This window comes from Simochromis diagramma, unplaced genomic scaffold, assembly GCF_900408965.1.
Source record: "Simochromis diagramma unplaced genomic scaffold, fSimDia1.1 OVJJ01000746.1, whole genome shotgun sequence".
Lineage (NCBI taxonomy): Eukaryota > Metazoa > Chordata > Actinopteri > Cichliformes > Cichlidae > Simochromis > Simochromis diagramma.
In genome coordinates this window covers 2,065,690-2,207,082 of record NW_024386757.1, presented here as the reverse complement: position 1 = coordinate 2,207,082, position 141,393 = coordinate 2,065,690, and the positions used below count along the sequence as shown (strand labels likewise).

At 40.1% G+C, this 141,393-nt stretch overlaps 1 protein-coding gene across 2 annotated transcripts; it reads left to right on the top strand.

The window, feature by feature from the left end:
• Positions 1 to 53,506: 53,506 nt before the first annotated feature.
• epha7 (eph receptor A7) lies at positions 53,507 to 138,875 on the top strand. 2 transcript variants are annotated; one of them, XM_040027596.1, is made up of 17 exons: positions 53,507 to 53,711; positions 55,182 to 55,246; positions 55,815 to 56,484; positions 74,140 to 74,295; positions 81,158 to 81,493; positions 116,518 to 116,642; positions 117,655 to 117,823; positions 120,809 to 120,917; positions 123,177 to 123,232; positions 126,817 to 126,942; positions 127,403 to 127,588; positions 127,868 to 127,929; positions 128,155 to 128,364; positions 129,235 to 129,384; positions 133,599 to 133,792; positions 134,429 to 134,584; positions 135,092 to 138,875. In XM_040027596.1, exons 1-17 carry the CDS (start codon positions 53,618 to 53,620, stop codon positions 135,204 to 135,206), a joined length of 2,979 nt encoding a protein of 992 aa, XP_039883530.1. In that variant the 5' UTR covers positions 53,507 to 53,617; the 3' UTR covers positions 135,207 to 138,875. The 2 variants fall into 2 exon arrangements, with proteins under 2 accessions (XP_039883530.1, XP_039883521.1); XM_040027587.1 differs by having other exon boundaries at positions 120,809 to 120,953.
• Positions 138,876 to 141,393: the final 2,518 nt, after the last annotated feature.

Sequence of the window (141,393 nt, the reverse complement as noted above, 5' to 3'; positions counted from 1 at the left end):
TGTGTAGTGAGGCATCCATAGTAGCAGCATAAACTAAATCTGATAAATCTGAAAATACCTCCTGCATTACCTTTTTGTTAGTGATGAGCGATGAGTAAGTGCGGTAGTGTTCCTATTACTATGTCTCTCAACTGGTATCAACATATCGTATTGACTAATTGTTAGTAATAAATCAAACTAATGTTAGGTTATGGCTCTTAAGCTAGCATAATAGCATTAGGTGCAACTGCTGAATTAAATTCTTAAACTTTTAACTAAGGGGTTACTATTTTCTGAAAAAAAGAAAAGAAAAAAGAAAAAACTACCACTACCACTTACCACATCAACTAGAACATCTTATAATTTTGTAGGCCCATACATAGATCACTGGAGTGCTAATTCATCAGCTAATGCTAGCAAGCTCAGTTTGCGTTTCAGCCATACACTGTACATGCACAACACACACACAGAGCTATTAAATGGGTCCTAATTGATTTAAAAAAATACTAAAAAACTGCAGCATAAACTTCTTGAATAGTTGAGAAATCAATTTCATTGATTCAAATAAGCTGAAGTAAAGTTTTAAATGTACTTCTAGTATTTTCAGATATCTCTTTTCTTCTACATGCGTACATGCATAGAAAAATGTACACAGCAGTTTTAATATTGTAGTGACAGTGGTTCTAATGTTTGTCCTAGATCAACATTGCATCTGACCAGTCGCGTTTTTTCCAAGTTGCAAAGCTAACTCTAACAAACTGCTGATGTCCATGCAGGAAAAAATACAAAAAATGGGGTGGGTAGTATTGGGTGGTTAGGGTTTGGCTCTGTAGGTAGGGTTTGGAATATGGGGTTAGGGTTACGGTTTGGTGAGTGGTGTGGTGTGGTGGCTTTTCCATGTCGCCAAACTATGACATCACTACAATTTAACTGGTCACTTGCGGTGTTGAATCTGGACATGCATGAGATTTGTTGATCCAGGAACAACACCTGCACTACCATATCAGATTGTACATGACAGTGTCAACCCCTTGTTAGGATAGTAAAGATGAACATAAGTGCACTGCTCCTTTTTGCGGGGAGAGCTACTGTGTCCATAATGTTAATTTAAATGCTGCTTTTTTATTGTTGGACTCTGAATTGAGCCATTAATGATGCCATCATGTTGTGTATCTATATGTGTAGGGAAACAAAAAACAAACAAACAAACAAAAACTCAACTAAGCCCTATTTAAGGAAGAGGCACCAAATGTTTAAACTTTGCATCAGATTTTTACTAATGAATTAATACATAGAGTTTTTATGACTCAGTGATCATTGTAGTTACAGTTTTGGCTTTCTCCCAGGTCAGTTAAATAGGACCTTCAAAATAACTGCCCGAATAACTGTCTTGAGGCATTATCAATATGGCAGTAGAATAGTATGGCTTGGTGTGGGATCAACCTTAGAACCAAGGTGTAAATCTAAAACATTCAAATTTAGCTTGGGCAGCCAGATTTATGTCAAAGTGAAATAACCATTCGAAGTGGTTTGGGAAGTTGAGGAGCTGTGCAGAGGGATGTTTGGACTTTGGTCAGCCTGGTGCCTTAACTTGATAAGCAGCAGAAAATAAGGGGTTGATGGATGGCTCTTCTGACAAAGAAAACATAATCTGAAGGGTATGTTCTATTTCATTCTGAGAAAACTAACTTGTTCTCCCCTAAGATCTCAACAGCTGATCTCACCAGCTGGATCAGCACAGTTATCAGTCGAGAGAGTATTTAATCAGAGGAGCACTTATCAGTCATAATTTATTCAGTTAAAAGTTCATGTAAAACTCTTTTTTTGGTTTGTGTTATTTGGCATTATTGAATTATGCAATTCTTTTCCAGACCACAATGAGAAAAGATAAATTTGTGCTCTCCACACGCAAGGCTAGAGGTAAGGGAAAGGAGTGAAATAAGCTTTAGAATCCCCAATTCCCTGCACTGACAAATTGCAGGCTGTGAGCTCAAACTGCATTGTTCTAATCTGCCCAAATGAACCCTGATGAGAAAACGGTTCCAGAGTCTGAACAAACCCAAGCTGGGGGCAAATATACTTTCACCAAAAAGATAAGCAAATACCATTTTATAGCGGTACTTGTTTCATTTACACATTTAGCTGTCAGCAGTCCTACATGTCAGCATTTCAAAATGACAAACTAATCAAGTACCATGGGAACAGGGAAACCTGCGAGCCATCTGTAGCTATATGGAGATCAGGTCTGGTAGACTAGGAAAGATACTCTCCGTGCCTCACTCTGTTTCTAATAAGTCATCAAGTACCGTCCTACAGGCCTCCTGAGTTGTTAAGCTCTTGCTCAAACATGATCCTTGCCATGTTGGTGATTTGCAGGACAATTGGTCCACCAGGGATGTGAAAAGGTCAGGCTGAGGTGCTTGTTCGGTCCCATGTGCTAAAGCTGTCACACAAGCAGCTCTAATCTCCCTCTAACCATGCTACTGGCCACCTAGCCAGGAAACAAATTTTACTTCACTTTTTCCCAGAAGACATGTGAAAACTCCTGCTTGGCTTGGTTTGAACTGCAGTGAGACACAAAACTCGAAATGACTATCTCAGTATTTAAAACCGCATGCAGTTTGCTGTGTTGACAAAAAAAAGTTCCTAATTGTTTATTTGTTGACAAAAGACAGCAGGAAATCAGTTATTATATCTGGTACTTAAGCAACATGGCCGCTGTGTTTCAGACTTGTTTAACTACTAAACTGTTGGAAGACCTCATTTGAAAGCTCAACATAGATGTCCTTGTGCTCTGGTAACACAGTCTCATGGCAATCAAGAGCTATTGAGTCTGTTGAATTATTTTGCTCAAAATAAATTCATCCCAATCCCCTGTTTTGTTCTTGTTTGTTTGTTTGTTTGTTAATTTATCAGGTTTCACTGAATAAAATGTACTGATACTTGTCAGGGACAGAACGACATCTTTCTGGGTTAAAAGGCAACAAAAATAAATTATGTTTAGAGGCTGGAGTAGTTGGTGGTCATTTTTTCATTCTCCTTAGAGTTTAACTTGAAGCCAATTATTTTTTGTCAGGAATTGGACACTTTAGGTGGAAATTTAACGCTTCATCACTAATAGCAGTCCGAGTGCTATGAGAGAGAAAAAATTCTAGGCAATCTGAAAAACTTGAAGACTTCAATCATGGTTAACTTAGTGGCTCCAATAGTTATTAGTAGAAAATAGAAATTAGAAAAGTTAGGTATTGGTGCTATATAAAAAAATAAAAAAAAATCAGGGAAAATCATCTTTTCCCCATAAATCTGTGATCTTTTCGCAGTGCACACATCATGAGTCTACCAGCAGAACCTAAGGAAGGGAAAATTAAAGATGTTTACCCAGCTCAGTAGTTGGAGATGTACAGCCTAATGCCTGCAGCTTTTCATCTAACAGCTTACTTTGGCTGTTCCTTGTTGTTCCATGACCACCTTTAATGTTACTGTAGCTGGAAGCTCACTGGCAGGAATTACCCTATTTGCATGCTGGTCTTAGACTGAAGGATGTTTGAAGCCTTCACCTCAAGCTTCATCACAGTGCAGCACTCACTCAGATAAGGGGTTTTAGCAGGATTCAGCTTGTATGACATAAAGCAAATGTATAGAGCTTTTAGCAAATTTCATACAGGAATATGTGCCAAATATATAGCCAAGTATATAAATGTTACTATTTTTTACTATTATGTAAAAACAAATAAGCAATAGGCACTGTTGGACATTGTTTTACAAGTTTTATTTTACCAATTGATAGCTATTCTAGTCCAGAGAGTAGGCCTACAAATGACACTGATTGTGCATAAGTAACACACAGAACTCAAGAAAACGTATCACTTTTCGCACAGTTCTTAAATTTTACCCATTCACACTTAAACAGGTGATTTCAATTAAATTTAACATATTTTCCATACACAAATTACACAGAGCTTAGCATCTGTCTTGGAGCAATTGATGAGTGATTGATCAGTGTATGTGTGAATTTAATCATGCTACAGTTTTAGACAGAAACTGCAGGTACACATATACAAATACTGTATATACAATCAATAGTAGTGACTCACCCATCCAAATGATTGAATTCAGCGTTCCAATCACTTCCATGACCACAAGTCAATAAAATCAAGCAGGTAGGCATGCAGACTGTCACTCTCAGGAGCTCAGTGAATTCCAGTGTGGTACTCTGATAAGATACCACCTGTGCAACAAGTCCAGTTGTAAAATTTCCTCACTACTAAGTATTCCACAGTCAATCCCTTAATCTGCTTGCTGCAGAACATGCCACTGTTGTAACCATTACAGCGCAGACGAAACATGTATTGTTTTCCACTATAATGTAAACATGTAAAGGTAATTTCAACATATAATGCACCAAAAGTAGTGCTATTGCAAAATTGGATGATTACCCCTTTTTACCTCTGATTAGCATTGATAAAGAAATTACTGACAGACTGCTGCCTCAAAATAATTTTGTTTTCAGGCAGTTTTCCAAAACATACATGTAAGCTAAAATTTACTCCATATGGATTATTTGGCTGGAACAAAGTGTAATATATTCTAAAGATGTCAAATATTTACCACCACGGTAAGAAAAGTGCATGTTGTGATGAATTACATCTTGAACGACAGCTGACTGTGTAAGAAACATAAAAAGACTGTGATGTAAACATTCATGTCATTTCGGCTTCACTGACAGCATGTCTGCCTTTTCACAGGATGAACTACAGTTTCTCCTCATGTGTTTTATAGGCTGCCATAACTATTAATACCCACTATGACTATTTTGGCTATGTTTTGTTTCTTGGGGAAAAAACACACACCGGCACCTGCAGGGCTACAGATGAGTTTCCTGATGTAAGGAGGCTGGATGTCCCCAACCTTCATATGACCAGGCATGACCCCCAGTGTCTTTTCCCCTTGCCCATACATTTTGAGTGAGGGATGATAGGTTCTTATTTGGCAAGCCCGTTTAGCTCCCGCAAAGCCGCTACTGGCCTTTGGCTGGAGGAACCTCTAAAACACAAGCCCTTCTGAACAGGGGTCTGCGTATTAAAGCGCAGGTTTTGCAGGAGGCATCCCTTTTTCTGTGACAGTCCCTGCCCTAGAGCTTGACGTGGTGTCAAGCCCAGGTGCCTCGGTGGCTCAGCTCCTCTCTGCATTCCAGACAGGTCAGATCCAGGCTCTGACAGGCTCGGTCTGTGGGGAGAGGCTGAGTCCAGACGCTGCTTTGACCCTGCTGCCCTTCTGTATGTTGTTTACCTTCAGGTGTTGGCACCTGCTGAAGGGAAAAAATAAAACAGGGATGTCTGTTTCTAGCTTTCCCAGACAGGAATCAGAAATTGACAATCCTGGGGCTCAAAGCACCTCAGCCAGACAATGTGGGCCCTGTGGGGCTGCCAAGAACTGACTGGAGCTTGACCATAGCTTAAGCAGGTTCTCAAGGCCAAAGACCCCTGGATCCATTTTTTTTTATTGGGCCAAGAAAAAGAATATTTTAATCAGTTGAATTATCTCTTTTGAAGCTTTAAGAAAAAGAAAAACACATTTGACAAAGTGTAATCTTAAACTTGTGTTTTAATTCACATGTTTTTCAAGTGTATACTGAGCAGCTGTCAGGTCAGGCAGCATTTTAATTAACTTGAGCTACAAACAAACCTTCAATTACTTGGAGAAATAAAAAGCTAAGAACCCTGCTGTGGTAGTGATCTCTGCAAGCTCACTCTATAACTCTCTGTGCGGGAAAGCCCAAACTGCCACCTTGTTCCACCTTACTTTGTTGCTTTTTTTTAAAAAAAAATGTTATCTTTATTTGATATAATTTTATAGCATTTTGTCTAACAATATGGCATCTAAATGAGATGGAAAATACAATGCAGATTTAAATACATTTGGCCTCTCAAATGGAAGGTTATAGAGACTGGACAGCAATTGCAGAAAACATACTTCCTTTACTGCTCACGGCTTCTTTCTTACCAAGAATTAGTGCATGAGTAATTATGGTACAGTAGCGTAATTATGCATAGTCTTTTAAATGACGGACAAATCTGTTGCATTATGTTCATTGTTTTGCAAATGCGGTTGATGATTCTGTTATCTGTCTCTTGCTCTGCAACACCTGTTTTGTATACTTAAAACAAACTGTGACATCGGATTATGAGTGTGGCAATCAGCTGAATTATGAATGCTATTCAACCTCTGAAAACAGTCAGCTAATGGCTGTCCAAGGGTGATTTTTACTTTTCATAGGCATAGGCTGAATGTCAGCTATGTGGGTGGCTCACGCCAAACCAGATCTAAGTGTGGATTTTGACTTTATTACTCTCTGACTTTGGTGTGCAATGAAGTACTGTAAGAATATTCACAAAACAGAGATATTCTATTCATAATGCTTTATACTATGCTCCTAATTAATGACAGTAAATAGATATTTGCAGTGTAGTTTAGAACCTAGTTTTCACATCATTTTTATGGTGACATTCATCATCACATTAGTGTGGTTTTACTTTTTTAGCTAATGCTCAGATACAACCATGACACTCAGGAGGAAGATGTTTGAATTTTACTTTAATCTATTAATCGGCAAATATACCAGTTCACATGGTTAGCAGTGACAGCTTTATAACACTATAACACTATTGCTGTTATTGTCTTTTAGGGTGATGTTTATTACTATTACAGACCTCGGCAGGCACCATTATTACAGTATGACTGAGAAAAATCACCCATGCTTTACTGCTGGGTACGTGTAAAAACCACCATAAAAGGGCCAGAATGCCTTGTCTCTTACATCCTCTCACAATTTGGAGTAAATTATTGTCAAAGCTAACATGCAGAAGTAGGGAATAAGCTGTGTCTCTACCATTATATACTTGTAAAAGCCACTGTGTAGTCTTCTCCAACAAACTGGCCCAATAGCACTTGTGTCATAGTCTTAAACAAAGACCAAAGGTGAGAAAGTAGAGCTGTTCTTGGATTATTCTCTTTCTTTTGTTGTGGTTCAAAAAACAAAACTATCCTATCTCAGCAAACATATTCATCCTGGAGTCAAAGTCAATAACCCATTAAATGTATTAAAATAGCCTCTTCACTCGTTCACTGTTCTCTTATAGATAGAAAATAGCTCCTTAGTTTTATTTATTGGTTTCTATCAGAAAGTAGTTGGTATGTGTCAAAGTATTTTTTTCCCTAACATATACTCCTACACAGAACAAGAACCATGTTATACGCCAAGCATTGGATGTCATGACTCACAAAGAGAAAGAAAAGGAGAAAAATCCCATCTAGAAAGAAATATTAAGCAGATGCATAGAATCAGGAAAATCCCCCAGGATGAGCCGTTATGGTGTGAAAAGCTCTCTATGGTTATGAGCTGAGAACACACTGCCTTTATTAAACATGGGTTTCATCTATGGCAGATCTAGAAAGGTATTTCAGAGATGCGCCACGGGTTACATCTCACTCAGATCCTCCTTTACAAGATATTCATTGCTTTTAAACCGTCGCAGAGGAGAAGTTGTGCTCTAAATCTTGCCCTTAGTATTCCAAGTTCATGTTTGATGTCATATTTACTACTTGATATGTGGTCAGTGCACACCTGAGCTCTAACAGGCTTACATTTCTCACCAATGTCACAGCCGCTGAATCCAAGAGTCTCTTTGAGCAAAAGTAAGGTAAGTGTACGTGAATCCTCAGTTTCCTCTGTGAAACTGTGAATATTGCACTTTTCCAAGGAATTCACTTTATCTGCTTTATTACAACTTAAATTTTGACTAGTTATTCAAGGCAGTAATTCCTATTATATCTGCTGACTAAGGCCCATATAAATAATCTGATATGACCACAGTACGAATAATATTTTAAGGTACACTAGGTACAGAAAAAGTCAGACTGTTTATCATCTGCTTGGATCAGGGCTGAAATATGTTACCAACTACTGAAAGGTTTGGTCTGAAATTTGTGTCTGTAATGCAGAATTCAATCTGTAGTTCCTAGTGGTGCCTCAGAAGTTATACTTTTTCCATCCAATCTGAAATGTACCATCTGTACATTTTAAAAGGTCTTTGTGAAAGACACAAGAAACCAAAAGCTATTTTTGTGTGCGTAATAGAAAATATGCTGCATGTATTTATAGCTCCACAGCTCCTTACAGGTGTGACTGGTCAACAAAACCAGTAAGGCGCCCAAAAAATGCAGTTCATTTGCTCTAATTTTTCTCTATCACTTCTGGAAAAATGACATTGTGGGTTCAGAGTACATGGATGGATGGGTGAAATTCTCCTGGTCCTTTCTCGATAAGTTACTTTTTAAGTATTAAAGTGATTTCCAGTAACATTAAACAGAACTAGTCAAGGTCTGGTTTACAGCAAACAATCTTGCAACAAAAGGGAAATAGTCCATATCAAATTATTAGTTATATTTAACGATCAAATTCAAATCCAGCAAAAAAATTGGAAAACACAGAATTCATTCAGTCAGAAGCTTTTGACTGCTAATATCAGACCATAAAGACATTAGTCTTGCTCTTAATGATCATTGTGAAATCCTTGTGTAACTTAATCCGTGAGTGGGTTATTGTGATATGCCAAACTTCTGCTATAGGGCTCAGACACTCCAGTGGAACTATTGTTTTTAGATCCCTTCCTGGAAGTCTTGCAATGACATAGTTACTCTTTGTACTCCATAGGTTAACCACAAACCTCACATAAACATCAATTCTTATTTGAAACTTACCTGTGTTTCCTGTGTGAAAAGCATCACTAGACACGAGACATGGTTTGCTTCTATGACTGAGCAGTTTTCCTCAGTTTTCAGTTGGAAAGGCCAGAACTTTGTAGCAAGGTGAACAGACATCTTGAGATGTCTGAGGGCAAATATGAATTCACCAGCACAGAGCGTATTAAAGATGCACAAGGTTTTTTTTGCTTGTTTTTTTTTGTCCACATCATTTTGTCCCTGTTCAGCCTTATTCACCAATTTGCCTCCCTGTGACTACATCCACTTCCCAAATATTACACTCAAGCTGAAGGATGACTGTTATCCATAATAAATCATAGTATTGGATGACACATTTAACCTTACTGTTTTGTAATGTGATTTTAACTACTGTTTCTGCTGTAAATGAATCTGTTTTGCATTGCTTTGATGACATGATGACATGACAGTGCTTTGATGTCATATCCTGCCATTATGTGTCATATTCTTGTCATAACATGTCACACGTAATACCACCCTACGTGTGCACCACTCAGGCAGTACCTAAAACAAATTATTAATATACAATTGTGAGAAAATGGCTGATGCAAACTATTGTTTAAAGCTATTATTATTTACACTTTGTAGTCCATATTTTCATTGACAGCAGCTCTCTGATGTCTGTTTGTCTGTTTCTTTTAAAATGTCACTTCCTTGCAAATTGTCCTGAAAGTTATTTAAACACTTTAAAACTTTTGCTTATAAGCCCATGTATTCTATATTATTTTATGCTGAATAAGGACAGGCTGGTTGTTAGATGTTACATTGTGAGAAGTTTTGGAGAGGTGACAAAACTTTTGTTTTTCGCCCCTAATTATACCTAAGTGAGAGCTTTCAGACCACCTAGTATTATCCTCCAACTCTGTATCAAAGCACAATAAGTTCACCATAAACATGTCTCTATTTGAATTCTCCCTTGCTCCAAGCACAACCTCAGCAAGCCCTGACTTGGCTTTTTGAAAGCTATACAGGGACTTTGGGACTGCTGCATCTAGTCTGGTCTGTAAGAGCTTACGGAAGAACTACTGTATCCAATCTCAGCTAACCCTGCGGTTTCGCCAATATGTGCAGATGACCTCGGGATTTAATATCCTTATTTGCCTATTTAGTTCAAGACATGCAGCCAACGCCAAAGTTGTTAAGGCAAAGCAGTGATTTATTTAACCAATTAAACTTGGGGATAATTAGGTGGAGACAATGAGGGAGCTGTGTTGGGAATTTGTCCAGTATGCAGAGGTTAATGATAATCCTCTCTGAGATAAGTGCTATGTGACCAATGGGAGTTCATAGTGGAGTGCCTGTTCCAGCAGACATCACTGGGGTCTCTGAAGTGCATAAATTAGTATTGGCCAACCCTTTGACTTATATAATGTAACTCCCAGATGACATGCTCATTACTGTAATATCTTCTCTACACGACAATACACCCTTCTTATTTGATCGTGTTTATTTCAACCTGAATAGCTCTGGTGTTTTTCTTTCCGTTTTGCACCAAATTGTGAATAATGGAACATGAAAATGCAATTATTCTCTCAGCGCACATGGTGAGTATGAATTCATTCAATACAGAGAAATGAGGCCTTCAGTAACTAAACATCACTGATTTGCTTTTGCAGAGTTTAACATTATTGACAGAAATGTGTGCAAAATTATTAGTGTTCTTTTTTCTGCATTTGTTCTTTCCACAGAATTTTGGGTAATCACATTTAGTGAAATAATAATATCAAATGCAATCCCATTCAGAGAACTGTGTCAAAGTTTAAGTTACTCTTATATAATCAGAATTAAAAGCCAATTATAGTATTTAAAATAATTGTGGGTAATTTAATTCATTAGCTGACAAATGCGCAACATCCTTACAGTTGTATATTATCACTGCTGCAGTGAGCTGAAAGCCTGGCATGCTTTATTTGGATTGCAACAACCCTGTTTAGTTTGACGGTGATTCATTTTTGACATTGTGTAAATGGCATAAAAATCATCAAATCAGCATGCAGGCTCTTAAATTGTTAGCATGTTGGCACAGAGTCACTTTTGTTTTGTAGTTTAAAATCATCCTTCTCAGCATTATGTTTATTAGTGAGCCCCTTGTGTCTGCTTGAACATGTGTCCCTTATATTATGTAACTGAGCTGTCCATGAATGTTCTTTATGCAGTGTTGTGTACTGTCATCATGCACAACAAAAAGCAGCTAGTATGCCCAATGCCCACATGGGGAATAAAAATGATGTTAAAAATAAACCATATTTATTTTTACCTTATAACTACAGTAACAAAAGGTATATACTTTAAGAATAGTAAGAGGATGCAGGCTGTTGGGCAGCCTTGAATTCCACGGCTCTCTACACGTATCCTGTGAATCCAGTTTATTTGTCTCGCTATGAATGGTTTGAAAAGCAGACATGGTGGATCGTTCCCACCTGCTTGGAAAGTGATTTGCTGCCCAATGTGTAGAAGCTCAAGTATTTCAAATTGTTGTTTACAACTAAGGGTAAAATATAACATTGACAGGCAGACTGATGGAGTGTCACCAGTAGTGATGGCACTCAACACTGTGGCAGACTTGCAAAGCTTTCAATTTGCCCTTCGATCTACCTCACATCCTTTACCTATGGTAATGAGCTTTGTGTTTTGAAGGAAAGAATAGGATTGTAAATACATGGAGCCAAATACATCAACCTTAAAGATAAAAAAGGAGATGAACCCCAGAACTGCTTTAGTTCCTTTCCTCATGAAGTGATGCAGGTATTGAAATGTATACTGAGGACTAAACAGAGCTGCCACCAGTATTCATGCAATGTTAGTTGTTGGCATTTTTGGAAGTCTTGGAATCTTGAAAATCCTTTGAACTAAGTATAGCAAACTGTATTGCTGATTGACATATGAGGGAGTGGTGAATACAGCCATGTGAAAAAGAGTCTTTCACTGGACTTTGCATAGACTCCTATCAAGGCTAAGTACATCCTTACTATGTACTCTGGAATTAAGAGGTTAAGTAGTAGTTGTGTACTACTAATCAAATGCACTTAATTAATTGATCATCAGCAAGTTTGACCACCTTCATAAAAGCAAACATTTTTATATTTTGCTAATCTGGTACATCCTACTGTGTGTTAACAGAATGCTACAATCTTCCCAGTAGCAGATGTCCCAGTAAATTTACCTCAAGGTCAGACTGTGTAATGATCAGAGAAATCGCCAACTCCTGGCTCTAATGCTGATGGGATGTGCCAAAAAATGAGAGTGACTCAACTTTCTATTGTATTTTAAAATAAAATGGTGGTTATTAGAATGTATTTTAGCACTTAAAAACCTCCTTACTAGGCCTAAACAAGCAGTAGCCATAGCTTTATCAATAAGAACCTTTAATGGTTAAGAACCAATAACTGATTTTTATTATACTTCCCTGTGAATAAGCTTCAAATGAGGCTATCATTTGAAATACAGTGTGGTGTCATTAGGCTTTTTGAAACAAAGAATAAGAATAAGAATAATAGAATAAGAATACTGAACTACTGAACAATACTGAATATATGAAGAGCATAAAAGCTGATTTGTAGACTTGTAGTCAAGGCCTCCTAATCCAAGACCAAGACAAGAGCAAGACCAAGACAGACTGAGTCAAGACCAAGGCTGAACCAAAAAAAGTCTTTAAACTGCAGCCAGATGCTGCTTCGTTTATGGGTGTCAGGCATATTTATGTGTTTTTGTGATGCACTCGCACAGCCCTCCTCACCGCTGTCTACTGTCTCACTCACTTACTGAGATGACAGACGCATGCTCCACTTGACTGTCGCGTCTCTCACCCTCTCTGTTTTTCACATAATGATATTATCCTATATCCTTGCATGTGATTTGCCACAATATGGAGGGATTGGAGCATAGCTGAGCCACTGTGTGAGAGCTGAGCAGCGAAAGGAAATTAAGTGAGGAGCCGGCTCTCGCTCAATGGGAGTCGTGTCATGGATACTGTTGACTCCAAATCTCCCGACCACTATGCTGATCTGAGACAGCAAGACAGCAAGACAGAGACAGCGAGACCAAGACAAGACCAAGACCACGGAAAAGTGGTCTCAAGACTGGTCTCAAGACCGGTCTTGAGACATCCAACTCTACTGATCTGTTGGGTGCAGTAGATAATTATTACCAAACTATTATTACAGTTGCATTGCTGTTGCTACAACTATAACACTTAGTTACCCACTGAATTATTGTATTATTGTTGTACAGTTTATGATTTTTTTAACCATCACCGGTCGTAACTCTGCGCAGAGCGCTGTCAAGGCTTCTCCAAGGTGTCTGGAACACGTCATTAATTACAGTCTCTCGTTGTCCCCACCTTAGCAGTGAAATACCATTATGTGCTAATGACTAAGCAAACATGTCAATACCTTGTCCCAGCTGTTGAGGATCTACAGTATTAACACCTCTGCAACCTAAGTGGTGAGTCACATCTTGAACCAAATGAAGGAAGTGTCCGCCCTGATTTCCTGTTACAGACTTTACAAACAAGGATAAACACCACTTAAAAGCAACAGATGGACTTGAGTCAGAGCAGACAAGTGAGTAAGGGTGTAGAGATGCATCACAAGTGAATCAACCACTGTTACATTTCAAATACAGGTTTGGACTGGTCTAAAATAAAGCAGGGATCATGACATCATGGCGTTTTGCATTACTCAGATAAACAGGGTGCACCAGTCTGCTCATGATGACAGGTTATGTGATGCTCTGCTGAGTACTGATTCTTAACAGACACACTCCAAGTAGTATATTTAAATATACTACTGTATCCACAGGGCGCACACACATGGATATGGCGGAAGGAGCGGAAACCACAGGTAAAAAGAGCAGTGAACTGGGATAAATAACTAGGTGTGCATTAAGCTGTGAAAATGTTCCACATTATCATTTTCAGGTCAACTGAAAACGGCTGCATCTTCTCTTTTTTGTCCTATTTACAGGCAAACAACAAAGCTGCAGCTCAGTAAACATCTGGTAAGGTGTGAAAAAGAACAAAATCTTATTTCATGGTTCGGATGTTGCCTGACAGTACAATGTTTATAATGCATACTTACACATCCATATGCTGTAAATATCTCAGTTCCTACTTTGGCAACTTCTTTGAAAGAAAAGGATAACAATAACAGAGAGAGAGAGAATTTTTTTTTTTAGTAGTTGCCCGATCATTTGATCATGATTAGATCATAAACAAAAACTAAATCCATCAATCTGAGATGTTTCAGTTCTTGTCTGAACATGCAGACACTGCAGCTTTCATCAGACTAGTATGCGTCTGCAATGCAGTTTTGCCAGCATAGCAGTTTTTGTCTTAGTTTCAGGATTGCAGAGTTGGCAAAAGTGTAGACGTTATATACTTAAGTATAAATACAAATACTAAAATTAATATAAATATAAAACTTTTTTACTCAAGTAAAGTTAAAAAAGGACAGACTCTGAACTGTACTCAAAGTAAGAAGCAAAAATGTAGCTCTTTGTAGCATGTTTCTACTAAGTTTTCTACTAAGTATAGTAGAAACAGAGTATTTTCATGCAATCTTTTAGTATCATAGTATACTTTAGTTTGTTTTGTAGTTAAAGTTCCATATTATTAAAAAAAATAATTTAAAAAAATAACTTCATATCATGCACAGAAGTAATATCTGATTATAATATAACTAGGTCATTACATGAGAGCTTCAACTTTTAAAACTCCAGTTTATTTATAAACCTAGCAGTTTAAATATAACCTCTGTTCTTCCATTCCTGCCTTGTGTTTCTTGCATTTTTTTCAATTTCTTAGTAAAGTTATCTCATATTCTTTTCTATACCGCAGCTATACCTTCAAGTAGTTAGAAATGTTGAGTTTAATATTACCTGCTACAACACTCACTTTATGGTCATGTGACCACAGCTTACAGACTTTTGCATTACCAGTACTGTTCCATATTGTTCAGACCCACTTTAATCAACTTTAATTTAATATAGCATTTTGAATTATGCATAAATTATATGGTTTTGGTCCTATTACCTCATTGCATGTGATAAACCCATGCAGAGCTGGGAAATAAAAAACTTCCAACAGAACCTAAAGTAACAACGCTGGTTGTTGTGGCCATCCTCAATATCATTAAGCTGCTTCTAAAACAGAATGTTGGCCCACAGTCAGGCATACTCAAGCTCTCCTGTTTTCAAATGCAGAAAGCAATAGTAGTTTGTCTTTTGCTCTGGAGATCCACTTTAAGGTTGATGGTCCCTCTACCTAGAAATGTTATGATCATTTAGGGCATGTCAGTCAAGAGAAATTCTTCCTTTCATGCTGTGTCTAGTTTACTGTGAAACACCAAGCTGATGTTTTTTTGGGTTTTTATTGTTTTTGGGGGTTTCTTTTTTTCAATTTGGGGAGACTGAATCTTAAAAATTGTGTTTTAAAAAAGTTCAGTTCTGAAAATCATTTTAGTTTGGGGGAGAAACTGAGGGGGGAAATGCATTTGCAAATTTACCCAGTTTAATGTGGATTTGCTTGGTAGGGAAGTCCTGGGAGAAGTGAACCTTTCCTTCACCTGCTGCAGAAAATGTTTCATAAACAGCTCTCGACCTTCAGGCGGCCAGTTTCTATAGGTCAGGCTGCACCAGCCCAAACAAACAAAGGAAGTGCTGTGGGAGGAGGAGCTGCATGCTTACTCTCAGACACACACAGGTTTCCTGACTGTAGGACTTCCTGAACACCTCACAGCAACAGGAATGTAGGCGAAGACATTTGAAAACATATAACTAGTCAGACTCCTTTTTAAAATCAGTAGATAAAGATGACTGACTAATGATAACTAATGTATTTATACATTATAGAAGAACAGGAAATTGCTGATGGAATGCTGTGATTTTGCAGGTGCCAGCTCACTCATTAATTCCAAGCACATTTGCAAAAAATAGCACGATCTGAATAAAAATGATTTGTCTGTTCCTTATGGCAGCAATTAAAAGAAATTAAATTATTGTAAGTCATAATCACCCAACAGTAGCTGGCCATGGTTATAATAGTCACTGACTTTCAACCCCCATTTTCTACCATCCACTGCATTTTTATTACTTAGTTTTTAGATTTGTAAGAACCAATCAAACCCATGAAAGCTAGCACTTTAGTAAATATCAAATTTGGATTGATTGATTTGTCTTATTTTGAAATGAAAGCACCGTTTAACTTGAGCCTCACTATGTGTTACACATATAAGAAGACTGATTCCCAGACCAATTTGATGATAGAGCTAAATTAACGCTATTAATGCATTAATAAAATTATCCATAGCCATAATGTAAAACAGCAATCAATAATCCATTGCATTAAAGCTCAAAACAACAACAACAACATAAAAGTATGTCATGTGATGTGGAGTGAGGAACCCAAAGGCAAACTTGTAAGGTGATCTTTTATTAAGGATGATTAAGTCAAAAACAATAAATCCAAAAACAAGGTAAACAATGACTAAAAGAAACACTGAACTCTGGGAGTTCCAGGAGTAACTACGGTGGCCACATAGAGAACACACTAGGAAAACCGAGCAGTATCAGAGACCTGCTCTGAGTATGATGTAATAAAGACCTGAGGCAAACTGAGGCTTTAAATACATTCTTGCAGTAATCAAAGTAAGTGGACACAGGAGGGTGGTGAAACAGAGCTGAAACTGATCAACACAAGACAAGGAAGTAAAATTAAACACAAGGCAAAAGAGATGAATGACTAACAGAGTAAAAGAGGAAGTGAACAGAATACAGAATATAGAGAATTTCATGCGGAACAAGAGCTCATAGAAGAAAAAATGTAACCAAGACTCAAAACCTGATAGGAACCTAAAATACAAAAAAAATAGTAAAAGACTCAACACCTGGAACTAAGAAACCATAGATACTAATGAATAAAAGGAAATTAAACCATGAGAAACAACCAAATTCAACTACAAACAGAAACTGAAACTAAGCACTAGTGATAACTACTAAGAAAAACAAAAAGATAAATTACACATAATACAAGGCATCAAACAGAATATGCGAAAAATAAGAACATACAATCAGAATAATAACTCCAAGAATTCAGAAATCCTGGGTTTAAGAGGCAAGACAGTATAAGCTGCAGGTTTTGTATTGTATAGCAAAGAACAAAACTAATATAGAATATGGCACATATTTTTCATTAAAACAGTACCTGGAGAATAAGAGATCAAATATTAATATTAACAAGGTAAATACAGTTAGAATATATGCATATAAATACATATAGAAATTACTTTTAGTTCTTTAAAGATTTAAAGCCAGGTATTTAGACTGTGACAGTTTACACAATTTTGTCTCTGCATGCCACCTCTGAGGGATTTGAAATAAATAAATCAACAATGGGGTTTTAACAAAAGCGGTTCATCAACTGACAGATTTTTTTATGTCTCTTTTTTCCCAAATGGTTCAAAAATTTCACATTTTGCTGACAAGTAAGTTAACGGCTAGGTGTGAGTTATTTCCCTGTTATTAACAAATTATAGTGCAGAAATAAAAGATCTGAATATCAATCAATTCCACCTGTTAAATTATCATTAGTGTTTGGCAGATTAACTGCAATGGCAGTTGCAGTTAATCTGCAACAGGCAATTCAAGCATTGTAAGTCTAAGAAAAGGAGGCTATTATTTGGCTGAAAAACAAAGAAAAATAGATGAGATGGAATAAGATACGTGGACATCCAGGTATTTGTATGGCTCCACCACATTAACATCCTGTCCCAGGAAAGATACAGAACTTGTAGCTGTCCTCTTCCTTCTGAAATCAATCATCATCTCTCTGGTCTTTGTAGGAAATAGTAAGATCATGAAATATCGCATTGTTTTAAGCACAATCTTAGTTCAGTACAGATGCTTATTAATTTATATTGTATTTACAAACCAAAATGTAATCAGTGAAATAAGCACAAATTATTAACCACATGGTGAACCTGCAACCTTTGGGCTCCATATTGTAGTGGATATCCCAGAGCTATTATAGCATTATGTCATATGTGTTACTATCCATATAATGAGAGTCAAGCACTTCAGATATCAGCAATCCACGCCAACCAACCACTAAATGTACATGAAGTGATACATAATATAGGATAGAATTAACAGAATGTTGGAGATTTTTGTCTACCTAAACTTTACAGTCAGTGGGCCAGAATAGAAAGTTTCTCATCAGATTACTGCTGGGAAAAGCCAGAGTCAATGAAGTCAAACAGTCATCATGCTGCGATAAGCCCCTCGGGGCTGACTCTCTGGGGAGCATGAATGTGCTCAGTAACATCTTATTATCTACTATAGAGTTACCTGATCGTGGTGCAAGGGTCGGGGGTATCAACATCACTGACAATGGTCCTCTGGGGATCGCTAAAAAGTCATATCATCTTTCATAGCAATCTGGTCTGTAGTTCTCTTGATGTTTGCTCAATCATCCCGGTAAGGAAAGCCTAAAAAGTTGATTCTATTCATCTGGACATAGGCTAGTCTGTAGTTAAGCGATACTGGAAGCAAAAGTTGGATGGACAGTACAGCTCATCAGGCAGCGGTGAGAAACATCCCTTTTCTTTAAATCTGTCCACTATTTTATATTTTCTCAGAGGCTATGTTAAAAAAAGGAAAAAAACACAAAAAACCCTGTCAAGATGGGTTTGGGGGAGGTTTATAGTGTTTAGAGAGTTAAAGCTAAATTGGGAACTACAGAAATTTTTGTCTTAGATATTCCAGCCAAATGGGCGACTAGGACACTGTTTACTACAACACATATATGCTGTCACAGTTTAGTTGTATTTTCTAAAAGTGATATTTGGAGACGAGGACAACCACACAATAACCTGCATGGAGATTCTGGACCTTGTGGCTCTATGTTTAAGTCGATAAACCTTTGAGTGAGTTTTTAGTGTTTTTCTTGAAAACATGATGTGGAATAAAATCCAATGGGTTAAAAAAAAAAAGGGAAGCTACAACATCAGCATCTGTGGGTGCTCTAATTCTAGTGATGACAAACTGGAGGTAGAAATAAAGTTGACAGGGATCTGATGGGATGTCTGTGCTGCTTAGTACTCTGAGACATCAAAAAGACGAATGATTGTGTGTGACAGATGTCGGTGTGGGATATGTAGTATTCTAAAAAAAATGAGTGTGCATTGCAATGGGAGATAAGTGGGGACAGAGTGAGGAGGAAAATGTGTCTGTTTGAGTTAATGCACTGGGTGGGTCGCAGAAGCTCACACTTCTGTGGCTGAGTTTCAGTGATGGGTCATGAAAGGAAAGAATGCTGAGAAAGATTCTTATCGGGATCTGAAAAGACATGCAATGATAACAACAAGTTATCATTGACTGAAAAGAACAACAATGGACAGCAACAGGTTTGGTTAAAAGGACTAGGAGGAAGTAAAACAAGTAGCAATAGGTTTATGAGACAAACAGGTGACAACAAAGTTGGAAATTATTAATAAAATTTTTTTTTTTGCTCTTGTATTTAAAACATCTATTACAAAGTTACCTCAAGCCACAATCCAGTTCCTGTTGTATGTAATGATAATGGTGAGAGAACACAAATAAATTAGGTGATGCAGAGTCACAAAGGTAGGAGGTGGGGGTGGGTGGAGGAGTCAATAAAACAGAAAAACTGTGTTTTTCCTCTTTCAGGTTCCTCTTTCAGTTTCCTCTTTAGTTCCGTTAACCACAATCATTTTATGACCTTGACCTTAGGTAACATCTTGGAATTGAGTACAGTGTTTTTGTAATGGCTAAGGCCAAAGCTGGCTCCTTCTTTACATAAACCAAAATGAGGGAAAAAATAGTATTTCTGTGTTACCAAAAAGGTCGGTAATACAAGAGACACTCATCAGGGTAATATTCATGTGGTAGAAACAAGAGGCAAGTGTGATTTTTCAGTCTGGAGGAATTGTTCTTCAGTCATCACTGTAGGTGCTTTTGGAACAAAGACTTCTGGGTAACTGCCTAACTGACTTGAGTGCTCCCCTGGGAGGTACATACATTAATGGCTTTGTGCTGCTAATAGCAACGCTAACATAACATATTATCAAGCCTACAGCTGGCATAGCAAAAAGTAGGCTACAACCCCAATAAGTGGGACGACACTATGAATGTAGCAGTGTGTTTGCAGTATGTTGTGACTTTCAAAATAACAACAAAGTTGTAAGGACACATTTTGTGTTCTTTTAAAATACGCTACCAGTCAAAAGTTTGGACACACCATCTCATTTAATGTTTTTTCTTTATTTTTACTACTTTCTACATTGTAGATACATAATGATGACATCAAATATATGAAGCAAGGTATATAGAATTATGTAGCAAAGATTTTAGACTTCAGAAAGTAGCCACCCTTTGCTTTGTTTACAGCACTGCAAACCCTTGGCCATCTCTCAGTGAGCTTCATGATGCAGTCACCTGAAATGGTTTTCACTTCACAGGTGTGCCTTGTCAGGGTTCATTTGTGGAATTTCTTGCCTTCTTAATAGGGTTGGGACCATCAGTTATGTTGTGCAGAAGTCAGGTTGGTATATAATAATAACTGAGTATGAGTCTGAGTCTTCATTAATCCCATGCAAACGTACACCCATTTGGAACAACCCTGACATACCACAGGTCCTGGTCCTACTTGGGCTCTCATGCTCTGGGGGGCCTCTAGATGTTTGGGGCCTGGATCTCCATGCCTGTTTCATGTCCTGGCCAGCAGGGCTATTGCTCCCCACACCCACTATTAGACACTTACATGGAGAAACCTTATGAATACAAACACGCTCACACACAGGTGTGCACATAGTTGTAACAGGTAAACAGGTACTCAGACACACACTATCTTGGTTGGCTGCTGCCTCTAAACATATTATGTATTATTAGTACTGCTCAGTAACAGTCAATATTTATTATTTAATGTAACTTGTGCTTATGTTGGTTGTTGCTGTGGTTTCCCAACTGTGTTGACTTCTTTTTTCACCAGGTGTAGATTTTCACTCTTTTCTCTCTATCCCTCTTCTCCTCTATTTTTCCTACCTTCTGCTTCTGTTAATTCTTTTCCCAACATCTCGTTCATTCTTCTTTCTCCACATCTCTACATCAACTGCTCAGAGGAGACTGTGTAAATCTAAGAAACCACTACTAAGGAAATGCAACAAGCAGAAGACATTTGTTTGGGCCAAGAAACTTAGAGACTTAGACTTAGAGCTTTTTATTGTCATTGTGCAGTTTCTTGCACAGCGAAATTGGGTAGCTGAACCACAAAGTTGCTAAAGTAAGAAGAAGAGAAACCAATGTACAACGAAGGTGGAAAATAAATAAATAATTAAATAAATAGAATAAAATAAAAAACAGTGTATATGTATACATATGTAAGTGGAACTATATACATGGTGTATGTGTAGGAAACATTGAAACAGACTGGGACCAAAATAATTGCACATGAGCCAAAAATATTGCACAGAACATGGAAAGACTGAGATATTGCACATAGATGATCAACAGCAGTGTCAGGGTGGATGTGTTGGGGAAGTCTTTACACACTCTTAGTTTGCATTAAGAGTTCTGACAGCCCACGGGAAGAAGCTGTTCTTTAGTCTGTTGGTTTTGCACCTGATGGATCTGAGCCTTTTTCCAAAGGGCAGGATGTTGAAGAGGTGGTGGTTAGGATGGAGGTGGTCCTTTATAATTGCCCTGGCTCTGGAGAGACATCTTGAGCTGGCAATTAAGTCCAGGGAGGGGAGTGGACAGCCGATCACCTTCTCTGCAGTTCTGATGACCTTCTGTAGTCTCTTCTTGTCAGCTGTTGTGCAACCAGTGTACCACACAGGGATGGCGTGCACCAGCACACTCTCGATAGTGGCACGGTAGAAGGACACTAGGAGTTCAGTCTGCAGCCTGTTCCATCGCAGAACCCTCAAGAAATGGAGGCGCTGCTGGGCTTTCTTCACTAGGGCTGATGTGTTTGTGGACCAGCATAGGTCCTTGGATATGTGGGTGCCGAGGAACTTAAAGGAGGACACCCTCTCCACATAGGCTACGTTCACACTGCAGGCGAAAGCGCATCAAATCCGATTTTTTGGACCCTATGCGACCCATATCCGATCATGGTATGACAGTGTGAACGGCACAAATCCGATATTTTCAAATCCGATCTGGGTCACTTTCGTATGTGGTACTGAATCTGATACATATCCGATGTTTTAGAAAGCGACTGCTGTTTGAACGGTCATGTCGCATTAAGTCCGTCTTTTACGTCACTGACACAAGACAGACGCCAATTATCAGCTCCGGAGAAGCGCCCGAGAAGACATCGCGAACGCTTCCTGGCCATCCAGTGTAGATGTTAGTGAATCTGTTGGGAAGACAACGTTGGGGAAACGTGAACATTTTATTTTCATGTATATTTTATGTACTGTATAATCTGCAGATTCTGACAGAAATCTGCAACTATCCTTTGAAGCTCCTCTAAAACAGCAATAAGGATAATTATTAGGTTATTTACATTATTATGTAAATAACAAAATAACTTAAAGCAAAAATTGGGAAACGTAAAGTCGGAAGTCTTTATATTAAGGGCCATCAGTCAAACAATATTGTTTGCTCTGGGTATAAACGGAGTGCGTTGTGTGTGACGTCTTCTTTTACGCATGCGGGCCGCTTTGAGCGTTCACACTAGAGCGTGTTTGCTGTCGCATTTTATTTGTAGTGTGAACAAGCAGACAAAAAAATCGGATTTGATCAAAAAATCGGAATTGAGCATTAAGACCTGCAGTGTGAACGTAGCCATAGTCACCTTTTATGGATAGGGGAGGGGGATCAGTTCTTGAAACACAACGAATGGACATTAGACCAGTGGAACTCTGTGCTTTGGTCTGATGAGTCCAAATTTGAGTTCTTTTGTTTCACCCGCCGTGTCTTTGTGCGATGCAGAAACTGATGATGAACGGATTTATGATGGTGTATCCTAAACCCAATGGAGATGGTTTTGGATGTGATGGACCGCAGAGGGAAGGCAAAAGGGCCAACAAGTGCTCACCATCTCTGAGAACTCTTTCAAGACTGTGTGAAAACCATTTCAGTTCACCTCATGAAGTTCATCTAGAGAACGCCGTAAGTGTGCAGTAATCAAAACAAAGAATCTAAAATATCAAACATGCTTTGAGTTATTTGACATTTTTGTGTCTACTACATAATTCCAAATGTGTTCATTCATAGTTTTGATGTTTTGATTAGTTTTTCAGTCATAAAAAAAGAAAAAAAAACATTAAATAAGAAGGCATGTCCAAACTTTTGACTGGTAGTGTGTACCATCTGCCATTAAACGTGATTAACTATGCTACATGTAGTGAAGTATAAGTGGAACCACAAATAGAGCCTTTCCCTGGCAGACTAGGATATCAGTAGAATTCAACTGAGAGGAGACCTTTATGGTTGGGACAGTACCCCCGAAGTCCATTCATTAAATTCACGCTGTAGAGAAGACCAGTTGTCCTAATGTGGATCCCTGCAGAACTCCTTTGAATTCTAGCAAAAAAGAGCCAGCAAAGTGGACACACAGTTGTAGCTGTCAAGTAATTTGAGAATCAACTCATGTCATTTACAAATTAGCCAGTGTTGTATCGTCTGTTTCCAAAGATGACAAGACAATATTTTTTGCATTCTATTACATCGATAATGTTATTTACCACTTTAAAGACACAATAGAAAGTTAAATGATGTCCGTAAAAAACAGTTTTTGTCAAACAATTTGTTATTTGTTTGCTAAGAAGTTTTTCAATAACTTTTTCTAAAATATACAATGTAGCTATTGAATCATGAACTGAATGATCACCTCAATTCAAAAGAGGGAAAATAAAGGCAGGTTTCAGATTAATTCTTACATACTGTTCAGGTTTGACGTTTGAAAGCAGGAAAAACACACTAAATGGTTTTTACTTTTCATTCACAGGTGCTACACATGAAGGTTTATTCACATGTGGGAAAGGCTGGGGACTTTCTTCATGTTTTCTTCACATCTCAGTTATTCTAAATTTGCCATGGCAGTGAGGAAGATGAAAAGCTTGAGGTGTATAGAATAAATTGGTGTATGAATATATATACAAAGTGTGACTTTTCGTGAGAAGCTCTTTAAGTTGTCAGCAATAGGCCTATCTTTTGGTGCTCGTGCTTTGCAACTGCAATCATAAATACCTACAATGTAAGAAAATAATCTAATGATAAACAGATGAAGATCTGTTTATTCTAAACTAGTTGGGATTATGGTAATTTAGAGTTAACTCAGATTAAAACACAGATCAAAAGGGGCTGACAGTCATAAGATTTGAATGGCAACTGAGTTGCTGTTTCAGTGAGTGTACGAAATATGTACAAATCCCACATACAAAAGTTTTCTTATCACCGTTTTGCAGGCACAGACTAGTTTGGAATAAACAAATTTTGTGCACCGTTTCATGATTGTAATGGTTATATGTGGTTATATAATAAAAAAGTTATATATTTTTTGTGCCATTTTCACTTTTAATAAAACATAATTAAATCTTTATAGCTGTTATGTTTTCATTAATTATGTAAAACAGGACATGAGTGTTAGCAAATTATTTTTCTCCAAACTACCTACAACCCTACAACCCTCGGAGTATGTGGCAGGGACTAAACACAATCGCAGACTTTAGAGGGAAACCCAGCACACCGCAGACCACAGCCTCTCTGTGTGAGGATCTAAACGTATTCTACGCTAGATTCGACACAGCGAACACCATGAGACCGGAGAGTGTGCGCACCGCGGATGACGTCAGTGCGCACACTGTGTCTGAGGAGGATGTGCGGAGGTGCTTCAGGAAGGTAAACGCGCGCAAAGCTACTGGTCCGGATGGGATTCCCGGCCGAGTCCTTAAGTCATGCGCGGCTCAGCTGGCTGGAGTGTTTACACACATCTTCAACCTTTCCCTCTCTCTGTCTGTAGTCCCAGCCTGCTTCAAAATGGCCACCATCGTCCCTGTACCCAAATCCTCCACCATCTCCTCATTGAATGACTGGCGACCTGTAGCCCTGACCCCCATCGTGAGCAAATGCTTCGAGAAGCTAGTCAGGGACTTCGTTTGCTCTGCACTACCCAACTCACTGGACCCTCTACAATTTGCATACCGCCACAACAGGTCCACTGATGATGCCATAGTCCTGACACTACATACTGCCCTGTCACACCTGGAGAAGAGAGACACGTATGTGAGAATGCTGTTTGTAGATTGCAGCTCAGCATTAAATACCATCGTTCCCTCGAAGCTGGACAGGAAACTGCAGGATCTAGGACTGAGCAGCTCCCTCTGCAGCTGGATCCTTAGCTTCCTGTCTGACAGACGCCAAGTGGTCAGATTCATCCCCCGTCACACTGAACACTGGTGCTCCACAGGGGTGTGTACTGAGCCCTCTCCTGTACTCACTCTACACCTACGACTGCACAGCCACTAGAAACTCCAACATCATTGTAAAGTTTGCAGATGACACTACAGTGGTGGGTCTTATCACCAACGGTGATGAGACGGCCTACAGGGAGGAGGTCAGCGCCCTGACCCACTGGTGTCAAGACAACCATCTCACCCTCAACGTCACAAAGGAGTTGATAGTGGACTTCCGGAGGTGCAGAGAAGTACACACCCCCATCACCATCAACGGCGCTGCTGTGGAGAGAGTGAGCAGCTTCCGCTTCCTTGGTGTACATCTGGCTGAGGATCTTACGTGGTCAGTACACACAAACAAAACAGTGAAGAAGGCGCAACAGCGCCTCTTCTTTCTCAGGAGACTGAAAAGATTCGGCATGAGCCCCTGCATCCTCAGGACCTTCTATCGCTGTGCCATTGAGAGCATCCTCACTGGATGCATCACCACCTGGTATGGCAACAGCCCCGCTTGCAACCGCAAAGCTCTCCAGAGAGTAGTGCGGTGCTCTGAACGGATAATTGGAGGTGTGCTTCCCTCCCTCCACAACATCTACAGGAAGCGGTGCCTGAGGAAAGCAGGGAGGATCATCAAGGACTCCAGTCACCCCAGCCATAAACTGTTCAGACTACTTCCATCAGGAAGGAGGTTCTGCAGTATCCGGTCCCGTACCAGCAGACTGAGAGACAGCTTTTTCCACCAGGCCATCAGACTGCTGAACACTTCATAGACACCTCACCTTCACTACTGGAACTTCAACATTATGCACTCCATACTGTATATAAATGCCACTTGTTTTGCACAATATCCAACTACCAACCTCTGTATATTTTATATATATATTTATTTTATTTTTACTCTATTTAATTTGTAAAATATGTATACACACACACACACATATACACACACACGTAGACATACATATTTAGTATACACATTCAGTAATATGCATACACTCTTATATTGTACATATATTTATTCATATAATTCTCAGATTTAGCCATTCTTATATTTGCTTGTTCATATGTTATTGTACTTTGCACACCTCTGTTGCTTGTGAAGCTCGCACACAAGAATATCACTCACATGTACTGTACCAGTGTACCTGCACATGTGATGTGACAATGAAAGTGATTTGATTCGATTTGATTTGACTACTGTCATAAAACCTACAAAATACATACTTAATGATGGCATTGTCTGGGTCGGTACTGACCCAGACAATTCTACCCAGACAGTACAGGGCTTAGCACACAACTTTGTGGGGAGTGAATATTAAGGCTAAGGATTGTCCCATTTTGGCTCGATGGAATTGATGGCCAGTAGTCCATTTCCCACCAGCGCCCTGGGTCCCCAGCGCTGGCGCATCGGCTGCCCCGGATGTGGTAGCATTGGTTGATAAAGCTGATCGTTGAGATTCCATTGGTTTCGAGCCAAGTTTTCCCAATTAATCGGTTCTGGTCGCCTTGGCAGGGCGACCACCCTCCTCCTTTCACAGCCGGGCTTGGGGTCGTCCTTGGGGTCGTCCTATTCCATCGTCTCACGCCCAAGACGCCGATCAACATTGCAGCGTGGAATGTTGGGCAGAAGGAGATCATCGCCCGTGAACTTTCAAAACTCAACATCTCGATAATCGGAACTTCGGCTGACTGGAACTGGCACCGTCCCCGTCGAAGTGCCAGCCATGGACGAAAAGATGACGTTGTATTACTCGGGCGGTGACAAAAGAGAAGCCGGAGTCGGCTTCATGGTACACCATCGGTTCTCTGCGAGCGTCGTCGCCTTCCAACCTATATCTGACCGTATCGCCGTCCTAACTGTCAACGGTACAATCAAGCTACACATCATTGCGGTCTATGCGTGACCAAAATGAACTCCGACGCGTCTAAAGATGATTTCTATGATCGCCTGCAAGACGTCCTGGACTCCCTACCTCAAATCGGCATGATCATGATCGCCGGCGACATGAACGCCCACGCTGGGAATTGACGATGGGAAAGTTCGGCCATGCAAAAATGAACGACAACGGGCTACGATTGTTGTCATTCGCCGCAGCCAATAAACTGGTACTCGGGAACACGCTATTCCAACACTCGCTTAAGCACCATCTGACATGGCGCAACCCAAGAGGAAACGACTCTGCGCTACTCCACTATGTGCTCATCAACACCCGGTTCCGATCATCCTTGCAAGATGTCCGGGCGATGCGCGGACCCGACTGCGGCTCTGATCACTATCTTGTCCGTGCCAGAGTGCACCTGAAGCTCCAACGAGTGAAGAAGCCGACACCCAAACCGCCCAGGCTGGGCTGGCGTCACCTCAACAACAATGACCGCCGTCAAGAATTCCAGATCGCATTATCGAACCGCTTCACCCTCCTCCCCCTGAGCGATGATGCCAACAAAGAAGAGCAAACAATATCGGAAGCCATCTTGGACTGCGCCAAGCCGCTGTGCCCACCCGCCCGGCGTCGCACACAATCGTGGATCTCGGACGAGTGTCTAGACCTGGTCGTTGAACGCAAGAAGGCCAAGCTAACCAACTTTGAAAAGTATCGTCGGATAAACCTTGAGGTGCGGCTGAAGATGAAAGCAGATCGTGAGGCATACTGGAAAAAAGTCACTGAGGAACTTGAAAATACAGCTGAACGACAAGACTACAGGGTGTTGTACCAGACCATGCGTAGTCTCAGTGGCAAGTGCAAGACGATGAATGATAACATCAGGAAGGTGGATGGCTCGTTTGTTAAGTCAACTGCGGAGCGCCTGCAACGGTGGAAAGAATACTTTGATGAACTCTACAATCATGATCCGCCCCAAGGTCCGGCCGCAGCGCCACCCATCATCGACCCTCCTGCGGTTCCGATGTCTGATGCAGAACCATTGGTAGAAGAAGTCAAACTCGCAATCCATTCGCTAAAGAACAACAAGGCCGCTGACCTTGATCATGTGGCGGCAGAAGCCCTCAAAGCTGGAGGAGAAGTCCTCGTCATACGTTTACACTCGTTATTCAGACTGATCTGGACATCAAATGTGATACCAGCAAATTGGAAGAAGGCAGTTGTCATTCCTATCCTAAAGAAAGGCGACAACCGAGAATGTAAAAACTACCGGGGCATCAGCTTACTGTCCATCGTCGGCAAGGTCTTTATGAAAATAATTCAATCACGCCTTCAAAAGCACCGTGAGATGACCAGCCGGGAAGACCTGGATTAGGTCGATCGGCGACCTAATCCAGCGCCGCCGACTCCGTTGGTTTGGCCACATTTGTCGAATGGACCCGAGCCGCTACCCCCATGGCCTACTCTGGTTGACCCACCCCACCGATTGGAGGGTGCATCGAAATGCACCAAAGAAGACATGGATGAAACAAATCCAGGATGATTTGAAGGCCCTTCGACTTGACCTCGAGCAGGCAAGAACCATCGCCTTAGATGGAAAAGCGTGGAAGATAATCGTTGGTCAAGCAAGAGAACCTGTGGCACCTAAAGCAGCGCACTGGTTGCGCGGCAGACCACCGCCGCTGGTCGCCCGCTAAGGACAAGAAGAAGATTTTGGCTCTCTGTATGTAGAAAGCCTCTAATCAAAGAGCAGGTGGTTAAAGGAAGTTTTACTGTAATTCTTTCTGGGAGTATTACCATAATAATCTGTTCATCTGTTAGCTCTGTATGGGAACTGAAGTGGGGGGGAGGCAGGACATGGTGTGGCATCAGACCAGTTTCTCAAAACACTTCATTATAACAGATATCTAGTCTTTTGGTAGGGTTAGGTTGGTAGTTCTTAAGGTGGCTAATGTTGGTCTTTTTGGGCAGTGGGATGACTGCGGTCGGTTTAAGGATGGTGGGATGAAGACCTGGGACAGTGATGCTCACCTCATGGTCCTGTACCATGAGACTTCAACTACTACAGTCTAGTGTACAAGTTGCAGCTTCCTTGGGTCTGTGCAAAGAAGCAGTTCAGCCTTTCTGTGTGTACAGAATCACGCTAACCCATCATGGTGTTACCAGCATTTATTCAAAAGTTCTCTGAAGATTTAGCAGTTGTTTATCTCATCACCAATGAGAACAACAGAAAGTATAAAAAATTGATCTATTTTTCTCATGGGTGTTCACCTGACCAATACACTGGACTGGACTATCAATACAAAAGCCATCTACAAAAAAGGATAGAGCAGGTTGTATCCTCTACAGTGGTGATGGTGTCTCTCCTAATGATGGGGATGTATGCAGGAATCTGGAAGGTGGCATGCTTATTTATAATTTTAATAAAAAAGTATTTCCACAGTTGTTCACTTAATAAGATAAATGCTATTCTAAACACAGTCCCATATATCATTTAAAAAAAAAAACCTTACCACAATGATTAAAACCTCATTTAAAAACTATTTAACATCTTCATTTTGGGAGCTTAGATTATCTGACAGTAGCTCCCACAAAGTGGTGACTGACTTCATCTGCAAAAACATTAATATGAGAATATTGAGTTGAGTATTGGTTAAAAATAAATCAATATTGATTATTTTTCTCAGCGTTTAAGATTTGGATGAGTTGGACTGTTAATCTTGTGTGACATTGGATGAATCGCAGACAACCAGTTTTAGATAAAATCTCCAGTCAAAATCTACTTAAATTAAAATCTAAGGTAGGTAGCTGGTTACTCCATAAAATTAAGGTCTCCCTGTTTGCTGAAGGAGGCTATAAACACCTATACTGACAACTGGATAATAGCATAGAATTTATTTTTTGCAACACCACCATCCTTTTCTGGGGCAGTCTCTATGAAAGTCATTATAACCAGTAATTGCAAAGTCTTTGTCTTTATACAATAAAGTATGTATAAAGTATGAACATCAGTATCTGATGCTTTCGCTGAAATTTTCCCTAAATGCAGTTTATGAGAAAATCTGACATTTAGATGGGAAATATCAAGGACAGATAGAGTTTTAAAATCACAATGAATACTCAAAACATTTATAATCGGCACCACAGGGTAGGTTGTACATTTCCAGATTTAAAAAAAAAAAAATGAACTGTTGGAGCATTTTTTTTTCATTGTTTTTTCTAGCAACACAGACTTATTTTTGGGAATGAATGTACAGGGAAATAAGCCAGTTGAATAAATAGGTAAGATGAGATCTCCACTGATATGTGTGATCAAGTTAGAAGAGTTTCTAGAAGATTTAAAATCCCAGTTCGTGCTGTTTGAAAGTAATAAAAAAAATATAGTCTTGTTCTCCAGGCTGTTTCTATATTTCACATGGAGAGGGAATAGCCAATAAAGACAATTAAAGAAGCAAATGTGCTGAAAGGCATGTAAATCGAGTGCACTCGAGTGCATGTTCGAGTGCACTTAATCTAGTCTGGTCCAGGATAGAATAGTCCAGATATTTTTTTAAATCTCATTCAACAACCTGACAAGAAAAGAGCAACCATTTTCAAAAGTGATACATTTTGTACTCGATTCATTTTCATAAATTGTATAATATATTTGATATTATGATATCAAAACATAAGACCTAATCTGAGTTCTGTAATACAAAGTAGAAAGCCCTCTCTAGCAGTGGTCAGTGCTGACACTTTAGCTGCAGTATTAATAAACCACAGCACTGCTTTCACTACTACCTCAAGTAGTCGCATATTTGAGGCGCCAACATATTTCCTCTTCCATAAACTGTATAGCAAGGAAGTACTGCTGCTTGTATGAGACATGATATGCAGCTCTGTGTGATTACTGAATGCTATGTGGATGGATGCTGAATGGATTCAAACTTGTCTGACTGTTGCCTTAAGTCGCAAAAAAAAAGAAAAAAATGTAAATCTAGAAAGATCATCAAGCCCCGACAAGAAACCGGCAAGGCAATCCGCACATTTAAAAACACTGTATCTGCTGTTTCACATTCTGCATCAAAGTTTTGGGCTGTGTATCCGAGAGACTAATGGGATTATCATGAATATCATGTGGTGATGTGGCAGCTACACTGATGACTAGCCCAAGGGTGTGGAAAAACAATTATTTTGCAAAGCCACCAAGGGGAAAAAAGGAAGCATTTACAAAAGCAATGCCTATCGTCCCCCATTCATTTTCATAAACCAGTGTATAGAGTGATTCTTGGGAGCCACTGTGTTTTAATAGCTGCCGTGTGATGTCACTCATGTTTCAGCACTCCTGACGGCTCAAACATCATCCCTCGAGCCATAAAAGTGTTGAGCAGTGTTCGTGCTTGCAGTTACTGCAAAGCCGATGAGCTTTTAAGGGCCTATATTATGATTTCAGATGTCTTATCTTATATGTCAAAGGAATGGGATTTCAATTTAACGGCAAATATAACTTTACAGTATCCTCAGGCCATAAAGTGCATTTTTCACACTTCCTCAGTTATATGGTGGCTATTATTAAGGTAGGCTTCTGAAATGAGAAGTAGTTGCTCTCCTTGTTCTTTACAATTCCTTAATGTAGTAATATGTCTGGAAATAAAGTCTCTTCTCAGTCTTTTGTGTGCCAGATGATTAACTCCATATATGCAGTGTGGTGAAAATGATCTGCCCCCTTCCTGCTTTTTAAAAATTTTTCATATTTTTCATGCTTACGTCAAACAAAGTTTACCACCTTGCTGCCACCGTTGGCACCAAAACTACATTCAAGCATTTGTGATAACTGACAAAGAGCTTTTCACACAATGGTGGAGGAATTTTACCCTCTCTGACCCTGTGTGAAAAAGTAATTGACCCCCTTGTTTAATCATGAATTAATAGTGATTAACAACATTTTTTGGAAAGCTGAAATCAATTTCACTAGCCATAACCCGGCCTGATTACTGCCAGACCTGTTCATTAAAAAATCACTTAAAAGAAAATGTCTGAAGTAGACTTAAAAGAACAAAAACAAAAACAAAAAACAAAACATCATTCCACAATCTAAAGAAACTCAAGAACAGATGAGAAAGTCATTGGCATCTATCAGTCTGGAATGGGTAACAAAGCCATTTGTAAGGCTTTGAGACTCCAGCAAATAATGGTGAGAGACATTATCCTGGAGAAAACCTGGAGCAGTAGCGAGACTTCCCAGGAGTGGCTTGACTACCTAGTCCATAAATGACTCATCCAGGAGATCACAAAAGAACCCAGAACAACATCTAAATAACTTACATCAATTAAGGTCGGGGTGGCTGTAGCTCAGGAGGTAGAGCATCTACTGATCATCTACTGATTGTAAGGTTGGTGCTTTGATCCCTGGCTCCCCCAGTCTGTATGCCATGTACTTGGGCAAGATATAAATTCCAAGCTGCTCTCTGATTAATCCATTTGGAGTATGAATGTGTATAAAGTTAGTTAGAAAGCGCTTAAAAAAGCATAGAAAACAGTGCTTGTGTGAATGGCTGATCTTCTGTGGACTGATGAGTCAAAAGCTGAACATTTTGGAAGGTTTGGAGATGGATTGCAGATGGAGGTTACATCTGGTGTAAAACGCACACAGCATTTCATAAAAAGAGCATCATACCAACAGTCAAGTTGTGATGGTAGTGCAATGGGCTGGGACTGCTTTGCTGCTTCAGGACCTGGACATCTTTCCATAGCTGAGAATGCCCATCCATCAGTTTACACAATGAAGTTCAAACACACTTGGGCTTTGCAGTAAGACAATGATCAAACAAACAGACCAGCAAGTCCACCTCTGAAAGTCTAAAAAATAAAAAAATAAGAATGACTAAATAAATAAAACCAAAAGAAGGTTTTGGTGTAGCCTAATCAATGTCCAGACTTGGATGAGATGCTTTGGCATGATTTTAAACAGGAATATTATCCCGGAAAACCGCCCAGCGTGTCTGAATTAAAAAAATTCTGAAAAGAGTGGGCCAAAATTCCTCCACAATAATGTGAAAGAATCATTGTCAGTTATTGCAAATGCTCGATTGCAGTTCTGCCTGGCCAAGGGCAGGTAGGTAGGTTGGAAAGCTTTTTTTCTATTAATGAAATCAGTTTCAGATCATCAAACATATTTCAGAACTGTTTCAGAAATCAGGAAGGAGGGGATACATGGTACTGCAGAAAATGTGAAGATCAGGATTGTTTTGAGATTTAATTATCTGATACCATTGTATTAAGTATGGCTTTCCCATTTATTGTAAATTCAAGTGAATTGCTCTGTCTTGTTATTCTCAACCTGGTCGAGCTTTCTCAGCCTTCTCTGAGGATCTTTTGAATCATCCTCTGATCAATGTCTTTATCTCATCTTGTGCCTGCCATGCGCATTTTTATACTTATCCTCTTAGTCACAAATCACACAGAGACTTTTGTATTGCTTTTATCTTTTGATTGTATATTGTGTGCGCCCTTTCTTTGAAATACGACAATGATCTATATACTTGATCTGAGTCACACAGACAAGAGTTATTCATGCAATGTACACACGAGCAACCTCTCTGACCTACTGTGTATGCTACAGTTCTTGTGTTTGACTCTTTCAGAAGGGGTTGTTTAGAGATCTAAGGTTGCACAACCACTGTTACACATTAAACTACTTTTGAGAATATGTAAAAGATGCTACTATGGCTTATAGTAGAACGTAGAACCAAACAGCAGCTCCAAGTGGTGCCGGTTTTTCCAGATTTTGCTTATTCTTTTCACCACATGAACATTGACACCAGCGGTGATCACAACCACCAATGCTAGACACAGCATCATAATCACCAGCGCCAGACTATATGACCTCAGCTTGCTGTGGGCACCAGGAACTTGGATATTATAAGTGCAGTGCAAAGAAGATCTGAAAGCTAACTTTATTCAATATCTCTGCAACAAAAGCTAGTTAACTTGAGCGTTAACTTAATTGCCATAACTATTTAATCCTCACATTCTGTTGATAATTTTAATTATATCTTTGAATGGTTTTTTTTATGAACTGACAGTTTCATAAATGTTTCATAATTGTTACCAACCCATTTCAAGGTCTTTTTGAGTTGTCACAACTCCCCAAATGATGTCTAACAAGGGACAAACTGTACAGAAACCATGGAGGTGTGTATCATTCATTCTGCTCACTGATTAACCCAAAGTAACCCAGATGATGTAAGTGACCTCTTGCAGTTAGACGAGTAAGTGCATGTAAATTCTTGGATGGTGTATTTGAGGCCTGTATCATGTCAACATCTTCAATAGGCCTGTTAGTTCGCCTGAGCATGCCATGTCAATGTCAGGTTTTGCTTTAGTTAGGTGGCAAAAAAAAGAAAAAACAAAAGACATTTTGTCCAACGATTGTACCCAAACCTTTTTCTTCACCCTGTAAGCTGCTGACTTTCTGGAAACTGTACCACTGAATTTAACGGATGATGGACCCTTAAGATGCCTAATGCTCTTATTGGCTGTTCCAGGCAGCTTAATGAGGTGTTTACCTGCAGTCATGTGAAAATGAATACTTTTGGAAAACTGCTGTGAGCCCTTCACCCTGATATACATTTTTACGTGTAATTCTTAACACAGAGGCTGAGAGTGCAACTTTAGGACAGTTATGAGCTTTTGTTGCAACAATGGCTACTGTACGTGTGCATCATTTTAAAGGCCAAAACATTCAATTTCACCAGAATTTTTTATTTTGTATTTTAATTTCCTACCACACAACACAAACAGCTGTTTCTATATATTATAGGTATAGAGATAGTTTTATGTTCTGGAAATGTGATTTCTCATTATTTGCTTTTGTGCTAGAATGACTTCCTATATTACCTGTTAAATAGTGCCTATTAATATAATTTTATTGAATTTGAATACGAGGGTTAAATTGTGAATTGTTGTGATATTTCAAAGGACCACAACTTGGATCCTGGTTCTTAATTTGTATTTGTTTGTCTGATTTGTCTGAATCCTCCCTTAGTTATGCTGGAATAGGCGCAGGGTCCTGGGGGATTCCCATGATGCATTGAGTACTGTATTTCTTCTTCAGTCACCTTTCTCACTCACAATATGTTAATAGACCTCTCTGTATTGAATCATATTTGTTATTAATCTCTGGCTGTCTTCCACAGCATGTCTTTAATCCTGTCTTCCTTCTCTCACCCAAACCGGTCGCAGCAGTGAGTTTTTCCTTCCCACTGTCGCCAAAGTGCTTGCTCATGGGGAGTCAGGATTGTTGGGTTTTTCTCTGTATGTATTAGTAGGATCTACCTTCAATATAAAGTGCCTTGAGGCAACTGTTGTTGTTATTTAGCCTTTTGTTGACTTTTGAGAACTTGAGTTGATATTTTAAAACAATCAGTTCATTCATTTCATTTATTACATTATCGTATGTTCTACAAAGCTATAAAATGGTCACAGCTCCTTCCAGCATGGCCAAGGAATAGCCAGCCTTGGCAGACGCACAGCACACATAGCTCATGGTTTTTTTGTATTCCTGTTTATTAAAGAAATGACAGTAAAGAGCCAGAGATCCAGTACTGTCTCTATCTTCTAACTTAAAAGCCGAAGCACAACACATTGCCAGGCGTAACGCACACAAACTAGTTGCACTTGCACAAAATCTTAAAACATATCCAAGTGTTACCCAAAACCTATATTTTAGTTGTTGGAGACATTTTGCAATACTATGGATGAAGCCGATACATAAAATGATGAGTTTCCAATGTTATTCACAGCAGTTTGGAAATGGTCTAAAAGGTATCTATTCAATATAATTCACCACATAGATGAGAATAGGCATTATGTTCAGTTTGTGAGTCAGTCACAGCCCTGCTGTTTGCTGGAGAGGTTTCTTCTCACATAAGGTGGGTTTTTTCTGTCTGTGCCATGAATAGACGGGGTTACAAGGGACTCAGCATTTAAATGAAATTCTCACATTTCCATGCTGGATCAAACAAAGTGCTGCAATGTTCAAAAAGTGAATTTGGCATTTTAGATTAACAGTCTCAGTCTAACATTTTCCTTGTTCCCTGAGTGTCTGACTGAGTCTTCCTCCTTAGCATCGCATAACAGCCTTTAATAAACCCATTACAGGTTCCTCGTGAAATGCTTATTGGGATAGTGGAGGGATTTGTGCATGTAACATGGAAGGTTGTGCGGTTCACACTATTTCACACTGGATATGTTTGGTGACGGCGAGCTGTAATGGACTGAAAGGTGCAAATCCATAAGGATTTACTTTATGGTAGTAATAAAACTTATTGGCCTCTTATTTCTGGGGGAGTGTGTGTGGCCCAGCTCCAGACCCCGGCAGATGAACAGACATTTCTGTCTAAGTAAGATTTCACATAATCACAAATGTGCAGTTTCAATCCTCACCTTCTACAAAACACATTAAAAATGTGGCTGCAGGTTTTTCAGGTACACTTTAATATTTATCAGAAAGTTTCTCTTTTACTGTCATGAAGTTCATTTGTGTAACAAGTCTTTCTGTTAGTTTATCTTTTTGTCAATATTTTATTGACTATATAAAGACATCCATTCACACCTCCTCACTCATAAAGTGCTTATCACTTACCTCTTTTCAATCCCCCAAAATAATACATTATTATGCACATTATTTTTCTATCTTTTTAATGTTTCTCTTGGCTTTTTCTTGTTTATAGCTCAAAAAGACCATTCATGTTTCTGTTTCTCACCCACACTGTGTTCATTTCTTTGCTCCACTGCAAATGAAATAAACAAGCAAAGCTGCTAATTCCTATGACCCCTCTGCATTGCAATATGTGACTAGGGACCTCTTGCCTCAGTATAAAAGTAATTTACCATTACAAAATTCACTTCTGAAACATTATGTCAAGACCTGCAGCTCTGTCTGAAAACTGCAGCCTCTTAAGCTTTTATTGTGTCAGCCAAGGGCAAGCCATGTCCTATTTCATCACCTTTAATGTTTTACCCTTTCCTAACATTAATCAGCTTGAGCTCAGACCAACTCCTTATTGTGTCTTTAAGACTGTGTGAACACATCTGCTCCTCCTTTATCAGCATCACAGAAAAACAAACAAGTCTTGCTTCTGTGCTTCTGATGACCATACAGAAACCAAAGCCACCCAAGTTAACAAGTGGCATGTTTCTACATGCTATTTCCATTCAGATGTTAACATGGCCAACAGTGCTGAAACTGAATCCTCTACATTTTAATCAAAATTATGCACTGATCAATTTTTATATTTGTTTTCAGGGGTGAATGTTCCTAAAGGTCACTGTGGTCAGTTCAAGTCATCATTTCATAATAAACTCTAGAGTAAATTTCCTTATCTGTCAGGGTTTCTAAAAAATAAAGTTCTCTAACTCATGCAACAAATGTTACATTTGTAGGCTCAGTAAGCTAATTGTAGGCTTGTAGACTTGGTGCTGATTTGCTGAAACAGTGCCTAGCAGGACTCTCAGGAGTCCCAGAGGCTTCAGACACCAGAAAAAAAAAGGGGGGGGGGGGGCACATTGCCTATGTTGGTAATAATTTTAATAAACATGGACACAAGAGAAAGAGGAAGACTCCTTATAATGAGTTGAAACATTAACTTGTTATTTATTTATGCATATGCAGTTTTTGTCATTCATGTTGTGTCACTTTGTATGTCCCTTATGATTTCCAGTAGTCACACTCCTCTACGCCCCTGCACTGTTCTGTTTTTGGTGTGCCGCCCTAATATTTTTTGTGGCCCCCATATGGCTACCCCTATGAAAAAAACTGCTGGAGGCACCTCTGTCAATCTATTGTGGATACTACTTTTGAACCAAGCCTACCCAGACCATCACCACCACCAAACCAGTCAATCCAAACAATGTTACAAGAAGCCTAATGTTTTCCATGGCTTCTCCAGACCCTCCAGACGTCTGCTCACCTGCTCACAGCACAGGGCACCAGTGGTAGACCTGCCAATTCTGGTATTCTATGGCAAATACCAGTCAGGCTTCATGGTGCCAAGCAGTGAGCACAGAACACTCTAGACAATATTAGTTTCTCAGGTCATATCTTCTTTGCACAAAAGAGCAGATACAGCTCCTGCTGATGGATTAAGGGTCGTCTACCGCCCAGTCGAGCTCTCCTACAATAACTGCTTGTCTGCTGAAATCTCCTCCTTGCTCATCAGATTGTGCCAGGAGACATAGCAAACCTGTGGCTGTGGCATTTACTGATGTGCCTTCCTGGAGGAGTTGGACTAGCTGTGCAACCTCTGTAGGGTCCAGGTATCACCTCATGCTACCACTAACTGACACCGATCTTGATCAAGATACTGAACCCTGGGTTTCATACATCCATTCGCAAACCAAAAAAAGTACTTGTATGAAAGTGTTTGTGACTGGATAAATGAGGTTTGAACTTAGTTCAAGTTCAAACAAATAAATAGAATGTTTTGAGTTCTCAATTAGAGTAGAAAATTGCTCTATAAGTACTAGTCTATTTATCATAAATTACAATTCAGAATTTTACAAAATAAGTAAACTTAACCTTCCCCTAAAACAAATCATGACTTCAGACAACTGATTGTAATAGATGGCAGGTCTCAAGCAACTTGTCTAATAATAAGAAGGTTGGATGGTTTGATCCCTGACTCCTCCAATCTGTATGTTGAAGGCTCACAAATTGCCCCTGATACAGTCATGGCAGTGTAAATGCATGTGTGACAATCAAAAAGAATTTCAAAGCACTAAGTAAACCTGAAACTGCTTTGAGGGCTCAGAGTACAAATGTTGCATTACCATTATGCCAATGCCATACCAATTATTACCATTATGACTATAATTATGCTTAGTATTAAATAAGCAATGGGTTTCCCATATATTAGCTTGGTAGCTTTTGAATCTCGGGGAAATGATCCAACGTGTAGGAGCAGTTAGTAAAAGTGCTTATGTTAAATAGTTGAATATGCTAAAAATCAAGGTTTTAATTTTAACAGAAGGCACACAACTAGACCACAAACTCATATCTTCATCTACAAATCAAAGAGGGAATGGAGAAAGTTCAATAAGTAAGCAATCTTGCTGCTTCTGTCTGCTTTCTTGGACTTTATGCAAAGTTATTATTAAACTGTGCTCTGTTACCCCTCAGATGTCTGTCCCTTCCTTAAACTGTCTCCACTACAGGCTTCTTCCTGTTAAAAAGGAGATTTTTGTTCCCACTGTCGCCAAGTGCTTTTTCAAAGAGGTTCATCGGATTGTTGGGGTTTTCTCTGTATTACTGCAGGTTCTTTACGTTACATTTCCCTTTATTTACCAAGGCCTGTCAGTGGATTCATTTTACAGGCGCTTTTTAAATAACCAAAACTCCATTACAGTTTGTGCTCAAGACAAAATTCAAATGGTTTTGGAAGGAAGGTGAGCTTTATGGGGATATTTAGTGTTTCATGGTATCACGAGGTATTGCATGGTAGCACGAGAAGGTATTGCTGTCCGAACATGGACAGAAAGAATCAGCTCCATCTAGGTGCTACCATGTGTGCGTCAAATCACCATCCTCTTCAACCATGAGAGAAAATTCAGTTGAATCCTGAAAGATGAGAATTTTTTGTTTTTCATTTTCAGCCAAAATGAAAAAATAAATAAGTCCATTAAGTGTTTATGGTGAAAGCACCTTAAGGCAGCTCTTGTTGTTATTTGGTGCTACATAAATAAAACTGAGCTAAATTGAAATAATCTAGGCTAACAAAGAACAGACACTAGTTTTGCACTTAACTTATAGACCTATATTAATCAAATCAGTGGTGGTCCTAGCCTGTTTGGCACCCTGGGCGAACACTCCCTCTGGTGCCCCCCCTCCCCATTCCCCCCCCACACACACATAAAACATATTAAGGATTGTACATTAACATAAAACTGTTGTCGGAACCATACTGAATTTCACCAGAGAAACACACACACATATGAAGAGAGAGAGAGTATGCATTGTATGCAAACGGCTACCTAACAGCCATCATAATTCGTCATACAATGAGAACAGGACAAATCAACAATTGACAATGACTAATTAATATTAAAAGCTGTAACATAATGTATTGTTTAAGAGTTTAGTCTGTTACTGTTACTATTTTTACCATTTCTTTTTGGAGCAACTGTAATCCACATTATTTCCTTAGGGATTTTAATAAAGTATTCTGATTCTGATTGTTTCAGGATGACCTGCCATTATCCAATCACACATCTGCTTACCTGCATCTTTTGCTCGTTTCTCCTCCTCTTCTTTTCTCTTTTTTCTAAACTGAGCACCTGATGGCTTTGAACTTTTCTTGTCCATCTTCCATTGGTTTTAATTTTGCACTCCAGTATGAACACAAATCCCCCAACTCGAGGATTACCACAACATGACCTAATAGACCTACACCTTAGTTCACAGATTCACTTTGTCTAAGGTGTGTTTCTGGGATTTCTCACAACCCAGGATTCAGATCATGAATCCATAATGGGCTTGGATTTACATCATTATGAATGAAATGTGCTCTATTTGGAAGCACCTCCCCCCCCCTCCCTTTTCGACAGGTTGTGTGTGAGACTTTAAATCATCAAACTGTAAATTATACATTTTAAATTGTTATTGATCCCTTTACCCCGAGTCCTAGTGTAGATTTATTTTCTTACTCTTCTTATATTTATTGTTTGTTTACTTGCACTGCTGTAACTGGAGCCTCGTCGTCTCGTCTCTCTATATACTGGACTGTATGTAGCGGAGATGACAATAAAGTTTACTTTGACTTCAGCAGCGAGCAGGCGCACCGAGGGCTCTCACGCTCACTTTTCGTGTATAGAATTTCGAAAAGACATTGGTGCAAATTATAAGTCTGTATCATGATGTCTGGTGTTTTCGTGTTTGTTGTTTTGTTTTTATTTTGTTTTATTTTGCGAGTTGGTTAAGAGACGCTGCTCCAGCCAGCCAGAGAATCCCCCGCAGCCCCGCCCTCTCCTCCCTGTGCCGCAAGCAGCAGGCGCACCTCGCAAACGGAGGGCGCCCTTACTCCCAGCAAATGGGCGATAGAAAACCAATCGGTGCCTGTGCCATTCCCGATATGCGCTGGCTGATGTCGGGGCAGCATGAGTACGAGCAATTTTTTTTTTTTTTTTTTTTTGCCGATGCCCATAATGCCGCCCCCACCACGATGCCGCCCCGGGCAACCGCCCGTGTCGCCCCTATCAAAAACCGCTACTGAATCAAATTAATGATTTTTCTCATCCTGCTCTCTAAAAGATATTACATAATAAACCCACCCAATATTTGTTCCTTTAATTGAATTATTGCCACAACAGTGCTGCAAATGAGCTAAACAAAGCAGAAAAAACACTGTATGACAAATAGGTCACCAACTGCAAACTGTGTATATTTAAAGCCTAAAATTTTGAGGTACTCTTCTTAACTTTGTATGGGAGCTGCCATGCTTCAAAGCCATGATCCTAATCCTCCCTCCTCTGGCCAATAATTACCCCAATCAGATGATGAGAAGAAGTGGACTGTCTAGGGCAAGATGTGGGTTGATCCCTATAAAATTTACATAATCCCCTTTGTTTCCCTAAAGGGCAAAAAGAAATGCATGTGGAGTCAAAAGTGCACATTGGGTGTTTTAATGACAGAGAGGAGCAGAAAACTTTCGAGCTAGCCAGTGGCATCTCATTAATATATACACACAGGCTGGAGTCAGTGTTAAAGGATGGCTACCTGCTCCTATATTCCACCTCAGTCAGTCTTGATGTACTGCAGCTGAAATGAGTGGTGATGAGGAAGGCGTAGAAAGAGACAAGTGGCGATTGATGTTATAATGATAGTGGGTTTCCTCCCAGGGCTCCTGCCTCGCTGCAGCAAAGCTGTAGGCCTGGCAGAAACCTGCTGAGTACTACACACATTTTCTCTGACTTAGAAGATGAAGAAGGCTAAATTCCTCACATACCACTAACAGGCATGTAAAGTAATACGCAGGCGTAGTGCTTATACTAATATCATGGTAAAAACTCTTCAGTGAGTTTATTCTTTTGTGCATGCCTTGTTTAACCAGGTATTCATATCTAGCTTAGAATATAGTGATTTTTCTATTATATATATAAAGGATATTTAATTAATCCTGTTAATATCCACCAGCGACTCAATGACCTTTTTTTGGGTTCTGGTTACATGTAAGAACATACTTACAGTCCTAACCATTAGCTACCCTTTGTCTAGATTGTACCAAAGAGTTTTAGCTTAAACTCCAGACTTGTTGGAATAAGGATTAAGTTTAAGCACATCCTTAAACAGACCTATGCCTTTATAGATGTTTTTACTCTGTTTTTACTGTTTATCTTACCATGCTTAAAAATGATAAAGTCTTACATTTTCTTTTTTAAATGATTTTTTTTGGGGTAATATTTGTAGATGTGTATAGAGTCGAACAAACACAAGGCGTGAACTTTAGGTGTTTTTGATATTTGCAGAGATATTAATAAAGTTGCATGCCGTCAGCTATGGTAATTTTGTGCACAATGAAGTCATTTCAAAATGGCCTTTGTCTGCTAGATATTTCAGAGGAGAGACTAAAATTAACTTTTCATCCTGAGGAGAATTGCAGCAAAAAAAAAAAAAAATCACTTGGACATTAGACAACAGACTTGGACGCAGAATTTAATTTTCCCATACCAACAACAGCTTCAGCTGCATGTTAAACTGGTCAGCCTATTGTGCAGGCAGCTGATTAAAGAGCAATTGTAGGGGGGAAAAAAGAGGATGTCTATTTCTCAGGGGTGGTGAGTGCCAGACAGGCAGCATGGCGCATGGCTAAAGGCTGTGTCTTGGTGGAGAACAGCCGTTCGACAGACTGCCCTGGGGAGACGCGGGCCAAACTGGATGCTGTCAGCATTGCAGCACAGGCAGCTGGAGAAACAGTGAAATAAAACACTTTTCTGTTGCCCATCCTTCAGAATCATGGGGGCCACCTTCTTCTCTTTCATACCACTGGAAACCCTAACTGGCTCCAACACCCTGTACCCTGACGCTGGACTTCATTTACTGTAGGCACTTCAGTAACTTGACACTGCTGCTACATTTGGATGTCGGTGATATAGAGTATTCCTAACAGTCTAATGTGTTCAGTACCTGAGCAGGGTGATAGCAGCCCTATGGGGCCCTGTTAATCCTATTTCACATCATAAAAAGAGATTTATAGCTGAATGAGCAGCTGAAAAAGTCTTTTTGCTAAACTGTGTAGCCAGTATTCCAAAATGGCCATCTAAAACCTAAAAAAAAATGTAAAAAGTGATTACTGAAAGAAACTATATTGAGGTTTCTTTTGTTATTACCATCTGAAACCAACTATGTAAGAATTCCTGAAGGAAGATATACCTTAAAACAATATATCACTTAATCTGCCTGTTCTCTGGATTTCTAGGACACCTAATGGCTTTTTGAGCATAGAAAAAAAAAACCTGCAATTTGCACAAAGGATCTATAATTGTGTTTGTGCATGCAGACATAATGCAGTGGAGCAGGGTGTTTGACCAATACAGCAAATAGGTCACATTTAACATTAGAACTGCCAGAGCCCAGTGGGAAGGGGTGGGGGTTGTGCTAAGTTAGTTACCAAAAATCATGTCTAGATATAATAAGTAAATTAGCGAAATTTGATCAAGTGCTGTTGAGAGTTCATGGTCATATTTGCATCTGTTAAACTCAAAGCAATTAAAAACAATAGTAAATATTGCCATATATAAATGGTTGGTAGGCATGGATTAAGGATTGCAAAGAAACTATATAATATATATATATTTAAATTATGGGCAAGCAGTGCACGCCAACACTAATGCTCAGGTTTCTCTGTTTATTTTCAGACGTCTCAACTGCGGGACTGCGAGGAAGCTAAAGGGAAGCCTTTTTAATCACTCCTAAATAAACAAATGACATGATGATAGTGGAAGCACCAGTCTCGTCACACGTGCATGAATGATACGGAGTGAAAGCGTCCACATGTTTCTCGTGAATGCAGACGTCTGGATGTCTTCATTTGTCAAAGGCGATTTCAGCAAGCTCATAATTGTAATGAAAAGAGCACTGACACTGGCAGTGATCAGAGCAGCACACTGTGGTGTCTTTTTCACATTTCACTCGCTGAAAGTAATTTTCGCGTAAAGCCGTTGTATTTAAAGTGAATAAAAAGCTGTGATCTTGGGATAATTTGAAATTGGACCATAAAAACAGCTTCTTATGTCAGCAGGCTTGTTAATTAGCACTTTAATTAAATTCAGTTTCAATGATAATACCAAACTGAATTTAAAAGGGTTGTCTTTACATGTGGCTCAGTTTAATGTGGATATTTCAATTACTACAGTTGTGTTTTATGAATAGTGAGAACATTGAGTCATTTGAGGCTCCATTGGCCCTGTTTGTTTCTCATATTGCACTCTGGCTCTTGTTCTTCCTGTAATTAAAGAAAACTCATTTTTGCCACTGTACTGTGGCAAAAAATGAGTACTTGGTTCATTCTGAAGCTCCAATATCACACATGCTGTAACCCACTAACTAAGATGCAACACCTCAAACTTCTGCTCTATCTATGCAACCAAAACAATAGAGCAAGACAGAAATGCGCTTAACAAATAAAAGTCCAAACTTCTCTCTTTGAATCTCCTAATTGGATCACAAAGAAATGCAGATTTCTATTGTACTTCCTTGTTTCCTGATGAACCCATTTTCATAATTGTGACCCACGGCATCTCTGGGGGGTGGGGGGCTTGTGTGCAGTGATTTGCTTTTGATGATGCACTTTCTCTGGTGGTTTGCATTTTAAAAAGTTGACTACAGTCACAGACAGACTCCAGCTGGAATGTGATCATATCAACAAAAAGGTGTCAGGTGCAAATGGTTTTGAGCTGCTCCACAACAATACCAGCTGAATTTTCAACACTTGAGATTTCCTCCGAGAGAACTATTCCATATTACCGATCTATAAAAAGAAGCAAATTGCCTGCTTGCACAACCAAACTGCCATTTGACAGGGCCTCTGGGCTGCTTCTCATGGTCGCTATTAAAGCTCTGGGTGGTGTTTTCCTCTAGGGTCCTGACAGGCAGACTTCAGACTGCCCCCACCCAGCTTTCTCAATGCCAGGAGCAGACTGCTGCTGGATCTGGAAGGCTTGTTTGCTACTTACTGACAAAGCCTGAGAGGTGCACGGAAACAAGAGTGTACAGAAGTACCAACTTCTTTACACATCTCAGCAGTCTGTGTAAGATGTGTAATTCGAGCCTGGAGGGAGGAAACACTGGGAGAGGAGTTAAGTGCTGCCTGCTGATGAGGACGCTTGGCGAATGTTTAACAGATTTCTCTGGAATGGATACAGGTTGTGCTTTTATCCTTCATACACGTTTCCTCGCCTAATGTGATTTGGGGAATGAAAATAGCCTTAAACAATTTGGAACAATATGGGGCACTAAAACTTTCCACTGACCGCAGGTGTGAAAACATTGTTTATGGTTGGTTAACAATACCATGAAGCAGGTTATTGGTACCGTAGCACTTCAGATGTACAGTGTGAGGGATTAGAGCCAAGATTTTGAAAATATGTGTGTCAAAAATCCAAATACCAGTGTACTGCACCCACCCTGAGAGAAGTAATGGGCAATCACCCACTGAAAAAAAAAAGCTTTTTAATTTTTGTTTATATGCTTCAATAAAAAAATCAAAAATCAACAGTTGAAAGCAGTCCAAGACTGCATGCCTCCAAAGGCTGCATCTAGAAGGATATTTGAATCTGAATTATATGATATATCACTTAATTATTGTATATATCATCACTTTGAATTTTCCCATTTTTTGCTGGAAACACAGTAAATAATCACAATAATCCTTCAAAGCCTTCCAGCTCCAGTCGAGGTGGACAGTTATCCATTTGAATTACTCCTAAGATCTACTGAGTGATGCAGACGCTGAACTTCTACTTGTTGGCTTTTGTCTGACATTGCCTTTTATTCAGAACACTTTTCACAACTTTTACACATATATGTTTATTTATTTTCAGACAGACATGTTTACATTTGCCTTGAAATGACATCTATTTGACCGTAGCCCAGGAGGCAGATCAGGTCATCTACTAATCGGAAAGTTAACAGATGACCTGCTCCACTCGGGATGCAAAGTATCCTTGGGCAACATACTGAACCCTAAGCTGTTTTCCAGTGCATTCATGTGTGCCCGTCAGAGAAAACACACACAAAATGCTTGTGTGAATGGGTGAATGAGGTAAGCACTGAGTGCATAAGTGGAGTAGAAAATTGAACTTACTAGTTTTTAATCTCTGGCTCTCTTCCACAGCATGTCTTTTATCCTGTCTTCCTTCTCTCACACCAACCAGTCGCAGCAGATGGCCGCCCCTCCCTGAGCCTGGTTCTGCCCAAAGTTACTTCCTGTTAAAAGGGATTTTTTTCCTTCCCACTGTTGCCAAAGTGCTTGCTCATAGGGGGTCATATGATTGTTGGGTTTTTCTCTGTATGTATTATTGTAGGGTCTACCTTACAATATAAAGCACCTTGAGGTGACTGTTGTTGTGATTTGGCACTGTATAAATAAAACTGAATTGAATTGAATTAAATTAGAAAAGCACTATATCAGAACCAGTCCATTTACTCATTATGTAACTAACATCATATGATTTAAGACAGAAATGTCAGATGAAGAGCAGAGATGCTAAAACGTTGAGCCCAACAGAACATGAGCTGTATTAACTTTACTAATAATACATCGTGCACAGAGATAAAAACTCAGACATCCATTAGCCCAGCTGATCTCAATCAGCAGACTGCACTGTTGAATGATAGAAATTTAAGCCAGCACAGCAGATTTCACTGACACATTGTGTAATATTAATGTGTTTTCTGTTACCAGTTCACTGTCTTGTTATGCTACTACCCTGCAGAATCATATAATATATTATGCACATCTTTCCTATTTTCTGTTTAACTGCATAAGTTACATTGTTTTGTGTTTTTCCATGTGCAGACGTAATTGAATTGTCCTAATATATACGTACCTAAGACTCTTTCCAAAGGAGCACTGATACAGAGTGGCTCATCCTGTGCAACTTGATTAGGATAAGATAATTAGGATTATAGTGTTTCTCTAACCAGTCAAACACAGAGGAAACAAACAACAAAGAAGCATACTGAGGTTTAGCTCAATGTGAACTCTGCAACAGGTTGTTGTTGTTCAGTAGCCAAAAAAAGGTAAACCTGTTTGCTTCCCATGCCTTAAGTTGTATTCATTGCCATTAAAATATTTACAACTGTTAATACTATATCACAGAAAACACTGACTTCATTAGATTTGTCAGTCCACAGTCTGCAGCAGCAGTTTATCTCAGTACATCATGTTGCAACAGCTGTGTGTTCTTGCAGCCACTCCCTCCAACAAGTCATTGTTGCCTGTTGTGGCAGAGCACCTACTGAACCTAAATTAGTTTAAAAGGCTCTGCTGACAAAGAGCTGGTGCATGCAGTCACGCAAAGTCTCACAGCACTAACTGCCTCAGAATAACCTTTTGATTCGTCGCGGACGTTCACTTCTTTTCAGTTAGACTATGATTTTGTCAGAAACAAGGCCAGACAACAACAGCTTCATTACTGTCACATAATACATCTGATGCATAGTGTCACTTCCACTTGAGGATAACGGGAACCTTTTAATTAACAAACGCCATGGCAACAGTGAACATGCTTAGGTTAGGTACAATGAGGTGAAACAGACACCTTCCAGTTTAGGGAGATATATCTCATTAGTCAGGCTCTTGCAGTGTTGCATGCAGCTAGATAGCCAGACTGTTACAGCGAGACAAATGCATGCATCTGATTTCTAACTGTTACACTTCAAGCATGCCTTCAATTTTTAATGCAACTTAATATAACTTACATTCTTATCCCACAATCAGGTGGTGTACATGCCCCTTAACTGCAACTTCAAAAGATCAAGAAAAGTACAACGACTTTTAACTTTATTTCTGAGAGTGTACTCGGATCACACTTTAATATCTCATGATAAAAGTTTGAAAGTGGAAAGAATGACAAGCAGCTGCAGGATAATGAGCTCCCATCATGTCAGTCATTTTAGAACCCTAAACTTTTCTGGACATTACATAATGAAAGTGCTTAATAAAACACAAATGTCTCATGCTCAGAACGGACATCAGAAGACTTCCTGTCTTCCTCCCCTCACCCCCAACTAGTGAAGCAGATAGCCACGCCTCCCTGAGCCTGATTCTGCTCGAGGTTTCTTCCTGTTAAAAGGGACTTTTTCCTTCCCATAATCATTACAATATCAAGTGCCTTGAGGAATTTGTTGTTGTTATTTGGTGCTATATAAATAAAATAGAACTGAATGCAAATTAAAAGTATCATTTAAATTACATGATAATTAAGGATATTCACAAGACCTACCCCAATTATACAGTTGGATCTTAAGCATTGCGTTAAAATTTTGCTTTCGCTGTAAAACCAGCATAGGGTCTGTATCTATGTATAAAAACTGTAGGGAGAGAAAGAAGCATTGGCTTACACGCAGGAGGTAAGAAAAAGAACCCTGGGTTGGTGAATGGACATATTACACACTTCATGTTTTGTCACAGGTGGCCGCAGCTGCCATGTTTATGAACCTATCAGGTTCTAGAAGAATGTGATGCCAGATATCAACATATGGCTTTGCAGTATCTACAAGCAAGGCACAAGGTTTTTTAGTTTCCATGTGAACTCCCAATGGAATTTATCAATCACTCTGTGAGTGCCATAATGTAATGTTAATTTCATTTTAAGAAAAACTTTAAAAAAAAATCTATGTGTATTTAGAAATGATAGGAAATCTTATCCCAATTACTGACTGCTTCCAGCGGACATGCCAAGATACTGACGGCGCACACTGTGCTATGCCGGGATGGCTCAGATGAAAGATGGCCACAGTGAAAGATTCAGTTAGACTCACAAGGTGAAAGAGATTAAAAGTTAGCTGTGGTAATGTGATCAGTGTTTGTCTCTTAACATACTGTGTCTACAGCTTGTTTCTATGAACAGGAGTGCAGCATGAATCGACACGCTGCATTCTATAGGACATGGGACATCATTGAGATTCCCATGCAAATGAATTCATCAGTATATATAAATATATTTTCTCTTATTATAAAAGCACAAATGGATGGATTGTTGCCCAGTGTCACCTGGGATAGACTCCAGCCCACTCATGACCCTGGACTGAACATGAAAATGGATAATCATGAAGCAACTCCACTGATGCTGGTAAGTCAGCTACAGGGTCATCAGCTATGAGCCACATGACGCAGATGCTTGCAGATGTTTGGCCCCCTTTTGCAGCAATAGGGATTTTTGCTCTACTACTTCCTGCAGCTTGCTGTATAGATCCTTTCCTGTCCCACTTTGCATTTATTCCTGAGCCACAGCCAGAAACTGCCTTGTCCAGACTCTTTAGCCATTCTTTCACTGTCGTACTCTGCATGGCTCCGCTAATGCCAAGAGCCTTAGTTGTTGCATGGATTTTCCAGTGACACCTCTGTAGCCACTTTCCATTGGATAGGAGAAGGCGTTTCACCCTGCTTCTGTATCCCAAAAGCTTACCTGATTAAGTGACTCTGTGATTGGGATGTTGATGCACTGATGTTATTTAGTTCTGCTCTATGTGACTCCAAAACCTCTGCCAGCTTGCACAGAACCAATCATGATGTCATCTGTATCATACCTGATTTGTGCTCTATTATAAGAGTAAACTGGGGTTATGGATGCAGTTAATGGTGGCAGTTCATTTCTGAGTCACTCAAAAGATCAAATTTACATGGACTTAAGATACATAAATAGATACATTGCTCTATTAAGGAATCTCAGACTTTCTTGTTAAATCTTCCATATGTTGGCCCATGGCATGGCCCTGCTAGTAAATATACCTCAGGTTTATGTATTTTTTCTAATGCCACTGGCTTACAACTGTAATTGTGAACATCTCGTCCTCCATACTAGTGACTTCTGAGACCTCAAGTTGTTTCCTCTCATTTGTTTTGACTTTTGAGGAGTTGGAGCTCAGCTGAGCACAACACGTCTCCTGATAATAGCGTATGTTGGTTGATTCTAGTTGTAGTTGGAGAATGTGTTTTCCAAACAGGGCATGGAGGGAGAACTTACTTGCAGACATATTTGTTGGCATCAGGGTAAGCAGGTAGGACCAGAGCTTAATTTAACTGTGAAGGTCTTCAGTCTATTTTCTCCAGGCCTTCATAAAATTATGTAATGACTGAGGAAGTCATGTGCTTGGATGAGCGCTCCAAAGACTCTTCACTGGCTGCCCTATCAGCAGTGGGATCTTTTTCTTTTCACTGAAGAAGGAGATGTTATCAGTCCTGATCCCTTTCCTAACTGACAGGCCTGACTGGTTTGATTTTCATCCTTGCCCATCTAAGGTTCAGGAACCTTGTTGTGAAATGAGCTGTTTGCAGGGCTGTGGTGATGCTGTCCATGTTATCCATCTTATGGCTGGTAGATGCCTGATTGGGATTGCATTCCTTGAACATCAGTCAAGATTATTTTGAAAACTGCTGTGAATGAATAGATGGGCACAAAAGATGTTGAAATATAGTATGAGGATTCAGCCGCTAATATATGTAACTCTGTGTGTGTGTGTGTGTGTGTGTGTGTGTGTGTGTGTGTGTGTGTGTGTGTGTGTGTGTGTGTGTGTGTGTGTGTGTGTGTGTGTGTATAAAAAAGGTAACATTAATCCAGATGAATTCAAACAATCTTCTATGAAATACATACATGCAGGACTCCATTGTGTGTCAAGGACAAAATGGATTAGGTGCAATTTGCATAATAAACAAACAAAACAAACGTACAAAAAAAGCAAAAGTAAATAAACCTTGAAGTGAGTCCTTGTCTGCTTCCGTCCATTTTTATGTACACAGTTTATTAATCAATATTTGTGGGGCATAATTACAGTTGTTTTGCTTGTTGGGAGGTAATGGAGATTAATTAGTGACCTGCAACAAATGCTGTATGTATAAAGGGATAATGAGCGCCGCTTTATGCTTTAATTTTTAAGTGATATGCCAAGTCATCTGAGAAAGCGGGAAATTAACTTTAGACTTTTTAATTGTGTTTTATTCTTTGTTTATGGTTGTTTGTTACTTAAAGACCCCCGGTGGGTCCATCTTTAAGCTGAAAGTCTCTGAAGCACGGGAGCAGTAATGAAACAGGTCCTGTTGTGTGAGTGGCCTGTCTCTGTGGGACTTTCTTAAGGTGACCTTCCACAGATTAAAAACGCCATTTAATGTCTCTCCATCAAATGCTATATTTGGCTCAAACATTAAAGACTCCTTCACCTATAAGAACCCAGGAAACAATGGAAACCCACTTCCACTCAGCCTGAAACGCAACTTTTTAATTATACTTTGATTTTCTTTTAATCTAGTCATTCTGTTTTCCTTCTCCACATCTGTACATAGCACATTTATCAAAGCCTGGAAAAGCCACCCTCCCTCTGTTCTTTTGTTTATATTACAATTGTGGATGTTCTCAGTAATCATATCCAATGTTTAAAATAATGGGGTCAAAGCATGAACAAGGAAACACATGAACTAAAAGTTCAGAAATGCTCAGACAGCGTTTTTCTACTTTTGGCTGTGTATGATGTCACAGAGAACAGATATGCCCATATGGAAAAGATATATATAAATCTTATAAAATTTGTATCTGTCTTGTGTGAAACTTGTATGAAAAGCATACAAGAGTGAAAACAGATATAAGATCCCTTGAAGAATCATATAAATGAAACTTGTATGTTTTGGATACTTACTAAAACAATATATGAAAGTAATGAGAAAGTGGCCACTTTCATGAGTAAATCATATAAGCCTTATATGATTCACTATATGAAGCAAATCTGATGCAAGTCTTTTATAAGTTTTTTCTATTTCTTTTCCATATGGGTGGTCATCTTAGTCACGTGTGGAAGATGGAATTAAAACTAAATGTTTGGGGCAGAGGGTTAACTGATGGAGCTGTGCCCAGACCTATTATAAGACAGTCATAGAGGGTCTATTTTGAACTGTGGATCATGCAAAGCTTGTCTGGATAAGTCCAAAATTGAGAAATCTAGAGTTAAGAAGCAGACGTCCTCTTTGAGTTTAGCAGTACGAAACAGTAAATGGCCAAAAAATAAAATAATGATTCAGCCAGAGGTGCATTTAACAAAACACAGTAATATACAACAGATACCATATACAGTGCTGTTGGTTTAACATGTAAATTTGGCCACATCACACACACACAATGCTGAAGCCTTTTTGTGTTGCTTGTGATACATCCAGCATCCACATAGCCAGACGAAAATCTTGTTTGAACACAAATGTGGTGCTTTTAGACTCTAATAAAATTCTAACTGAATGAAGCTGAGCTGAAACAAAACATTGCAATCACATATAATTCACACACTAGGAAAAACCAGGAAAACCAACTTTAAAGAGACACACACTCTAACTGCATTATCTCATGGAAAAGGCATACAGTCATGCACTCGGATATATGGGCTAATCAATATACACAGCTGGAAATGAAAGCACACTGGGAAAGGCAATCTGTTGAAAATCAGTAACATAACAATTAAACTACATTATAAATACTCTTGACTTCGCCCACTTATCTTTTCTTCACTTGAATAACATCATGATGAAGGATTACTAGTACTTTAACACATTATGTGTCAGCACTTGCTGTGGTTGTTTCAGATATTTCTTTGTGGTGAGGTTGCTTCAGACCCAGGGAGAGCGATGAAATTCATTTTTAAGCATATTATTGTTTATAATTGAAATAAAGTAAGTAAGTAAATTTTGTTTGTATAGCACCGTTCGAGATAAAAATGACAAGTGCTTCACAGAAGCTAAAAAAACAACAACACAAAATAACAGTTTTTAATTGAAGGTGAAGATTTATTACAAGTTTACAGATTAGATGTTTGACTGTCTCCTCTCCACAGTGTCTGAACTGATTTCCAGAGGACCTTTAATTAAAAACAAAATCAACCGTGACATCATCCGAAAAATTAATAAAAGTTGAAATCACCAAACGCCGCGGACGTCTGTGTTTTTCACTAGAGCTGTATTGTGTGAGTGCGTGTAGAGTTCAGCTGAGACATCCACTATACTAAAAAATCCCTTGCCCTTTTCCTGACAACATTTCCACAGTCGTGGACCTCCAGTCTGCTCGTCCCCCTTAAACTCCACCTCCATCTTCGTATTGGCTCTCCATGTCTGTTGCGTTCCCTTCTTCGCGCTGCTGTTGGATAATGCCTCTGTCCGTCCGTCTAACTGACACGAGTGGAGCTTTAGTCTCCTCCCAGCGGCAGCAGACGATATTTGAGTGGAGACCAGTGGATTGTTGTACATAGAGCCGATTCAGTGTCGTCAATGGGAAGCACGCGAGACGGTGGCAAAGCTAGTTACGGTCTAGATTGAAATCCACAGCTGCACCATGCTCTCCAGGTCTCTCCCGTGTCTGTGGATTACGTTTTGCCTTCATTTATGCTTTTATGTAGACAGCGGTGAAGCACAGAATGCGAAGGAAGGTAAGTTCCTAAAGTTTTCCTCTCTTACACCCCACTGCAGTTGGAGACGACATTAACATAAATATGTCAAAAATCAGCACATCGCGTCCTGACATTGAAAGAAAAATATCTCTTTTTGCTTTTAGTTACTCGGAATTTTAATGTCAGGTGATAACTGAGCAGGGATAACAGAATTGTCTGCTACCAGGCTTTGGTGTAAGCGGTCTCTTGGTGTTTTTACGCACGGCAACTAAACGCTGTAGAATAGGCGCAGAGGCTCTAGTTTTTTTTTTTTTTTTTTTTTTTGTTCCAGCATCAGTGGGTAATCGGTACAAATAACCTGCTCGTTATAGATTAACGGTCTGTCAGGCATAAGTGGGTTTATATCTCAGCAGCAGTCTCGCCTCGCTGGAAGTGAGTAAGCCTTCTATCAGGACGCAGTTTCGGAGCGTTATTTCCTCCAAAGTGTCCTCGGCTTTTGACAGTCGTGTCTGTTCTTGTTTCCTGGAAGGAAAATCCAGTGGAACGATGCGGAGACATGATCTGCTTTAGACTTTCAAGTCGTCTAGAGTCAAGGCAATCGAAGACTAAAATGGAAGGGAATTCAGATACACGATAACAGCTAATAATTGGCGCCTTCATTTAGCCAGAATTGAGTTAAATGACATTTTACGATCGTGTTAGTAAAAGCATAAAGTCAGCCGCAGGAACTGGTGTTCGTAGCGGAAAGTACAGTGTAATAACCGTAGATGCTGGAATGGTGTGAGGAATGGTAAATCACAGGTGAATGCGGGATTTCGTAGACCTCCATCAGACGTTTGATTTATTTTTTTAAATATGCAAAAAATAAACAAATAAGTAAATATTCATTTTATTGATTGACTTTTCCCCCGGCGGTGCACCGTGCCCGCTTCCCGTCCCCTTCGTGATGTAGATGTCTGCTAATATTAAATACAATTGAAACAACTTCCTCCATTTTTCGGGAAGCCGCCGCGGTGCCGCTCTGCGCTCTCGCACGCGTCCCCACTGCCCTCTTCGTCGCCGCCGTCCTTTAAAATTGCGGAGACGCCGCATGTCACACATTGTTTCGCTGTAGTTTTGTGGCCGTCTGGAGCTCAAAATAGCCTTCATCTTTTTGCACTTGTAAGTCCAGGGTAATAAGAGCTACTTTCTTCGTAAGGCAACAACTTCCATGCTAAAATTACTTTTAATTTAAAAAAGGAAAATATATAAATTAGATACAAATGCTTATTTTTTTGTAGTGATTCCTATTACATATGTTTCGTTAGTGTTTTTCATAGTCAGCTAGAAAGTTCCAAGCATGAGGACCTGTCTGCTGCAGTGTATACCTTCCTTTCTGCGTTTCTATTTAGCTGCTGGCAGAAATTAGGTCGCGGGTTTGTGCTGTATAGATGTGTGGCCTATCAGTAATTCCAAGGCCCGATGCCCCGGTGAGATTTAACCACCTGCTTCTTGGTTTCCTGTCACTAGTGATTCTACTGGACTCCAAGGCACAGCAGACAGAACTGGAGTGGATCTCCTATCCTCCCAATGGGGTAAGTCTGCAGAACCGCATCGAGTGCATGCGGATGTGCTCCATATATCTGGATTTTTTCCCCTGCTATCTGTGATGTCTCACATATGTGATAGGAATAATAATATGTATGTGCTATAGTCCTCTGCTCAGAGAGGTCTGTCCTGAGGAAAGATGGAGCATGCAAGAGGCTGTTTTCTGCAGCTAAACTCTGCCGGCTTTTGGCATTCAGAGCACAAAGGCCTCAAGCAAACCACTTCTAACTTGCTGATTAAAAGTGTGTGTGTGTGGGGGGGGGGGGGGGAGGACTTTTTAAATAAATAATGTGAGCACAAGCAGATAAACTGAGCACCATCATTCTTTAAAGATGTGCTTGTGCGATAAACGGATAATCTACCTTCTCTGCAGTTTTTTGTATACAAAGCTGTCTGAAATGACTATATTTCATAAACCTTTGTCGTATTCGTTACAGTGTAATCACCTGCAGCTTAAGTTTCTTCATTAGACACCTATCTCTGTTATTGCTTTCACATTCAAGTTTGTTTCTGTGTGGATGCATTCATGTACAAATCTGTGTTGTGTTCTTTCAGTGGGAAGAGATAAGTGGCTTGGATGAGAACTATACACCCATCCGAACATACCAGGTTTGCCAAGTCATGGAACCCAATCAGAATAACTGGCTTCGGACTAACTGGATAGAGAAGGGCGATGCCCAGAGAATTTTTGTGGAGCTGAAATTCACCTTGAGGGATTGTAACAGCCTACCTGGTGTGGTGGGCACTTGCAAGGAGACATTCAACTTGTATTACCAGGAAACAGATTCAGAGGTAGGACGAAGCTTACGGGAGAACCAGTACGTGAAAATAGACACAATTGCAGCAGATGAAAGCTTCACTCAGGGTGACCTAGGCGAGAGGAAGATGAAGCTGAACACCGAAGTGCGCATAATTGGCCCCCTGTCCAGGCGGGGCTTCTACCTGGCCTTCCAGGATGTAGGAGCGTGCATCGCCCTGGTCTCTGTCAAAGTTTATTACAAGAAGTGTTGGTCTATCATCGAGAACCTGGCCACGTTCCCAGACACCGTGACGGGATCAGAGTTCTCCTCGCTGGTGGAGGTCGAGGGTATGTGCGTGAGCGATGCCGAGGAGGAAGCCGATAACTCTCCTAAGATGCACTGCAGTGCTGAGGGGGAATGGCTAGTGCCCATTGGGAAATGTATATGCAAAGCTGGATTTCATCAGAAGGGAGACGCATGTGAACGTGAGTCACTTTCACTCATTTATTGATTTATTTTTTATGTAATTTTTGGGAGAAATTCTCAGACTTTTTTTATTTAACAACATTTTATAAATAATTCAGTTCATTTTATAAATGAAAAAAAAAAAGAAAAAAAAAGGTAATGAACTTAATAGTATTTGTGATTAGATTATGCAAAACAGGTAAATGACAATTTAGGCACCAGTGGACGTATAGTTGTGTGTGATAGTAGGATTACATGAGCTGGTTTGACAGGAATAAACTTGCATAAAGTCTAATAATTTGATTTTGTATTAAGCGATTATGAGGGTTTTAATTTATTGACATGACTCTGTTGACACTGGGATTAAATTATATCTTGAGTTTAGCTCCGCAGTTCCCAACAATTCTCTCTGTGTTACTGGCTGGAAGCCAAGACAATCACTAGCAGAATATACAGGTCTAGAGGAAGTCCATCCAGTCACTCAGTATTCTCTGTGACCCGGCCAAATGACCCAGACAGAGTGGGAAAACAAATTGCCGCTGTACTGTGGCATTTCGGCCTCAGGATATTTATGAAGGGAGGCTGGTTTTTGGATTGTTGTGGTGCCGAGTGTTCCACTACAATTACCGATAATGTGCTTTCTGTCACTCTGAACTCCCAGAGGATTGCTTCCAGTAGACACCTGACTTGAGCGATAGAAATCACTGCAGATTAAAAGGGGGCGACTTAGGTACTTGGGTCACGGAACCTAAGCAGCGCCCCTTATTAGCCAAACTTTTTCTTTTTTGCAAAGCGAGCAACCTCAATCTAAGCAGCTTATAAGGAGCAGCAGCCAGTAATAATTGAACGGAATGCGTCTAAGAACAAATTAGTGTCCCTGGCAGACAAGCTTTTATGCCATGCTGTCATCCATTAGGGACCCCTCTGAGGGAGGTGTGCTAATGAAATATATTAGACCATGTAATTTAGAGCAACACAGCCTGCCTCAAGTTGTGCTAATGTTAGGAGGCTATCGCTTATCCGACCCCACAAAACCCCTTCTTATTGTTCTTTTGTTCTTATACGCACACATAAGATCCGATTGTGCACTCAGGTTGAAAGAAAGCACACAATTTATTTCCATGGGGAGTGTGGTGCAGCAGAACAACCAACTGCTCCGGGTTGTCAGAGTCATTTTAACTACCTTTTATTACATCTTGGTACAGAGTCCTCACAACAAAAGATGGTTGCATGTCTCTATTAATTAATCTGTTAATGTGTCAACTACAACAAATAACCTGCAGATGTGGGCAACAGCACAATGAGTCTATCCTTTAGTCGTTAAAAACCCGAGGGATGGAGGCACCTTAATGTGTGTGCCGATCAAGATTCCAGTCTTGACACTGCACCTTTATGAGCTTTATCTCTACTGAGGCATGAGATGCTTTTGTATTAAGGGGTAGTTAATCTAAATAAAATGAGAATCACAGTGCACCATCAGCACTTCTTCCAGTTGCTCCACTGACATCAAATTGTCCATTCAGTAGTTTCCACCTAGAACAATCTAAAAGCTATTCAAAGTATTTCTATCAGCTGAACAGCAGAGCAATAAGTCCAAGTATCTGTGACCGTAGGAAGAATAAGTGAGATCCTTGAACCAGTTTGTCTTAGTGCCGTAAAAGTAGCCTACTTTATCTTGTGACTTTATCTTTTTCTGTTGATATGTTAACTCCTGAACTTTTAATGTGAAGAGTTAAAATGAAGCATTGCCAACATATGTCTGTTTATACATTTGGTACATTGGAAAAATGTATTATACAGAGGGGCAAAGCACAGGGAAGTTTAGTATTTTCTGTGTTGTACTACTAATAGGTTCAGTTTTTGCTTTCCCAACTCCTGACAGAGCAAACATTTGAGTGCTCGTTCATTTTAGTGGTTTGGAAAGTTTTAATGATTTTTGCAAATCTAAATGATTCTGCAGTTTAGTGAAATACACTTTGCCTGTCAAGGTCAACCAGTCCTAATCCCGAACCCTGTAATCTCTGAAGATCTTTCTAGTTATTGTTTTTGGCTGAGATAAAGCCCTATTTGTGAAAAGGATACATGTTTGAAATAATGTTATCCTTCAATTAAAGTCTCATACATGTATTTTGGCTTTCCTTTTATTCTGCTATAATCTTTTCATTTGGGTATGTTAGATAGGGACAGATTGCATAAAAAGTGACTGACACTACACCTAACCGTTAATGGGTTGTTGACATTCTAGTTGTTCCTAACGGGTTAAAGCCACTTAAGGATCTAGCCAGGATTACAGTGGTCTTGTAAACACGTGAAAATAATTTCCATTACATTCAATCTTTGCTGAGCATGTGTTGCCTTGAATAATGACAACCAAAAGGTGACTTTGGTTTGTAGTTATCTGACAAGCACTTATTGTAAAGAAAACTGACTCCTTAACACACTTCTTAACTGGCCTGTTTTAGAATGAGCAACTGTGCTATGATTATAAAGCGGGCACTGGGAGGGTGGGGGTGGAGTAAGCGAGTTGAGCTGTCACTCATGTAATTTGAGGACCCTCTGTGTGGATGCAAAGGCCTTCTCCAAAAGTTGTTGTGATCCACTCATTCATCATCTCTGCCCCCCCCCCCCCCCCCATCCCACCCCACCCTCACCCACACCCACACACATACACACAAAATCCCCCCCCCCCCCTCTCGGTCCGTTGTTAACTCTTTTGTGGCAATCTGCGCCGTGTTCGTTCAGTGATCTCAGCGTAATGGCTGTTGAAAAAGGCCAGTTGAAGTGTCCCCGCAGCCTGCGAAGGCTTCATTTTGCAAAGAAGTGCGTGTTGTGAAAATAGCGCCCATTCATCTGCTGGTTCTGTTTAGCGCTGGCCACTGGTGGCAATGGAGCCACTGAGTCGTTTAAACAGAAAGAGGGCCCTTGTGGGAGGACACTGGTGTCTTTGTTTCACTCAATCCCGGGAATGTATGTTGTCCAATTTTGACACATCGCATCATTGTGGTACTAAGTAACCAGTGCCTGAGAAATGATTAACTGTTGACCCTGTCCCAGAAAAGGGAGAGACTGCTGTCTGGTGGAAAACAGATAAAACGGGCCATATCTCACTGCTATCGGTGCATGCTAACTAGAGAACTAATGAGAGGATACAGCATCCTGTAGATGCTGGCACCATCCATCTTGACTGTCAGGGAGTTAGACAGAAGTTAGTAGGAGACTGATTGATGATTAAACCCCCTGAGGGAAAGGGCTGGGATCTGACCGCGACAGCTTACGTGTATGGAAGCCACCAGGCAGCCAGGTCTAGCTCCAGGCTTGAAGAAAAGGCTGTATTTAGCATTTCAAATGAGGCCAAGAAGTCAGGAGGTCCTCATACATCTTGATGCTCCCTTGATTGATAAGGTGTGAATTTAATACACCAAATGGCTGTCTTTTGCCACTGCTCCGGAGCTTAATTATGCAAATGATAGGTATGTGTCGAATATCACAAGAGACCCAAATGGACCCAAATCACTCAAGATTGAAATAAATTGGTGATGGATGGGATTGCATGCTGTCACTGCCAGTGCCTGTTTCCTGTGAATAGTAGCATTCTTTCTCAGCCTCGGGCTTTTTCCTACTTGTTGTTTTGGCCTGGCAGGTAGCAGTCTGAGATAAGATGTATTATTTTCTGCTCAGAATGTTTCCACCAATCCTGTTGGCACTACCTTAAAAGTGATCACTTAGGGAAGGACCCCGAGACAAAAACAAAAGCGTTCAGCGCTGTGCCCAATAATAACGTAATAATTAAAGTCATTTATCAAGTAAAAAGCTAGACATCGATAGAATAGCTGATTTCATACAATCGCAGGTGGAGCCATTTCTGAACTTTTGATTGAAAAAGATTTTTTTTTTTTTAATGCAAGGTAATTTTGAAAAATGATCTAATAATTAAATTAGACCATGTCTGGAGGTGTTGTGCTTCTTACTTTAACCAAATTCATTGCATTTTTTTTTTTTTTTTTTTGCATGAACACTCTACTCCTCATTTCTATTTTCTAGCATTTTGAGGCTCTTCAGTATTACCTCCAAACTCTGCTTCTCTGTGCTTTATATAGGTGGAGAAAATTGTACAAATAGGAATTGCAGGTTCCGTAGAAAAGAAAACAGTGCGTTAGGTCAATAAAAAGGGCAATATTGTGCTACATTTCAGCTAAAGTTACACTGCTGAAAACAGATGTAGAATTTACTTCCTGACAATTCCTATGCAGATGTTCTGCTTTAATTCCTGCTTATTAGTAGAGACTAAACCACAGTTAAGGCATGAGTAAGGAAACTATGTTTGAAAATCGTGATTTGCCAAGCTGGAATAAATGGTACTTGTATAACTTTCATATCCAGAGCCTCATTTTTAAATATCCACTACAGCATGAGAAGTGAGAGCCTGGGTTAGTAAATATTAGTTTGAACATTAATATTCCGATTACTTAACTTATTCACACATCCTGAAAACTGAGTGCATGCATTAGACTCTTTGAGCAGCATTAAAAACAAGTTTCATGAAGATATTTAAGCTTTATAGATGCCCTGGGCAGTTTTTGTTTCGTTTCCATTCTTCTCAGCTCAGGTTCATGCCATTTTCACAGCTTGTCTTAGCTAGACATGCCATACATTTTTAGCCTAATTTAGTCTCTGTAGACACAGGACCAGATGGAATGCCAGTTGTACTCTACCACAGAAATTCAGACATTTTTCATGAACTGCTCATCCTAGAACATGTAAAGGTTATCAACACTTGGCAGGCAAACAACTGTGGGAAAGTGATAGATTGACACAAGAACAAGGAATTAATTAATTAATTAATTAGATCACATTGTTTCATTTAAAACGGATGCAGCTGGATCCCTTTTGATACTTCTTTTTTGTATTTACCTCTAGCTTTGATGCAAACAAGATGGATTTCTAGTTTTACTGGCTCACCATTCTGAATGGAAGACGTGTGATTATAAGTGCAAACTGGACCAACCGGCTATTTCATGTCGGCATGGGAAAAAAAAAAAATCTGACCTGCCAGTTCAAATTTGAGACCCTGCGTTGCACTGCATGAATAGAATCCGAGTAAACATTCCTCATTCTCACACAAACAAAAGCATATGGTCAGTTAAAGACTTTGTAACCACCAGAAAGGGAACGCTTTGTGATTTTGCGACAGATAGCGTTATTTCCAAGGTGACACTGGGGTCCACATTTGGCCATGCGTGAGGTCAGGGAATATTAACTTCATTTACACATGGCTGCAGACCAGCACAGCACCACAATGGAGGCCTGCCTGTTGTGTTTAGTAACGTGAGCACCCAGGCTGACAGGATCCTGTCAAGAAGAAGATGGATGTTTGCACAGTTGACCTCTGCTCACCAGCAGAGTCACCTCTCTGGCTTCCCTCCCCCCTGCATGGCAAAAGAGCCCCCCTTGCAGTGCAGCGGCCTTCATCTTTTCTCGCTCTTCCATGCTATTGTCCTGCTTATCTACCCAAACTGTGGCACAGATGTCTTTTTTTTGTAATTGCTTGGTGCTGACTGCTAGAGAGGGATGTGGTCAGACAGGAGAAGTCCATGTCAGAAGACATTGTCTTTGTTGTTCTCTGTTGTGTCCCCGTGGCATGAGGGTGAAAGTGATATGTGACGAGGCCTGGGGTCTTGCCATCTTAAGAGGCAGCAGGGAGGGTAGTGTTATCAGTGGGGCTGCTCCTCTGGGAGGCTTCAGACCACTGGCTCTTTGGTTCAGTCTCCCTTTAAGAGGAAAATCAATAACTTATTACATAACTTCTCACTTTTTCCCCCACTTACACCCAGAGGAAGAAGAACTTAAGATGTGCTGAGGATGGCTCTGTTTCAGGAAATTCAGCTGTTTCTTTTGGATCGTTGTCTGAAAATAAACCATTCTCTGTGAAACAGGAGTTGACATCTTTAGGAATGCAACTGCTAATTATGTTCATTACTAAATTATCTGATAATTACTCAGATTACCTGATTAATTGTGCGGTTTACAAAAAGAGTCAGAAAATAGTCGTGATTCATTTTCCAACTGTTGATACAAAAGTGAACCAGCCCTGTAGGAGCAGATCTGTACAAGCACTCATCTGAGGCCAAGCTACTCCCTTTCTGTTTCAAGGGAACGCTTTGGCCACAGACTAGTGTTTCATTCCTTTCTGTCATAGCTCTGGAATTGGAGAGGGGTGGGTGGGGGCAGGTTAGAACGGTAGATAATGCTCAGTTGCTGACTGGGGACATTTTCAGGGCTGATTTCGCTTGGGCTCCAGGGGGGCTTTCGATCGGTCAGACCTCTGGACCCCATGTATTCATCCTGAGAATGCAAAGTCTTGGTCTCATCTGCAGTGTCTTTTAGCAAGGCTCCTTTTTAGAGGTGGCCGCCTCCTTCGTAAAGGTAGCCTGCACGGCTGGGCTTAAGGACCCACTCTCTTGTTTCCATGTGAGTTAAATGAACTAAACAAAAGACGATTAGGCAGGGACATTTTCCATGTCACTGAGAATCCATTTCAAAAGCTCACTCCGCATGATAACTTAAAGAAGCAGAGGCCTCTTAGGAGGTCTGTGTGCAGACTCATGATGCAGGCCAGGCAGTTTGAGAGACCATTCACTGATGTAATGCGTTTAATCTTCAAATACTTTTTTTTCTACCAAGACCACGAAATAAATTAGCAGTTGCAATGAAGGAGAAAACAGGTGATTGAGTTTGTTGTTTGCCATTTGTATAGCTGTCGGTGAGGGCTCTGATGAAGTCAATTCCTCTGTGAGGTTCAGCTTAGAGTTAATCTGAAAATGTAATTCTATGTTTCCTTTTCAGCAAGACAAAACCAACTACATCCTTTCTATTTTGGGGATAAAAAAATAGACGTGCCCTGTCCTATAATATGACAACAAATGAATGTTATTTCTCGTGCTCAGCTGCTCAAAGGGGGAATTTTACTGAGAGTTATCTAAGCCAATTCTCCTACAGTGGCAATTAAAGGAATGCTTTTACAAAGTTTAAACTCATTAATATTTGTTTTAGATTTCTCCTGCACTTTTTAACTTTGATTTTTGTGACTTAATCAGCATCTGGCTTTGATCTTTGATGTGAACAACCAAAGCAGGCACTTTCTTCAGGTTTTCTCTGCTTTTGGAGGGCAAAGCTGCATGCCCTCCAACACAGCGTACGGCAGAGCTAATCTTCTTTTTGTTTCTCGTGGAAAGCTACTTATCTCCCACTAAGCACAGGTACCTCCGATGAATGGGCTGGTTGTGCAGATGTGTTGAGAGCAGCAGCAGCCAGACATAATCATTCCAAGTATGTCGGGGTGGGGAGGGTTGGTGGGGGAGAACCATCATAACATGACATCATATTCTTTAACCATTTTGTATGTGTTTTTATGTGGCTCCTATTCATTCTTTTTTGGCTCCGATTGTTGAATGCCCTTGCTTCCCTGCTTCCTCCAAAGCCTTTGGGAGGTGTCACTGTTGAAAATGAGCTTGTTTGAAAAGGGTTTGACATTGAAACTCTATCTCTGCCCCATGAAGAGATTATTTTTTTTTTTTTTTTACAAAAGACTTTGTTCTCATCCTTTTCTGTGTATTTCTGCCACTGTTTCCCCAGGCTGGGCAACTGCTTTGCCTCTCATAGGTGTGAGATTAACATGTCTGTGGGCAAAACCCAGCTGCTGAGCGTCTCTTTTTAACTTATAAATCACTGAGGTGTAGAGTGGTGCACTGGACTCAGAGGAAAGAAGAAAAAATTCAAGAAATGCTTGCTGCTCTGCTTGTTATTCCTGTGATCACACTCAAAACCAAAATCATGTTTGAACTGGGAAAAATACAATAAAATTACAGACCAAAAAAAATTGACAGTGTTTTATTAGAGGACTTTGGATACCTCATACCTAATAAATAACGTATGTCATCCTTGAAGGTGCACTCGATTTTTCCAAAATCTTTGCAGCTAAAAAAATCCACACATCACCTCTGCGATGAGATCAATTGAGCTGTCCTTTAGCTTTTAAAGTAGACGAAATATACTCGGCTTGGATTTTTCCAGGTCTGCATGTCTGCGTAGCTCTCAGATTACTCTAAAGATATACTGCCTCTTACATTGCGGCGGAAAACACCACAGGCTTTAGTCCATAAAAGAGATGCAGCCATAGTTCAGCATGCATAAAGCGCCTGATGAAAAACAGAGCCTGATGAATTCCACGTCGAGGCCTACTATTTATTGAGGCAAGGAACATAAGTCACATCTAATCACAACAATGCACGTAGACCCTGAGCTATATCAATGCATAAGAAATAAGCTCAGAGAAGGACGTCATCGGCCCACTCGGTTTTCCGAACATGTCATCATCCTAATTGCATGCCTCGAAAGTAAAACTTAAAAACGTGTAGTTGGATTTGGGTTTTTAAATAGTATTTTATGGTTCCCTGAATATGCAGCTGAAATAGCTGACAGACCATGTTTCTGACAGTATTAATGTTAGCAACAATAGTGCAGCGTAACAGAAGCGATCGAGAGAGAGAGAAGAAGAATTTGTTTTACAGGTGGCTCTTGGCATCGCGCCACCCAAAATATGGCGGTAGGACAAGGTTAGTCAGGGGATTCAGTGCCGGAAAAATGTCTTTTACTTAAAAAAATTTATTACATTACTTGTAGAGTTGGTAGTTTTTCATCAGCAAATATATTGTGTTTAGGGAACATTTAACATGTAAGCATGGGTAGATTAAACTGCCATGGAGAAAAAAAAAGAGCAGTCAGTCCTATATTAAAGCCAGGTCCTCACACTATCTGGGAAAACTGTCTGGTGTTTCTGTCCTTAAATATTTTAGCACACCCATTTAGGAGTACAAATCTTATGAAATAAGGGCCTTGAAAACAGATTTCAAGCCATATCCTTAAGAAAGAAGGTGTGAACAGACCACCTATTTAGGGTTAGGTTTACAATTATCCCCCAAACTCTGTAATCAGCTGCAGAATATAAATAAAACTTCCAGCAATACACAGCCTTGTGTGCCAACTGACAGTGAATGTCAGAATCATGCAGACAATGGAAAAGACACTGGGAGGAAACAGAGTCATAAACCAGAGGCGAAAGGCGCCACATATGGTACCATACCGTGCCTGTGTTTAGAGTCGATATTTATAAAGACATTTCCCTATCGCTGTGGCTTCGGCCACAGAAAACAGTGTTGTTTTTTTTTAAATAAGAAAATAAACAGTTTCCCTTATCACACTTGACCCGTTCCACCTGGCATTCATCAGTGGCTGTGCATGTTGGTCCTGTCGGCTGCTTTCCTCCCTCTGGGTCTTTTATCACTCTAATGGGGTGCTATCTCCAGGCTGCTCTCTCCGGGTCTCTGCAGCCCAGCTCGGCTCACTTCAGCATACATTCTTTCCACATCCATCCTGACACACGGGCGGATTTAACACATAATCAGGCCGGACGGGAGGGCAGTCGAAGAAGAAAGGGGGAAGGCCTGGCCCTGACAGGACTCATCATGCGAAGACTGTGGAGACAGAAAGGCCCGCACTAGTCATTCTCACTTTGGCTCTGGCAGTGTGCAAAAAACAGACAGAGTCTCCCACATTCCCACACTCCAGCTCACTTTTAGACCTGTCTGCAGGAATATTGAGACAGATGGGGGGGAAACTCAATATCCCAGCTGCCCTGTTTGGACCAAGTTGTCCCCTCTTTGCTCAGTAGGAACAAGGATTGTAACCTTAATTGGATTTGTGGGTTGTAAGCAAGTAAGAAGATCAGTTTCCAATTCTTTTAAGACAGACTATCATTGGCAGATTTTTCTAATACTGGCGGAAATATAAGATATTTTTGAAAGCAATCAAATATCACATATTATTGCATGGCATACATACAGTGGGGCAAAAAAGTATTTAGTCAGCCACCGATTGTGCAAGTTCCCCCACCTAAAATGATGACAGAGGTCAGTAATTTGCACCAGAGGTACACTTCAACTGTGAGAGACAGAATGTGAAAAAAAAATCCATGAATCCACATGGTAGGATTTGTAAAGAATTTATTCGTAAATCAGGGTGGAAAATAAGTATTTGGTCAATAACAAAAATACAACTCAATACTTTGTAACATAACCTTTGTTGGCAATAACAGAGGTCAAACGTTTACTATAGGTCTTTACCAGGTTTGCACACCAGTAGCTGGTATTTTGGCCCATTCCTCCATGCGATCTTCTCGAGAGCAGTGATGTTTTGGGCTGTCGCCGAGCAACACGGACTTTCAACTCCCGCCACAGATTTTCTATGGGGTTGAGGTCTGGAGACTGGCTAGGCCACTCCAGGACTTTCAAATGCTTCTTACGGAGCCACTCCTTTGTTGCCCGGGCGGTGTGTTTTGGATCATTGTCATGTTGGAAGACCCAGCCTCGTTTCATCTTCAAAGTTCTCACTGATGGAAGGAGGTTTTGGCTCAAAATCTCACGATACATGGCCCCATTCATTCTGTCCTTAACACGGATCAGTCGTCCTGTCCCCTTGGCAGAAAAACAGCCCCATAGCATGATGTTTCCACCCCCATGCTTCACAGTAGGTATGGTGTTCTTTGGATGCAACTCAGTATTCTTCTTCCTCCAAACACGACGAGTTGAGTTTATACCAAAAAGTTCTACTTTGGTTTCATCTGACCACATGACATTCTCCCAATCCTCTGCTGTATCATCCATGTGCTCTCTGGCAAACTTCAGACGGGCTTGGACATGCACTGGCTTCAGCAGCGGAACACGTCTGGCACTGCGGGATTTGATTCCCTGCCGTTGTAGTGTGTTACTGATGGTGACCTTCGTTACTTTGGTCCCAGCTCTCTGCAGGTCATTCACCAGGTCCCCCCGTGTGGTTCTGGGATCTTTGCTCACCGTTCTCATGATCATTTTGACCCCACGGGATGAGATCTTGCGTGGAGCCCCAGATCCTGTCATGGTGTCTGGTCCAGTTTAAAGGCACACCCAAACCATCATATGCAACAGTGTTTGAACTCTTGCACCACACTCTGCCTCTCTGTCTTCTTGTATAAATCCTCATTTCAGATCTGTTTTGCTCAGAATATTTTTTGTGCATCAATAATTAAACAATCACATGGGTTTTTGTACTTCATCCTAAATGAAACTCTGAGTGCCTGCATAGTAACACAACATGTATATAATTCTGCACTTCCAAAGTTACCTCAAACAAAACTCTGTCAGATTTTGACCAGCTGTTGATACTTTGCTCTTTTTAATTATTGATCTCAGAGACTCATTTCAGTTGGCACTTTACCAGTCAGCCAATGCAAACACAGCACAAAAGACAAACCCAGGAAAAGCACTAAAGGGCCGAATTTGAATTTCAGTTTGTCATCAAAGTCAGAAGATTAAGTGGAGAGAAAAATCCCCCCCCCCCCCCCCCCCCAAACAAGAAAATAACCATTTTCTATTTTGGCCAAAGAGGGATATGTCAGGCTGCCGAATAAGGAGCCACTACCACCCCCACACCCCCGTCTGTCACCCAGAGTGTCATGACACTGCTGAAGCCTGAGAAAAATTGGATGTAATTCAGGAATGTTAAGAAGCTCAACTTAAAGGGAAAAGGAATAAACTGAGAACTTTGAAAAATACAGAAATCTGTTCCCCTGTCTTCTCTTGTATATGTGTGTCTGAATAAGATAAGGAGACTTTGGTTTACTCTCTAGGCCAGTGTCTGCCCTGATAGAGACGCTAAAGTCACAAGAGTGTTTGATTATCTACACCCCACCTCTCCGAGGACCTTTCCTTTGTCATGCCCCTCTTCCTTGCTCTGTGTAAAATTGCTGACTGCAGCTTGCCCCCCCCCCCCCCCCCCAAATCACATCACTGAATGAAACTTCTTGACCACTGGATGGGAAATTACAGATGCTGGCTCTGTATACACCCGAGGAACCGACTGGAATGTAAGACTTTTCTCTCTCTCACTCTTTCTTTGTGCTAAACCTCAGCCCAGTTCTCTAAGGACTAGCTAATTTCTTAGAGTCGTAAATAGGCTTGCTGTTGTGTCTGCTGCTCAGCTTCTTTAACAGGCCCTGTGTCAAGCTGGCACTCAGCCTTTATCTGCGCAAGAAGAAAATCAGACTTACATAAATGGGCCCTTCCCCAAAGAGTCTCTCTAAAACACTTCATCCCTACAAATGTAATTACACGACGGACTGCGAGTCGCCTTGTCAAAGTCACTGCAAGTTGTAAAGTGAACAGAGTCCAGAGTTTGTGCAGTGTTTTTACATGTTTGGGTGTCAGTGTTTGCCACTAAGGTGTCAGTCACATTGTCAGTTAAGAAAGCTACTTGGTGAACAGACTCAGTATAATTGCTTCACAGCTATATCCTTCCAAAGAAAGTGTTGCTGGAGGGTCAGTGGAGAAAGAACGTCTCACTCACTATCTTCCCAAATAAGAATGTCTCTCTTTGGCATCTGGTGCCAGGAAAAAGGGAACTTGCCAGCAATGAGTCACCGTGCTGCTGCTGGGACAGGAAAGCTGGGATAGGATGGCTGTGTTTGTACTTGTCACTCATCTCGCTGCTAGTGATGGGAAGAGCTGCAGAACCACTTAGTTGCCCATGTCATACAGGCATTCGATTTTGAGGCCTCATTTGCTGCCTTGTTGCTTCTGTAAACGTTTATGGGTGCCAAACCCGGTCAGGCACACTGGTAAACACACGGGTTGTCACTGAAAAGAAACAAAAGCAGAGAAACCGAACCAAGTCCCGAGCACAAAATGTAAGTTGAGGTTATTACCGGTACAAAAAAGAAAAAAAATGGGAATTATTTTTGTAGTTTGATCAGGATCTCCTCTGTCCACATTTGACATACTTAAACCCTTTTACTGTTACTTTTTCATGTGGAGGATAGCGCTACAGAATTACTTGTTGAAGGCTGGTAAAAGCCCACATTAGGACCGTAGTGTCCATCTAAAATGTTAATGTCCTCTTCACATCCTGTAGTTGCTATTTTTAGAGTCTTGATTTGCTTCCTTGGTTAGGTAGTCCATTAGGTATGGGTAGAAATATACTCCCAACGAGTAAGGGAGAAGAGAAACTTTTTCTTGAGCATTAAGTCTCTATTTTCTAGTTTCTGTTAAGGTCAAGTTGGGCAATGCTGCATTGTACACAGTGCTACTAAAGGGAGGGGGTTATTGCAATGGACTTCAACATGAAGCAAAAAGAAATAAGAATTAAATCCAGAGAATTTAGAGATACATTAATGCATGATTTGGACGTCTGTCGGTGTCTACATTACCACTTAAATTGTACCCGGGAAGTCCTTTTAACCCTATGCCATAGCCTTCCACATAACCTGACATGCACCTCTTGAAAAATGTAACCACTTGTCAGGTCGATGCTGCCCGCAATGACTTGAATGGCGTACAGTGTAGCTGCAGCATAGGGTTAAAAAGGTGTTTCCAGTTACGCCATAGATTTCCTCCAGAAGTCTAGATCTAGCTTAACAGGCAGTTTATGCTTGCTGTTGTCATCAGTGCAGTGTGGTGCAGTGTCCCTTGGTATTGTTTTGCCTTGTGATGCACCTCTCAGTTTTTTGTAACCTGGCATACGCAGTGCAGATGGACTGGAGGCACAAGCGCTCAGGTCAGTCTCTATGGGAATTTCTATGATACAGTTGGAAAAGTGCCAGTGTGTTGACCATGGCATTTACTTAGAGGCCTTGATAAAACATTAATAAACCATTCAAAGAATATTAAGAAACAGACTTTTAAAACAAAACTTTCAGCTTTGATGGGCTGACATTTTTATACGGTGGTTCAGGAAAATGTTTGGAGTGTATTGTGAGGCATTTTGCTGTGAGTTTTGGAAGAAACCCAAACAGGTTAAGTGGTTTGTAAGTTTATATAAAATCTCATAATGAGGTTAAACATAGTTAAATGTTTAGATGTAAGTATAGAGGGAACACGTTATGGTTTTTGCTCACATTTGAGCTCCTCTCGCCTTTTTGTGCTTGTTTGCCTCTAACAGTTACAGCAGCTGAGTGAGACTGCTGCGCTCACAGACAGAGCTCTGCGCTTCACATGACTATATTTACGATAGCGCCTCTCTATGAAATCACACAGACTGAAGAGTCAGGGATTACTTTTACAATGGGCATTACGTATTACTCTTTCAGTATATAAATATATATGTCAGAAAATGTGGAAAAATACTGTTATAACCTCAGAACATGTTCAACTACCAACACCTTGAATTTGGGAACTAGAATCAGTAATAAATTCTAACTGATAAGAAACACTGTAACATTAACATGTGAGTCACGTTACAATAAACGAGTTATCCAGTGTTTAATTTTGAAAACTGTCCTCTTTGAAGGCCCGCATTGTTATTCTGTACTCTGGAGAGGAGGGAGGTGGCTGTGGGGGTCTCAGTCCAAGCTGGGTGTTTCCCCCTCTGCACACAGGCCACCCAGCAGTTGAGCTCTCAGAAACCAAAGGCAAACAGACACGCTGGCTTATCAGAATGTTAAAAATCCCAGCATGCTGAGCAAAGGCACTGAGATCTAGCAGTTTTGAACCTGCTGTAGAAAGCATCATTATCAGCATTTATGGGGAGTGTTTACACTGAGGATCAGGTACTAGACACGGTTTAGTCTGCTGTAAGTCAAGTGTTGTCACGAGAACAGTACATTAAAACAACATCAACAACAATGAAGAACTTACATATAAAGATTAAACACTTCCATTGATATGTTTTGCCCGGTCAGCATTAAAGGCCCACTGCTGACAGCCTTTTCATGGCTCTGTTTTCAATTACTGGCCAAAAAAGGTAAAGAAAAAAAGATTAAAGATAAAATCATGTTGTTTTTCATCTTGGGAAAACAAAAAAAAAAAACCCTTTGTTTCACAAAACTGTGGCACCTTGATAAATAGAGAATGACAGGGCTTTCATGTAGCTGAAATGGGGATACCCTGAGCCTTGGCCTCTTTTTCATGCTGCATTGGAAGTGTTAAAACCAGAAAACTCTGATTTATCTGTCTTCCTTATTACAAATCTGTCTCAAGAGACGTTGGCCAAAGGAAATTAAAAGAAAGAAAGAAAGAAAGAAAGAAAGAAAGAAAGAAAGAAAGAAAAAGCTAGCGGAACAGAATCAAGATTTGGAATAGGGGCAGCAAGCATGAAAATCATCGCTCATTTCCCCCCGTGGCTCATGAAAAATGCATTTTTAGTATAATTTCATAGTTTGTATGCAGAGCTGTATAGATTTCTTTCAGATTGTTTGTGAAGTCATGTGGCCCAGGTTGCAGTTTGTTCACCATGCTTTTGCTGCGTTTTGCACCCGCACAGCCAGCCAGTGTGGATTAGCTGAGTTCCAGGCTAAAATTGCATTTCCCTGAATAGAGATTTGACTCTTTGCTAGTCCTTAAACATTTACTGTGTGTTTCTCACTGGGTTGGTATGAGTCACTATATCTGGTGGCATTACTTGGAACCAGAAAATCATTTTGTATGTGTGAATTAGTTAGGGTTAGGAGCATCATTCTTAATACCCCACAACACAAATAGCGATCAGTCATATCAGCAGCCTTCTTTGCTTACCAGCTCGGTCAGAGGTGAAGCACTGAAATGATCAATTTGCTCGAGCTTGATACAGTACATGTGCTTATCTGTCTACTGAAGAATATTTCCTCTTACAAATATGAGCTGTTGTAAACAAGTGAAACCCTTCGCTGACCTGTGGATTCATCGGAATAAAAATGGTCTTGTTATTTCCCTCTCAGGTAGGAGTTCATCTCTGGGCAAAAGCTTCAACTTGAGATTTGCAGTGCCGTTTCACAGCTAAGCCTGCTTGATGAAGCCCGAGGGGGCAGGCTCGCTCAAATTCTGGCTGCATCGAGATGTGAACGCAGTGGTTTGTTCTGTCATGCCCCCTCCATGATGGGAATTCAGCTATGAAGCTAAGACTCTTTGAGGCTCTGTTTGCACAGGACTAATATCACCTCGAGACATTCAGTGATTTGTAATGACTGCTGAGATCATCAGTGAATATGATCCTGTGTGAACCTGGCTCAGCTGGGACATAGCAAATCAAATTCTGAGAATTTCAGAGAGCTGTCGACTTTATGGTTGGGGGATGGTGACAGGTTATATCTCATACCTTGTCTTTAATGGATCATGCAGTATGTTACTCAGGAGTTGTTTGCATTGTCAGACATATAATTGATTCTGTTAACTCTCAGAAGCCTAAGTCCCCCTAACCTTAATATGTATATAGTGCTGTATAAAAAGTAGTATCTATCTATCTATCTATCTATCTATCTATCTATCTATCTATCTATCTATCTATCTATCTGCCTGTCTATATTAGCACAATGCAGAATTATAGTTACTTGTCGCAGATGGTCATTTTAATGTCTTGTCTGGTGGTAATATAACTCAGTACTGTCAAGTTTGAATAATTATTCTATATTGGATATTACAACTGATCACACAACCTTGGTGATGACGGGTAAAAATCAATCACCTAATCCTAGACATAACTCTAAACTGGTATCTGTGATTCATATGGAAGTTTTTGAACTGCAAATATAGTTGGAAATCGGTCCGCTGAGGAGATCAGAGAGCAAAGCCCAGTCTTTTACATTAATGTGTAGCTACCTTTGCTTTCCAATCTTGGATATTAGATATCATATATCTAGTACTGCCTTGAAATACAATTTTATAGGCTTTGGAGCTTCAATAGTAATCTACAACGAATAATCAAACCTGCAAGTGAGGAAGGACGAAGAGGAGGGGAAGGGCGTTTCTATGTAAAATGATCATTCAGAGAAAAAAGTTAGAAGCAGCAGAAAACATTTCGCTTTTTCTTCTCCCACTGTCTACTCTGTCACACTCTGAAGCTTTACTGTTTGCTCACACAGCAGAGATGTATAGAGAGAGAGTGAGAGAGCTCTTCCAATCCAATGACAAAGACTGAAAAGATTATGAAAAAGGGCTGATTTTTGTAGCCAAGTGAGCAAAGATGCAGTATACTTATACTGTTCACAAAACATACTTATTAGAAACTAGTCTGAGCATTCAAAGCAAAGGTAGGAAACATTGCATGCGTGGGATTTGTGTGAGACATCTCAGGTGCAATTATCACTACCCCTCCCAAACCTAAAAATCTCTGGTTTAATCTCAATTAGCTCCGAAGGAAATGGATTATAAATTGTTTATTGTTACATTTTCTTACATCATCTGCTTGCATGTGCAAAGCACAGGCACAAACAGATAGGCACAGGCTGTACTTGCATTTATATAACACTTTTCTAATCTTACTGATGAGTCAGTCTCCATCCAGTCACCTGTTTTAGTTTGTTTGAAAGAGTTAAACATTATTAACTGTCAGCTGTTTAGATTACTCGTTATTTTTAAAGCCACATATTTGCTATCTATTTAAATGTGATGTGATAACAATACGCTCTGTTCTCTGTTTTTACTGCTGGTTGGACAAAATAAAACACCTGAAGCACTGCAGCTGTTGCCCTGCTGTTAAGACCTTTCTGAGCGTTTCCTGACATTCTGTACAGGAAATGCATTCATTAGTTTATGAAGAAAATAACCTGCACATCGCCAGACTTCTACACTTCACACTGTGTTTTTGATTCAGTGTTTTTTTCGCTTCCTTCCGCACAGCATGTGGTCGGGGTTTCTACAAGTCTTCCTCGCAGGACCTTCAGTGCTCTCGCTGTCCGGTGCATAGCTTCAATGACCGCGAAGGCTCCTGGCGCTGTGACTGTGAGGACGGCTACTACCGAGCACTCTCTGACCCTCCGTCTGTGGCGTGCACAAGTAAGTCTGCCATGCTGCTGTATAAATGCAGCGCAGATCACATGCATTTAAACAGCTACTAATGCAAGTGGAAAAACAACACACTCCAGAGCGTGATTTAGTCCTGTTCAGTCAGCCTGCAGTGGCCTCATGAAAGCCCCAGATGTGTTCCATAGCAGTTCCTCTGCAAATTATGTTTGCAAGCTTGCGTGTCTGTTTTGTGTCTTAGCTGGTTGCTAATGATGACAGGAGCAATTTGCCATTTCCCGTCTGAAAGATTGCAATTACGGTCGGCAGTGGCAGCCCATGCAGCAACCTGCATCTTCATTTGTCCTGGCCAGTGTAACAGCTCTGTGACAGCCATCGATGGCTTATTTACACAGGCTGGGGGATGCAGTTTGAATGGGTGGGGCTCATTTGCTTCCAGAGCTGTTCTCAAACATGTTTTTTTTTCCAAGTGCTACTGGATGTGTATTTATTTTCTTATTTTTTCTCCTTTGCTTTGAGCTACTGTGCATGGGAGAAGGCCATGTTAGCACTGTGCTTTATCTCTGGAGGTAAACTGGATCCCTAAACATAATCTGTGCACCTTATCTGTGTGCCTTCTTTCTGCTGATAATGTATCACTGCACAGGTTCACAGTCTTCTGGCTGTTAGACTTACACTTGTGCTGTTCTTCCTTTGCTGTTTCTATTAAGGAGACCTGATAAGTTAACATTTTAAAATGCTTTGTGCATGTGTTGGACAATTTGCATGCCCAGTCAACATCCTGAACAGCATTGCATTTTTGCTGCGCACCTAAAGTAGGCCAAGTCAGAATATCTAATATCTAAGTGTGTGTGTGTGTGTGTGTGTGTGTGAGTGTGAGAGAGAGAGAGAGAGAGAGAGATAGTTATTATGCAAATACAAAGAATTTTATACCATTGCATTGGCTTCTCTAGGCATTAAATCAGAGAATCAAAACAGGGATTTAAGGGATTGGAGTTAAGATTTAATGTTGCAAATTCCATATGACAAAAGGATTCTTTGTTATTTATGGGCGTCTTTAAAAGCTCAGGCTCATTGAGCAGAGCCTCTGTCTCTGCCTGCCGCGAAAGCCTTTCCATCTATTTCAACATACAGTACTGTATTTACATTGCCAAGAGGGTGTGTCTGAGTATGCAGTCCATATAGTAATATAGTGGTAATTAAGTGCACTTTCAAAAGCTAGAATACTCAAAAAAATCACATGTTAGATATTACTGGCTACAGCTGCTGCATACCACTCTTACTCTTGCACACTAAATTGGTGTGACACAAGCTACAACATCAACAACAAATGATACTGAGTCATTGATAAAAGAATTTGACGCACTTAAATTATAAATGGCTGCTTTTAAAGTTGCTGGTTTTATTAGTATGTGGCTCATGTCATTTCCAAGGATGATTTACTGCAATTGCCTCAGGACCCCAGAACTCCTAGAGACCCCCCATAAATCCCCGCTCTCAGTGTCTTGGATGTCAAACAATGAATAGCAAATTTGTTTTTGAGTACACACATCCAAATCCAACGACGGGGGTGGTGGGAACACGAGGTTAATAAGAGCCACAAGCAAATTTTTCCCTTATTCCCGTGTAAAAATGGGAATTGTCATTTCCTATTTGTTCAGAAAGGGAAATAACAATCACAGCTTGATTCTCAAAAAGAATTGGATACAAGAGGCTAACTGCTACAGAATACGAGGCAAAATGCACCTAAAATCTGCTGCTTACCTACCTACCTGCTGTCAAGTAAAATGTAAGGTTAAGACTGCACAATATTAACCTAATAATGGCCAAATCTGAAGTATGGTGTTGGTGGAGCTTGAGAACTAAACTAGGCATGTCATTGTAAATGCACTGTAAAGACAAGGACTTAACTCCAGACCACAAACCACCAATCTTTCCATGTAGCACGGAGGCAACCATATAGATCTTGTTCTAAAAGACAGGTCCATTACTCCATTCTCCAACCATCCTAATCGGACGTTAATGTTTCACTCTAACATCCCCGACTGAACCGATCGAGAGCAGGACACACAGAACAGGGGAAAGTTCCTACTTTTTTTGAGTGTCCTCTGGCTGTTCCCATTTGGGCAATCACCTTGGCCAAGTACCGAAGTAATTACTGAAGTTGCCTATTGCACACTTTCCATTATTCATTTTCATTAACTTTGGGTCTACACTTAGTGACCCCATACCATTATATGTAAATATGTATTTTTGACTTCCTCCTCCTCATTTACGCAGCACAATTTTTTTACAGCTTTGTACGTGCATTTCCTCATTCATTGTTGGATTAAGTCACTGTGACCAATAGTCACTGTGATTTTCTTTTTTCAAGCCTTATCCAGACCAGGAGTGAATAGTAATTGAAAATGAATTTGCACTGCCTGAATAAATAGCTTGATTGACAGATTTTTTTTTTTTATAATAAGAGTTTGCTTATAATAAGCTATCGTATTGTAGGCCTTGGTAAAACAGTGAGATGGATCTCTGGCACACAGAGATTAAGGATGTGTCTATGAGGATTTGAGAGGAAATGAGATAAAGATGTAATATGGGGACATGAAAAGCCAAATCCATGTTGAATAAAGATGAGGGAACAAGTTCCAAAAACACAGCTTCAAAAACACTGTTTCCCATGTGGTATTTGCTAAGAGGGGGGTGGTATAAAGACATGCTTTTGTTTGTTGAATATTTGTCCACGCTATTCATATGCAAATATACATATACGTGTGTGTGTATATATATACACATATATATACATATATATATATATACACATATATGTGTGTGTGTGTGTGTGTGTGTGTGTGTGTGTGTGTGTGTGTGTGTGTGGAAGACCATCAGGAGCCTTTTTCTCCAGAGGCATAGCACACAGTGGAGTTGTTGACAGGTCAGAGTACTGGGCATCAATCATGCAACAGCTGTGAGCGGTGCTGGTGCAAGCAGGGACTGAAAGGAGCATTTGTGACTCGTTTCCTTCTCCCACCCTTACCCCCCACCCACTCCTCTTAAATGTGACACCTCAACAAGTTGATTCCATCTGAGGATCCATTCTAAATAGAGTTGCTAGGGGACAGAGAAAGAGCTGTTACCTGATATAAACCTGGCATAAAGGCATTTAGTGGCATGGGGCTTTGGTAAAATGCCCTTCATTGTCATGTGTGCAATTTTGTCATTACTCAAAGAACAAAAGGTGAGAGATAATGAACTACACTTTTCATTTAATGCCGTTAGAACAGAGAGGATGATTTAAAAAAAATGTGTAGGATTGGAGTTGGATCTACTTCACTGAACCGATAACTCGGACCGAGACACACATCTAAATTCCGTGCCATTATTCACTTCTCTCATCCTGGCCCTGCACATGTAAATTCAATGTAAATCTCTGTATGTGTTTGGATCCATTTTGTAATTAGAGGAGGCTATGTAAATACAGCCTGTTTCCTTAAAACAATATTCTCAAACGCTACCACGTGTAAGGACATCTAAGAGAAAAGTTTGTCACCATTGTAGTCTCACAAAATGTTCAAGCTTTTTAGCAACTGAACAGTGAAATCCACAAACCCCGCATTTGTACATCTGAGACACACCAAAACATAAATTGTTATAACGTAGACTTAGTCATTTGTCATTCATGTTGACATGCCATCATACACTCTCCAGATACTTGAGCCAAAAAGGAGCAAATCCAATATTGAATTCTTGGCAGTGGAAGTCGGAGGCCCCAAAAAACCCTCCTCTCTTTTCCTCTTTAGCATGTCTTCCCTCAAACAGGTTCTACTGCAGCCGCATCATTAGATGGAAGGTCAGAAGGTCATAGCGCACATTTGTAGAGTGACGAATACCTCATGGGTGATTTGAATACCACTCACCCCTGCCGTTCCTCTCTCCTCAGCTCCCCAATTAGAGCACAGCCAGGTAATAGGCTGTGCTATTAGCTGTTGAGGGTTAAGTTAGCCCAGAGCACCTCTCAAGGCTGATAAGCGGAAGATTCTTCTCTCCTAAGCCCAGATTTACTTGGGTCTTACAACTCTCTCCGAGTGGAGATGAAACATGACCTAAATTCATCTAATACTATCCTGTGCTTTCTATATGGTAGTTTAATAGCTGTTGTAGACGCATTTTCACAACCGAAGCCTTTTTCCTCTTACAGCTTTTTAGAGTGAGCGGCTTTTGTTTATCCTATAAAATGTCAACTTCTGCTTTAAAATCTGTGCCATGTTGACATGCAAATGTTGTAGGAGGAAATGTAAAGTGTGCTTGTACATATTTATGTAGAACCCCCCCTCCCCCCCCCCCCAAAAAAGAAAAAAAAACCAGCAACAGAACAAGACACATGCACGCACTTACACAAACACTCTCACCGCTGCTTGGTCAGAGTTGGAGGGCAGCTAGCAAGTGATTGAGACATTTCAGGCTGTGGGGGCTGTGGCAGGCTAATCCGTGAAATGAAACTTGACTGGGAGGAGGGGTGAGAGGAGAGAACATGAAAAGATAAGACAGAGTGGGGGAGTGAGAGACAGAAAAAAAGAGTAAAAAGAAGAGGGAGAGTGACAAACCCCTGAGCTGTAAGGATGAGCAGACAGGCTGACAGTGGTGGGCTCTGTGCTGCAGGTGAAGCTGAGGCCAGAAGAGTTTGGTATTTCTGAGTGCAGACAGAGTACACTCAGAGAAACAAAGAGACGGCAGGGCAGATGAAGTAGAGCTGTTTCCAGGCCAGCCAAAGGAAGTTATCACTGGGTCTCCCCATAGAAGGCATGCTTGGTTCCGTAGCTCCGCACAGGCTGGCTGTTACAAAAGATTTACAGAATGTAGCCATTGAAAGGACAGTTTTAGTCACTGCTACTCGATTTGAAATATAGCAAGGTGTTTATAAGGGAAAGACAAAGCTCTTAGTGTAGTGTGCATCTGAACAAGACGACAAAACAGAAAGGTCACACAGATCCAGGGCGAGTCTGATCTAATTTCCTTTTGCTTGTTGTTGCTGAAAAAATCATCACTTGCACCTGAGACCTGAAAGAGAGTGGCACGAGCAAAATGAGATGTTATCATGGTAGAATAAAAGATCCCTGAGGACTGGTCTGGAGGAAGGTTGGGGAAGTGTGTTTGCATGCACATGTGAGGGGGTGTGCGTGCGTGAGTCACACCCCCTCCTTTTGTGCACAAGGAAGATTGAGAGTGTGGGTCGAGTGTCAGCGCCAAGGCTGAAGTCGAGTGGCACTATTGGCAGTCACTCCTCTCCACTTCACCTGCCACAGGTGGCTCTTTCATCTTCCCAGCCCATAGCCTGGTTCTTATCTCGCCTGATAATCATGAATATAGACGTCTCAGTCGAGCTGTTGATTCTAATGGGTAGAAAAAAGAAAAACAACCCAGTGCCGATTTAATAAGCTTGAATCTTGTGATGGTCCATAGGTTTTGCACTGAACGTATCCATTTTGTTAGGTAATGTCACAAATTGAATGAATTGAAGCGTCACCTAAGAAAACAGCACAGAATGAAGATGTTCACTAAAACATTCATAAACAAAGAATACAAGTTATATCATCTTTACTATGTCAGGGGGGATTTATTTATGTCAGCACCTGGGCCATAAAACCCAATAGTCTGGAATGTGAGAGGATGAAAGCAGCCGTTTGTTATTCATTGTTTTACAAGATGAGCTAATCTTTTCGCTTGTTATGTTAATATTTATGGGGAAATGGTCTGTGAGTGCTGCAGAGGTAGTCGTTATTCTAGTATATCAATTTGAATTGTATGCGACAGTTACAGGGTGGTAATAATCCAGGTTTAAATCTCGTTAATAAACGTTGTGGGTGAGTCAGGCTTCTTGAAAGCCACTACGTTTTATTGTGCTGCTGTCTATGTGATATAGTTTTTCAAAGGAAACCCTGGAAAGCCACTGTCTGCGGCTGGGATATTGGCTCCACAGCTTCTGATTTGCTGCTGAGTCTGAGGAGTAAACCATGCATCAATCATCAATCATGTCAGCAGCAGGTTTATGCTGTCACCAACAATCATTGTGTAATCAAAGCATTAACAGGGACAAATCACCAGCTATGAATGTGTGTTTTACAGCTAATACAGCTAATGCAGCTATACGACTTTAGGTTGATTCAAATTTAAAATAGGACAATTTGTTCATTGTGAACACATTGGCAACTTCAGAATGTTTGTAGCTTTTAACAATGGAAAGTGGTGAATACCTTGATTAATTATAATCAGACTTAATAGCAGTTATTTAAACAGAACTGGTTAAAGCGCAGTCACAAAATCTTTGGCACTTAAAATGCATATTCTCCTGAATATTTTGAGATAAAACACTGATAGTTTGAACTTCTGATATTGCCATTTTTATTTGATTGCTGGAGAACACAAAAGGAAGAGGAGACTTGAAACCCCCTCACAATCCCACAAAATAAACAACAAGCAAACAAACCCAAGAAAAACCCAGTGCTGTAATATATCCTGATCTATTTGGATTGATCAGGATTGGACTTGCCACTTCACAGAGTCAACAATGCTAATGAAATAATGAAATAAAAGTGAAGTAGGTGTGCGCTGCTGCCGGTGTAGTAAGGAAAAAAGGAAGACATAGAAATCTGTCAAACGATCGTCTGCTGCTTGGATTCTCACTGACCTGACCTTCACTTCCTTTCATTATACCTGAATGACTTTTTCTAGATCTGAGTCTTATTATAATTGAGTGTCAGTGTTTGGATCTGGGGCTGGAGCTGGCCGTCCTCTATTAGCTATTTTTTCAGAGAACAATTAAAGTACATATCCAGCGAGTACAAATGCTTGACTGTCACTTTCCTTGGCACTCACTTGCTTTCTTGGCGTCCACCTCTGACAGGACCTCCCTCTGCACCACAGAACCTGGTCTACAACATCAACCAGACCACAGTTAGCCTGGAGTGGAGCCCACCGGCTGACACCGGCGGTCGCAACGACGTCACCTACAGGGTTATATGTCGCCGCTGCAGCTGGGAACCCGAGGAGTGTGTTCCGTGTGGGCTAAATGTGGGGTACTCTCCCGCGCAGTCAGGATTAGTGGACACTTACGTGACCGCTGTGGATCTGCTCGCTCACGCCAACTACACTTTTGAGGTGGAGGCTGTCAACGGGGTGTCTGACCTCAGCCGCACGCAGAGGCTGTTTGCTGCAGTTAGCATTGCTACTGGCCAAGCAGGTAAAGAATTTTATTATTTATTTTTAATAATGCTGTCTTGCATTTAAACAACTTTGAACTGTGAGTTTTAATTGGTTAAAATTTTATGGAAATGCTGTGGAAAAAAATTTGTAGTGTTTCCTTTATTTAAAGATACACTCATCAAGCACCTAATTATGGGCTCAAAATGTGGTCATAAATATTTTGTACTTGTAAATCGGTTTTGTATGTGTATGTGTAAAAAAAATTTGTATGTGTAAAAAAGATTTGTGCGTGGACTTAGCCCAAAAAAACCCCTGCAAGTTACAAATACGAATTTTGACCCTATTTTTCTGCCTTTAAGCTGATTGGTCAATGTCATGTCAATCACAAATTAAACAATCCAATCAGAGAACAGATGGGTTTGGCTGTCGGAGGGGCACTTTTTTGAACTGCAGGTCCTTGAAGGGTAATTTCTATATAAATATCCGATAGCAGTTAGGTCCCCTTACTTTCAGCAGCTGTTGAAAGGATAAAGTTGTGGTATGTCAGTGGTTAGGAATACCATTATTACTTTAGGATTAGTTTAACACAAAGTCAGGGCTGACCCGGGACCATTGCTGTGAGTCACAGCGCGCAGCATAAAAGTCCTTTCACATCGGACGCAGGATGTGCTGCTAATGCTAATTGCTAACTAAAAGCAAAGGATCCAGAATTTGTTGCTGGCTGCTGGGCTCTGTGGGTTTTTGCAGCAGCTCTACCTGTACTAGATGCACCTGCTCCTTGTCGTTTTTATCGCTGACTTTATGTGAACTACAAGAGTTTCTGTTTTTTTTGCTAGTTCTTCAAATGTTCAATAAAAACATGTATGCTAATTCATAACGAAGAAAGCTTTGTAATGAAGACTGTCATTTCCAAAACACTTCCCCCCCCCCGCTGCGTCCGCAGCGCTGTTGAAAAGGCTGTGGAAGTCCCTGTATTAAACACGTAGTCCTGTGACACAAAAATCACCAAACTCGGACGACCACAGACTGTTTTCCTTCGTGGTGATGAAGGAAAACGCTGGGTTGGCATGTAAAAGGGCATTTATTCCCTTCAAAGACCTGCAGTTCAAAAAAAGCGCCCCTCCGACAGCCAAACCCATCTGTTCTCTGATTGGATTGTTACATTTGTGATTGACATGACATTCACCAATCAGATGAAAGGAAGAAAAATAGGGTCAAAATTCGTAGTTGTAACTTGCAGAGTTTTTTTGGCTAAGTCCACACACAAATCTTTTTTACGCACACACAAATCTTTTTTACACATACAAATCTTTTTTACACACATACAAATCTTTTTTACACACACACAAATCTTTTTTACACACGCACAAATCTTTTTTACACACACAAATCTTTTTTACGCATGCACAAATCTTTTTTACACATACAAATCTTTTTTACGCACGCACAAATTTTTTTTACACATACAAATCTTTTTTACAAGTACAAAACCGATTTACAAGTACAAAATATTTATGACCCCTTTTTAGCCCATACCTAATGCTTAAATATTGTATCTTGTTTGTTTATAGTCTGTTGACACACACAATAACAAGTAGAAACTTTGAAAAATCTTTGTTTTACAAATGGTCTGATTATTTTCCCAAAATGTGGAAACAATTTCTTTTAAACTCAAGTTAAAAGTGTTTGTCTTTCACTAGCACGGAGCTCAGCCTTTGCTCCTACTAAGAGTGCATTTGACATTAGTACCGTGACGATTGACAGTATTAATTCTGAAAACCTCTCAAATGCTAACTACGTTAATGATTCCCCATTAACATTAATGGGCCCAGTCTGATATAATCCATAATATTTTCCAGTATGCATATTACCAAGATTAATTTAATGTGTATATCAGCACTACAGTGGCAAACGCTATTAGCTTAGCAAGGATGCTGTCTCCCAGCGGTACCTAAAGAGCTAGTCGTGTCTTTGCAGCTCATTCTCAAGGGAATCAGCCGTAATTAAAATGCTGTGTTTTGTAGTGACAAACTCTTAAGCCTTTTTTATTCATTATTTTTATGGATCCACTCAACAAGATTCCTCTTTCATGCTCGAGCATCCGTGAAACACAGTTGGCCCAAAAAACTGTAGTAATAAAAAATAAGACTGCAAAGACAGTGTTGATGCTTTAGCTGCTAATATAACGTCTTTCTCTGGATAACTACACCTGCTGCTTTTAAATCACCATCATTTTAGTCGTTAGGAATGCTGCATATTTATCACTTCTCTCTTTGTAAATGCCTGCCTGCTGTTGTCTGCTATCAAAAGCAGAATATTTTCTCGTATACAAGCCCTAGTGACAGAGGTGATCAGCTGAACGCATATGCCCAGGTTTGTCAAAGAGACCTAAGCTAGAATGTGCCAGGGTGTTGAATGGCCAAGGACACGAGGACACCAGGAGGAGGATAATCACATGCTCCTTTGGACTTGCCCGTAATTATACGTGGCATGTTGACAACACACAATTACTCAGTTAACCTGGTGGAATATTAGGCCATTAGCTATTGTGAAAAAAGAGCAGTGTTCTTTGCCAAGATGTTGTCATGTTCATAATTTTGAGTAAGTAGCCACATTTAACATGCCTTAACTCTATAAACACAGCATTTGGGCTATATGAATCGACTTTTGTTGGTTAATTCCTTGATGTTTCAATATTTAATGCTTCTTTTGCCTTTGTTTTATGGCTTGGGTTTGGAAAAGTCTCTGAAATTTTATTTCAGCCATGACGCAATACTAAAAGTCTTCTTTGAAACCCAGACTAATCAAATTCATTCAGGGTTAGCAGTTCTTCATGGCAAGACGACCCTCTCCATCTGTTCAATGGTAGGACAGCAGGACAGAATAATACCTTTAATATGAAGGCTGGAATTACAGAAGACTGCGCTGAAAAGAATAAATTAAGTGTGCAGAGGAAAAATCAGCACTGGTTTAATGTGTTTTTTTTTTTCATTTACAGCATAACTGAGTGATGTATTTAATAAGAAGTCAGTATTTGTCCAACATTTATCTAACCCCAGATGACTTTTTTTCAACAAGTGTGCCAGAGTGATAGAATGACTGAGACTGAAGTTTGTTTGTGTCTCGTGACTTCATTTTACCATTGAAACACAACTATTTAACTCTTGTCTGGCCATTTTGTGAAGATTGGGGTAAGAAAATAGTATTTATTCTCTTAATCAGTATTAATTAAGGACATGAGTAAAGTTCATGTAGAAATTAGATCCTCTATGAGATTTATTGTCTCTGTGATGTTTAATGGAAGCTCTATTTTTGCTTGGTTTAATAGAAAGAGGGTCAAAACTTGCATTAGTTGAAGCCCGTCCTGTCAGCACTTGCTTTAACTGGGAGGCCTTATATAGATGTGATCGTTCTCATTTACACTCTTCAGCAGATGTTAGCTCCTTTTTGCCAGACTCGCAGTTCCACTGCTCTCTGGACTATTGGGGAATGCTTAAGATGTCAGAACTTCTTAAAATAACTGGCAAGCAGACATGGCCACTTATTAGAGAATCACTGCGATATTAGAGTCATTAGAGTATGAATCATCATTCAGAGTCGACTAAACTTTAGAGAAGGACCATATCAGTGAAAGAACCTTGAAAAGGAAACGGCCCTCTCTCCATCCCTCCCATTGCCTTCTGCTAAATGATAATCAGCAAGCACATAGACTCGTAGCTAGGGACTGGGGAAATGAACGAGTCTGTGAATACAGATGGTGATCCATCTGATGAGGAATTCACACCTCCCGTAATTATACCAAAGGAAGTGTCTGGAGCAAGGCTGGAGCTACATAAGATTCTGAGTGCTTATTGTTCCCAGAAACCTAATTGCCTCTCAGATCTGTCTTAAATGAGTTTAAGTAGAGGCTGTAAGTTAGTAAGCTTGATTTCTTCAGCTCCGTCTTTGCAGTTTCAATAGAAATTCTTCAAGTTGAGGATTTTTGCTATCGTTGCTGCCTGCTTTATGCTGAAAGTTAAGAGTGTGATTCAATCAGCACTCCATTGTGAGCTGACTGTGCTGCACAGCCAACCTCAGAGGCCCGCAGAGGTCCTTCGTGCCTTAGCTTTCCTCGAGCACACTTGTAAACAAGGCCTTTTGTTCTACCAGCCACTTGTAAGTTGGCCCTGTTCATAGAATTACCATTAATATTTATTCAAGCGAGGTGTTCGCATGTCTGAGCTAGAAAAATCCACAGTAGAGAGGGGCACAGAAATAGGATCGAAAATTGGTTATGGGAACGGCTGCAGGACCTGCGTTTGTGTGTACATGATGTGTACACCTGTTCAGCACAAGACCAGTGTAATGGGGTTTAGGTGCAATCAGTTACTTGTATAAACACTATGGAGTGGAAGGAAGAGCCCGTGGAAATTGATTTTAATGTCGAATGCTTGCCAGCAGCACAAAGCCTGTTACCCTCATACAGAAGCTGTTACAATAGTGCTCTAAACTACTGTATTCACAGGTTTATTCATAGCAGGGAACAGGGAATGCTACTTAATGCTGTAATCTTGACTGCCGTGATTTTACCTAGAAATCCTTTAATGCCATCTAATAAGAGACATTTCAAATATCTGGTGCAGATACAGACAAACATAATGATTAAGACATGTTATTTTGATGCTTGATAACATTTTATTTAGACATAAGTATTTGGTATTAATGCAGATTTAGAAGGGTTTTGTTTTTAGCATACCTCCTTAACAACAGAATGTCTTTACTTTGAAGTAAACTGCACGGAAAGCAAAGTAACAGTTTACCTTTTCTATATACGGGGCCCAGTGCTTACAGAAACCAGGTCCCAGCAGTATTAATGCATTAGTTTAAACGAATCAACACCTTCAAGTCATTCTGTCAAAATCCCTGAATCACAGGTTGAGGATGAGGAGTGGCTGCAATCTTTTACTCTAGCTTATCAGTCAGCCAAAGACCTGGACAGTTTTTAAAGCCTGACCGTTAAGGCCTTTACAGAAAATTGAAAATATTTTTTTCGGACTCCTCTGCTCTTAATGCAGCCATTTACACCAACTTCGTAATTTTACTGGACAGTAGAATTAACAGATATAACCAATCAGATTACTGAATTTGGCGACAAGTGTGCTTGTAATTCAAAAAATGTGCGCCAGTATTGTATACAGAATGAGATGGAAGTAGTAAAATAATCCTATTTTACTTCAGACACAGCTATATGCTGCTCCAGGTCAGTCAGCTCGGATGCAGTCCCTTCAAGGTAAACCGCTAAAGTTGAATCACATCATTATACAGCAGTGTTTTGTTCTACAGCTCAGTACAAAGGTCAGCTTATTAGGGGGGCTAATAATATTTTTTTTCGGAAAAAATTCTGCTATTGTGTGTATGCCTTCTGAAAAATGTGCGTTTCAAAAAGCTATGTTAAAAAAAAACACTTAATATTTCATATGGGTGTTCATAATTTTGTCCTCATCTTTAGATGGGAAAAGCAAGCACAGGCTTGTAAATAATAGCACTTAATTTTTATTAGGGTCAACTTTAACTTTGTATTTACCTGAATAAACCAAAGTCCTGCTTTGTAGTACACATCTCTGGAAGCAAATGCTAAGAATTAGCATTTTATAAAAGATATTAAAATTCAGTTTAAATCAAATTGAACTGGATGCTTGAAATCTTATGTTGCATACAACTTTAACTGTAAGAGTTCAACAAAACGAGGCATCCCTTGGGATCCCAATTGCTCTTTCTGCCAACTGTCCAGATAAAGATAAAGAAGACCACTCAGAATGCTTTACATTGATTATCAGACTTTATGTTTTCTCAATGAATAAAAACCGATACTTACGAATTGGTGTACTAAGCAATGCTACTAATTCCATGTCAAAAATGGCCTGTAATGAGGTGCAGGTGATGGGATTTCTGCTCTGTGCTCTAGTGATTGTAGTTCTGGCAGCATTGGGACGAAGCATGAAAACATCTGGGTGTTTTCTGCATTACGAACTAAATACAAACTAAATGTGAATTCTAGTGACTGTGCAGTGCACAATTTGCACTGTTATGGCTTTGCAGCTGGGCACAATGCATGGGATTTGCTCCAGTAAGTGGAAGAATTGATGGGTGGATGACACTTTTTGGGGCTGTGGCTCGGAGCCTGGCCTGGTTCGGCTGTGCATTAAGCATGGGTTGCCACAGTGATATAGCAGGGTGAAGGGACTGAAGGCTTTGTGACACTGAGGATTTTGACTTTCCGCTCGCCATGCTTGACTCATTGTTTTTAATTTGTTTTAACTGTGCTTATTTTTCTGTTTTGTAATCAATAATAATAATTATTATTATTATTATTATTGCTACTGTTGTTGCTTGAATGCCTTAAAAGAGCTTTGAGATTGACTTTGAATCCCTAGAATATTATGATCATCATTGCAAGACATCGGATGAGACTGACTCTTAACTTTTACAACAATCACACTTTTCTCATTACACGAGAAGCCGGGTTATCTTCTGTTTATTTTTAGCCATTCTTCGGTTCATTTGTTGTGCAACACTGTGTGAATGTAGGATGATGTTATAGTCCCCCTCATGTACAAACCTACTTAAACATTCAGAGAGAATAACAGGCTATTCCCTTTAGTACAGTCTCTCAGCACAAAAGGAAAAAGAAGAAGAATTGCAAAGAGGCACATAAGAATGTAAGCAGAGCATTTTACTTTGATCTGAAAAGGCTTTGTGCCTTTGCACTGCGTGAGAAGCAAATATTCCCTTTTAGTTTGGCCGTTTTCGTTAAAGTCTGATTCACTGTCCTCCAGCAGTTTAGAAAGGATGATAGCGTTGTTTTATACATGGTTTGATAATTGTTTACAGCTACGAGAGATGCTTCGTGTGCAAGGAATCGATACTCAATGGTAACCTATATGTCCATTTTATGTGCATTCAGTCATCACTAAAAGGATATTGTTCAGCGCATTTGTGAAAGTAACACTTGGGGAACAATAAGAGCATTGATTTATCCCTTTTTGTGTTCTAATCTGCCGTGGTGGCCTTAAACAGAAGGATTGATTGATTCTGAGGAGTCCCCACTGACCAGTGCCAGCCAGTGTAATTTTCTAGTTAAGCGGATCCCCCTTTGTAGCATTTGTCCCCGGTTTTACGTTACCTGGGAACCCATTCTTTTTAAACACGGCCCCTGCCCCCGCCCCTCAGCATCCAACATGCTTGCAGTAATTTGATGAGAGCCAGGCAAAGCACTAAGATTCAACAGCTGCAATAAAACTGCGGTGGTCTCAATGCAGCAGCTCAGAGCACTTAACCTGTAGCTTTTCTGTAAATGCCTCCTGATTTGTCTGTCACCCAATCCGTCAGCAATGAATAATTTTCATGGAAGGTGCACTTTAATTACTTTCCCATTTTAAATGGCATTATCGTGGCCTATCTAGGTAATTAATCTCACCGAGTATCCTGTTTCAGCCTTTTATTGCTGGCAGACGAGCTCCCTAAATCCCCCCCGAATCTGCTGTGCTTGAATGAGCCCTCCCTCACAGAAGCTGGCGTCGCCTCTTTCCCCTTCACTTGGTCCCTATCGGAAGCGTTGGACAGTTCTTTCTTTCGGAGCAGGCGGCCTGTCAGAGCAACTGGCTGTTTCGCCACCTTGGAAAGGACACAAACAGACACATCCATGCAGGGCTGCCGGAAAGAACTGGCCACAGTCACAACGGATTTAGTGAGCCGATTCAATTTTATGTTGGTATTCAGGATCCGTCAACAAATTGCGTGAAAACTCCCAACAATGAATATACCTTTTTAACAAGTCTCCTAAATCTTCCTTCTGTGTGTGACAGAATTTCACTTTTGTCTAAAACGAATAAAACCAAATCATGGCAACATCTTTCTACATTACCTCGAATGCACAAATTGCACTCGATATGGACTATGTCTCACACAGCTTTAAGTATCCACTTAATCACCAAATATAGATTCTTGCGCAGCCAAAAGTAGTTCCTGCAATGTTTTTCCTTCTATTGGTGGTACCCAGGCATTTAAAGCAATGGTGGACTCAGGAAATGTAACGCATTGAGAGCAAGGCTAAAACAAGGAATCAGCTGAATATATAGAAATCTCTCTATAAAAGCTGGCTCATGGGTCTCAGATTATTGGAGGTGAGGCCTGGCATGCAGTTAGTGGTTGTCTTTTAATGCTTTTTTGTCAAAACTTTACTCCGAGTTAGAAAAAGTCTTCCCAGTTAAAGTGGATGTTTTGGTTTGACAGCATCATTAGAGGAAAGGTCACAGAGAGTCTGAAATAGAGAGGCTTTATTCCTTGGGGAACATTAGTGAATTTTAGAGAAACGCTGAATTTTGGGGAGTGACTAGAACTTAAATATAATGCGCACAGCCTTAGGTGTCCGCTTCTATTCCTGGCTAATGTCCTATCATTTTCTACATTCTCTGTTATAATAACATTTCAAAGAAAAACATACTGAAATTTCCTTTCTATATAGAAAGGAAATTTCAGTATGTTTTTCTTTGAAATGTTATTACTTTCTGTCGATTTTGTTTCCATACATGCTCTGTCTGCTTTTCTGTCTACTTTTGAATGCAGCATTATTAATTTGGTACATTTGCAGGGAGAGCGATGACTTCATCCTGAAAATTCTGATGTTTTAGGTTTAGCTGGAGTGCTGATTCACATTCATTTTCATCCTATAGGGTCCTTTCCCCTGGAGCAGACACAGAAACACCTTAAATTATTCAGGGCTATGCAAGGCACCAGAAAGAGATTGAGGCAATGTTTTTGTGTTTATTTTTTGGCAGTCTATCTGCGTTTACCTTCCACGACTTTCAGTTAGACCCTCACCTTTCTGGAATCACTTCTTTTCTTCTCACAGATGGCGGCTGCTCTCATTTATCCGCTGAAACATTTGACAGGTCTTTCTTGGCCACTAAACAACTTTCTGTACACTCGCACTTATCAATATTTAGGGAGCATTACGTTTTTGCTTCTGTAGTCTATGATATCTTAAACTCTTGTGCAAACAAAGATTTATCTGGCTGCATAAAGCAGGAAGTTTGGACGTGGAAGAATGTTTGACTAGACTCGGCTGCACATTTATATTCTGGCGACAGGCTGGCCAAATGACAGGCCCCAAAGTTAAAGGTTGTGAATCCAAGTCGCAGAATATTCTCTTGAAGTGCCTTTAACGGTTAATCTGCTCTCTTGCTGTGGATAATTGAGGCAAAGTATTCAAAGTGTCAGCAAGGCTCAGATTGTTATGGTCGCTGTGTCAGTAGCTCTGTCTTTATGTCAAGCAAATCTAATCTTCTCATGGGAAAAGAAAGATTCTTTGGCTTTGTTTTTGCATGTGAGATGCGACGTTTTTGGTATTTTAATTGCAAACAATTAGTTGATAAAGGAAGTTGATAATATGACCTTATTTGTGGGAAAACTATCTGTTTATATATATTTATTCCAGGGAAGAGGCAGATTTGGCATATGACATGGAAGCTATGATTTCTTGTTGAATTCAGTGTTTGCCGGGCATTTTTATCAAATGAAAGTACATGGAACATGGGAGTGATAGCAGCCATACTGAGAGATTGTACAGACCAGTCGTACCATCACTGGAAGTAGCCTTAGAAAACTCTGAATTTATGGAGGACTATGTTACTGTTAAGGCTGTGAGGATGACAATATCCAGTTCACCTTTTTTGGGGATGCATAAGAAAACTGATTTTTAATATAATGCTTCATTAAAGTGTAAAGTAAGTAATTCATTTAAACAAGCTTAAAGAAGCCTTATTTAGCATCAATAAGAGCAACAGAAATATGTTTCAGCCTGAATTTTCCAGATTAAGTCACCTCGGCCCTGTCTGTGCCACCTCCACCTCTGTGGTGACAGATCACGAGCAGAGTATTCTCTCTGTGAAATTACAGACCTGAGGGGCAGCTGATGAGAAATGTCACTGTCGACAAAAATGGAACTCTAATATATTCCATCACAGGTTTGTTGGACACTTATTAATGTCTCTCAGTGAGTGCTACTAATTAAGGCAGTCAGTCTGGTGCAGCAGATGAGGCGTGGGACAAATAACAGTGTGACCTGAGAACAAAAGAGCTGTGATGAGACTATACATATTTAGCAGAGCTATGAAGCACCCAGCGCACAGTGTTCAGGCTGACAAAAAAAGCCTTTTCCTGTGGTGGAGCAACACACCTGATATTCATAATCTGTCTTAAAACGTCGGTCTTTGTTAGATGTTTTCATTTTTTACGACCATTATTGTTTTTCCTCTCTTATTAAAGAGTTGTATTGCTACCACGTGTTACTGTTATTTCCTTTATTGTGATGAGATTTAGCTGCTTTAATGTGGTTTCAAATCTGAGATGCTGACACATCGGAATTAAAGAAAAGAGATGGGAAATTCATGGAAATTCACTTTCAGACAATGCTGGCTGCGGTTGCAGCGCTGGCCGGTTGCTGTGTGCATTATTTTTTATAGAAAGTTACAGATACTGCAAGTTCTAACATTACAGTTCTAACAATATTTTAAATTAATTCTGATAATATATTAAACATTTGAGCAAAGCCTAATTCTGGAAGACGTGTTGATTCACTGCTTTCCTTCTCTTTGATTTTATAGTGAAGCATATCTTCAGTGTTTACCCCACGGCCACATGCAGCAATCAATTTGTAGCTCACTCTAGGCTGAATCAACCTATGATTGAGGCTTTATAGACTAAACAGTTCATCAAGTAATCAGGAAAGAATTTGATTGGTTACTGGCAATGGTGCAGCCAACCAGTTTTAAAAATGTGAACTGGAGTTTCTATATTTAAAGCATCTGTGTTTTCGAGTGCTGATCAGCCAGTGAAGGCAGCCTGCTTTGACTGTGGAATGCAGCTGCCCTCTGTTTAGTGCCCGTGGGTTGCCATAATGCCTCGGTAACTTCCCAACTTTCCCTCTTTGTCTTTCTTTATCTACTCGCTTGCTTGCACTCTGTCTGTTCTCTCATATGTATTCTTGCTGAAGTGCACAAACCTATCACACACACCCAGTCAGCGTGCACCTGTGACTCCTCGAGCCTCTCTTTATATGGAACACATGCTCAGGAATGTCACAGCCCTGGCTGCAAATGGCTTCGGCACTTTGCGATAGAGCCATTTGAGTGTTTCATTTCCTGCCGAAGGAGTTAAAAGGACTTCCAAGGGTAATAAAAGCCAAGTGGGATTGCATGCCGTAGGTGCCCATAGCAGAGAATTCTCCTTACTGGACAAACACACAGCAGGAATCTTTCATCAACAACTAAACTTTGATCATAATGGCGAGGGGGGGGGCTTTTGTGTGTGTGTGTGTGTGTGGGGGGGGGGTTAGATTTTTTTGAGTGTTTACAACCTTTTATCTCATTCTTTTGATTCTCTACTGTACATTATCCCCCTACTATAAAGGCTGGCAGAAGAAGATGGCACATTTAACACCTGAAGAGTGATATATTTATTACCAAGATGTGTTGCTGAACAAAGCATGCAGTTTGTCGTTTGTCTGGCTTACTTTGAACAGAGTTATTTATCACCTGTAGGTATCACAGCTGTGGCAGAGAAACAAGAACCTCTGTAAATGTCAGTGTTTTGGGTTCCATAACAATAATAGAGAATCCACTTGAGCATATTTTTACATTTATTTTCAAAGTATGGCGTTACAGTAATAATCCAGCTATAGAGCATTCGGAAACATTTTGGAATATGTTAAAAATAAATGTTATGTGAATAGCTGAAGAATAATATGTCACTGAAACAATGAAAGAGACAATGGGATAGGAATAAATAGTGGAGCACTCGTTTGGGTCCGTAAGTAGGAATGAATAAACATAACCTTTGTAGAATCAGTTGATATTATTTTGAGATGCTGGGCATTTATATTTGTGTTGACTCCCTTCAACATGCTTGTTTTTCCTTCTTTCATAAAGTCTATGAAATAGTTTGCGGTTGCAGTGCTGGCAGAGGTCGGCATTGTGTAACACAGTCGTGCATTGTGGTTGCAGGGTGGGTGTGTGAGGATTTTTTTGGGGGGTCTGTGAGCATTGCTCACTGGTGCTTTGTGAGATAAAAAAGAATGGTGGGAGACTGACAGCTCGGCTTTTTTCCGTCTTTCATTGTCTCATCAGCATACTGTCTCCTGCAGTGAGGAAAACTAATTATGTCTTCAACCCCTGCTTCACCCCCCTCCCCTTTTATTCAGATCATCACACTTGGAAATCATAATGAGTTTGTGTCAGACCACTTTGCCTTTTAGAAAGGAAGAGGGGGAAAATTCCGAAAAGTCCATTTGCCTTCGCTCAAACAAGCTGCCGGCAATTACAGGCAACCTTTCAACCCTCCGAAGCTGTCGTCTCAAATTCTTTCAGGCCCCGACCAAAAAAGTTGTGGACTTGCACACCTGCTAGCTTCCTTGTCTGCGCTCGTACGCCTTTAAACCAGAGCTGTACCAAAAACCTTTTTGTTATCAAAGCAGAGGAAGTGTGTGACAGCCATCTGGTAGGCTGCTTTTAATTATTTATATAAAACAACAGGAAAAAAGATTATGGCAGCTGAGGATTTGAAAGGACGCTTGAGCTTCACATCTGGGTTATGGGAAGTAAGCGAGGGCAAGAGGGATGTTGTGTCCAAGAGCTTCCCAGTGCCTTTGACTCAGATGATTTCCTACTTCCTTGGACAGCTGAGACAAAGACTTTGTGAGAAGTCTTTGGCTCTGCCTGAGACAGAAGTCATAGTGCTGGGAGAAAATAATTGCTCATTCAACCTTGTGATTTCCAAGATTGAAACAGATCAGTCACCTTCAGAGAAACAGCACAGGGGCAGGTATTTAGGTAGAATATTTGCTTATAATACATTTGGACATTTTCCCAGGGCTACATCTTTGCCATTTGTAATACTTATTGGCTCTTTTCTTTAACCTGCTTTTTTACTTTTACCTCATTTAATGTATTCCTATCTTCCCACCACACTTAATTTGGTGTGTAGTTTAATGATCTATTAAGGCTATAATGAGTGTAGAAATAGATGTTTCTGCTGTTCTTGGATTTCTTCCCATAAAATTGAACGACGAGTCTAGAAACCCCCCTCGCACCTTTTGTTGATCATAATTTGGTTTTTAGGGTTTATGTTTGAGATTACTGAAGCATTTTCTTGTGTAATTGTATGGTTGGTTATTTATTTTTAAGGATAAGAAAAATAGAGCACTAAATAAAAAGGGACGAGGGCAGCCAGGCCTGTTTTTAACCATGTTAAACCTTCAGAAGTATATTTATCTTTTAATGAAGATTTATTTAGGGGTGGAACGGTGTAAGCATTCGTCAGTGCAAGACATTCAGTGTGGCAGACTTTTTCTTGGTTCACTACACCCTCTGAAGCAAATAATTACTGTCAAGTGAGCCCAATACACTCTAATTAGGCCAATTTCTTAGCACTTGTAGAACACAGTAGAGCTGCAGTTATTAGTTAATGAACAGATTAGTCAATCGACAGAAAATAATTAGGCAATAAATTGAAAAATGGATTCATTGTCGTCAAGTCCTTTTCTCTAAATCTGCAAAATGCAATCATCTGCTATTTTCTTTTGATTTCATAGTAAACTGAATGTATTTGGCTTTTTTGTTGTACAGAAGAGCAAAATAAAGAAAATCACTGATAAATGTATATTAGAAAGCCATGTGTTTTAATCATGCAACACGCGTTTTTTTTTCTTGTCTTTTTTTTGCCAATTAACTGAAGTTTTTGGTGAAACAACAACTGTCTGTGAAAAATGAAGAGTGTTGCCCATTCTGTTAGCACGCTCTCCACAAACCATAAATGTTGAATATCATCTTGAAACTTATTCTGTAACATTTCCTTTTTATTGTTTTATCTTATTTAAGTTACATTCACACCCCAACATCCACTTGTTTAGGGGTTTTGAAGATGCATTGGGTTAAAATACACCCTTTCAACAATGCACACATGCCTCGACAGCCCGCCTGGCAGAAAGCTTTCTTTATGTTGCATTTACACTCTCAGGAAGTGAGAAGCCACGTTCTATTTCTTGTCATCGGGTAGTAAAGACAGAGAAGAGCTCTTCTTCTGTGACAACTGTGTGCTGAAGTGTATTCTCAGAAGAAAGATTACATCTAAATGAAAGTTCGAAGAGCCTGTATCCTCAGAGACTGAGCTAATTAAATTTGTAAATTCCTCCCAAATCATCTCCCTATCACGTTGGTAACTCGATGCTGCCAAAAAGCGTGTCACAATGTGTTAAGACCAGTATACTGGCAGAAGATATTTAGATGAGAGATGAAATTAACGGCCTGCAGAGACCCCTGTTTTTCAGCAGGTTTGGCTTTTATAAAACGACTCCTTAAGAAGAGAGATACTCGCTTATTAATGTCACGGCATTATTTGATTTAGCCTGCTTTGCAAAATTAAATTACATCGAGCTTGTGAGATCCACTGATTTAATGCATTGAGTTGATGTATTTCAGCTGTATGGGGTTGTTAATCTGACATATTACAGATAACATCCTCTGCTTTCTAGCTGAAATGAAATCGCTGTTGATAACATGAGATGAATTCAGTCTGGAAGCTCTGAAAGTGTACAGCATCTGACAGCCACTGTAGACAAGTGCAAGCACCCCACGTACCGAGCGAGTACATGCATGGTGTGCTGCTGTAGGGGAAGACTTATTCCCAACACTGCTAACACAGTTTTTTTTTCGCCACCTTAAGCTAGCTAAAGGTGGCTCGCTTTTAATTGTATGAACACGATGGCATCTATTTTGGAATAACTCATTAACTCTCCAATTAACTGTGGACAGCGTGGGTGGAGGATCCCTAAGTAAACATGCCGGATGTCTGAGACAAAGAGGCAAAAGCCTTTGCAGTCTCTCATTGTCCCAGGAGTAATTGGGTTGGGGGTCTGGGAGAAGCTCGGCACCCTGAAAAGCAAACTCTTACCAGACCCTCCCACTAAGTCTTAAGCCTCGTCTCCCTGGCCTCCCTATCACACAGAAATCACCAATTACAGTAATGGCAAATCCAGCAGCCGATACACAAAAGCTGACAATGATGTGACACCTTGCTGGCCTTAATCAACATGTCAGGCTTCATCTCTCAATTTGCAGGGCCTCTGCCACTTGCTTTGCTGTGTGACTTTAAGCTGCTTTGGCCCAATTTCACATGGACCTATTATCTTCTCTGGGCTTTGTTAAGAGAGAAACTGCCCTAAAGACAGTATGGCTTTGTGTATTCACAGCTATTAACTCTGATTGTGTAAGTGTCATGTTAAAAACTTTTTTTTTTCTCTTGACATTTTTGTTCCTAAGTTTGCTGCCAAGTATTATTATTATTATTATTATTATTATTGGGCTCAATGTTAAATACTTTGGAGAAAGTATTTTAACCTCCTAAGGCCCGAACTCTTCCACAGCATGCATTTTTAATTTCTTTTTGATATTTGGGCTGATTGGGGCCTGATAAATGTAAAAACAAAGAATTAGGAGTTTGTTTGTTTTTTTACCTAATTTTAGTTTCTAAGAAAAATGAGAGCCACATATGAGGATATTCATTTAAAATTTCGATAGAACAGTGGCATTATAATATCCTCGTAAGTGACTATCAGGCCCTTGTAGAGCAAAATTGAGTGTTTTGGTCTAAATAACCCAAAATGTGATGTCCACATATGTGGACGCCAGGTCCTAGGAGGTTAAGGTATATTAAGGATTAGGGTATAGGGTGAGTGAGGTTTAGTGTAATGTAATTCATAACATTTTAGGGTGAAAATATAGTTTAAATAGAACTTTTATACATGCATACAATAAGCAACTGAACTGACATCAAAAAAGTATTTACAGTTTTTCCATAAAAAGGTTTTTGGTTTCTCTCTAAATCATACAGGCTTGGCAGCTGATGGGATTTAAGTGATAATGGCCTTGAATGGACCAAAAACAGAGGATTGGGTCTAATTTAAACGACTTATCATTTATCAAGATGTGCAGTACGTGTCACATGTCAGACATTGTCTCAGTTAAACTGTCCAAAATTGTTAAATGTATTATTTCAGTTGGTCAAAGAAAGAATGCAGGCTTATGAATTTGACCAGGAAATGATAGATTCATTTTGTACAGATTCCATTCTGAGCACCGATGGCCCATCTAAATTTACAGCAAGATTCACTCAGCCCTCTCATAGCTTTATTAATGCAGGCTGAGGCAGATTGGCATCTCTGCAGTTCGCTAAAACACTAAACCTCCTTCCATCACATCGGCTGGCTGATGTACGACTTATAGTACAAGGCCACGGGATAAAACGGCATACTGTATGAGCTGTGGCGTGTTGTCTGCGTGTTTGCGCTCTACACTGCCGGTGGTCCTTCTCTAGCAGGGAATCTGCATCACAAACAGCAAGCATGCTGCACCCCCACTCCCACCACCCCCACCGCCCCCTGCTGCTGCTTTCTGAGTTTGAATCCACACGTCTCCACTAAGCTACGGCACGGCTCAGCCGCCCCATATAGATATAAATGATCTCACCATTTATTCTCGAGTTTAATAGTGAAGGATTAAGGCAATTCAGGCAGATTACAAAGCTGGGCCAGCTTCTTTAATTGTCTCTGTGTGACTAATAGGAGTTGTATTAGGCCAGGCATTTTGAGAGACAACACAGTGCGTTCATGGAATTGACTGCTGATTATTTCCATGTGGAGGCTGAGATATTTATGTGACCGGAGCACTTTTTTTTTTTTTTACTGCGGGGACAGATTAAGAAATACCTTTCTTTTTCTTTTGTGCATAGATCTGCTCTGACAGCATCTCTTTACCCTGTACCTGTTTCTTTTCTCCCTTTCAACTAAAACAGAAATAAGATTACCAGCAAAAGAAAGAAAGCAGTTAGGGTGCAGACTGAGCTCTTTTTTTTCTTTGTGTCTGGCCAATCTTCAAACCTTAATCAGTGCGCCGACTTCAAGGAGGTACAGTGCTTTCCACGCAGACTTCTCCACCCAGTAGGGAGAGCAATTTGTCTGCTCTCAGTTTTTATGTGGCCATTCCCTGCTTCTATCATCTTAAGCAGCTGAGCTTACCACAAAGCCACGGAACAGCCAAATTGAGAAAACATTATACAGCTAATAGAGCTGTTGGAAAAACTACCTCGCTGGATTGCTTAATGCCATGAGGTGCCACCTTGAGTGCACTGGGAGCATTATGTTGCTTAGCTCATCGTAGTGTTTTGAAGTCCTTTTCAAATCACTGTTATTTTCTTCCCAGCTTCACTGATGATCTCTGACATCCCATTAGATTGTCTGTTATTTGTATTACCCTCACTGAGAAATTGTGGTGGAAATTGTGAATTAAATTTCTGTAACCATCCAAAGAAGAAGAGAGTCATTATCAAGTCCAATATACAGTTGGCAGCAAACAGGGAGACTTTGCTTGAAGGAGAAAGTACAAACTATGAGATTGTTTCCCAAGATACATTTTCAAGGCTAATTATCTTGCAATAATGACATCATTAAAATGATGGGAAGCCAGGGCTCAGGCTGTTGAAGAATGGAGCTTTGCTCGCACAATACTTACTCATACTTCCATGCACAAGAGTTTTAGTCTGCTGAAACCATATCATTAAACAGATAATGACTGAAAAAAAAACAGATTTCTAAATTTTGACATTAGAAAATATTCACCACTTTTTGGTTTTTTGGACATGGCTCAGACTAGTAGTTAACTTCACTTCCCAGACTTTTTGACAGCTCACTGAGAGCTTGTGAGAACTTTTTTGTTGTCAGCTGCAGGTTTTGTGCACAGGTGGAAAGAAAGAGTCAAGACAACGTAAGAGTCACGACCGCGACTGAAAAGTGACTGAAAGATTCTTGTATTCTTTTGTGGCTGGGGAGACTGGCATCCACTGCCTATTCCATTGCGGAATAGTGAAACAGTTATTTGTTAATGTGCATACTAGACCACTGTATTCTGTTTGAATAAGAAAACAAGCCATGGAACTACCGGAACACAAAGTTTCCTAGAGACAAGCCACTTGAAGTGCCCTGAAAAGAAATAAATGGGGAAATGGAATTTGTTCTAATATGTCCCCCCTTAACCCCATATTCACTGACCATAAACTGTATTAGAGTTGGACATGACTTCTAGATCTACATTTATGAAACTTGACATGAAACATGAAATTTTTCTAAGTAAACGGTTTGCTTAACGCTGACAGCACTAGTACATACTCAAGTACAGATAGCTGAAAATTCCACTTAGGTACAGTAACAAACTATATGGACTTCCCACTTCTGTTCACCGTCGTTATCAGACATATCTGTGTCCTGTACAGGATTACTTTTATGGATGTCTGAATTGATGGTGGACAATTCATATAAATAAGCTTTGTGTGGTTCAGACTACATTAAGTAAACTTCACACTGAGGGATGCAAGGCAGTGATTTAGGGAGCGCTTGATTTACTTTTGCTTTTCATTCCATTGGCGAAGCACACGTTTTCAGTATTGGTTGATCGTGTTCGTTTATTATGAGAAGCCAAAATCATGATTGCGATTAAAATTTGATCAGTTGTGCTGCTCTAATAAGCGTGAAGTCTCCTCGGTTTCCCCTCCCACCCCAAGGTCATGATGTTGATCTGTCACAGTTTGTGGGACTAGAGCAAGCGCGATATGCAGCTACTTAATGCGAGCTTGTTAGTGTTGTGAAACATTGCTCATATGTAGTAGCAATAATCCTATGGGATTAAAAAAGCTTTTTAAATTTTATCCTTGGTAAAGAACACAAATAAAACACATCTTTAAAACACACTTGACTGGTTATACATGCATGGGTTAGGGTCTTTCTCAGTTTTTACAAAGGTGCATGGTCTCATCAAAAGGACTACAGTATCACAAAATTTGCCTGTAAGGATTTTGATATAGTATGGTTTGCAATTTATCAAAATAGCTGGGGCCCCTTTGCATAAGCAGTCTCTCCTGCACATAAGGCTGATGTAGATGGGACAAAGGACAGTGTCCATGCCTTTGAAAGGCAAAGACAGAGAAGCTGGGGGCAGATCTGTGCCCAGTTCAGCTGGGCAACCTGAGAGCTGGCTTTGTTTCCACAAGCAGCCGATCACTCAGCGCAGTTTTGGTTGAAAGCTGTTCGAATGTTCAGGGTAGAGGGCAGTCTGGGAATATTCAGCTCTTCTTAGACTTTGCAACCTTTTAGTAGCACGAACGGCTTTAACATGACACTTGATAATATATCACAGTTATAAATTTGATTAAAACAAACTTTTAAATTGCTTTAAAAGCATGAAAACACACCCACATATAGTGTCTGTCTCTGTTCTTAGAAGTTATCAATCATAATGAATTAGCAGTTTTCATAAGATAACATAAAATGTAAAAGAAAAGTTGCTCAGGAGGTCAGCCATTGAAAAGATCAGCTCGTTCTGTGCGCTGTTGCACATGAGCAATTGGTTCAGAAATGACTCTTTCTGGACAAATATCCTTGGCATGCATTTTTGTTGAGCACAAAGTGACACGCCCAGCTGTAAGCATTCGTGCGCTGCCGTCTGGTTCCCTTAACATCCTGTCATTTGGTTTTTGTCTGAGCATAAAGAAGACATCAAGTGAGCTCATAGCAGACAGTTGAGTGATAGAACAGCTCATCCCGATGACAGACACAAAAAGCCAGTCCCTAAAACTGTAGTCAACTGCTAAGTAGGCCTTTGTGCAATCTTATTTTTTTCTTTCTCCCACATGCTGTCTGGCTGGAGGCCTGTGTAGAGTGTCTGGCCCGGGGGTTACTCATCATGAGTGTAGCTGCCAGCATCAGGCCGTCCCCTTGATTACAGGGCTGCTGCTGACTCGGTTGGGTGTTCCAGTCTTATCCCTTTATCACCAGGTGCATTTATGCAGGCTTTGCACCACTCGGTTTCCTTTAGATGCACTTGCTTGACTGAAACTGCGTGTGCAGGCAAATGAGTTCTGCATTTTCCACGTAAGGTTGTTGCCAGCATCCAGTGTCTGGTTGCTCACACAGAATTAGATGGCGCTACACAGACACGGCAGATGTAGACTGGATTACGTTAACATTAAATGCATATACTGGCATATTAAATGTGGCATCTATGCAGTAATAACTTCAGACACAAGGTAGTTCTAAAATAGAGACGTCAGTGACACGGGCATCAGGAGTCACTGCATCGTTAGAAATGTCAGTTTCTACTAATTTGTTATCATTTAGGATCTACTTTTTTTTTTACCCTGAAGGCTTTTCAATAATTCTGCTCCACATTGACTGGCTAATTCAAATATATTCCATATCCTTGTGAGCACAGTGTGTGAAATGGAATACATACTTTGGAGGGTTGCATATATGGATCAATATGTATATGTATACTCACTAGCTGGGCTCACATCCTCGTTTTAGGTTTGACAGATAAAGGCGAATGCCTTAAGCATGAATTGAGCTGCGGTTTGGGGAAGGCCTCGGAGGCGCCGGGTCCTGGGGCTGGCAGATCCCCATGTAGTAATGAAAAGGGAAGAAGTGTAAGAATTGCAAAAAGGGAGGGAGGGTGGAGCCCAAAAACGAGAAGGAACAGCTTGTAGACCTGGGGGTCATATATACATAAGAACCGGAAATTCAGATCATCTCCAACATATTGATCATATATGTATACATCAGTATCTATCAAATAATCTAAGCCCTATTTTCACCTTCACATGAAAAAAAGAACTGAGAAATAAGCTGCAGAGCTCCGCAACTTTTACATAGTTTATGTTGTTTTAAGAACCTAAAGATCTGTTTTTGTGTTTTTCCAATCTGTACTGAAATATTCAACCATTTACTATTATTATTACTACTACTATTATTATTTTCTCTCCTTGCAATACAAACCTTAGCTTATCAGCAAGACCTGACAACAGCAGTGCTTGTCGTACTTTACTTCGCACCATCATTGGCGACTTGGCAGTTACTGTACTTTGATACCCTTTAACACTGTCTTTAACAAAACATCTATGGGCAGTCCAGCTTGGCTTTGCATTACCGTTTCTCCTCGTATTGCTTCACCTCTCTCTCTCTGCTTTGTGGATTGGGTGAGCAATGGCAGTTTCATCTTTTTCAAAGCTGGAACCAGTGGTTAGATTTTTGGGAGGGGTGCGCATAGTCACATTTGGGACAGTGTGGGATGAGCAGCTGATCCCAGATGAGGACTTGATGCCTGTCGTGCTCCTGCCTTTTAAATTAAGAGCAAAAAGCCTGAAAATGTAAACTAAAAGCATCAATATTTCATGTTTACTGAACAACACTTAATAATTTAGAAAGATAAGTGTCAAAGCTAGACATGTCATAGTTACTTGGTTGACAACAAAAAACATTCAGTTAAATGGAAATGTGCAGACACATTCCCTTTATATCCACACTGTAATATATGGTATCATTGAGATATTCAAAGAAAATATGAGACATTTGTATAAGCTTGATTGCAGAGCTTGAGCTGAGGCGTTGGTGGAGTTAAAGAATTTAGGATTTGCCTATTTTTTCTATTTGTCCTGGTTGTTTTTTTTCTCACGATGAAGGTGATCCCCTTTGAATGACATGCATTAGCACTCATGTAGATTTGTTCCACTTGCTGTGTGGCACATTGTTTTTCTGTACTCTTGCAAAATAAAATATCCAAACAGAAGTCCAGTGCTGAAATACCCAGACATAAAATATGCATCTGTCACTTCATCTCGTGGAGTGCTGAACTTAAGGTTCTTGCACCAGGGGAGCACACATACACCCTACATTGCTGTCCATAACAGGGGGAGCAGGATCATTTTCACTTCTATTGCGCCGCATGCTAATTTAATTGTGTGGTGTCTTGAGGAACTGCAGACCTGGACTAGCTCCACTGGCAATCAGCAGTGTGTAGGGTGAGAGAGCGCCATATAAAAATTACAGAGGTGGCTGGAGGGGCCTTGGATGTGATTTCCCTCGGATGGTGCCTGTCCAAGACTGTGATTAAAGAGCACATGAGCACTGATTAATATGATCATTTTCCTAATGACAGATGTATTTCTATAATAGATGGATGTTTATGGTGCCAGCCCTGAGCGATCATATGTCCCCCCCCATTTTGCAAAACAGCAGCTGTGGGTCTAATTTGAAATTTTAATATTTCTCATTCTGGATGCCAAACATTTGGTTTATTTGCAGATGATAAGGAAATGAAAGCAGCGTTAGGAGCAGCTGCCTCTGTGTGAAACCACTGATAAGTGTGACTATAGGGGTTGCAACCTCAAAATAATAGCACAGCCTCAGGATTCTGACCCGGTGAGTGCCATCAGTCCACAGCACCATTTTTTTTTGTAATTTATCTCACTTATCAATTCCTGTGGAGCTCAGATGTCCAATCAGGCTTTCAGATTGGAGCGCAGGGCCCTCAGGCTGTGCTTTGACATTTAAGCAAGGCAAAGAGGTGGAAGGCCGTTTGGCTGCTTAGCAGCTCCAGTAAGCATCCAGATTCACCACGCTGTCTTTTCCCTCAGCAGCCTTTGTTTCATTAAGATAAATGATAAAAATACTGCGTATGCTAACGTGGATTTCTGTTTAGCCTGGTCATGTATTTGAAAAGACATGCCTTCCAGCCGCTTGTAGCAGAAAGGTCAGTGAGGCAGCGGAAAAGCAAAGCCAAGCTTGTACATTATAACGAGTACCAGTGCTTTCATTTCTCATCTGGCCTGTGCCTGTTTGTTTTACCGTATATTCTCACTGACAGTCCATGTACTGGGCTGGAGTTAGATAGCATCATTATAACACAGCTTACCAGCGAAAAGGGATTTGGACAAGCGTGGCATATTTTCATGACTTCATCAGGCTGTCTGGGCAATGAATTCTGCTGATCTCAGGAAATTCAACAATTAAGAATGAGAATATCAGGCTCTACATCACGCAGCCAGGCAGTTCCTGGGGATTTGTACTGATTAAGTGGTTTCAGATGGAAACAAAACTCTGAGCATTTCCTTCTGTTTTTGACCGTGTCGTGTCTTTCCAGCATCCTCCGAGAAACAAGCCTGCGTATCTTGAGTGTTCGTTTGCATCCTAACACTCCTCGCCACCTCACGTTACGTCACATTACATCCAGCACACACATGCGAGCCTGCTGTGTAATGTCACGATAATTGCAATTGCCAAAATAAGTCAACAAACATTCGTATTTGGCAGCCGGGGACAGTTATTACAAACGACCGGTCCCTGTGATTCTCATGTGAGCGGCTAAGGATTTGAAATCAAGCAGCACAGTTTTATGCCTGTGGTAAATACATGGTTTTGGCACAATCAAGCTGCAGTACACATTTAATTTATGTTCCATGTCAGTGTTCTCTGAGTCACACTGCCGTTTTCTTTCTTTCCAGCTAATCGTTATGGCTTTCTAAACATGACCTGATTTCTGTGAGGCAGAGGAGGAAATTACTGTTCACACCTGGCATTATTAAAACAAGTCTTGATTTGATTGCATGCGATCATATCTGCTTCACTGCTTATATTTTATATGGGAACTTATGGGGAAAAAGAAAGGAAATGCACACTTGTAGTTGCAGAGAGGATTGCTTTGGCTTTGCTAAATCTGGTCATATGTGTCCCTGAGAATTTGGCCTCAGCCTTTGAATCTGAATTAGTCCAGTGAGATTACAGCTATGAGGCATGAGAGGAGAGGTTTCTGACTCACTGGTTTGTTTTTCACTTTGAACTTTATTTTCTGCCACTGCCACTCGAAGTACCATTTGAAGTTTTCTTGACCCTCATGTAAACACCAGAAACAAGCTGAGGCTACTTCCACTTTGACAATCAAAACCTGTCATCTTTACAGAGTTTGAAGCTCTGTTTATAGTTAGCTGTTTAATAGCTATATTAATTATATTATTATATTATACATATTATATATGTATGTATGTATGTATATGTATATGTATATGTATGTATGTATGTATATATATATATATATATATATACATATATATATATATATATATATATATATATATATACATATGAACATGTATGTCCCACTCATGTATTGACCCATGTGCCTGTTCATGGCACATGGGTCAATACATGAGTGGGACACAGAAAGGAATTGGCAAGAATACCAGAGGCGCAAAACACCAGCTACTGCAAGACCAGACTGACCAACCTGTGCACTGCCTGGATTGATTACAAGAAGGCCTATGACTCAATGCCCCACAGCTGGATACTGGAATGCCTAGAATTGTACAAGATCAATGGGACCCTAAGAGCCTTCATCAGGAACTCAATGGGGATGTGGCGTACAACACTAGAGGCCAACTCCAAGCCCATAGCACAAGTCACCATCAAGTGCGGGATCTACCAAGGAGATGCTCTGTCCCCACTGCTGTTCTGCATAGGCCTGAACCCCCTCAGTGAGATCATTAACAAGACTGGCTACGGATACCGACTACGGAACGGAGCAGTTGTCAGCCACCTCCTGTACATGGATGACATCAAGCTGTATGCCAAGAGTGAACGAGACATCGATTCACTGATCCACACTACCAGGCTATACAGCAATGACATTGGAATGTCGTTCGGACTGGAGAAGTGTAGTCGGATGGTAACAAAGAGAGGGAAGGTAGTCAGAACTGAGGGGATTGAACTACCAGAAGGCAACATTGCAGACATAGAGGACAGTTACAAGTACCTGGGGATCCCGCAGGCAAATGGGAACCATGAAGAGGCCGCTAGAAAGGCTGCAACCACCAAGTACCTGCAGAGGGTCAGGCAAGTCCTGAGGAGTCAGCTGAATGGTAAGAACAAGATCCGGGCCATCAACACGTACGCCCTGCCCGTGATCAGGTACCCTGCTGGGGTAATAGGCTGGCCAAAGGAGGAGATAGAAGCCACTGACATAAAGACAAGAAAGCTCCTTACCATGCATGGAGGGTTTCACCCCAAGTCCAGCACCCTGAGGCTGTATGCTAAGCGGAAGGAAGGGGGCCGGGGACTGGTGAGTGTCAGCACCACAGTCCAGGATGAGACAACGAACATCCAAGAATACATTGGGAAGATGGCCCCAACTGACCGAGTGCTCAGTGAATACCTCAGGCAGCAGAAACCCAAGAAAGAGGAGGGAGACGAGGAACCATCATGGCAGGACAGGCCCCTGCATGGTATGTACCACCGGCAGATAGAGGAGGTGGCTGATATCCAGAAATCCTACCAGTGGCTGGACAAAGCTGGACTGAAAGACAGCACAGAGGCACTAATCATGGCAGCACAAGAACAAGCTCTGAGTACAAGATCCATAGAGGCTGGGGTCTATCACACCAGGCAAGACCCCAGGTGCAGGCTGTGTAAAGATGCCCCAGAGACAATCCAGCACATAACAGCAGGGTGCAAGATGCTAGCAGGCAAGGCATACATGGAACGCCATAACCAAGTGGCCGGCATAGTGTACAGGAACATCTGTGCCGAGTATAACCTGGAAGTCCCGAGGTCAAAATGGGAGATGCCCCCAAGGGTGGTGGAGAATGACCGAGCTAAGATCCTGTGGGACTTCCAGATACAGACGGACAAAATGGTGGTGGCTAACCAACCGGACATAGTGGTGGTAGACAAACAGAAGAAGACGGCCGTAGTGATCGATGTAGCGGTTCCGAATGACAGCAATATCAGGAAGAAGGAACACGAGAAGCTCGAGAAATACCAAGGGCTCAGAGAAGAGCTCGAGAGGATGTGGAGGGTGAAGGTAATGGTGGTCCCCGTGGTAATCGGAGCACTAGGTGCGGTGACTCCCAAGCTAGGCGAGTGGCTCCAGCAGATCCCGGGAATAACATCGGAGATCTCTGTCCAGAAGAGTGCAGTCCTGGGAACAGCTAAGATACTGCGCAGGACCCTCAAGCTCCCAGGCCTCTGGTAGAGGACCCGAGCTTGAAGGATAAACCGCCCGCAGGGGCGTGCTGGGTGTTTTATATATATATATATTTTTGTATGTATCGAACAATACAAAATTTGTAATTTATTTTATCAACTTTCCTTCTGACGATGCTGTCTGTGTTGAGCGCTCAGTGAATCTGCGTTCGACTACTCCGCCTAGGCTGCACTGTCGAGCCTAGGCGGAGTAGTCGAACGCAGATTCACTGAGCGCTCAACACAGACAGCATCGTCAGAAGGAAGAGCGCAGGGCAAGCTAGCAAGACAGAAGTTAAGCTCTCCTTGTAACATGGACCCTCATTCAGATCTGGCGTTTGGAATTATTTTGGTTTTCATGTGACGTATGACCCTGAAGGTAAGCGAGTCATGGACTAAAGTAAAACAGTATGTTGGATGTGCCACGCAATGCTCAATTACATGGGTGGGAACTAGTGTGTTAGCGCAGTTAGCTCGTTAACGTGTTGGCCGTCTAGCCCCATGCACGGGGCGATCGGCGGTAGCTCGTTAACGGAGATTTGCCGTGTTGTGGCGTTAAGGTCATTTCAACGAGATTAACCTGAAAGCACTAGTGGGAACACAACGAATATGACTGCACATTTACGCTGACATCATCCTAGTGCAAAGACAAAAACAACAAGCATGCTACTAACTTTAGCCGAGTCATTTAGACAGCTGTTAGCACATGATTCTCCTTATATATGTTTAATATGCTGCTGAGAATATAGCCCAGAAGAAGCGTATAGTATAGCTTTTATTTTGGAAAGAGACATTTCTCTGTAATAAACTCTCTTTTCCAAAGATGAGTGATTCCTCAATCAGATACAGGGCTTGCAATATCGCTAGCCCGACGTCCCGGGGCTAGCGGTCGGGCTACCAAAATCTATCGCTGCCCTGCCCATAGGAAGGAACAATATATGTCAATGCTTTTGCATTCTTTCAGAAATGTAGCTGGGTAATTATGTCATTGGCATCGGTGAGCCACTGTCAATATGTGACATATTGCAATCGCGTTTGAATTTGCGCTTATTTTTTTGCTTTCACTTTGCAATCGCGCGAACTGTGTATAGAGAGCGACAGCACTGATCTGTGAGTGATGATAATTTGTGCACCAATTCTTCTGACATCGTCTTATTAATCGTTAGCTTACTATGCAAACATGACAAGTGAAATCTCCCGCAGCAAGCTTAAACATGTGAGAGGTTGATCGCGCAGAGAATCGCTGAGCTTATGTGAGTGCGTGTATAAAAGCAGCAGGATATATATTTGACTACGATGACCTGGATGACTGAGAACCTTCACAGACAGATATATATTTTAGTTCTGCTGAGCCAAATAAGACAGGTCAGGGTGAAGAAGTGACAGCCAAAGAAAAGCTTACCACAAAACGGAGAAGTTATGACAAATCAGACTATAAGGCAAAAAGAAAGTGCAGCTTTATGGTTTCATGGACAAAAGAATTTCTGTGGCTGCAATATGATGAGCTAAATAACCAGGGCTGCACATAAGTGGTCCGCAGGTGCGCATTCGCTGTCAAAATAAAAAACACGCACAAGGGTTAGGGTTAAATTGTGTGGTGTGTGTGTGTGTGTGTGTGTGTATGTATGTGTGAACAGTGCAGACTGCATTATGTATTGACTTTTACCACCAAAATGTAGTCAAACCACTGAGGATGGCAGGACTTGTCGTTTTTTTAGCTGTAATTATCAGGCCCAGGCATCATATTAAATAACAGTCTCATTATTAGTAGCTAAGGTTTTTTAGACTTAAATATTGATTGGGTTCTGGCTGTAATGCAAAATATTATTTTAAAACAATGATCTTATCTAGTCTTATTTACAGTACGATTTAAGCCCAGTGTGTATGTGGGCTTGTAAAAGGATCACACCATGTGGCTAAGTTTGCCATTTCACCATTGCAAATGTACACTCATGCAAATTCCATACACAACACACTGGAGTGAAAATGACACTATTTTTGCCTTGCATGAGCAAAAATAAATATGGCTCTTGCAAACCGGATTCTAGCTGACTTGAAGAAATCATCAAGTGCTGTGAGCTGCTGATGATAGGCTGCCAGCCTTGCTCCCTAATTTGGACACTGACACAGGGAAGCTGAGTGCTTCTTCAATAAGCGGGGTCCCTGCTGGTTTAACAATTATGTAACAAAGCTGACCAATGATTTCTGCATCTGTTACACTACTGAATGGCATTTTGATATTATATGAGAGTGAGCAGCATGAAACTCCACTGTGGGTAAAAATGAACTCCCTGTCAGGAGGCACTGGAGGGGTAATCATGCACAGTGTGCCTTGTGTGTGCATGTCAGTGTAGCATGAATGCAATTTCCCCCACTGACCTTCCACTGCAATTCCGATTCTTGGCTTCACAGCAGCACATAGGGCTATACTTAAGCTGTTAGGGGTGTGTGATGCACTCAGTGACTCACACACTTAAAAAAAAAAAGAAAGAAAAATGTCTGAGTGCAGAGAGAATTCAAGAAGGGATTCTATTAAGTGAATAACTTCTCATTTAAAACAAAAGTGCTCACTTGATGGTCAAACACACCCAACATCATTTCACATCAGCTCTGTCTGTTACTTTTAAGAAAAAACATAGCTGTGAATATGATAGTGGCTCCTTGAACTGGGAAATAATTGTGCAGGTCAATATCACGATGGTTACTTGGACTATCAGCAGGGAATTCATCTGATGTTCCCATTGCTAATAATCCCTCTCTGTCAGAGCTGTCAGAGCCTAGGTCTCTTTCACATCAGGCCAAACTAACTGCTTTCAAACGGAGCATCCTTTGACCTCCCAGCATGGTCACTAAAAGGTGTCCCTACCTCAGCCAGCATTGTTATGCAGGGAACACTCTGTCCTCTTTAAAAGTGCTTTCAAACGCATTCGATTGAAGGGTACATTTTTACACCTTACCATCTGCGGTGAATAGGAATGATTGGACCATCAACATGTTCCCGAAATATGGTTAGCCAGTGATGAGTAACCATGCTGCAACTTTAATTATGTCAGACCAAAATCCAGATGATCTATGATAGGGAACCGAAATTAGGATAATGAGATGGAATAAAAGATTCCAGTTACCATTTAACCTTTAAACATCAATAAGGTGCTCAGCAGTGTGATTTGATTTAGATGCTGATGATTTCATTTGTTTTTTGTGGGCTTTTTTGGCATACCATTCATTCAACTTGAGTTTCTGAAGTTATTGTTGGCACTACCTCTAAACCACATTATTCTCCCCTAAATCTGTAGAGTATTCTAACTCCACCACTATGTGGTTTATCTGTGGTGTTGTGTATGCTAAGCAGTTGCAAAAAACAGAAACAGGAAAATCATCTGATAAGTTAGTCTATGGAGAAGTGACTTGGCAGCAGCTGGTGAAACTGACTCCTATGGTGGACCAGAGGTGGCTCGTTTGCTGTCCACGCCACACCAGGGACTGCGTCTGCAGTGAGTTTTGTTGTAAGATGGAGGCGCTGTAGAAAGTACTACAGCAGGGCAAGTCTGTGGGCAGTTGCAACATTACAACATTGGGCAGCTGACGATGTCATCAGCTGGGGTCGCATGAAATTAGGCAAAATTCAAATTGTGAACTTTTCTCAGGGAGAGGCAGACATTGTCCACCAGGAGAGGACACAGCCAGGAGCAAGTGGCAGAAGGCTGATGGAAAAACAGATCGGCAGAAATTGGGGCCCTCTTTCAGTGACCCGCGTACTATTCTCAATCGATGCAACCATTTTTTGTGCAGCCAGATGCCAGATTTAACCAAGAAGACAACTTGACCAGAAGGTTTAGCTCTGACCTTCAAGGAGAATTCCACTATATTTTAAAAAAAGGCTCCTATCTCATTCTAACTAGTATGTTGACATCTGGTAAAAACTAACTTACCCACAGATATTCATAAACAGCTAACTGTTTATAGGGATCAGAGTGATCTTAGTTTGTTTAGTTACAAACAGACAAAATAACACATGAAGACCTATGAGTTGTACTGAGTGATATGCTGAAGACTGTTAGTTAAGTACAGAGGGGAAAAAGTCAGACAACTCAACCAATCAAATACTTAAGATTTGTCTAAAAAGTCCAAATTAAGAATAGACTGAGAATAGACTGATGGAGAGTCCATATAAATTGGCTTTGGTTGTAAGTTTGTAAAAATAAGAATGTCATACTAACATCAGAGCTGAGGTGAGCTTAGCACTGACAGGCTGTTTCTGATGAGCTTACTCTTTGGACTTTAAGTCCAACTTAACTTTTTCAAGTTGCTGCATTAAAAAATCAGTGGAGATCAATGTTGTCCCTACTGCTGATAAAAAAGAATTCGACTCAGGGAAGGGACATATAAATGAAAAGAGAATGCATCCCCTCCAGCCAATCACACCTCAGATTATATATCACTATTCTCTGACACAGCCTACAAACAATATTCAATAAATGTGTGATTTGAGCTCAGCATTGTGATGACTTTGGCCACAGTAAAGCAATAGCTAGAGCCAACATTTATCTTAATGTGCAGTAATCCGATTTCAGATTAATGATTTGTATCAATAACAAGTAATCGACATATTTCTGATAATTTGCAAACATCAGCCCTTAAAAGCTGGTTTCTCTTTATCTGCTAATGTGTAACGGCACTCGCTTTTATCTCTGTTACGGGAGTCACAACATAAAGTAGAGTTAATCTTGATTATGTCATACCTCGTTAGTGTCGAACCAAACTGTGTCTGGTTATTTGTTCCCATGCTGCTGAGGATGAAGTGTTAAAAAGCCTTTGGTATAATAACAAGGCTGCCCTGTAAATATTTGTTTCTGCAGTGATGAAAAGGGAGACTGAATAGACCCACATATTGTGTTAAAGGCATCAGTTACTGCCAATGTGTGAAACACTTGACATGCTGGAGAATAGAGTCAGCTGAACTGTACTTTAAAGTATATGTCACATTGATTCCTAAGATTTCAAGGATGAAAAAATAACGTTACCCATGTGTAAATGCTTTTATTTAGCATTAGTTGGTGCACAAAGTTAAAAAAAAAAAAAGTCTTCTGTGGAATCAGGAAAAGACTTTTCCCTACAGACAACATTAGAATATCCAGTTCAAAAAAAAGAAAAACCTGCTGTAAACTTTTAAACACTGTTAAACACCAACAATCTCTTGCATTTCAACACAGATGGTGCCGTAGGCGTTAAGATACACAAGCACATCTTGAAAATGGCAGTAATTAATATATGAGTTTTTAGGATTGCTATGGTCCATGAGGCAAGCATAGAGGCAGATAAAGACGCTTATGTAATGAACTACCTCCACTCTGCTCTTTGCATCAGATTCAAAGTTAGATAGTGGAATGAAAGAAAAGGATATTAGAAATGCAATATCTAATGTATTCATAAGATGATTCAAATTCAGAGCATGGTGGTGACTGGCTTCTGGTTCAGTTACCTTCTCAGAAGGTGTTCAGGGTCACTAACACATTTTCTAATATTGCAAAATAAATGCACAAATGCTTTTCAAAATGGTCTCTTTAAGACTGGCATGACAATTATACAATTTTCCACTGTGCTAAGCAGCACAGGTAGGCTAAAAGTGTGAGAGTGGCTGGCTGGTTTGAGTCTCCATGATATCAAGTCAGTCATTAATGGCTGTCACACAGTGCCGCCTGACTGATTCGCGGGGGAGGCAGAGAGAGCCCGAGGAACATGTTTTTTTCCTTTAGAATTAACGTTCAACTGTGGTCTGGATTCATATCCCTGAGAAATGCAGAATGACTTCTTTTATCATTCAGAAAATCACCCTGGTGGAATGATTACCTTTAGCCCATGGAACATCACATTTGCTAATACTGTTCACTGATCTCATGATCTCTCGGGAAACATAAGGCCCCAGCTTTCTGTCACCCATGAAAGGGTAAAGGAGGAGGTGGGCTTGACCTGAGCAATTGCTAATACATCCACAGGCCAACAGGGCTAAATGGGGCAGATCTAGTGCCTGAGCTCACATCACATACTGGAGGGAGAAGAAGCTGTGAGGGAAAGTAGCTCATCATGCTTTATGTTAACTTTGTAGATCAGGCAGTATTACTGCCTTTGCATGAGAATAACAGCTCTCATACAAGTACACAGTTGAAGAAGAGAAGAATGCTTTGTCTCTCAGCAAGAACTGTATATTTTAAAAACTTAAGCACATGTTTGATATTTTGGTTACATATTACATATTTTGTACCCTCGGACAAGAGCCTGGTTTGCATAACCAAAACCATTATAAAGCTGCATAAGGAAAAGTGCATTTTAGAGAATATCCCTTTAGTAGAGGGAAAGTAAATAACATCTGATATTAAGAAAGGCCCAGTCTATCCTTGGAACAAATCTGAGTTTTGCACACGGTTGAACTATCCCAGGGGTCGACAACCTTCAACATCAAAAGAGCCATTTTAGCTCTCCTACAAAATGATGGACGAAAAAGATCCACACAAATGGGTGCTGATGATGGATGTAACTAAGACAGGAATTAATGCGTAGGGTGTATGTATTAATAAGGTCATTTATGGTTAACCCTAACCCGAGTCACATGTGACTCTTTATAGGTGATATCCTTTGCAGGCAGCCAATCAGATCCAGCTTGTCACCATTTTCCTGACCTTTCCTGACCTTTTGACATTTCATAAGTCCAACCAACTTGTAGAATACGAGTGAAGAAACTCTGCAGTAGCACATCTGTTTGGCCCTTTCAAGTAAAGTTGTGTAATAAACACTGGGAATTAAGGGATTCCAATTTATTTTTAGCTTACCTCAAAAGGATATCTCAGGATATTCAAAGCACAGAGTTTAAACATTTAAGACACCCGGTCTCTGTGGTGTAACTAGTGTATCATGAGAGTTATTAGGTCTGATGTTTTTGGACAGAGGTTTAGGGAATAACAATTGTGATTTTCTTTTGCCTCTCCAATTTTTATCACTGATGGATGTATTATCATCCAACAAAAAGTTTTCTCTATATTTGGAAGCCATACAGCAGCATGCCACCTGCAATACTGTCATGGATCATTGCTCATTTTCCAGTTTATTTCTCCAAATTGCATTTTTTCTTTGTTATTGATTGCATTTAAACATAAAAGTAAAACGAAAGTCACAGATAGTGTTACATTTCAAAATATCATAGAAAGAAATAAGCGCCATTAGAGGCACTTGAGATATGTCAAAAATAAAGACTTAAAACACTTGGGGATGAATCAAACAGGCAAGAAACAAAGTTTTAGACCTATACACCTGAACCAGAATTGGAATGGGGGGAGAGAAAGCAGCCAAGGCAGCAGTAACTGCTTGTTGTGACTTGTAAGAGAGAGCTCAGTCATCCCTTTGACTGGCTAACTGTGCTGAGAAAAGACACATTGTTTCTCTGTTTTGGGTGGATTATGAGGGAACATGTCACAACAGCAGGTTTTTGACAAGGTCTCGGGTGTTTGCTGTCTTGTGCATTACTGTTAGGAGCGCTGATGAGGCCTAATGAGGTTTTAATCCACCAAGAGTCATTAGTGGCAGGTCATCTTAAAACAATCTAAGGTCAGACTGTATTAAAGGTAGAGAGGTTCAACTCCCATGGGGTCACTGAGCATGACAGAGACACTTAGCAGCTTCTGTTTGTTCACAGGAAGAGACTGTCTCTACTGGGTTGACGCATTTTTTTACATATTACAAACAGCCAAAAGGCAAGGCAGTTGTTGTTTTTTGTTACATTTGTACATAAATAAAAAATTAAGTCAATAAGTACATTTCAGTTTGTATCTTTGTTCTTCATTCATACACTTTTCCTTCATTTCAAAGCTTGTTGCTGATCTAAAGACCAGGCAAAGAAATCCAACCACAGCTTTTGACAGGTGGCTTTTACCTTACAGTTCAAATCTTCCCCAGGGCAGCTTTCTCAAACTTGAAAAGATGTGTTAATTAATATGTTTTGCCCCTAGAGGAGTGTGAGTCATCAAGATTTTACCGTATGTTTACAGAAAGGATTTTGGGGCTGTTTAGAGTGCAGATTTGCAGAAAGCATATTTTTTGAAAGCATCATCTCCTCCGGGTGAAGCTTGCTAATCCAAAAAGCTTGCCCTCTTTTTTCCTCACTGGGGTCTTTATGAAAAGTGCTGTAAAATTACGGTGATTATAATCAAAATGATGATAATGATGTACTGTAAAGGTAATGGAAGCTGTAGGAGAAGCTGCAAACACAGCTGCTGAGCTAGAAGACGTTCGGCGTTACAGAGAACTTTGTTCAAAAGCTGATTCTACTGCAGTTTAATACCAGACAAGGAAAAGATGAAGTGGTCAGCGTGTGTTGATACGTCTTGCACAGCATATTTTACCCATCAACAGATCTAATGAAATGACGGTTCCAAAACCTGACCCAAACCCTTTTGGTTTTTTATGCTACATTTCAGCTGACTGGTTTGAGCTATGGTTTTATGAATTTTAAACCTGAAGGACAATAGCTGTAGATGAGGCCACAGCATTACTATATAGAAAGAGCAGGAGTACAGCAAATACACAGCCCAAAAGTTAGCTTAAAATCTGTCTACATATGTGTGTATCATTTATCCTTTGTTACTGGCATGAACAACTGAAAAAATGTCTGTGCACTGTTTAGCAAAACTAAATGTAGCAGCAGTAAGTGACAGCCAGACACTTAAAATAAGTCATGCAAAGAGCCCGAGATAATTGGTGTGCATAAGACTGGTGTCAGGAGGTTACAGGTACACCCCTCTCCCTCTGAGAGGCTTTCTGAACAGCTCTGTCATGAGGGATAGTAAGTGTCTGCTTGTTCCACTAGAAATGTTGGGAGTAATTGAACTAAACTGTCATTCACAAGCTACAAATCGTGGTTTTCTCCTGGCTGGAATAATGCCACCTTCTGCTGTTGGTGGTGTAATTGAAATTTTGACCATGAGGTGTAAACATTTAGAAGCGTCCATGTGAATATTCATCATGTACAGAGGGCCTGCGAGTGTTGGTGGAGGAGCTGGTGCGGCTCATTTGCGGCTGGCCTTATGCCTGTGCATGCTGAGAGGGTTTGCCCTGCACTTATTGACATGTTCTTCTCTAAACAGCTCCGTCCCAGGTCAGCGAGGTCATCAAAGAGAGAGTGCAGCAGCACAGCGTCCACCTCTCCTGGCAGGAGCCCCAGCAACCCAACGGTGTCATCACAGAATATGAGATCAAATATTATGAAAAAGTAAGTTTGCGCTACATTTGTTTGTCTTTGTCTCTTCCCGAAGCACCATTTCTTTTTTTGCCCACTCCAACTCATTTTGCATTCTGTTTGCACGTGGCTGTGAGTGGAATGCACAAGATTCTGCAAGTACCTTCTTTGTCTCATAATTGCAATAATGAATGAGATGCTCATAAGATTTTAATCAGGCTATAGTCCTTCACAGCCACCCCCACACACATGTTAGCACACGCGCAATCCATGGCTGCTGCTCTGCTAGAATTAGTAATCTGTTACTGTTATCTCCTTTCCCGTTCTGCATAGATTATGCTACTGTTTCACTGTGTTTCAAGTCTGAGCGCATCAGCTTTTTGCTGCGAGGTTTAACGAAGCGAATTTAACCCAGCAAATCAAAGGCAGAGTAGCAGAGCGCTGATGTCAGTCCTGCTGGCCGCAGTCTCTTGTGTACGCTAACGAATCAGTCTTCTGTGTCACGTACTATGGCTGTGGTCTGCCCAGCTGTAAAAGTGGAAAGTTGGAAGAAATGACCGCACCCGTAACAGAGCCTGGCATTCCATTTGGGCTTTTGCTGAGCAAAACATTTACAGATCAACAGCAAAGCACACAGCGCGTGCAGCCTGTGAATCCAAATGTATTCCTTGATGGAAAAGATATTTTCAGATGCCTTTATGTTCTCCTCGAGGCATGCTGCCTAATGGTAGATAATGATTTCAGTTAGAACTTTTTGTCTTCTAGAATCTACAATCAGAAAAATGTGATGTTCACCATTTTCGTGACATAAATTCTGAAAGTCGTAACAAAGGCCAGGCTAAAACTACAGTGATATAACTCAGTCACTGATTATTCTTATTAATAAGCTTCATTTGCCTTAACTTTGTCATTTTAAAAAGTTGTGACTCACGTAAATTTGAATGTAAATGTCATCAGCAGTAATGTGAAAGCATTTCAAAATGCTAATAAAGACAACTTATACTATATAAAATGGGTAAAATTACCTTTTTTTTTTCCTGTGCAGGATCAGAAGGACCGGATTTACTCTACTGTGAGGTCAAAGTCCACATCAGCTACGGTGAACAACCTAAAGCCCAGCACAGCCTATGTGTTCCAGATTAGGGCTTTCACAGAAGCAGGATATGGCACCTTTGGGCCTAGACTAGAGATAACCACCAAAGAAGAGGCCACAGGTAGGGCTTAGTGTTTCTGTCACCATGCTTTACAGTTTTATGCATTGTTGTAATAATCATTGCAAGTAGAAATAAAGGCTGTCCTCTATAACTTCCTTAGATTTCACCATATTCCTGAAGTATTAAGGCTGACCATATTTCACTTTTTGCGATACTCAAGTGTAGCAATTTAGAGTACCTGACTTCAAAACTTAGAATAAAACTTTCTGGCAGTTGATAACTTTTTTTTCTAGTTGGTAGGACTGCCCATTGCTTAATCAAGTCATCACAAGGACTAACACTCCAAGGCAGTGAATCTTTATAGAGTCTATGACCTAATTTATGTAAGCGGCCTAGTCATGGTCTTGTCCTGGTATTTTATGTGCTGAAACAAATATAATGCTTGGACTTTTTTCCTGCCTGGGTCCCCAATCTTTGTTTATGATTGTTTATGTCGTAGTTAGTTAGTTAGTACATTAATCGGGGGGGTGCCCATCACGTTATGTTGTGGTGGAGTTTGCGATTACGATAAAGCTATGGTGAAGTTTTCACCCTGAAGGATAAATCCTCACTATAAGACTACACCAATATTTTGGAGACAAGTAAACATGACTTTTTTCCTTTTGGAAACAATTTAAATAGTTGGTGATGTTTGTATCACTGGCTATTTTCCCTGATTGCCAAGACTTGGAAGAGCAATTATACAATAAAAAACACAAAAACTACATATTCTGATAGCATAGATTTAGCTTTAGGGCCCTCACCAATGAGGACTCTCATCTTCTCTGTGTTACTTTAGCAACATTTATAGGGTGATATAAGAATGTGATAAATGGCAATTAGGTTTGCACAATTTATTACTTTATTTTAGATCAAAATGAACCACATAGGGTGCCACAGTAGCTCACCTGGTTGATTAGGTGACCTACATACCAACAATTACTGCAGAGGCCTGGGTTTAAGCATGTGTCAGTCACCCACATTCTTTCTCTGTCAGCCCTCCTTTCCTGTATAACAAAGGTAAAAAAAAAAAATCAAATATTAAAAAGAATTAATTAATAAATTTACACTTAATTGTGGTTAAGCGTCGATCCATGTGGGCGGAAGCAGTATGTGGTTTAGTTAGGCGTAGCAGTATGACTCCAGTTTAACTGATGCTGGGCCACAGCAGTGCACTAACTGTAAACAAAAGATAGATTTTCAGTCTGAAGTGAAGGCGCTACGGAAGTGTGTGAAACCTGCATTCTCTCTAACGGCCAGCAGGGGGCAACTCCTGTCTTTTTGTTTTGGTAATGTTATACAGATTGTATGGAATTCTATAGTAAAAATGACCCTCAGCACCCTTTAATCTCTAGTTTCATGGTGAGTTTATGATTTTCTCTGATTAAGTCTGAGATCCCTATTAGAGTCAAAAAAGATGTTTTGGGTGTGTTGAACACACCTATTTCAAAACACCTAATGACGAAAATATTCAGCGTGAGCTTTATAAGATGGGACTCTGTGGCTGTAACACAGTTTTCCCCACTCAAATATTTAGGCACAACTTGTTAATATTTCCTTCTACTGTAGTAATAGCCCAGGGAAATTAGTTGCTTTCAAGCAATGCAAACACAAATTGCTTTGACTTTATGCTGACAACACATCGTGGGAAAAATCGCTAAGCACAAGGACAAACTGCTGTAGTGTCGAGAGGATAAACCCATTACATTAGCTCAGCCCTGAGTTTTAAAGTGTGTTATTGAAAGTCTGGCGTTATACAATTTTGTGAAAGACGTACACGAGGTAAGGTCGCAATCCCTCTGTTGACATAGAAACATTGCCGGGTTACTGTTAATGCCCATTTTTTTATTTATTTTTTTGTGATATTTATAAATTTACTATAATATTAAAGAACAAATGATATGCTTTTTAAACAGCAGCAGCAATAGTTTGGAAGTTATTAGCGGTTATGAATTTGAATAAATCTTTAATGAAGGAGTTGTTACGGAATAACACAATAAATGGATATTGGATCTTTAACGTGTTTTCCGAAATTAAGCAGGCACACTGTTCTTTCTGAGACTGCCAAAGGGATTTTTTGCGGCTTGGCAACCCAAATGTTGGAGTATGTAAATATTTATTTTATTTTTTTTAGCATTAATAAAGCTTGAATTGTTTCTTTTTTTTTTCCTTTGTTTTATTTTTTTTAAAAAGTACCCAAAACCAAAGTTTCAGCTTTTTCCGCATTTAATTATCTGTTTGCATTAATTTCTCTTTAGTTTTGAGATCTACCATCCAGCCTGTTCACCCAAAATTACACCCTTGCCCATTTTACATCCAACATTTCTGCATAAAAGGACACGTTAATTACTCATAACCACATGCCGAGTGTGTCCTATATCAAGGTTAGAAGTTTGCAGTCTAGGCATGGTTGTGATAGTGTCCTTGACCACAGCTTCCAGAGGAAAACCTGCAAGTGTGTAATATGACAGTAAAATTCTTCTCCAAATAGATGATTGCTAATATTGATTTTTGATTGGACAAAAGGCACATGACAGATTTTTTATAGCTTCCACTTTTTTCCTGATACTGCATTTCTCAGTATTTACACAGTGCCGAGAGGTGCCGAGGCACTTGATCTGAAATGCACAAGTATCCTCTTTTTACGATTGCACTCACCAGTTTGTCAGTGCAAACTGTCTGAGCACAGTGAGAGCTGTGCATGGGAAACAATTCAACCTGAATGTGTCTTTGTTTGAGATGAAGGGCATCGCTGTCGCCGTCTGGGACTATTAAGCCCACTTTCTGAAACAGTAGAGCCGTGTGTATAAGGACAGCTCAAAAATAGAAACGTCCCTCTTCCACTCTCTCAGAGGTTAGGAAAAGGGTGGGGGGTGGGGCACGTTATCAATCTCCATGCTACTCAATGGGCTCAATTACCAAATGTCCTGCAGATTGTAGTCTGATGGGCTGAAGTTCACTCAAAGTGTTTCCGTTTTTCTTTGGTGTGTGTGTCCATTTCATCAGCTGCAATCGTCTCTAGTGAGCAGAACCCCGTCATCATCATTGCAGTGGTGGCCGTGGCGGGGACCATCATACTGGTGTTCATGGTGTTTGGCTTCATCATCGGGAGAAGGTACGCTCTCGCGGGCCCCATTGACTCTCCGCTCCTGTGAGTCTGCGCTTGTCAATTAGCTTTTCTGTCACTCACAAGGCCTCCACGCCAGTGGAGTCGTCACTCACTCACGCACGCACACACAGTGCACACGCATACACACACATCCACCTGTCATCTTGTGGCATGCTGTGCTAATGGGCTATGAGGCATCATTTTTCTTTTTTTTCCACTCTAAACAAAATTTAAGCTATTTTTTGCAGTACCATTATGAAACAAGCACTCAACAATGAGAAAGCTTTGGCTCTGCATTCCTGTGTGTGAGTGTATGAAAAATCCTGAGGGCAAAATGAAGTATGGTGCTGATGTTTTTTTCCACCATCACAAAGCACCCAGTCCACTGTCATTATCACCATTCCCTCACACATTTCATCTGTTTTCATCTATACAAGTGGAATTTCATCCATGATTCATGATGGATTCATCAGAATCGGAGCATTCTAATCCAAGGTGGGCTTTTTGTGTCAAAAAAAAAGTGGCTCAGCGCTCACAGGTAGAATCAGCATGATTTTACATGACATTAATAAAGTGAGCTCTGACTGTGGTAACATCACCCTTTCTGTGTGCATCACATTAGTGATGCAAATGAATTAAACCTTTAAATGATATTCATGAGAGCATCCCCCATTGCTTGCAAAACTAAAGGTTTCTTTTTAAAATATTTTTTTAATTATTATAACTTTGCTGGTCATACTATTAAGTACTAATGAAGTTAGTTCATACATCTTCAGTTGAGTCATATGTCATTATTTTAACTATATACAATATATGAAAACATACCGATGAGTAAGTCACATTGTTAGAAATATGTGTTTTACAAGATACAGAGCATAATTATTTTTTCCTTTTGCTTGTATAAGAAAAAGCATAAAAAATAAAATAAAATAAAATAAATACATAAATAATCGCTGCTTCAGGTCACTGTATAAAACACCATCTTCAGAGTTGTGTCTTTGCCACATGCTACCTAAAATATCATTATAGAGTTGTTGCAATTAATGAATTATTTAAAGTTTGAACTATTTGAGGAGCAGATAGTAACATAGGTCCCTACCTCCAAGTCTCTGAAACTTGATTTAAAAGGTACCAATGTTTATGTGTTGGAGCTCTAACTGTTGTTTTGGAAATTGTGTTGTTTTTTTTAGTAGTTGCCTGAAATGCAGCCTGACCGCTAGGCCTAAGAGGTTTGCTGTTAAATGCTAATTCAATTCAATTCAATTTTATTTATACAGCGCCAAATCACAACAACAGTCGCCTCAAGCGATCATATAACCCCTAATGAGCAAGCCCTTTGGCGGCAGTGGGAAGGAAAAACTCCCTTTTAACAGGAAGAAACCTCCGGCAGAACCAGGTTCAGGGAGGGGCAGCTATCTGCGTGCCCAGTTAGGGAGAGAGAAGGAAGGCAGGATAAAAGACATGATGTGGATGTGGAATGTTAAGTAGTGAAGTCTCCACAGGATTCTGCTGAACATGGCATGTGCACAACATAAATTGGTACTTTTACTTTGGGATGTTTTGTGTAAGCTCCTTCAATATCTCTTGTCTCAAAAAAGCAACAAACAATACAAGCTTTATGAGACTGCTAAGGCTCAGAATGTCCCATCAACATATGTCCTACTATGTATGTGTGACAAATAATTTCCACTTAAACCTACTCACAACATACATAACGTGAATAAGACCATCTAACACCATTTCTGAGTAGCATACTCCATTTCTGGATAAAGCATGTCAAAAAGATCAAAAGTCTTCCTTGAATTTGGAGACAGACGAACCAAAATACTTCACTTTAGACAGAAAAAAATTCTCGAATCTTAAAACATGTAGTAGAAACAAAAGAGACATGCTTTGCTACATACGTGAGCATTTTCATCCACAGTAAGTGCATGTCCATCATTTGTGGCTTATTTAATCTTCCTATGTCATTCACCTTTTTTCACAAAGACCAGCCTTGTCCAGCAAATCACTTGCTTAAGGGAACCTTCAACACGTTAATATTGCAAGACGTGTTGAAAAGTACTGCATGTATTATTGGATATCTTACATGATTAGATGCTTGAGCTACTTTTCCTAGTTGAGGCTGTTGGGTTCACAGCTCCTGCTGCTCAGCTGGGTTTCTTGAGGGATTTGTCTTGCATTAAAATTCTTGTAAATTAGGGCATTTATTTCCTCTGCACAATCAGTTGATTCTGCTGCTCTCTTCGTCTTCCGCTTGTACAGGCACTGCGGGTACAGCAAAGCTGATCAGGAGGGAGATGAGGAGCTCTACTTCCAGTGTGAGTGCCTGCATTCCTTATCCGCAAACACACTTACAGCACTTGTATGTAGATGGTATACACACACGCACGCACATACAAATATTGCATCGATGTCTAGGCCTTAAAATCTTTTAGCACTTCGAGGCATGTCTGTTTCATCCCAACTCATCTATCAAGCAAAATCTGTTGCTGATTTGCTAGACTCAGCCTGTTGAGATAAAGAAGTCAGGGGCCAAAAACACATGAATCTGACAGCTGCCAGGCAGGGATAAAAGGACTGACAAGCATACAAAAGGGAGTCCTTTAAAAATGTAACCATAAGGCAGGTGGTTTTAGTGGTTGACAGGGTTTTTGGTGTGCACACAGTTGTAGCTGCTGCTTTTATCATTTAGGTATTTTTTTTTAAAACTGATACACCACCCCTAATAATAACCCTGGAGCTCCAGCTGCAGACAGCTTTCCCAAGTGGAACCATAATGATCTGCGCTGTAGGCAAACTGCTGATTTGGAAACAAAGGGTCAGGGGTGTCACTAAGTGCATTGCTAGAGCAGAAGCAGTTCTAGGTTGGCTACTGCCAAGTATCTGATAGATCCACCTGAACAGATCACAGCTCAACCCAACCTGCCAGGGGAAAAAGCACTGGGAGAAAATACAAACAATGCTAGATTTGGGCTTAATGGACAGATCTGCTGTGCAATATCAAATGACGGGAGACTTCCAGGGTGACAGAGAAGCTAGATAGCACATAAATCCAACATGTAGACCCAATTTGTCTGCCATGAAGAGGCGAGGAAGTCATGATAAGACATCTCCTATCAGATCCCAGACGTCTTGGATGGACGAAGCAATTATCCGAGCAAGTCGAGGGAAATCTCAGCTGCTGGTGTCCCCTTGCCGGAGCACAATGCTTAAGCTGTATTTACACTGGTGCATTGAATAGACTGCTTTTCAGAGAATAATTGTCTCTCCGATTGAATGTGCTCGTTGTGCTGTTGTGTTGTTTTTGACCAGAGTCTTATAGCTGTAGTGTCTCATTAAATTTTTTAAGTTGACAGGTTATGTTGTTATCAGTGTAAATTTCAAATACACACTGTAACAACCCCCAAAAGTGGTCTGTTAACCTAATAGTGCATAATATTGTAATTTACTGTTAATTTGGAGAGCTGTTTGAAATAGTAACCCCCTCCCTGCCCCCGTCCTCTCCCTAACCTTGTTTTGTTTGATTTATTTCCAACAAACTGTTTTTGGTCTTACGTAATGGATATTCATGAACCGTTCCCTTATCACTGATGTTGGGAATTGCACAGAGTTCATTTTAAGACGTTCCCAAATGCCTAGGGTGCCAGAGTCTAACAAAAGTAGCAAACCTGTCTCAAAATCTCATTTAGCTTCATTCATTTCTTATGATGGAAAATGTTTCATTTGCATCAGTTCTTTACCATCTCATCTTTCCTTGATGTTCTTTTCTATTGTCTTTTTCAAAGCATGTCATTGTGCATTGTCAAATCAAAAAAAAATTGATCGACTGATTTTCCAGCCTAGAGACAAGTTGTCAGGGTAGCAGCAGAAATTCATTAAGACTGTTATAGGGAGAGACTATATAAGCAAAAGGTGATGAGCATTTTAAAAAATATATATATTTCAACAATTTTCATACTGTTAGAAGATCTCTACAGGTGGGCAGACTCATTCCAGAATATTAATACGTCTTTGTAGGTCTATTTTTGGTTTGGGTGACCTTTATATGGTATAGTTGCATTTGAAATGGGAACTTTATGATATGAAATTAGACAGCTCATAGCAAGCTAGTTTGAAACAACACATTATATGTAGTTTGATTTGACCTACTTGAAGACCCAGATATTTATTTCAAGTGGTCCAGTTTCAGTAACTTACCTAAGTATATTCTTTAAGTCCTGGTGGTAAGGGTTTAGATTTGGGTTATCATCCAAGTTCCTTAATCACCTGACGTACCTCTAAACCGAAGTACTTCTCTAAAAAATTGTTTAATAAATTTACCACAAAAACAAATTTATTTACATTTGTTTATAAAACATCCTTTATATTTCTAACATATGGTTTGGTAAGTTTACTGTTACTCTAATTATCAATGATGGCCCTAATCCCAAATCCTTAACTTGTGTTAGAATATGCAGTTTTTGGCCTTTAAGGGTGTTTAGGGATTAGGGCTATAATAGAGATATGTAGTGCTAAATCTAGACCTCAGTGTTAAATCCATTTGGTCATGGGTAAAGTCAATAAGATGTCGTTCAAAAATTTACAAAATTGAGATCCATCATAATTAAAGATTAAACGTTTTAACATGGATATCAGCATTAGGACAGTGATAGGTCTAAACAGAAGTGTCAGCAGCTAATAAGACAGACTTTAACAGACTTCAGTTAGTCCAGAGTAAGGCAGCCAGATTAGTGTTAGGATGTTCATGCTATACCAGTATTGGATCAAATGCATAATAAACTTTTTTTGCTTCCAGTACAAGCTGAATTACACTACGGCTTACTTTTATTTATAAAGAAAGCAACACTGTTAAACACACCACATTTTTTCTCTGCTCATCTGCAGTATCCAGATGAAATATACGATTTTTAACAAAAGCGCAATATAGTAATTCCTCAAGCCAAAAGTAACGTTTTGAAAAACTGTGATATTTAGAGCATCTTTTACGTGGAATAAACTGGCTTATGCAATTAGAGAACAAGCTACTATTCCTAATGTAAAAAAAATAAAATAAAGTCTATTTACACAGTTTTTAATTATTGTAAATATTGTAAGAGGCCAGTGTTGTGACCTGTTTTTGATTCTTGTGTATTGTGCCTAATATCAATAACATTGTAACATATATTTTTACAATTACAAAACCTCACTGTGGCTGTAAGAGCCAAATGATGTGGATATTTTTTCATCTACTTTTTTACTGTGTAATGCTGTATTAGATTATACTTCATCGCTTGGGCCCCAGAAAGACCACTATTGTGGAAGCTAATGGGGTTCCTTATAAATAAAATAAATACATAAATAAACACCTTTGCTTATCAGTCTGCAAATTATACAGTCCAAAATAAAGACACTTAAATTTCTTTGATAAATTCCTGAACCCTGAAAACCAATATCATTTAGTATAAGCAACTGCAGAACTTCAAAAATGGGTCAAAAAATTCAAATACATGCAAAACCCCCCAAAACAAAACGTGCTCACTGTTGGCTATAAAGCTTATTGTTGTGAGCAAACTGATGGGAGATTTAAGAGTGGGATAGCCCCGCACCCACTCAATCACACATAAAAATACCCCGCTATCCATAGAATGATATCATGGATAGAAAAGCACCGAGTTGAATACAGCCGGTAGGACAGATTATTTTTCAGGGAGTCTCTGCAAAGAGGTGAAATGTAACCGACAACCTCATAAAAAGCACAACACACAGGTTACTCAAATCTTAGCTTTCCTTTTTTGACACCAGCCGCTGACTGCTGCAATTCCCTCTGACTCACTGGCCTTACCAATCGTTTGCCTGTCAAGCACCCGCTGGTGCGCAGTGTGCATATTTAATCATTAACAGTAATCCTCTTACCTTTCTACAGTTAAATTTCCAGGCACCAAAACCTACATTGACCCCGAAACCTACGAGGACCCGAACAGGGCTGTCCATCAATTTGCCAAGGAGCTGGATGCCTCTTGCATTAAAATCGAGCGGGTTATTGGAGCAGGTGAGCCCATCCCATGTCTCTCAGCTCTTTGTGTTTAGCCAGTCGGTGCTCTCGTATATCACACTGACAACCAAATATTTACACCTTGAATGGGGACACAGCTTTATGCATCGTGTATTGATGGAGCAATTGCAAAGAGGGGAAAAAAGTTCATTGCAATTAATGTGTGGGCTACATTTGGTAGAGGCAATCACAGCGCTACCCACAGCTGAAAAATTGCTGCCACATGGGTTTTACAGAGGCGGTCAATGACAGTATCTATGCATCTCTAGCATGTCTTATTATAGGTGTGGGCTGCATTCCCCTGAGTATAACAAGGTGTCACACTCCAATTTGTATTCCTGCTCTGCACAGCTGCTTTGTCTCAAAATACACTAATAAATTTGTCATCTTGAAGTGCTGCTTCTTCGTTTTTTTGTACCCACTCTCCACCTCACTCATGAAGTTTCACCTCACGCAGGAGAGTTTGGAGAGGTGTGCAGTGGCCGACTGAAGCTGCCTGGAAAACGGGATGTGTCAGTTGCCATCAAGACACTCAAAGTGGGATACACTGAGAAGCAGAGGCGTGACTTTCTGTGTGAAGCCAGCATTATGGGACAATTTGACCATCCTAATGTCGTTCATCTGGAGGGAGTCGTGACGAGAGGTAAACATAATGTTTAAAACTCTAAATGAAGGAGTTCAAACATTCTGTAAGACCTGCATCATCAGAATAGATTTAGCTGGCAAAGTTCGACTGACGTACCACATGAAATTAGCCGCATTTCCTCATTTAGATGCAGTAATAAAAGGAGCAGATGGTGAGCTTTAATTAAATGCAATGAAATGTATGGTTAAAAATAACTGCTTTTTATTAGGGAGTATTTTGTGAGCAAATAAAATGTAGGTGTTAATTAATAATCCCCTTTCTTTTTTATTTCTCCAGGAAAACCAGTCATGATTGTCATCGAGTACATGGAGAACGGCTCATTAGATGCTTTCCTCAGGGTAAGTATAACCTTCGATGTGCAGGAGGCTCTGAGCGGCATCTTTTGTAACTTTTCCCTGCAGTTTGCTGGAAAGTGTCTCAGAGAGTGGGGAGTCTGCAGCAGAATTTGTGCAGTGCATAAATATCATAAATCTTGTGCTGAAGCTGCTGCAGTGCTGTGACCTACATTTCCATCATGGTCAGTGAAAATGGCTGACCTGTCTGTGTTTTACTGTGCCATGCAGAAACACGATGGCCAGTTCACAGTCATCCAGCTGGTGGGAATGTTGCGGGGTATAGCAGCGGGAATGAGATACCTTTCCGATATGGGATATGTCCATCGTGATCTGGCTGCACGGAATATCCTGGTCAACTGCAATCTCGTGTGTAAAGTGTCTGACTTCGGCCTGTCGAGGGTGATAGACGACGATCCCGAGGCTGTCTACACAACAACCGTGAGTCAATTAAAGCACTTGCTCTCCCCACCAAGAGCCCTGTCTGAATTCTCTAATCAAGTCACTGCTCGTGAATGTTAGAGTGAGCACCAGCCTACTCTACACCATTTTTAGTATGTGAAACTGTGTATTTTACCACAACTTCCTAACAGGACGGTCTTTTGGAATGCTTTAAAGGTGTAAGTCATTAAAATCGAATATTTAACAATGCTTTAGAGTTCAATTATAACTGTTATATATATGAAAATCATTAAAATGTCAGGAATTTTAAATGCTGTTATTAGTGGCCATCTGGCAAATTCACAACAGGGAACAACCTGAATTCTTCAATAATCAAGAGACCCTTAAAGTGAATCAGATTAATTTGTAAAATTGTAAAATGGCAACACTAAAAATGGATTTTACTCATTAGCATTATGGTGAAGGGAAGGACTGGAAATGTCCTCAAGAAAAAGAAAAAAATGTGTAATGTAATATTTAGGGTGGTTCGAATATATGATGGACATTCAATTGCAACTCCACAAAATACCAAGCCAGTACTTCAAGTGTGTAGTCTTTCAGCTGATATCGGTTTTGTAAGCAGCAAAACAGTAAAAATGGTGAAACATTAAGTTTGCATTACATTTATTTACATTGTAAAAAGAAGAATGGATGCACTTTCGTCAAGGTTCTCAGAAGCAAAAGAGCAAGACCAGCCAACTATTTACACTAAGCTTTATGACATTGATAAAGGATTTAGTAGCTATTAAATCCTATAGCTAATAACTAAAAGTCGGTAAAAGTCTGCTAAAGCTGTTTTGTGTCTTATGTGTATTTTTGCATATAACTGAAAAATGCATAAAAATCTTTTGATACTGTTTTACTGAACAGGGTGGAAAAATCCCCGTCCGGTGGACTGCACCAGAAGCTATCCAGTACCGTAAATTCACCTCTGCAAGTGACGTGTGGAGTTACGGTGTTGTCATGTGGGAGGTTATGTCGTATGGAGAACGGCCTTACTGGGACATGTCCAACCAAGATGTAAGTTACTTCTGGATGTACGTTCATAACATGACTGACAGGAAAACACATTCACTGTTTTCAACACTTGTAATAACAATAATAATGATAGTCACAATTAGATCTTATTAATGTAAGTGACCAAAATTATAAACCAGTGTTAAGGGTCTCAGTGCACTGAAGACTGTGCATTACTTCCAATCAGATTCTTGAATGAAAACTACTATTTCACAAAATATTATCTGAAGCCAGACACGAGTTGTCAGAGTATGACAATTTCCCCAGAAGTTCACCCTTAATTATGACTAATAAAGTCCTCCCATTAAAACATTGAAAAAAATCACAGACAGAAATTCTGGTTCGCAATTCTTTTTTGAGGTTTCTTACAAGATCCTCATGAGAGCAGCTCTGCGATGACAGTAACCTTGGGCTTAATTAGTTCAAGAAGTCTTGCTATAATCATGCTGCTTGAATCCATTTGAAGGAGAAACAAGCCTGAAGTGGGACATGCATTGAAATGAAGCCCTGAGAGCATGGATTTGGTAGTGTTATTAATATAAATAACAGGAGTGGAAAACACTTGTCATGCAGAATGCTTTTGATTCAAACATCTTTAAAGGTTTATAATGACTTATGGTAATGGGAACCAATGTGACTAGCAGTGTTGAACCAATTACACTGCAAACAAGTCATCAATGAGAGCAAAGACATTTGCTTTGCTTAAATTTTTAAGAACTCCTGCAAAAACATAAATGCCTATGCATCTCAGCAGTATTGCAACTACTGTGAAAACTGTTGTATTCTGTTTGCAGCAATACTTGGGTAGTTTGCCTTGTAGATGTCAACAAGTAATTTCAAGTAAGAGAGCTGAGCTGAAATGTAATATCTTCTGTACTTGAGAAGTGTGGGGCTAAAATAGAACCAACCAACTAAGTGGTTTGCTGGTGACCTGGTGGAAGTTATACATTCAGTCATCTGTCTGGGTTTCCTAAGTCCCCTGGTTATATTATACTGCAAACTCTGTAAATTAGTTGTTTTTGTAGTAAGATGATGACTTATTAGTGAGTGAATAGAAAAATATTGGCATAATAATAAATTCACAACACACACTGGTTCTTATATAGCACTTTTCTACTCGACTTAAGCACTCAATGTGCTTTATATAACATGTCTCATTCAAGTAAGCATGGTCTTTCTACATTTATTACCTGATCACACTCCAGTCATGAGCAACTCGGGGTTTAGTACCTTGTCACCCCAGACATTGAGTGTCTGTGACTCTGGCAGTCAATACAACACAAGTTTTAAAACTTGTGAATACAAGTTAAGGATCAATTTATCTATTGACGCCATGATTTTTAGATAAAAAGTTACTGCAATGGAATATAACAACCACTAAGACGACCTTTTCTCATCAAGCAGTGTATGCCTATGTCTATGAAGGTTCTCAGTCATCCAGGTCATCGTAGTCTAAGCAGCTTGGAAAGAAAAGCGTCTGGACTTCTTTAAGTTTCTTGAAGACGGGAGGGGGGGGTCAGTGACCTTCTTGGCGGACACTCCTATAGGGCTTAAAATCGGGGACTATCCACCATTTGCTCTTAGAACTGAAGACGGTTCTTGGATGAAACATCAAACGTCTTCAAGAAACCTAAAGAAGTCCGGACGCTTTTCTTTCCAAGCTTCGTAGACCAGTGTATGCCTAGAACACGGTGACAAAAGGAACTAAGGAAAAGCAACATCAAATGCGTAAAACAGCTGCTGCTGGACAGTCAAGTGTGCTTTCATAACCTGAAGTAGTGCCTGTTTATCAATCACTTTGTATTCTAATAATGTGATTTTGACTGTTCTTCTGAACTTTGTAACGTAGTAAATGTTTGTTTGTAATTGTTATGTTATGTTATGTAATTATTTTTGACACTTATTTGTTTCAGTTTTTTAATCCAAGCAGAAATACTTTTGCATCTTAAGTTTCCTTTGAATGTTTCAAATGTTATGGAGCAACCAGGAAAAACGAATGAAAATTAACCAATAAGGTTAAATCAAAGCACATTTATATGATGCACTGGTGTCCTCGTTAATTACTAAATGAGCACTGTACCTTTTTTAAAAAAAAAATCAAATAAATGTGAACATGAACACATTTGTAAGCATCCCAAAGTAAAAGAGGAAGTAGAGTAAAAAGATTTCTTTGCGCTGAAGCCACAAGAACTGCGGTCTAAAACGAAGGCTAATGTAATTCAACTCAGTGTCTCAGAGCTAAAGATCGCAAAGCTCTGTAGGGTACTCCTAACACATGTGTTTTTAAAGTGCAGAGGGATACCACTTACTTGACTCATGAACCAGAGACTTGTAATCATGATTCATTCTTTTACCCATCTTGCAGCCTCACCATCAAGTAAATTCCAAGTCATCTTCCTGACTCTGGACATTACCCACATTTTTCTACCTTTATGAACAAATTTGGGTTTTTTTTTTCAATCCCACTCTTCACTTTACAAATGTCACAAATTGCTATAATGACTGACTCACCCGCAGCTCTCTGAGTGCTGTTGCCTTCTTTCCTGCCAACTCCCACTGAGATAATCCAACAGTGCCAGACCATTTGAAGCTGTTCCTTATTCTCAGACACTTGACACATTTTGATTGATAGTGAAAGGCGAGTGAGTTCTGGCTTTAAGATTCCTATATGGCTTCCTGTTTTAGCACCCACAGCATCGTAGCTAAATATGATTAATATTCTGCTGCGTTCCAAAGCAGAGGCCTGCTGATTGAACAATCAGATGTTAGAAATGCTAAACAAGATGGCTGGGCGTGAAAGTGGGATATGTGGTGTTTTGACCGTCTGCTGCTTGACAGACATCAATGTCAGAATTTTTTTCACTTTGTCAAGATGTCAGCAAACATCCTCTAGGGATACAGGAAGAACATTATTTGCATTTTTCCCAACGGTTTCAGTGTTTTGACACTGGTTCCCTCCATGACTCATTCTTGTCTAAGCAGTCCTGACAAGAATAGCTGATGAATATATGCAGAGATATAAACATCTCAACACATTAAAGGAAGGAGAGCTTGTTGCATAATGCTCCTGTTGCACCTACAATTTTTAAAAACCTTGACTTTTTATTAACTCTGCATAAAACGATATGTGTAAATTAGGTCAAAAAACGTTGCAGAAGTTCTTCTCAGTTTATTGGTATATACTGTACAAGAGGTCTTTGTTTAGACATATGAGGAATAGTACTCATGAGTTGAATAAAATTATCCAGCACCCCCCACCCACCCTAATCGAAACCCAATCTGTGTGTGTGCTTGAATTATACATTAAATAGTTGTTTAGTATTGGTGCCATTGTGTCCATAGATTTCAGTTCAAACTGGTGAAAAATGTGACCAAGATAAGGCCAACTTTATTCAGTGGGTAATTAGTGAGTTTAGTATTAGACTTCCATAAAGTCGAGGGGGAGACAGACTGAAATAAATATAATCTTCCTTGATGCTTTAAAGGCCAAGATATCCCAGGTCCTACAAAAAGTTACATGCAAATATCTCCTAGTAATACACATACTAATTATGTAGCATCTTTGGTAAAGGTCAAGTCTATCTACAAGATGCCCATTGCTTTAAAAATCTTTGCTTTAAGTTTACGGTATCTTAGCTCTCAAGGTGGGTGACAGTCTTCTGCACATAAATTGAAAACACTTGGCCACAGATAGAATTTGAGATCATTAACCATTCCAGAAAGAGGTTATGTAGCAGAATGATGCTGCTTATAGCTTGTAGCTACTCTAAATTGTTCTGCATTAAATCCTCATGATCCCATTGACTGTAACAAAGCTGGCACATGATAGACAATTTTTTCTCAGGTCTAAGTGTTTTAGGTAACCATGACATAATTAAGGTACAATACTGCTATATACCAAGAGCTTAGTGAGCTTGGCTTGTGGTAATATTATACTATAGACTAATGCTAAAGGGTTGTGGGTTAGGGTTTAGAGTTAATGTGAAACTAAAACTGGACTCTGAAGGGTTTCAAATGATACTCAACACTGTTAGTGAGAGTGCAGGGCAGGAGGTTGGGATTAGGTTGATGCTAAAAGCTGGTGTTAAATGGCAAAAAGCTAGGCTGAGACTGAAGGGTTTGAGGTATGGGTTAGAGGTATTTTTTTTGTTTTTTTTTGGATTTAGGATGATACCAAAGGCTGATGCTACTTTCTTCGTCTGTTTTAAATTTTCCAGGTCATTAAGGCAATAGAGGAAGGATACCGTCTTCCAGCCCCCATGGACTGTCCGCCGGGTTTACATCAGCTAATGCTGGACTGCTGGCAGAAAGACCGAGCCGAACGCCCCAAATTTGATCAAATAGTTGGCATCCTTGATAAGATGATACGTAACCCTAACACACTGAAAACCCCAGTGGGAACGTGTACAAGGTATGGAAATAAGACCCCTAATGATTTATTATAAAATGTAGGCTTCATAAGCTATAGAACTTCAACTTATCACACTGGTAGATGATCTAGAGTGTCCAGTGGATGATTTAGCCTCTCAAGTTCAAAGATGAAAGATAAATCCAGGGGGATCGATAGCCCAAAGCAGCTTTCATGCCTTTATGGTCAATAGCAGGGCTTTTAAATCAATCTCTATAATGAGTTTCTAGTACTTTGGAGTGCAGTGGGAACTCCGGAGCTCACTCTGACGTTTGTCAAATGAATTCTTCTCGCAGTCAGAACATGCTTTCCACTGTGAGATGAGGCTCAGAGGTTATAACTGGTTAAAAAGCATTTTCTGTACAGAGACTGTACGGGGTATGTTCCTGGGAATGTATTCAGATCGAAAGGATATTGACAAAAACATTTTTCAGAAGCAGAGCATGGAATGCAACATCTATTTGTGATATTCTTATCGACCAAAGCCTCCAATCAGCAAGTTTTTCCCCTGCTTATAATTTACCGCACTGCTGGATGCCTTTGGTCACCGCTCTGTCTCATCTCTTGTTTGATTGTGTTTTCAGCCTAACGTTTCCTTTTTGCATAAGACTTAACCATTTTTCTGTGCTCATCCCACAGACCAATTAGTCCCCTGTTAGATCAGAGCACACCAGACTTCACTTCTTTCCGCTCAGTGGGAGAGTGGCTGGAAGCCATCAAGATGGAGCGATACAGAGACAACTTCACAGCAGCTGGCTACAGTTCCTTGGAATCTGTGGCCAGGATGTCAATCGAGTGAGTAGATAGGAAACCCGAAGGGGTTTAAGCATTAGTAGGGAACATTAAAACCAACTATGCTTAAACTGTGCTCTCCTCTACACTTTATTACTTGTCCTTGAGTAAAAGCTTCAGCTGTATTCAGAAGTAGAATTGTTGCTAGAATGTGTTTTGAGTTTCTGTAACCCACAATAAAGTGGCTAATACTAGCTTTTATTTCACCAAGAAAAACCAGTTCTTTTTCTGAACCACATTGTCTTGGGAATAAGCCTATTTATTTGTTTCCATATTGTTTACCTGTGATCTTGATAAACTCATTACCAAGTACATTTCCATAAAAAGAGCTCCAAACTTCCCAAAGGGGAAAAAAGACTACTTTAGATTATGGGTTTTGCTATCTCACCTTGTGAAAATTCATTATTAAGATTCATAAACAAGCCTGCTGTGTTTAGCTGTATACTCACAATAATGGAAAAGCTGAGGCTGTGATGGTGCACTGACTCATAATGTTGTCCTGTCTTCCAGGGATGTGATGAGCTTGGGGATCACTCTGGTGGGCCATCAGAAAAAGATCATGAGCAGCATACAGACTATGAGAGCCCAGATGCTGCACCTCCACGGCACAGGTGTCCAGGTGTGACGATCTCTGACGGGCTGCCTTCGGAGAGGGCGAGAACAAAACTTGACTTGGGACATAAATGGAATAATTGTCAAAGCAAACAGACGTATGATGTCTGACTCTTCTGGCTGTGCCTGGAGTGAAATCATTCCTTTGTTTCTCAGTGAATGATTGTGGTCCGCCTCTTTAAAGGGCACTAAAGAGAGGAAAAGGGCAAAAAACGGCAACAAAAAAGAAACTACCTGGATGAGACAAATGTATTTTTCCCTTCTTTTTGTAGAAGCGCGTACAAACTAAACCACATATCAAACAGCGCATTGGAAAGGAGTTTGCCGCTTATATTTCTCTTTATGTGCACACGTTGTCTAAGGATTTCCTTTATACGAACTACAACACCTTGAAGCGGTTTTAGTTGGGGTTTTTTTTTTTCATTTTTCTTTGTGTCTGCCACGATGACACGTTTTGGCACATATAAAAGTTCTTTTTCCTCTCCTCTTTGGATGTGACAACAGGGTAACTCTTTTATCCAAACAGAGACAGAACTTTTTAGGTGCAGATTTCAAAGTACTTTTTGTACTGGACTGTTTGCAATGACTTTTGTTTTCCTTCATGTGCTGTTGAAGTGAAAATATTATCCTCACACGCTTGTTTTGCAGCCTGTTGGAGTGGGTTCTTGACCTGGTTTCAAATTTTCAGCATTTTTTAGCAAACAATTTTCTGATGAGTGCAGCACAGATGGAGATGCAGGAAGCAAACTGTTACTTCTTTAAATCACCAGAATTTTTTTCTATCAGAGTAGCAATATCCTTCATCTATTCTTCCCTTAGTGTTCACTATGGGATACAGAGTTTCACTTGATTGTTGAGTAGAATGTGTCAGCACATTTGAAAGATTGTATTGGAGTTGCAGCTGTGCTTTGCCATCATTTTGCCTAAAATGTTTTACATAGTGGTTGTTTTGAAGAATTGTTTAGCTGCGAGTGCGTTCAAGAATTGACGAGACGTAAACTGCCTTAAAATGTGTTTAAGTATTGCCACTATTTTAGGCACTTCAATGGCATTGCTTTCTGTGGCTCATTTCAGTGGTGTACTACTTCCTTTTTTTGTGTGTTTGTTTTTAGCATGATGTCTTTTTATCTTGAACTTGTGTGCACAGCCTCTGCTTTATGCCACAAGTGACACAGTCAGTGAGAAAGAGTTGGACTAAAAAGAGCAATAATTACCAGGTAGAAATTGTCCTCGACTGGGACTTTTTAAGGTGCTAGATGACATAGAAAGCATGTGCTATTCTGAGACAAAACCTTTGGAAAGATTCAGTCACTGCTGCAAAAGGAAACAAATGTACCTCTTTGACCTGAAATGGTTTGGAAAAAATACCATGCCAACTCATCAAATGAAATAATCATGTTGTATTTTGCCGCTATGATATGTTAAACATGTGATGAGACTCTAACGTGGCATGAAAATGTTGCATTGAGTGACTGCAGAGATAAAACACTTAAATGGTGCCAATTAGCCATGCTGACATCATTTTCTGACAAAAAAAAAAATCAACAAGCCCCTTCAGGGTCTAGGTATGAAAATGCCAGACCAAACCATGGAGCTCCTCTGAGACACGGACTGTGTTGTTAAATCCCTCCGTCCCGGCTCTGCAGGCAGCCATGCAGCCTCCTTGTTTATTCATGCGTCTTTGCAGCTCATCACTCACAGGAGCAGATGTGACAGAACATGCATTAAAGTGTTTCTTAAGATTCCTCTTCTTTTCTTCCATACGGCTTTCTATGGAGAACAGAGAAGAGGGGGCTGTGCAGAGGATGTGCTAAAAGCCAATCAACCTATTTGGTGCCATCTGTCTCCACTTCAAAAACAAACAAACAAACAAAAAAGACTCCCAAAAAAAGGAAAAGTTTCAATGTTGAATTTGTTTTACTGCACTGTCCTTTGATACGAAAATGTAGGTATTCAGCTGTCACATAAAGGGAAGTGGTGTTCTTCTCTCACTGCTGCTGTGACCTTAAACATAACTCTGTGTTTTCAAAGCTTTACTTATTTTCTCACCATAGAAAAAAGTACAACCAAATCAGGAATCAACCTTGAGCTCGCTAACAGCCAGTAAAACCAACTGAAGCTTTCTTCATTTTTTCTCTGTCATCTTTGAAATGTCCACATTGGGCCACGAGCAGTAAAAAAGGGTTCTTTTTTTACCTTTTGTCCACCCTAAGCCTGTGACTGAAATTGGTTCAAAAATCTAGAAAAGACAACAAAAAAGGCCTCCACAGACATTATTGAATGCTGAGCCTCACCAAAAAAGGCTAAGATATAGTCTTGACAATGGACAACACACAGGGTTTAGAACTTCAGCTTCTGTAATCAATTAAGTCATTTCAAAGTCACATTTTTTCTGTACTTTCTCAACTGTTTGCTGTATTGCCACCTGTTAGTTTGACATATTCAAACCATGCTTGTGTGGATGAAAAATTCCTTCTCAGTTTGAAAAACATGCAGTTTAGTCCTAAAATGAACAACGTCATCTGGCTTAGTGTGGATGCACTGTTTAAATCCATTTTCACAGTGGGATTCACCTTGGGATGAGACGCCCAAAATTAGCCCTGACCAGCCCATTATGTCATACACAACCTCCCTTTATCCATACAGCAGACCTCAGCAATTGGGCCTTTGAATTGAATACTGGCATAAAGTCATTCAGTCAGCACAAAACTCCCCAGTTCACAGGCAGCGCTCTGTCTCTCACCATCAACTCCCTACACCCTGCTCTGATTTTCAAAGCAGATCCCCTGGAGAAGGCTCCTCACACCTACTGTAGGATGCCTCTGTCCCTCTTTTCTTTCTGTTCTGGGAAGACAGCAGTTTGAGCCAAACTGAGATTAAGGCCAGGATGCAATCAATACAATGTTTCAACTTGAATCATGCTGAACTTCAGGTTGCTCAACTCTGGAAAAAAAGGAGAAAAAAAGTTTAGTTGTGACTCTGTTTCATGGAGAAAAAAAAAAGTTTAAATGAAAAAAGGCAAAAAAAAAAAAAAAAAAAAAGGAACCTGCAGGGTATAGAGTGCTGGCTGAAATTTAGGAGTAGCAGATAGAATACAAACATATTTTTTAAATCTTGTGGTTCAGCAGTTGGAAATTTGTTTCTCCACTTTGGCAAGGTGGTGGATGCTTCCAAAGAGTGCAGCACTGTCAATTGTTTGAGAAAGAGCTGGGATTTGAGGACATCTTTGTATATGGTCTAATTGTAAAACTTGTACATTTTATTTATATTGATTTTCTTTGGTTTTTTACACATATTACTCAGTAGAGAGCTCTGGATACATTGAAAATGCACTATATTTTTCTATTTCACAGATGAACTATTGTCACCCACAAGATTTCAGTTGTACATATTTTGTTCATTTAGGACCAAAGACAGCTAATAGGATTCCCATCTTTCCTTTGACTGTTTTGATTTTGCCTTCTAGTTTATTGTACAGTAATATAAATGTTGATTCATTATTTATTTTTCTGTGATCAGAGTACTGAGAATATTCACTGGTCAAAAGTATTTTCCCCAAAAGCAGAACTGTAAGATCATTTAATTAGACAGTTTCTTGTTACATAGACAATTCTTTTTGCTTTGTAACCTTTGTAATAGACTGTACATATATTTTTGGAAATATAATACAATCTATATAATTTTCAAGTGTCCTTTGCAGTGTTTTTTTTTTTTCTTTATACGCCGTTTATCCTATCCTGTGTTATGTTTTTTTGCCATTTTTAGTTGTGGACACAGGTATTCAACACCATTGTTCTCTGTTGAGTCTTTATTTGATGGAAACACCAGGCATTTGTAGTCTTGTTTTACTTAAAGAACAAGGATCTCATCTTAAAGTGGCTTTGTGCAGCTCTTCTCTTTGTACTCTGGCTAAGACACAGTGTTTTTTAGTTCTTCCTTCAAACTTCCAGTCACAAACTTCTCCTCCAAAGCCACAGCTGTTAGCCTGAAATGACAATATTAGGGATATCTCCTGTCATGGGTATACACAGAGAGAGTATAACAAAATGAAAGAAAACTATTTCAATCTCCTCTGTGGTTTTACAGACCACTCAAGATTTCATTGAGGTTTGATCAACATTAAGAGAGAACAGTCAATGACCCCAGTAAAGTTTGAACCCAGAACCTCTTTACTATTAGTCTATAGTGCTAACCTCTACGCCATCATATTGACCATAGAGAGCCTTTAAAAAAAAGTGTAAAGCTAATATTTAATCTAGTAATAAAAAAAGTATGTATTTTGGCTCTGAAAATGTCACATGGTTCCTGCACTTGCAGTTTCCAAGGATCAAAAATGATGGGAACAAATTTTCAAAAGATATTGTTCAAAAAGATCTACTGATTTTTAGGGGTTCGGGTGGGGGCACTCACGAATTTTCCACGGAATATATAGAAAGACTTCTCTGAACTTTTTGAAAAGTTATATTTGTCAGTATGAAATTAAGTGCAACAGGTATTGAACCTTCCCAGTCCTGCTTCAGAATTACATTCCCACACAGGTCTTGTCCAGCACACTACACGCTGAGTCTAAACACAAACTTTTTTTTCCTTCTCTGATTTTGCTAAAAAGGACAGAGGGTACAGCTGGTTACAGGCCTTGAAAAGTGTGTTACTGCAACCCTTCTGACAGACACATCAGTTTTCCAAAACTCTGGATCCATCCAAAGCTATTTTTCTTTTTGATAATTCTCAGTATAATATCTGTGCATATTTCTCTTTGAAGTAGGACAAAGGTAAGGGTATCATTATGAAATATCTTGTGTTCAGGTTCAACTAGTCTACATTTCCTAATATTAGCTCAGAAAACTAAATATTCCGTTACAAAAAAGTTTGTGGTAGTTGCAAATAAACCATGGTTACAGATGATCATCCAAAATTCCATCCTTCCAGAGACTTTCTACTCCCATGCCACCAACAACCAAATAAAAAAAAATTTATAAAACACGGTTTAATTATAAAAACTCACAAAGAAAGCATAATATAACACTCTCAACTGCACATACAAGCAAATCAGTTAAATTTGGGACAATAGGTCGGTCTGTCTCAGTTAGTAACAAGTTTAATAACTGATCAGCATTATGGTTTAGTTTGCCTCGCCTAGTTAGAGGAGGATGAATATATTACTTTAAATGAATCAACACCCTCTATCAGAATACTCGAAGCACATGCCAAGGAGTTCCTGCAATCTTACTCTCTAGCTTGTCAATTAAAGAAAGACCTAGACTGACTTTTAATTCACTTGAAAACTTTTTGTATTTGTGTTTCTTTCTCTAATAATAGAGTATCTTTACCCAACACTATAAAATGCTTTGACAAGATTGTTCCTATGAATTGGTCCTATTTAACTGAATTTAATTAAATTGAATCAAATCAAGCTGAAATCAAACATTACAGTATCTGACATGGGCCACTTGAAGTCATAGTTTAATAAACTAGTTCCCCCCTTTTATCATTAATGCATGTTGGCATATGCAAAATTGTCAGTCATATATCAATAGAAATCCCTGAATACCATATATGGATAGATGCAGTAACACTGTAGCCCATTGTTGTGATCATCACAATTGCCGGACTTCTCAAATAAACAAAGGGGAAGCTTGTCTATGCATGTTCTGTGGTTCATGTGCCTACTACCATCTCCTTTGCACATTCTCATCCAGTTTTATGCTAGATAGCTATCAACATGCAGAGTACCTGGTGTCTCCAAGTAAATGGTGAATGGACTGGTTCTTACAAAGCGCTTTTCTACTTTGAGCACTCAGAGTGCTTTATAAAACTTGCCTAAGTCATCCATTCACACTCTGTGCCCTTTTTCTGTACTTTCTCTAGGTAAGTGCTTTCTATCTACATTCACTCTCTAATAGATACATTGGAGAGCAACTTGGGGTTAGTGTCTTGCCCAAGGATATTTGGTATGCAGACCAAACCACCAACCTTCTGATTAGTAGATGACTAGTCTTTCTCCTGAGCTACAGCCACTCCAAGACTGGGAGTCATAATATTACTCGATTAATTTATTAATCTACTAATAGTCCCCTATTTAAAAAGCAGAGGTAAATTCAGAAATTTATATTCAGACCCACCTTCCTACCTTAACCAAACAAATCTCCAAGGCTGAAAAATTAGGTCAATAGGAAAGTGCTAAAAACTGCAGCTTTTTT

Bases quoted from the DNA above. Each gene is read 5' to 3' on its own strand.
- epha7 (XM_040027587.1), top strand. From the start codon at position 53,618: ATGCTCTCCAGGTCTCTCCCGTGTCTGTGGATTACGTTTTGCCTTCAT. The intron at 53,712-55,181 runs GTAAGTTCCTAA...TCCTGTCACTAG, and splicing joins AGCACAGAATGCGAAGGAAG to TGATTCTACTGGACTCCAAG. The intron at 129,385-133,598 runs GTAAGTTACTTC...TAAATTTTCCAG, and splicing joins GGGACATGTCCAACCAAGAT to GTCATTAAGGCAATAGAGGA.